The sequence below is a fragment of the Macaca fascicularis genome, chromosome 6 (assembly GCF_037993035.2).
Source record: "Macaca fascicularis isolate 582-1 chromosome 6, T2T-MFA8v1.1".
In the NCBI taxonomy this organism is placed as follows: Eukaryota; Metazoa; Chordata; class Mammalia; order Primates; family Cercopithecidae; genus Macaca; species Macaca fascicularis.
In genome coordinates this window covers 170,358,008-170,502,186 of record NC_088380.1, presented here as the reverse complement: position 1 = coordinate 170,502,186, position 144,179 = coordinate 170,358,008, and the positions used below count along the sequence as shown (strand labels likewise).

At 38.2% G+C, this 144,179-nt stretch overlaps 1 long non-coding RNA gene and 1 pseudogene across 1 annotated transcript; one reads left to right on the top strand and one right to left on the bottom strand.

Annotated features, from left to right (window-relative positions):
* Positions 1 to 38,194: 38,194 nt before the first annotated feature.
* LOC123574072 (uncharacterized) lies at positions 38,195 to 88,124 on the bottom strand. Its single transcript, XR_006698933.2, has 3 exons — positions 87,961 to 88,124; positions 85,768 to 85,919; positions 38,195 to 38,600 (listed from the first exon to the last, which is right to left on the bottom strand). It is a non-coding gene; the product is annotated as an uncharacterized lncRNA (long non-coding RNA).
* LOC102115272 (tropomyosin-like) lies at positions 60,902 to 62,385 on the top strand (annotated as a pseudogene).
* Positions 88,125 to 144,179: the final 56,055 nt, after the last annotated feature.

The following is a 144,179-nucleotide window of genomic DNA, read 5'->3' as shown; positions in this document are numbered from 1 at the left end:
TTTATCCTGCTCTCTGAGAGCGCCATGGCCTCCCAGAGCATGAGGGCGCTAATTGAATTTAAGAGATGTAACACGTGAGACGCACACGTAAGCACAAACTGCAGTGGGAATGCCGACACCGCAGGTTTGGCAGGAGACTTGGCGGTACAGCACAAGGGAACAGCCCCACAGTCAAACCAAAAAGACCAGGACTCAGAGTTGTGCCAATGAGCAGTCCACACAAGAAGACAGGTGAGAGAGAGACTGGGGGCAGGTGGGATTGTGAGTGCTCTCCAGCATTAGAAAAGCGTTCTGATCAGGACACTCTATCTAAAACATGAGAGAACACACACAGGCCTATTTTCTTCTGTCTGCCTCTTCTGAATAACACCTCATGACCACTACTATTTAGATGATTCCCCGGCTTGAGAAAAAGTCAATGCTTCTTCCAGGTAATTGGGTAGGAAGGTGGTGCACCCAAGGGATCATTCTCCGTCTAGTCTTCTCTATCATCTTCACGTCCTTGATGGCAAATGATTGGGTGTTTTCCAGTGCTTTCTCCAAACATGTGAGGGAATTTAAATTAAGAAGAACTGAAAGTATGCCAACATCAGCAGGAAAGAGTGTCATTTTCCTTCACACAGGAAAACACAGAAGTTAGTGGATGCTGCTTGGCACTTGTCCTTACTGAGTAATCACACCGATGGAGATTCCCTCTCAGTAAAGACCCGCCGCACACCCGCACTTCTGCCCTGCCTGCAGTGTGAAGCAAACTCAGATTTAGCTTGTTAAACTTTTAAACAATCACATGCGCATCCCATTTTCTGACATAGCAAGTTCTGGAAAAGGACTCATGCCAAATTTTTAAATGTCATTTCTTCTAAGCACTAAACCTTTTCTTAGCACCATATTTTACATACACAATTTTTAAAATACTGCAGTCAAATTTATTCCTGAGCTAGGTAAGCTCCTGAACTTTTGTACTCGTGGTGGCTGCTGTGTTCAGTGGCTGCCTCTGAGTTGGTGGTCTGCCCTTTAGATGAGGGGTGTAAAGTAAAACACCTACAGAAGTCAGAAAAGCAAGTGAGTGAAGCCAGAAACATCTAGGAGTGTTCGAGGCAATGATGGGAACTGTGGACAACTTGAGAACACAGGCCCCATGCACAGAACTGTCACCAAGCTCCAGAAAATTGTCTTCATGAGGAGTAGAATTGCAATATTGCCAATTCTTCTAATTTTGCCAAAGAATTGCCACGTTCCAATTTTTTTAGAGACGCTGGAAATCTGGGTATTAAATAAAATCAACTGGCAAACAATTCAATCAAAATAAAATAAACATAGTGTGGCCAAACTTGTGCAGTGGTTTGTGATTTCTAACCAATATTATCCCCTTCCACAATTTGTAATACATTGCATTAGGCTATATTGGGCTGCAGTAGGAAATTAAACCAAAAGGACAGTGGCTAAACACACAGAAAAGTGTTCTCAGTAGTTCCAAATCAGTTAACATGAGTGGGAACATAGGATGCAGGGAAGGTGAGGGAGGGCCTGCTGCCTACAGGTGAAGTAGGAAGCAGACTCTGGACATAGAGCTCAGACTCAGACCAGACTGAGGACTAGCAAAAACAGGCAAGAGGCAAAAGCACCTCTCTTTAAGACATGCCCACTAGTGCCATGACAGTTTATCTATGGCAACACCCAGAAGTCATTGCCCCTTTCCATGGCAATGGCCTAATGACCCAGAAATATACTTTTTCTAGAAATTTCTACATAATCCACCCCTTAATTTGCATATAATCAAAAGTGGGTATAAACATGATTGCAGAACTGCCCCTGAGCTGCTACTCTCCAAGCCGCCTGGGGGGAGCCCTGCTCTGCAGATGCAGTCACGGAGCTGCCTCAATAAAGCTGTTTTCTTCTACCACTGGCTTGCTTTACAATTCTTTCCTGAGTGAAGCCAAGAACCTTCCCCAGCTAAGCCCCAATTTGGGTCTCGCCTGCTCTGTATTTCAGTCATTCAGGAAAGCTGGGTCAGAAGCTCTGCCATTTCCAGCATATAACTTTCAAGGGCACGGGTTTGTGGGGGGGGCGTCACCTCTATCCCCGTCACACATTACCTCCTCTCTATTATTCCTTCCTTGTGGAGGCAAAGGTGCTGGAGGGGAAAGAAGGAAGTAAAAGATAAAATGTGTCTTTCTCCTAACATAACCTTTTCTGTTCAGAATCTGGAGGTATTACTCTAGGGCAATCTAGAGAGAAGCTGGTATCTTGTATTGGTGCCCTTTTTCTGTTTTTCAAAAGTGACAGATTATAGATTTTACGATAGTCCAAAGTTTGCAAGGGATACATGCACCATTCTCCACTTTGAGATAGAAAAAAAAACCCCCGAGGTTACCAGTGATTGCCAATAATGGGCATTATTTCACAACCATCACAGAACATTAGAGTTGAAAGCATACTTAAAGACAGAACGCAGCCTCCTCAATGTAAAGAGAAATGCTTCGCAATGGTTTTGCAACTCATTTGAGGCAGACGTACAATAAGAAAAATCCCAAACCACAGTTTTCCCCACCACTTTATGTACATGGTCCGAGTTGCACTTTTTCCATATAGCTTAAAGGAGTATTATTGTACGATGGTCCATTATTAAATGTAGATTTCAAAACACAATAGCAGCATAAAAGGGCAAGAGGAATATAGTAGACATCTGTCATTTTTTGCCTTCCTAATATATGTTCTGTCTTTTTCTGCCAACAGCACCCTAATTTCCTTTGAGGAACAAGCTGTCTATCCCCATATTAAATGTTGTTTGACCCCATACCTTCCTCCAGTCCCAGGAACAGGCAGATGCCCCAAACCTGGCCAATCAGAACATTTCTCCTGTGGCCAGAGTATCTGATTCAGGGATAAACACATGTTCCAAAAAGACAAATAGACTACATTCAGGGACTTTTATTAGATTCCTTGGACAGAGGGAAAAGGTTTCTGCTAGACCCGAATAAAAATAAGGGATAAGCAAGGAGCTGCTCAGCCTATAGAGCAGACTACTCCATTTACTCATGAAGCTGAAACAGACGAGAACAGTTACCTGATTGAAGGAAAGTCCTCCATCCCCTGGCATTATTTGAACCTCCGGTTCTAGCAGCTTGCAGTGTCAATCCTAGTTGTTGCTGTTGTTGTGTTAAGTCAATTTGAGGTGGGTGATTTAAAAAAAAAAAAAAAAAAAGTCCTGCTAACAGAAAAAGTATTACAGAGAAATCAGTGACCATATTCAAGGATGAAAAGTCAAAATTGACAACTTATTTACTGTTTGTGAGGGAAGCTCCAGAGCCTTTAGAGGGGAGACACAAAGATCTAAGTGGAAAATAATAGTTACAGTAACAAGTACTCCATAAATATGAGCCCTGTCGGGTGCTGCTCTAAAACTTTTCCTTGTATTCATTCGCAGAAATTTCACAATCCTGTGAAGTAGGCATTATCGTTATCCCCACTTTACAGATATAGGAATTCACAAAATTAGCAAGTGTTAGAGCCAGGAATAAATGTTTCATTCTATAAACCTCAAAGATGTAGTTCTCACTCCTACTGTCATAATATCTTACGAGATATTTCTTCACAAATAATGCTGGTCCAAAAAGTTGGTAAGAGTATTCATTATAAAATGTTACACAGAAAAGGACCGGTTTTTTTCACTTATTTGAATAATAATAATACTCTTCCTCATTGAGGACTTTACCTACTCTGAAGATATGAAAACTAAAGTCAAGGCCAATGTTAGCCTGTGTGGCTCCTCTGGGGAAATGCAGCCTTGTTTCAGGCTAGTTTAGCCTAGTGCTTTTGCGCAGTGCACCAACGGCACAACCAGACACAGCAGTCCTGACTAAAGACCAAGTTGATTTAATAAATTGCTCAAAACCAGAGACCTTAAAAGTAACAGAACCAGAACCAGAATCAAAGTCTCCAAATGTCCATGACAGCATTAAAAAAAAAAAAACAAAACAGTCTTCTCCTGGGTCCCCCTCCTTAAACTAGTGTTCCTCACGCATGCTCAGTGCTACAAATATCTGCATCATGTTTTTATCCCCAGCCAACCACAAAGAATAAAGGCTGCAAGTGGTGATGGAGAGAACAAAGCCTTGCTGTCAGGTGTTCATTCCACTCGTTTCTCTTGTCCTGTGCATAGGTTTGAGCACATTGATTACATTTTTATGCATTAGTCTACCCATCTGTAAAGTGGGAATAAATATCTACTCCCCTGGTTTGTTGGCACAGTGACTGGCCCCATAGCAAGCACAAACAAATGGCAGGTCTTTCTTTCCCACCTCTGCCTGCCCCCCAGGCTCTTGCTCATCCAGACTTTCTGAACCAGGTACATACTTTGGGAGCAACCAGCAGTGAAGTCTCCGGGACTTCCTGTTCTGATTAATGAAGAATCTACAATGCTCAGTGGAACTGGGGCTGGAGTGTTTTGATATAGCAAAGGCATTCCTCCCTTCCCTCATTTATATTTTAGAAGGCCCAGATCAGACACTCCACACCTAGTTTGCTCCCACAGGACAGGGTTGACCTAGAACTGTAAAATGCGACTACCATGGTAAGTTTGCTAGAGATATGATGGCCATGGTTAGTGAGAGAAGGGAAAAAGCACTTTCAGCTGAAATTAAATGGCAACTGGAAGAGACAATGGAAACTAAGAGAAAATGGAAGAGAAAAGTAACCAAAATTACTTTTAAAACATCCAGATAAAGTAATAGAGACGTTTAAGAATCTGGTTAGATGCTAATAGTTTGTATCTAAGTTAAAAAAAAAAAAAAAAAAAAAAAAAGAGAAAAAGAAAAGAAAAACTAAACTTCTGAAAACCCAATGTGGCAAATAACACTTACTGCTTTTTCTCTAACAAAAAAAGATGAAAGCAAAATGTGACTCTTTTTTGTAGGAAAAAAAAAAAAAGGATTCACCGTTTTTCTTTTTAGCACCTACTATATGCTTTCCATGTGCTGCATATAAAACAAACATGTCCCTGTTCCTTGTAAGGCTTATGCTTAGATGGGGAAAGAAGACAAATGCAAAGGGAAGGTGAGTGACTACATGAGACAAAATATTTTTAGTCATCTAACACTTGATAAACTCAATAGTTAGAGAAGTTTATAGGGTGGGGAATTCATTCAAAACCCTTCTCCTCCCTTCCCTTCAATCCAATCATTCACTAATTCCCATCTTCTCTCCCTTCTCCCTCTCTCTCCTCAACTCATTCTTACCATCACCACTGCTCCTCCCTTGTTCTAGTCACCAGCATCTCTAGCCTTGACGATTTCAGCAGCCTTTGCAGACTCCAGCCTTTCTGCTCCCATACTGAACTTTGATTAGTGTCTTTAAAATGCAAACTTAAGTAAATCACCTTCACTGCTTTAACCACTTTGAGGATGCCCCCCAGATGTCAGATAAAATCAAAATTACATTAAATGATACAAGAGTTCTTCATTCTCTGCCTGTCTCTGCAGCTTTATCTCCTACCATTCTTCTTCATATTCAAGGCCAGACTGAACACCAAGGTTTCCTGTCTCTGGCCTTTGGCAAGCTGTCTTCTCACTGCCCAGAATGACCTTACCCTCAACCATTTTCTTATGTCTGGATTATTATTGTTTATTCATTTTAATTTAGTTTTAGATGTCATCTCCTCTAGGAAGGACTCTCTGACCCTTCACAAGACAGACAGATAGATCCCACACATATACTTAAAAGCTATTCCACCTGGATACTCCTCCAGCATCTTGTATTTACCCTAATCAAGATACCATATTGGAATATCTGTTTCCATCTCTGACTCTCCACTAGACTCAAAGTTCACTGATACCTGCAGTTCCTGCATGGTAGTAGATTTCCAGTGCCTTGCAAAGATTCTAGCAGACATTAAGCACTCAGAAAATGCCTATTAAATGAATGAGTAGGTTGGAGTTTCCAGAAGAGACGTTAGGAAAGAGATGGCATTCCAAATCAGATTTAGAGGAGTGTAAACAGGTAAAATGGAATGAAGGGAGACTTTCCAATAATTTTTGATAAACAATGGAGCTTACTAAAATGCAAATATCCTTATGGTTAACACTCAAAGATATTGTTTATCATTGAGTTTGTTCCAATGTAAAGCCAGGCACTATGTAAATAAGAGAGAATGTCAGAGGGAATAAACTTTTGGGGGTGAAAGAAAACAAAACTCATTCTTTCTAAATGAAACCCCTCCATTTTAGCCCGTTTATTCTTCCAATCAGCAAAATTTTTCAAACTTCAGTTAGGAAAAGAGGCCCTAGATAAATGTTTTAAAATATTTGTTTCCAAAACATTAAGTGCTGTGTTGTGATTGAAATAAAATATACACCTTGCAGGAGAAGGCAATATTTAGTGGTTGTCACTATAATGAGAAACCCAAATATCTTTACCTGACTCTTTATATCCCTCCATCTTAGCTTCTTAAAAAATCTCTTTATTCTTCTTCTTTTTGCTACCATTTCTAGTCCCATAAAATACTAACTATTCCCAGATAAACTTTAGTTGTATTCTTATATCTCTGCCTTTTTACATCTCGTAACTTTTTCTGGAATACCTTTCTCTTTTCTGAGCTGATAAACTCACTCATTAATGCTCAATTCAAGTTCTTACCCTCCTCTGTGAAGTCATTTCTATCCCCTCCAAAAGTGACCCAATTCTCTCATTTCCATTCTTTCACAGTTGTCTATCTTTATTTAAATACTTTCCAAAGAGCACTAGTTTCATGGAATGTCAATAGCTCATACAGGAAACCACAGTTTTCATTTTCTATATATTATGAAATATTTGGCTAAAGATGTAGCATTTCTGTATATTTTAATATGCTAATATGCACTATGAAACTTAAGGGATTATGGTTGGATGCATTTTTCCCAATTTTACACAGTCATAAAATTTTTGAAAGCAGGAATCCCTTTCTTCACCAAATAATTTGTGTTCTTCCAAATATTTCGGGAAATGTGACTTATTACATGGCTATCTACATGTTCCAGAGAGTCTTCCTGGAAATAGGACTCATTTCTTATTGGTCTTGGCAACCTCAATAGTCAGTACATAGTATGTTGTTAATAAATATCTCTATGAAATAATTTATAGAGAGAGGAGAAGGTACTAAAAAAGGGTAACAGGGATGGCCAGCCCCATGTATCTCTTACAATGGAAAAAGGAAATACTCACCTAAACACGTTGCCCTACCTGTGCAGTCCAATGTAACATGACTTAATTACAAGTCATAGAAATCCAACTCGGCCTAAACTTTACTAAACAGAAATGTCTTGGTAATGTGGTGGAATACTGGAGTGGGTTACAGATTTGATGGGGAGACTGCAAAAATCTAGGACCTAGAGGAGAAGAATGAGTGACTTCGTGCTGTTGGGACACAAATGCTCTCCCCACATCCATCTTTCATCATTGCAACACTGTTTCTCCTTGCATTTATGCGTCATGTCCTCTAACTGAAATTGGTTAGTCAGAATGACAGGAAACATAGGGACCTTAGCCAAAACAAATACTCTTATCAGAAAGTGTAAGCCTCTTTCTCTCAGTGTCTATAAGCTGACATCACTTAAGGCGTCTATTGGTCTTTGCACAGGTCACGAGCCCAGGCTTTTCTATTTCTATTGCTAGAGAGATGGATAATAGAACTAAGGCCTGACCCCCACTCTGGCCATTCCTGTATTCAGGGTCCTTAGTGCATTATCAAGAAAGGGGAGAGATGAGAAAGTTTGCTGAGATGACCAAGAAAGAGCTACCACTATCCACTTTAGGTGATTAAACATGGCTGTTAACGGAAAGGCTGTCCAGACATTTTGATCTCAGTAACAGGAAAACAACCCTTCCTTCTCGTTGTGGAGAGAGTGATATCTTGATTTCTATTTTGGCATCAAGCATCTCTCTCCCAGTGTGAAGGAAGATGCTTTCAAAAAGCAAAGCAAAATGACATAGGGAATATATACTTACCTTATTGAAGTGGAAAGCTACTGAGTTTGTCCTTAAATGCAACTATATGAACCCTTTTAAAACCCTTGGGAGCAAGGTAACAAGAGAAACACCCATTTGGTAGGTTAACCCTGACAAGTTGGGTCTTTGTTTCCTGTGTTGTTGTTTTTCTGATTAGAGAAAACACAATTTGACCCCCAGACTACCCATAAAATCTGGTTAAAAATAAGGTGAGTTGAACACCAGGCTGTTATAATCTACAAAAATCCAACATTATTTAATATTTATCGTTCCACCATACTGGGAAAAAATATTTGGAAGAGCCATTTATATTTTACTTTCCTAGACTGCTTACCTAGAATTTCCCAGTCATCAATGAAGCAGAGTTTAATTTTTGAGAGACATAAAGAAAAATGAAGAATTAAAATTGTAATTGGAAAAATTGCCTCAATCAAAATTGCACTTCAAGATGCTTGAATGGATGGGCTAAATAAGTTCAGGCATCCATTAGTTCCCAAATTGAATTAAAATATATTGAGTGCTAATTCAAAAATCTAAAGGCAGCCAGCTGGAATAGAATGGGAGTCATCTGGATCTAAAAGGGAAGTGCAGACGACACAAAGCAAGGAAAGATTATGGCATTTTTGCTGACCTGAAAGAACAAAAAAGAAATATTAAAAACTACTGGTAATTTATTACAGCCCATTCTACTAATATTGCTGTTTGCTGCAAGCCTGCTTGACGGGGGGTCCCTTTTGATTCCACACATCACAACAGCACCGTTCTAACCCTCCTCTCTGCTCCTCCCACATGAAGCCCTTTTTCTCTGCCATTTGCTGTGTGCAGCAGAGATGACCTATGGTAATTGCTGAAGACATTTTCACCCATATTTTTTAGCAAATGTAATTTCCTTTTGATGCTGCCACGTTGTCCCCCCACCCTGCTGTGACAGCAAACTCCAATAATCATGCCACTAACATTCAGATAGAGATCAAGCAATGCAGCCAGCTGTATCACAACTTTTGACTTTCAACTTTGTACTTACTTGGGTGCACATATTACCATTTGAGGAAATGAAAAACATTTTTTTCTCTAATGAAAATAGCTTTTGGCCTTAGGTGAAGCTGGTGGAATTGTCCTGAGTTTAAAAAAAAAAAAAAAATCTCTTATATAATTTTGCTCTAACAAAAGTCCTTTTTTTAAAAAAAAAAAAAAAAAAAAAGTGAATGCTTTTCTCTAATGCATTTTCAAAGGACCCCATGATTAAAATACTAATTAGTATGGTTTTGAAGAAATGGTCCTATTTTTAAGACTGCCCTCCAAATATTCCAAGTCTTTAAAATAATTTTTTGAAGAAGAGGAGGCAGACAAAAGAGGGGGAAAAGGTTGAATAACAAATTATTTCAAAATTTAGGGGCATAAAACAACCATTCGTTATGTTCATGGATTCTGTGGCTCAGAAATCTGAACAGGGCACAGCAGGAACGGCTTGTCCCTGCTCCCTGCTGTCTGGAACCTCTGTTGGAAGACTTGAGAGCTGAAATCTGGAAGCATCAGAAGGCTCACTCATTCAGATGTCTGGCAGTCAATGCTGGCTTTGTACCAGACACCTTAGCTGAGGCTAGTGTCAGCTGGAATACATAGGCATGGACTCTCTGCTGGGCCTGGGTCTTCTCACACCCTGGCAGCTTGGGACCAATATAAAATCCCCCAAAAGATCAGGTGCAACATGCCATATCTTAGTATCACTTGCCAAGAACACCCAGTGAATTGATAAACTAACATTTCATTGGAGCCAGCCAGGAAATAGTAGGTAATTTGAACCAAGGTCACTCTCCCCATGATGTCATCACAGAAGAAAGAAGGAAAGCTGCCCAAGAAGAGAAAAATAAGCCTGACAAGTTGCCAAACTTTGAACTGAATATTTATCCAAAGAAGATTGTTTTTATACCTGAAGAGTTTGAATTAACTTTAAACATAAAGTTTAAATATTTTCTGTTGCCCGCTTAAATGAGAATCCAAGAACAAGATGAAGTCAGTTATAAAAAATCATCAAGATAGCCACTTGACTTTTATTTCTGAGTTGTAGAAAATACATCTTTGGTCCTAGTAAACGAGGAATCTGTGCAAGTTTTCAATATGTTAAGAACAAGCTTTTCTTTGGAACATAAGCTCCTTGACGTGATGAACTCTTGACATCTACTTAATTTTTGCTGAATGTCTACCATGAGCAAGGCATTTCTAGTAGGCACTAAAAATACAGAAACGAATGACACAGTACCTGCCCTCAAGGAGCTCTGCAGCTGCACTATAGGAAGAAAGCAAAAATCATTTTAACATGGGCACTCCAAACATTCATTTAAAAGGTAGAGACCCCTGTGCATGGTCTTAAGACCTCAGGAGAGAAGACAGGAATCGCCAAAGTTGTCAAAAACTAGAAGAATGTGCCATATCCACAGATGTTTCATTATTTATTTAGTTTAGTTGGTTAGTGAATCAGGGTAGTATGTACATTTCCTTTGTGGCCCAGTTAGCTCTGCACATAAGCACATTATGTTCTGTGTAGGAAAAAAAATCTCAAACCACATTTTTCCCCTACTCTCACACCACCACAGCAACAATCATCAACACAGAAGACTCTGACCAAATGTGGGAGCCTCTTTCTCCCATATACCAAGCAGCAGACATTAGCTGGATGTCCTCCAATTTAATTCCGACACCATCTACCTGGAGAGAGTGTCAGATTCCACAGACTGGGGGCTTCGTGGGGAGACTGCCTCTCACACCCCCAGACACCAGTCACAAGTCCAGGCCTCCAGAACTTCTGACCAACTGTTTCAAGTTGAGGTTACCACAACTCCCTCTTCGGGTTGGGTTAATTTGCTGGAGTGGCTCATAGAACTCAGAGAAACACTTATGTTTACTGATTTAAGGATATTACAAAGGATACAGATGAAGAGATGTGTAGGGTGAAGTATGGGGAAAGGGCTGGAAGCTTCCATGTCTTCCCTGGGTACACCACCCTCCAGGAACCTCCACGTGTTCAGCTACCCAAAAACTCCCCAAACCTGGTCCTCTTGAGTTTTTATGGAGACTTCGTGATGTCAGCATTCCTTCCTCCTTCCCAGAGGTGGGACCCTCTCTGGGAAGAGTGTTAAAACCTGCAATCAGATAGGTACGGGGAAGATGGGAGTTCTGTCTTGAGGCAGGTGAAAGGAGGACAGGAGTGAGACTTTGTTCCCTGAGACCTAAACCACATAACATCAAAACAAGGACTATGGAAGTTTAATGGAGCCATGGACAAAAACATATATAAGCCAGGTGCAGTGGCTTATGCCTGTAATCCCAACACTTTGGGAAGCTGAGGCAGGCAGATCACGAGGTCAGGAGATCAAGACCGTCCTGGCCAACATGGTGAAACCCCATCTCCACTAAAAATACAAAAATCAGCCAGGCATGATGGCATGCTCCTGTAGTCCCAGCTACTCAGGAGGTTGAGGCAGAATTGCTTGAACCTGGGAGGTAGAGGCTGCAGTGAGCTAAGATCACACTACTACACTCCAGTCTGGTCAACAGAGAGAAAGAAGAAAAGAAATGATATATATATAACATCACAGTCCCAGAGCTGTCATTACATTTCTGTTTCTCATCAGTATTATCTTGAAAATTCATAATTAGAAGTATGACTGCTACCTGAGTCTAAATGATTGGGAGACATTGTAAGAAACTTCAATGTTTACCAGTGTGGTTCTGTTCTACAAGGTCACCATGTAGCCAGAGAGATGTGAAAGATGTCAGTTGTGAACCATTTTGGAGTCCTAGACATACCATATTTCACCCAAATTAAGACATCATCAGTTATAAGATGCCCCATTATTTTCTTTACCTCTAAGAAAGACAAGTGAGGTCAAACTATGGCACTATGCCAAGGCATTCTCAGCTGCAGCTCATATCCCAAATTTAGAGACGTAAAAATGAAAAAAAGATTTCATCTTTTATCATTTTATCTCAGAACCAGTGAGATATGACATCATATGAGAAACCCTGATGGATCTCCAGGGGGAAAAGATGACGAGACAAATTCTGCTGACAACTTTGGAATAGAAATTCTTAAATAAGTGAGAATGTTCCTTAACAGATTTAAGATACAAACTCTTGGCCATGGCCTACAGAGTCCTGTACAGTCTGTTTGTGGCTATCACTCCAGACTCTTCTGGGCCACCATGCCCTCATCTCACTCAATCCAGCATCCCTGGCCTCCTAGGCCATGGTGTGAATACAGTAGGCTCATTTCTGGCTTAGTCTTATTCTCTGTTTCCTTCCTGAAACTCTCTTTACCTAGGGCTTTCATATGGAGTGATCCTTCATTTCATACAAGTTCATGGTCAAATATCACCTCCTCTGATCATCCTATCTATTTCTCCTACTATTTTAAGTACCTCATTAGGGCTGGAAAGGTTTTTTTTTCTCAATATGAAAAGAATGCTTGGCATATAATAGACATGAAATAAATATATGTGAATAAATCACAGTCATCCAAAAGTAGAAAAGGACTGAATATATTTAATTTAATTTAATCCTATCTCAAAACTGATTAGGTTAAATGGAGAAGGAATTTTAAAGATGAAATTGGATGATGCTATTTGAGGTACTCTCCAACACAGCCCCAAGAAGAATCATTCTTGACTTTTTCAAGGTTAGGGATAATTAAAAAATTAGAAAAGAAAATAAAAAGTTGCAACATAAAGGGTGCCCATTGAGGAGGCTAATTAAAAATTATTAATGCTTGTGAACAGAACACTCCTCTTATCCCCATTTCAGGGGACTCAATATCATTGGCTTTAGGAATAACCAAGTCACCACAGATAAAGACAGGAGAGATGACAACAGAGGGATAACTTTAGTTTCAGAGGAACGACAAGAATCATTTGAGGTTTAGGAAAAGAAACGAATAAGGCAACAAGCAGCCCCTGAAAGGTGCCAGGACCATCCAGCATGAAGAAAGCAATCATTTCCCAAATGCTTACAGGTACCAGGTGCTGCAGGTGTTGCACAATGGGTCAAGTGGGCTCACCACAATCATTTCTCACTTCCATTAACTTTCCCTAGGTCACCCATACGACTTAAGCAAATTAAGCAGCTTCTAAGCTGGACACAAAAGAGAGGAGATCTCATTTATTTGGTGTGTTAAAACAAAAAAGAAAACATAGTAATATCACCAGTCTCCAGGTCTCCTTTACCTTCATATTCTTCCATTATCAGTTTCAATAATTGGGCATGTCATGCTTTGGGATGGATGTAGCTTGCCTTTGGCCTGATGTTATGATTTTTCTAGAAACATCTTCCCCATCCTGGGAGCAGCTAAAGGACTTGAGCAGGGTCTTGGAGTTTTGTCTTGATGTAGTGGATGTGACTGGTAAAAGGGTCTGGCTGCTGGCTGCTTGTAGAAAGAAGTTAAAATCACAGTGAGTTGTGATTTTAAAAAGAGTGAGATTTCTTTATCATTGGTGCTAGCAAAGGGAAGAGTAGAAAGCAGTTCCACTCTTCAGTTTGTGGAGGGAGTGTAGGGGTTTTTAAAGAAAGGGTTTGGAATGCAGAAGAGGTAAGGGGGAATAGGAGGTACCAGGTGGCATGACTTGCTCCAATGGCTCATATTGAATTATTGTTCCATTTGGTGAGGGGAGGATGTCATCATGGATCCCACCAGGTTATGAATTAATTGCAGTCAATCTTATAGCCACTGTTTAGCTGGGAGCAGGTTCCAGCCTTGAAGTAATCTTTTCTTAGAAAGAAGTGTCTGGTCCCTATCAGGATCCGCCTCTGAAGCTTCTAAGGAAATATATGACTGGAAAAGTGAGCATGGTGTGTGCTTAACAAGCATCTAGGTAAATAAATGTGCATAAGGCATAGGAGTACAGAATGGAAAAGGAAAGGGAGTGGAGGTTCACAGCACATTCTGAGGCTGCATTTCAAGATGAAAGATAACACATATGCAGTTTATCTCAGTTATATCTAGAGACTGGGCAGTGAGGAGGAGAAGGGGGAAAAGAAAAAAGGAGTTTTAAAATGTAGTTCAAGGCTAAGCCACTAAGCTGCTCAGTTACAGATTTAATAAAACTTTTACATCTCCAGATTCCAAACTAGAGCTCAGAGTTTAAAGGGTTTCTCCCAACTTCTGTCCACCTGAGCAGAACCAGCTTCTCCTTGGCGCCTCTCCTCTAAGGTTAACATGCCAGAAGGAAGGGTAGGAAAGATTTTTCAAGGGATTATTTTATCCTAAGACCCAAGAAAAAAAATAGAAGCTGATATAATTGGCTCAACTACTTTATCTTATTTAGAGAATCAGCAAACAAAGTTAATATGTGATAGTATTACTCTGGCAGTGTTCAGTAGGATGGCACAAAAACCTTTTTTAATTCATCGGCATACCTGCCAAGTCATCATCAAAAGTACTGGACCTCTAAGATTAGGAACAAGACAAGGATGCCTACACATACCATTTGTGTTTAACATAGTACTGGAAGTCCTAGCCAGAGCAATTAGACAAAAGAAAGAGATTAAAGACATCCAAATTGGAAAGAAAGATATTAAATTGTCCCTGTTTACAGACAGCATGATCTTCTATATAGAAAACCCTAAATACTCTACCAAAACACCTGTAAGAGCTAATAAAATAAGTCAACAAAGTTTCAGGATATAAAATCAGTATACAAAAATCAAAGGCATTTCTATACACTAGTAATAAGCAATCCAAAAAAATAAATCAAGAAAATAACCTCATTTAAAATAGCCACAAAAATAAAAAATGCTTATGGACAAATTTAACCAAGGAGGTGAAAGCCCTGTACACTGAAAACTTTACACTAAAATCTGGTGGAATAAATCAAAGGAGATACAGATAAATGGAAAGATTTTTCATGGTCATGGTTTGAAAGAATTATATTGTTAAAATGTCACTATTACCCAAAGTGATCTACAGATTCAAAGCAATCCCTATCAAAATTCCAATGACATTCTTCACAGAAATAGAAAAACAATTCTAAAATTTGTATGAAACTACAAAAAACCCCAAATAGTCAAAGCAATCTTGAGCAAAAAGAACAAAACTATAGGTATCACACTACCCAAGTTCAAAATATACTACACATCTATAATGATCAAGACAGCATGATACTGGCATAAAAAAGATACACTGATCAATGGAACAGAGAGCTCAGAAACAAAACCACACATTTATGACTGGTTGGTTTTTGACAAAAGTGCCAAGGACTCATACACTGGACCTTTGGGAAAGGACAATATCTTTAATAAACGGTCTTGGAACAACTGAAAACCCCCATGTAGAAAAATGAAATATACACTTATCTCACGCCATATACAAAAGTCAACTCAATGTGGATTAAAGACTTAAATGTAATAAAAGAAACTGTAAAACAACTGAAAAAAAAAAAAAACATAGAAGAAAAGCTCCATGACACTGATCTGGACAAATACTTTTTTGGATAGGAACCTCAAAGCACAAACAAACAAACAAAAATAAACAAAGAGGGTTACATCAAACTAAAATGCCCCTACACAGCCAAGGAAACAAACAACAGAGTAAGGAGACAACCTAAAGGATGGGAGAAAATAATTGCAAACAAGATATCTGATAAAGCATTAATACCGAAAATACATAAGAAACCCATACAACTCTATAATAAGAAAACAAATAATCCAGCTAAAAAATGAACAGAGGGTCTAAATAGATATTTCTAAAAATAAAAAAGGACATGTAAATGATGTCAACATCACTAATCATCAGAAAAATACAAATTAAAACTACAATGAAATATCATGTAACACCTGGTAGAATGGCTATTATCAAAAAGACAAAAGACGACAAGCATTAGGATGTGGAGAAAAGGAGAACAGGATGTGCACTGTTGGTGGGAATGTAAATTAGTACAGCCATTATGGAAAACAGTATGGTGGTTCCTCAAAAAACTAAAAATAGAACCAGTATATGATCCAGCTATCCCACTACCGGGTAGACATCCAAAGGAAATGAAATTAGTATTTTGAATTGATGTCTGCACTCCCCTGTTTATGGAAGCATTATTCACAATAGGCACTTACCATACAAGATATGGAATTAACTATATCTTGGCTGCCAGCGGATGAATGGATAAAGGAAATGTGCTGTATACACACAATGGAATACTACTCAGACTTTAAAAAGAAGAAAATCCTGTCATTTGCAACAATATAGATGTACCTACAGGACATTATGTTAAGTGAAATAATCCAGGCACAGAAAGACAAATACCATATGATCGATCTTACATATGGAATGTAAAAAAGTTAAACTAATAGAAGTGGAGAGTAGAAAGTGATTACCAAAGGCTGAGATGGGGGCTAGCGGATAGGTGGTGAAATATTAGTCAAATGAAAGAAAATTTTAGTAAGATGCAAGAAATAAACACAACGGATCTATTGTACAACATTCTGAATATAGGTAATAGCAATATATTTATTGTAAATCTGAAAATTGCTATGAGAGTAGATTTTGTGCTCCCATCACAAAAAAAAAAAGGGATAAGTATGTGAGGTAACACATATGCTAATTAGTTTGGCTGCAATTAGCCATTCTGCAATGTTTACATATTTCAAAACATGTTGTATACAATAAATATATGCAACTTTTGTCAATTTAATAATAAACAAAAATGTTTAAAAATATTTAAAAGCCCTGGGCCTAAAGTATGACTAATCCATTTCCTTATATCAGGAGAAAAAAAAAATGAAACTCTAAAAGATTAAAGTTCTTATAGCACAGAACATGAGGCCAATGGGAACTAAAACAGTATGGCTCTGGGTGAGGCACAGTCTACATGGAGTTGGGTGGTACACCTTTCAATTGCCTGGCTTACCTACACCTCAGTGCTCTATTTCTTCCCGAAGGAGAAAGGGAACTAGTGCTTTGCAGGTGGGTCTCTCGTAATCACTTAATTATGATTATTCAGACACGAAAGGAAACTCAGGAATTAGCAACCACAGTAATTAGCATTCTTCCTGTTCTGAAGATGAGGACATGTAGTATGTAGCTCAGGTAGCACATAGCAAAGCCCAAACTCAACAGGTCTGTGTGATCTTAGCCCTGAGCTATCATGTCAAGGGAAGTCACATCAAGAAGAACTAAGGCCAAGGGCAAGAAACAAAGAAGATAGGATCAACAGCTTGTGACATCAAAGAACACATGTAAAGGTAGTGTGGACCCAAAGAGTGAGCAGCAGCAAGATGTATTGCAAAGAGCAAAAGAACAAAGCTTCCACAGCGTGTAACACCTCATGTAACATCTCAGAGCTCCACTGTGGCAACGGAAGTGAGAGGTGAAGCCGGCTAAGCTTCTGGATCAGGTGAGGACTTGGAGAACTTTTCTGTCTAGCTAGAGGATTGTAAACACACCAATCAGTGCTCTGTGTCTAGCTAAAGGTTTGTAAACACTCCAATCAGTACTCTGGGAAAACACACCAATCAGCACTCTGTGTCTAGCTAAAGGTTTGTAAACGCACCAATTAGCACTCTGCAAAAACGCACCAATCAGCGCTCTGTGTCTAGCTAAAGGTTTGTAAATGCACCAATCAACACTGTAAAAATGGACCAATCAGCACTCTGTAAAATGGACCAATCAGCAGGATGTGGGTGGGACCAATAAGGGAATAAAAGCTGGCCACCTGAACGGCAACCAGCTAGGGTCCCCTTCCACACTGTGGAAGCTTTGTTCTTCCACTCTTTGCAATAAATCTTGCTGCTGCTCACTCTTTGGGTCCACACTACCTTTATGAGCTGTAACACTCACCGCGAAGGTCTGCAGCTTCACTCTTGAAGTCAGTGACACCACGAACCCACTAGGAGGAACAAACAACTCTGGACATGCCACCGTTAAGAGCTGTAACACTCACTGCAAAGGTCTGCAGCTTCCCTCCTGAAGTCAGCAAGACCCCAAACCCACCAGAAGGAAGAAACTCCAGACACATCTGAACATCTGAAGAAACAAACTCTGGACACACCATCCTTAAGAACTATAAACTCACCACGAGGGTCCGCAGCTTCATTCTTAAAGTCAGTGAGACCAAGAACCCACCGGAAGGAACCAATTCTGAACACAGAAGGACCTTAGAAGGAGGGATTTCAGTGACTTGACCAAATCAGATTTTAACATTTCAACCAATTATAAATCTACAATTGTGAACTCGCATGTTTGCCTAAGAGCCTCTGGATATGTCTTAGGGAAGGAATAGGAATGAATTTTAACAACTACCTACCAAACTTATTTTTTAATTGTTGAAGAGTAATGTTACCATCAAAAATTGACATTATATACATAGAAAAATCAGAAGGACTACCCACCAAAAAATAAAGATTAGCTTTTTTGGAAGGGAAGGAGAAAGATTATTATTAAGGCTTTCACTGTCCATATTACATATTTCTATGTTTGAAGTTTTCACATTGAGCATATCTTCTATATTTGGGGAAAAACAAGGTCGTTTTGTTTATCTTTGCAAGAAAAAGAAAGAGCAACAAAAATATTCAGAATATAAAATTATTTAAAAATAAATGATTTAAAAGATTAAAAACAGAAGTGAAGACATTAAAGCCAAGGAAAAAGAACGGGTATTTTAATTACCGGTATTCTCTTATCTTTTGCTTTCAAAAAAATACATAAGGTGCAATGTGAAGGACATAAGAGGAAAGTGGCCACTGTCTTATTACTTGGAGGAGGAGGATTCAGAAAGAACAAAGGAGCTCATTGACAGGTGTGACTGTAGTGATGTTATTAGAATGAAAAAAAAAAGGATTCAGAATCATAAGCATTTGTTTTATCTGTCGCACTTCCTTCTTCATGGAGACACAGTGAATTTGCAAGCCAGCTACTAAAGAAGAGTGGCCAGGTAAAACAGAGACAGGGAACAGGAGCAGTTATTCCCCCTAGGAACTCAGTCAATTAAATGCAGCCTGGAAGGGATCTAATCTAATATCAAAGATGCTGTCAGGGGATCAGTTCCCCAGAGTTTAGGGTTAATGATGTAGAGCATGGTAGTGTGGCCAAGAGCAAAAAAAAAGAAACCTTACCAAGATCAGGTGTAACTGGAAAAGACCAGGATAAAATAAAGTAAGCATTTCCCAGAGTAATGTAGGACCTTGGGCAGAACCTTCTGCAGACGTGTCACAATATTCTCTCCTTACAGCAGTCTTCAAGTGGTTGGGTCCTCCAACATTTAGCAAGTTTTACTATAAATTAAAATTATAATCAGCACTGAAGACTAGCTTCCTCTGAAATAATTCATAAGATCTGGGGTTTCAATCTAGTAAACCCCAAAGTAAGTCCCTCTCTCAACCAGGATGGAACTAGATGAATCCTATTAATCTTGAAGTTTTTGTACAAAAGAGCTCTGAGATGATTGTCATTGGTAAAGTTTTACCTAGAAATCTAGGTGTGAGTTAATTGCCTATCAGGCAATTGTCCACTTATGTGAAAAACAGTGACCAACACACATGAAGCCAAGATGAAATGCTAAATGCTAAGCTCTCAATAGCTGCAATCTACAGAGCCCTCTTTCTAAGGGGCTGTGGATTTGTAGAAATAATCTTTTACTATTTCACAGGCGAAGTAAGATGAAGTGAGAAAGAAATAATGATCACTCATTCTAACAAACAGGCAAACATACTATAGCTCATATTTGGTACTGAATCTTCAAAAGTTACTAATTCATAAGCAACTTTCCTTTTTGATTTCATAAATGTCATTTCCAGCAATATGGCAGAATGGATACCCTAAAAATTTGTTTCAACTGAAGAACAGTCCTCTTCCCTTTCTTTTTTTTTCCTTCCCAATTACAACCTAGGAGTTACTGTGATAATCAGTCCTTTTCTTTAGCTGTATACACTGACAGAAAAATAAATAAATAAGTAAATAAATAGGACCACAATGCCCTTTAAGCCTTTGACAGATGCTATACTTTTCATTTTATTTCAGACCTTTATTTAACTTTTATTAAACTTTTTGATTAACTTTTTTCATAATCAGTAAATATTGAGTCAGATAACAGAAAGGCAACATGAGACAGAGAGAGAGGCCCTTTTTTAACCTTTACTGGAATTACTCTCTTTAATGGAAACCAAAGAACAAACAACTCAATGATATAGCCATAATAGGCCCTTTGGAGAAAGAATTAAAAAACTAGTGTACTGCTCAAGCTGTCATGGAAGCCTTACCATTACTTAGAGCTTAATGGGTCTGAAAATACTAGTGAGAAGGGATTAAACTACTTTTCCCTCTTGGAAAACTGTTAACTCTTCTAGGATATCATTCAGGGAGCTCAGTGAGCCGGTTTACTCAATGATGCATTAGTGGCCTCTAAAAATTAATGAACCTTTCAGAGATTGCTACTTATTACCTGATGCTAAGGTCCAGGGCTAGGCATTGTTCAGGGGGAAAAAATTTTTAAGGCAGGGCAACACAAATGCTCACATTGGCAAATTGAAATGAGTGCGAGTTTTGCTATAGCATATTACCTAATTCTGAGAGTACTAATGGCTTTAGTGGATGGCATTTACTTAGCAGTTACTAAATGCCACACATCAGGCTCACTATCTTACACACACTAGCACATTTAATCTTAACAACAATTCTATGAGGTAGGTACCAGTATTTCCTCCAATTTTTAGAAGGAAACTAAACCTTAGGGATTAAAAAAAAGAATCCAACAAATTCCCACAGAGAAAAGTTTATGACCACAAATTTTAAAATTACATTATAAGATCAGTGAACATTTTTGTTCCTGGACTACTGCCCAGAGGCCAAATGGCAACTATATCTCTCAAGATGGTGGACTGTAACTCAAGAATGTGTATTAGTACACACTTCAGAAACACAGTGAATTCCAACCACAGAATTTAGAGCAAATGACAAATAGCAGTGGATAATATAATACCAAGGGAAGCCACAATTAATATTAATTACCTCACATAGACATTATAAAACCATATTTAAGAAACAGACCTGCTGGATCATGACCTGAGAAGGTTTTGTGATGGCAATAAAGCAGAATTTGATTAATATGAAACTAAACTATCATATTAATGCCCTCTTATTTGACAACCCATCATGTAAATGCAACAGAACTAACAGGCAGATTTGTCAATTTTTTTGGTGTTTGCCTTAGAACTTCTCTACAGACCCAATACTCACAAGATCTGTTTCAAGTTTCTCACCACTGCTAAACTCTCAAGTTCTTAGCCTAAGCAAAATTCTGAACAAAAAAAGGTAGTCATTCGCGATGAGCCATTAAATTTTAACATTCGCTTGAAGAGCATTTAAGATAGTCATGAACTATCTTTACTTTGTGTACAGTATCTACACAAGAGATGAAGTTACTTTTCAGCAAATAACTTAAAAATAGCAACATGTGAAAACTGGAACAAGACAAGGATGCCCACTCTCACCACTTCTATTCAACATAGTACTGGAAGTCCTTGCCAGAGCAATCAGACAAGAGAAAGAAATAAAAGACATCCAAATAGGAAAAGAAGTCAAACTATCTGTCTTCACTGGTTATACGATCCTATACATAGAAAACCCTAACACTCTGCCAAAAGTCTACTGGAACTGATAAATGACTTCAGTAAAATTCCAGGATACAAAATCAATGTGCAAAAATCACTAGCATTTCTATACATTAATAACATTCAAGGTAAGAGGCAAATCAAGAATGCAATCCCATTTACAATAGCCATTTGAAAATGCCTAGGAATACATGTAACCAAGGAGATGAAAGATCTCTAGAAGGAGAACTACAAAACACTGAAGAGAAAATCATAGATGACACAAACAAATGAAAAAGCATTCCATGCTTATGAATTGGAAGAACAATATCATTAAAATAGCCATGCTGCCCAAAGCAATCTACAAATTCAACACTATTCCTATCAAACCACCAAAGTCATTTCTCATGGAATTAGAAAAAAACTATTCTAAAATTCATATGGAACCAAAAAAGATCCCAAATAGCTAAAGCAATCTTAAGCAAAAAAGAACAAAGCTAGAGGTAGTCACATTACTTGACTTCAAACTATACTATAAGGCTAAAGTAACTAAAACAGCATGGGACTGGTACAGAAACAGACAAAGACCAGCGGAACGGAATAGAGAACCCAAAAATAAAACTACACACCTACAACCATCTGATCTTCAACAAAATCAACGAAATTAAGCAATGGGGGTAGGACTCACTTTTCAATAAATGATGCTGGAATAGCTGGCTACCTACATGCAAAAGAATAAAACTGGACCCTTACTTTTCACTATATAGAAAAATTAACTCAAAATGGATTAAAGACTTAAATGTGAGACCTCAAATTATAAGAATCCTAGAAGACAACCTAGGAAACACCATTCTGGACATTGGTCCTTAGAAATAATTTATGACTCAGTCTTCAAAAGCAATTGCTATAAAAACAAAAATTGACAAATGGGACATAATTAAACTAAACTTCTGCACAGCAAAAGAAACTATCAACAGAGTAATCAGACAGCCTACAGAATGGAAGAAAATATTTGCAAACTATACATCTGACAAAAGTCTAATATCTAGAATGTATAAAGAACTTAAACAATACAACAAACAAAAAATAACAACCCTATCAAAAAGCTGGGAAAGGACATGAACAGACACTTTACAAAAGAAAATGTACAAGTGGCCAATGATCATATGAAAAAATGCTCAATCAACATCACTAATCATCAGAGAAATGCAAATCAAAACCACAATGAGATACCCTCTTACACCAGTCACAATGGCTATTACTAAAAAGTGAAAAAACAGGAAAAAACAGGCTAGGCATGGTGGCTCTTGCCTGTAATCCCAAAACTTTGGGAGCCAAAGACAGAGGGATCACTTGAGGCCAGGAATTCAAGACAAGCCTGGTCAACATGGCAAAACCCCATCTCTACTAAAAATACAAAAATTAGTGGGGTGTAGTAGCACACACCTGTAATCCCAGCCACTTGGGAGGCTGAGACATGAGAATCGCTTGTACTCTGGAGACAGAGGTTACAGTGAGCTGAGATCGCACCACTGCACTCCAACCTGGGTGAGAGAGTGAGACTCTGTCAAAAAAGAAAAAAATCAAAAAACATCAGAAGATGCTGACAAGGTTGCAGAGAAAAGGCCACACTTATACACTGTTGGTGGGAATGTAAATAGTTCAGCCATGGTGGAGGGCAGTTTGGTGATTTCTCTAAGAACTCAGAACTACTGTTGAACCCAACAATTCCATTACTGTGTATATATCCAAAGGAAAATAGATCACTATACCAAAAAGACACATGTACTCATATGTTCATCACAGCACTATTCATAATAGCAAAAACATGCAATCAACCTAGGTGCCCATCAATGGTGGACTGGATAAAGAAAATGTGGTACATACACATCATGAAATATGCAACCATATAAAAGAACAGAATCATATCCTTTGCTGCAACATGGATGCAGCTGGAAGCCATTATCCTAAGTGAATTAACACAGAAACAGAAAACCAAATGCCACATGTTCTCACTCATAAGTAGGAGGTAAGCACTGCGTACTCACGGACACAAAGATGGCATCAATACACCGGGCATGGTGGTGAAAACCTGTAATACCAGCACTTTGGGAAGCCAAGGTGGGAGAACTGCTTGATCCCAGAAGGTTGAGGCAGTAATGAGGTTGAGATAGTAATGAGCTGTGATCATGCCACTGAACTCCCACCTGGTTAACAAAGCAAGACCCTGCCTCAAGGACAAAAAAAAGATGGCATCAATAGACTGGAGACTGATAGAAGCAGGTAGAAGGCAACTGGAAAGGAGTTGAAAACCTGTTGGGGACTACGTTCACTACCCGGGTGACAGGATCATTTGGATCCCAAACCCTAGCATCACGCAATATACCCAGGTAACAAACTTGTACGTGTACCCTCTGAATCAACAATAAAAGATAAAATTATAAAAAATGAGTAACACGAAGTAATGCACACATACATGTGTACACATATGTGCATATATATGTATACTTACATGTGCATAAATATCTAAGAGAAAATGACAAACTTTTACACAATAATACTTCCATGTATTTATACAAGCAACAACAGCCAAATCACCACTTGAAGTGCTATCAGTAGAAAACAATGTGATCCTCAGCTTAATTATCCATATCATGATCATCTAGGCAGATGAAGAGATTGTCATGAGAGGACAGCCTGCAAAACTTGACCTGCTTTGGAAGGCAGTTAAGGTTCATTAACAAAATTTAGAAAATCAATGACATGTGCAAGGTAACAAATTCATTTAAATTCCAAAATGCTAAAGCAAAAATGCTTTTGAAATACAAATGGGTTAAATATACATGACAAATGAAGCATGATTTCACATAAGATATAATAAAGTCATACCTACTTCCCAGTCTCAGCCCTCAGCAAAAAAGACACAAATGCTTAAACAAAAATAGGTCAATAAGTCTCTAAGGAAAATTGGTATATGCCTATTATTTAAGGCTGTTATCAGTCAAGATAACTAAGTAGGTCCAGCAATATTCTCTGTGCTTTACAGGCAATAGCATTCTAGCCTGGGAGGATTACGATCTCATACATTCCGGCAATATCTATCTATACCTTTGTGCCATCCCATCTATCAGTAGGTGTTTTCCTGATAAATATTAACTCATTAAATCTAAGTCACATAGATATAATAGTAAATATACAAGAAGAGATCATAATTTAGTCCACAACAAAATTGAAAAGAGTTTTGTTTCATCTATTTAATACTAGGAATTATGTTTTGTTAACCACACCAGGGTGGTTTTGGAGTCCTTCAGAATTGGATCCAAATCCTGCCTCCTTTTCTTTCCTCCCATATCCATTCTTCCTGCAAACATTCATAAGCACCTGCCTCTGCTGAACATGCTGGATACTGGGGATAGAACCAGCAATTGGTCTGATAAAGAAACTGACAGTTTAGTTGTGTGACCAACCTGGGAGCTCTTAGCCTCAATTTCATGACTGATGAAATGGGAATAACACCATATATCATGGAGCAGTTGTGAGTCTGATGTGAGAATGTCGAACATAATGCCTGGCATGTGCTCAACAAACCCTAGTTCCCTTTTACTTCCCTACCTGAATGTAGAACTAGGAGGGTGATAGTTGCTTATCCCCTTTCACACGTATGAGAACGCTTCTCTCCAGTCGTTTGGTAGGCTAGTGAATTCATATAGGAAGAAACTGAGATTCAAAAAAGTTAAGAAATTTATCTGAGGTCACCCTATAAGTAATGATGTCATTTGGACAAAAAAACCTAGTTCTTTCAACCTCCACCCTCCAACGTAGTTATCTTTCATTAGATTATATTTCAGACAGTCTATAGTGTATGTACTGTGAATGTGTTCAGAATAATTGTAAGAGTGTTTCTCCATAAAGGGCTGATCCACAGAATGTGAGTGTCGAGATGAAAAAGGGATAGTGCAGTCATCTGAATCTAAAAGCAGTGGAGCAGTTACCATCACTAGGTCAAAGAATGAAGAGAGGAAGCAACTGCCAGAATCTACAAGAAGAGAGGTTCATGTAAAGGAATCTGCCTTGAGAGGAAGAGTGATTTTGTTGGAGAGATACTTAGCTATAGGTGACCTTGCAACAAGAAAATTGGCAGAACCACTCTTCACGCTTCAATTTTCATCAGCTCCCCAGTCTCTTAGAGGGACACAACATTAGGCTAATCCAGCTAAAAGCCAGAAGGCAAGGGGTCACCACCGACATCACTTCTACAGGCCAGCTTCCTGGGCACCGAGAGGAGAGAAAGGTAGAAAGTGGATTGGAAGGAAGAAAGAAAACAATTAAAAAAAAAAAAAAGGAAATAGATTGGGAGGGGCAGGTGTAAGATGTCCAGCACAAGCTCCAGTGCTGCTAACTTAAATGTTTACCCCTGTTGTTTAGGACTCTGAACACAAATATTTAGTCATGACTAGTTTTCCAAACTAAGCTATAAAAGTCTGTTAAAGTCATAACACACATCAAGAATAGAAATGCAGTAGAACCCTACTTCTCCAAAGCAGATAGGACAAATGATTTATCACAGAAAAATCAATCAAAGTGAGAGAGCTTTTTTGTTGTTGCCTTTTGTTTTTTAGAAACAAGATTTCTCTGTGTTGCCCATACTAGAGTGCAGTGGTAGTTCACAGACATGATCCTGGCACACTAGAGACTGGAGTGCCTGGGATCAAGTGATCCTCCTTCCTCAGCTTCAGGCAGGTGCCACTGTGCCCAGTTCAAAGTGGGAAGTTTTTTAACGTTAATTTTTTGTTTGTTTTTGAGACAGTCTTGCTCTGTCACCCAGGCTGGAGTGCAGTGGCGTGATCTTGGCTCACTGCAACCTCCACCTGCCAGGTTCAAGTGATTGTCCTGCTTCAGCCTCCCAAGTAGCTGGGAATACAGGCATCCACCACCACATTCAGCTAATTTTTTTGTATTTTCAATAGAAGCAGGATTTCACCATGTTGACCAGGCTGGTCTCAAACTCCTAACCTCAAATGATCCACCCACCTTGACCTCCCAAAGTGCTGGGATTACAGGTGTGAGCCACCAGGCCTGGCTGTTAATTTTTTTTTTTTTTTTAAAGACAGAGTCTCACTCTGTAGCCCAGGCTGGAGTGCAGTGGCACAATCTCAGCTTACTGCAACCTCAGCCTCCTGGGTTCAAGCAATTCTCCTGCCTCAGCCTCCTGAGGAGCTCGGATTACAGGCTCTCACTACCATGCCCAGCTATTTTTGTATTTGTAGTAGAGACAGGGTTTCGCCATGTTGGCCAAGCTGGTCTCAAACCCCTAACCTCAGGTGATCCGCCCACCTCGGCCTTCCAAAGTGCTAGGATTACGGGGGCGTGAGCCACTATGCCTGGCCTGGCTGTTAATTTTTAAATGATTTTTAAATGTACACTTCAAAAAATTTTTAATTTTTTAAATGTACATTTAAAAACATTTAAACGTACAAGAATTGTGAGTCTTCAGTAAAAGTCCAAGGCGTTTTCTTTGATTTGAGTCTACCACCAATAAAAGTTGCACATTCTCTCTCTTCATAAATGGCTTCCTTAGCACATTACCATAATTTTCCTTCACTTGCTTTTTTAAAGTTCTATGAGAACTTAAATATACTTGAGAAGCATTATTGGCAAACAACCTTTCTGAGTTAAAAAAAAAAAAAATTTCAATTTTTTACAACAATCTTTCCCACCCCAAATCAACAGCCATCTTTACTCTGTTTTGAAAGTTTCCAAAGTATTCAACAGTTCTGAATTTTTACTGGTTAACTTCATTAGTTTGTGTAATATTTAATTAAATCACAGAACCAAAATAAAATGAAAAAAATGTCAAACAGGTTTAGAAATAAATACAACTATCTCTCATTTTGTGCAAATTTCATGTGGTAGGAACAGATGAACATGAACGTGATAGAGTAGCTGGCTCACCGAAAGGCTTCAATCTGCCGAAAGTAACCAACAGTGCATTTCGCAAGGGGAATAGAAAAAACGGGTTAACGCGGCATATTGGTTAATAGAATTTAGTTAAGAGAGCCTGCTATAATAAATAGTACTAGTTCATCCACCAAAATCTACCATTGATAACCCTGTTCTAAAAGTCAATGAGCTCACTTAGCTCTAAAAATGTATATTCACTGGATAAATGGAAAAAGGGATGGATGGATACATGGACAGACAGACAGATGGAAAGAAGGAAGGAAAGAAGGGAGGCAGGCAGTTGGAGATTCAACTCAGACCATTGTCAAATGCAAGCCTTCTAGATCAGAAAACAGGAGGGAAAGAACAGCAGGGATGACTGTGAAACCACTCTGTATGTATATTGGAATTGAACAATTAAGTAAATGGACAGCAGATGGTGGGAGCCAGGTTTCTCACTGTTGGAGTGAGAGGTTTCAAACATGGAAGAGAGACTAGAATGATCATGGGGTAATGGAATTGAGTTGAAGGCATCAGTATTAACCATGTTTAGCTTGATGTTGATGCAGATGGACATATGTAGGAACATTTACAGATGTGCATATATAACTACTACACACACATGTATTTCCTTAATCCATCAGCTGAGAAGGCCTAGAAGCAATGACAGCCCCATAGCAATGAGCAAATCTAAAGTCCTGATCTTTGTTTCTAACATCATTTTTCATTAAGAGAAACCAGAGCTCCTCTTAGAAATTACAGATTCTAAGGCTGGGGTAGGGAAGATACAAGATGAGCCTGAAGTATTCTACAATGCGAGGAGGTAAAGAAGTGCTAAAAACAAACAAAAAATATTAAAATAAATGCACACACAATGGTAACATCAAGGGGAAACGGAAGCCACCTGAAAGAGTTTCCAATGGCCAAAGCAATCTGAGCAAGAAAATAAAGTTGAAAAAAAAAAAAAAGAGAGAAGAGGCAAATTTTCTATGCAAAGAATTACAAATAATTTAATTAGACACTTTGCCCTCAAAATGGATCATAACTCCCACTTCTTAAATGTAGGCTGTTCATAAGGACTTCATTCCAAAGGGTACAGTTTGGAAAGGGACCAAAAAAAGAGGAGCTTCACAGTAATCTATCAAACACAATTTCAGCCAGATGTTCAGTTAATATCAACACAGATGAGTCCTATTGATAGGATGTGCCCTTGATTTAGTGTGATGAGAATGGCACTTTACCTCTGTACTAGTCTTCCTTCCCAAAATTCATAACCTAGTCCAATCACGAGACAAACATCACACAAATCCCAACTGAGGGGCAATCTATAACATACCTGATCAGTACTCCTCAAAACTCTCAAAGTCATCAAAAGCAAGGAGACTGCCAGAACGGACAAAAGCATACAGAGACACGGCAACCAAATGCAATGTGCCATCCTGATGGGATCCTGGAACAGAAAAAAAAAAAAAAAGACATTCAGGTAAAAACTAAGAAAATCTAAACAAAGTATGGATTTAATTAACAATAATGTATTAATATTGGTTCATTAATTGTGAAAAATGAACCATTCTAATGTAGTATGTTAATAGTAGGGGCCGGGCGCGGTGGCTCAAGCCTGTAATCCCAGCACTTTGGGAGGCCGAGACGGGCGGATCATGAGGTCAGGAGATCGAGACCATGCTGGTTAACACGGTGAAACCCCGTCTCTACTAAAAAATACAAAAAATTAGCCGGGTGAGGTGGCGGGCGCCTGTAGTCCCAGCTACTCGGGAGGCTGAGGCAGGAGAATGGTGTGAACCCGGGAGGCGGAGCTTGCAGTGAGCTGAGATCCGGCCACTGCACTCCACCCTGGGTGACAGCGCGAGACTCCGTCTCAAAAAAAAAAAAAAAAAAAAAAATAGTAGGGGAACCTGGGTGTGGGGCAGAACTCTCTACTATCTTGCAACTTTCCTGTAAATCTAAAAGTATTTTTAAATGTGCAAGTTGGCCGGGTGCAGTGGCTCATGCCTGTAATCCCAGCACTTTGGGAAGCCGAGGTGGGTGGATCACCAGAGGTCAGGAGTTGGAGACCAGCCTGACCCATATGGTGAAACCCCATCTCTACTATAAATACAAAAATTAACCGGGTGTGGTGGGCGTACGCCTGTACTCCCAGCTACTTGGGAGTTGAGACAGGAAAATTGCTTGAACTCGGGAAGTGGAGGTTGCAGTGAGCCGAGATGATACCACTGCACTCCAGCCTGGGCAACACAGCAAGACTCCATCTCAAAAAAAAAAAAAGGGGGGGGGCAAGTTTACTTTTAAAAATGCAACAGGGATGATATTTTTTTGACAACCACAAATTCATAATCTCTACGCAGTCTAACGAAAAAATAAAGCTTATCCTTCTTATTTCCCCAGGCTCATCTGAAACAACTCTTTCTCCTTGCTAACCATTTTGGACATCTCTCCAATCTTGAAGGATGATATTTCCTAAGAATTTTAAACATGCTGTTCTGCCAGTAAAACGCTCCCCTCTTTTCACCTGCCTGACACTTTCTTTTCTGTCTGAGGTAATCCGCAAGACCTATTTCAAATGCTTAGCCATATACACACAAAAGCCATCCTGAAGGACCACAGAGGTATAGCCTATTTTTCTTTGACCTTGGTAGGAATCAGCAGAAAAACATCTGGTTCATAATGCAGAGACATAGTAGGTAATTTTCTCAACAAAATACAAGGGGTCTTTAGTGTTAGGAAATTTTAACTTTCTGTTCTCTCCTCTGCCTTTCTTACAAGTACACCCAGGCTTTCCCTGCCATCTGGAGCCTAAAAGCTGCCCTAATAAACTCCTTTGCTCCAGCTTGCAAACAGAGAAGGAATGGGAATAACCAGTAAATGAGAAACCAGGGTCTATTTGAGGTGGGAGCTTCCTGGTCTGCAGGAACTATAAACCTGATCCCAATAACAAATAAGGAGAATTGCAGACAGCAGGTATTACCAATGTGCATACCCTTTTCTTGTCTAAGTGCCAGGAGATAGCAATACTTTCGTTTTCCATAAGCCCATAGAGGAAATATAATCTAAGCCTCTCTAAAGGGATAAAAGCACACAAACAAAAAATTACTAAGATTGTATCCAATCACTTAACAAATGGACTCACTTAGCAAATGGACTGATTAGAAAAAGCAAGGCAGGTGTTGGGGAGGTGGGCATCATTTTACATGACTCTTTCTCCTGTGAGGATCTAGAATGGATAGCAAAGCCGTGTTAAAGATTTTGTCAGTTTCCTTTTCTTCTTTGCAGCACTTATTACACTTGTAATTATGTGTGTAATATACACATCCCCTAATATAATGCCATAGAGATTTTTCCATTTTGTTAACCAAACCCTCACCCTCTATTGTAGCATGATTACATAGTAGATGTTCAGTAAACAAACTTCCTGAATGATACACTATTTGTGTCTCTTATTTAGTTTTTGGCATGTTTTAATGCAACTGCATGTGTGTGTGTGTCTGTGTGTGTGCATGCATTATGTATATATTCTACTCTGCTTTTACTCTACTTTCTAGTCCTAATAAATTGCTTAAAATAACTAGATTTTCCTTTAGGGGCGTATTTGTCTTATCAATGAAATAAAACGGTTTTAATTATAATTTCCCAGTCTACATTATGGCCAATCACAGAAGATTTTAAGTAGAAGTTTATTTATGATTGTCTTTTTTTAAAGCATAGAACATGTCTGTTCATAACCTTTGAAAGACCTGGACCTGGCTAAATAGCTCCTTAAATATTCCGGTTAATCCAGCCATAGGGAGTATTAAATATTTAGGAATGTAGTGCAAACTACTTTGTCAGAATAGTTCCATTTAAATTACACTCCCCTGTTACCAATTGTAGCTGATGATTTAATTAGGTGGATGGAGTTAGTTAAAATGATCATTAATAAACTCTGTTAATGTCATCAAAATTCCTATTCTCCAGAGTGGTGGGAACCACACACACACACACACACACACACACACACACACACAAACACACACACCTGCCTATTGAGGAAGATGGCCTATTTCTCACAAAATTCATTCTGTGTCTTCTCCTCCAGTGATTAGCCTTGTTTTGTTTGGTGTCTTCACAGTAATTACAGCAACAGCTCTATTTTGCTTTGTATGAAAAATTGCTTCACTTGATTACATTTGCAGAGAGAGTAGTCACTTTGTGGCTGTAACAAAGTACCCAAAAGGACAATTTCATGTTCTTTCTTCAAGGTATTCATAAGAGATGTTCTTAGAGTTAAAACAGAGTCAAATAAATAGAGTATCAGAAAATTAATATGTGAATAAAACTAAGACTTTATAGACTATCTATTACAATGACCTTTTTAAAACACTGTTTTGGAGACCAGATGTAGACTCAAAAAAACTGTTTCTCATCTTCTCCATGAAACTAGAGATGGAAGAATGAGGAAAACATCATGTAGAACTCTGAATTTTCTCAAAAGTGGAGAGCTCCAAGAGAAGTTTCCTAAATTTTGCTCAGAAGGCAGACAGACAGGGATACAGAGTGGAAAGAGATAATTCTGTATATAGTTGTGGCAGAACCCATTGTGACCTACTGATTGCAGCCACTTTACATGGTACTCACAAACGCAAGAAGTTTTCACTTCTCATCTGTTAAGTTGAAAGTAATCTCAGTAATGATGAATTCTATTCTCAACTCTCCAGTTATCCAAACAACAAACTCTATGCCATTTGCTCATGAGAACAAGAATGAAAATGGAAATAGTGTAAGTTATATGCATGAGGAAAATAACCCTCTTAAAGGGTCCTTTACAAAAGCCAATACAATGTATCCAAATTAAATTCCTTTAAACCTGACAGAGAACTCCCCACAAATGATACATTATAGGAGTCTCTACATCGAAATGGATTAAGACTTACTTGCCCTCAGAGAAAGAATCATTAGACAACTAATTTAAGAGAAAGGATTAGTTCATCTCTTGAACCAATTAGAGCCACTATCACCTAGAAAAAGTAAGGTAGCCTTAAAAATGTGCCACAAGGTTGGTAGCTTTTATTTGAGCGGAGGAGCAAACATCAGGACAATCCCATGCAAAAACTGCAGTAGCAGAACACACTCATGGAGTTTGTCAACGAGAGACTCAATGGAGATTCATTCACTCTTACAATTTGTTTACTCCCTACCCAATATAAACAAGGGCCTGCTGCTTGAACTAAGTGGGACTGGAACAAAAGGTAGCACTGAGTACACACCACTTACCTGCCATCAGATTTGCCTGCATTACCTTGTTGCTCTCTCATTACAGCCCTGTGAGGTAGCTCAGCCTCTTCATTTCATAGGCGAGGAAATGAGACAGCCAAATGAGTGGAGGTCCCTGGAGAAACTCCAACCAACCTGCCCACTGAGGTGGAGCCTCAGGAAGTTCGGGACCTTTGCAGCACCTTTTCCTGTATGGAGCCAGGGAAGTTCATGCCCTGGCCCCGCCTCTTCCTGTGTGGAACCTGGGATTCAAACTGCCTGGTGGGAAGCCTCTCATGAAGGGACTCTGGCCTCGCTAGAGTCCTTGTTTCCCCCTTTTTTCCCTTTTCTCCCAATAAAACCCTGCTTCACTCACCCTTTAAGCCATCTGCAAGCCTAAATTTTCGTGGCCGTGGGACAGACAAGAACCCGATCTTTACCTGAACTAAGAAAGAGTCCTGCAACAAAAAGAAACTTGGACAGCATTCCAAGCAGCTTTCTCAAAATGATCCACCTACAAAGTGACAAAAGCAGCGTCTAGACTTCTTTCTGCTGATTCAAATCCCCAGTGATATGGTTTGACTCTGTGTCCCCACCCAAATCTCTTCTGGAACTGTAATCCTCACACGTGGAGGGAGTGCCTGCTGGGAGGTGATTGGATCATAGGGGCGCTTTCCACTACATTGTTTTTGTGATAGTGAGAGAGTTCTCATGAGATGTGATCATTTAAAAGTGGCAGTTTTTCCTGCACCCTCTGTCTCTCGTGCTGCCTTTTGAAGACGTTGCCTGCTTCCCTTTGCCATAGGCTGTGATTGTAAGTTTCCTGAGGCCTCCCCAGCCATGCAGATCTGTGAGTCAATTAAACTCCTTTCTTTATAAATTACCCAGTCTCAGGTAGTATCTTTATAGCGGTACAAAAATGGAGTAATACATCATGCTAGCTGCTGAAAAACAACTAAAATTATCATCTACCTTCGAAACACTGATCCCTAAACTACAACCAGGGAGGAAAGGCACATGCAAAGATAACTGAAATAAATGTTTCTGTGACAAGGAGAGGCACGTGTAGTATTTTAAGAGTTGAAAAATGAGGGAAGATTTGCAAGAAATAAAATTTAAACTGGGTGTGTGTTAGGTTTTGTCATGTGACTCATGACGCATGGCAAAAATAAAATATAAGCAAAAAAAAAGTACAATGTAAGTTTGGGACACAATGAATGATTCCTTTTGGTTTTAGAATAGGGTAATAGGATGTAAGTAATAGTGTTCAGTGGGTAATTTATAGCTTCAGCTCTGGAGTGAGACTGTCTGAATTCAAATCTCATCTTGAGCACTTATTAGCTGTGTAAACTTGTGCACATTTTCTAAGCTCTCTAAGCCTTAGGGTCCTCATGTGTGAAACAAGGATAATTGTACATATCTCTAGATTTGTTGCAAATATTAAATGACATGATACATACCAAGCTCCCAAGATGGTGCCACACACAGGGAAAGTGCATAATAAGTGTTAGCTGTTGTCATTATGTAGAGAGTAGGGAGAATTAAGTTTGAAATAGAAAATCGGAACTATACTAAAGACTGGTATGAATGGCAATGGCAATAATTTAGACATTGTAATATAAGCAATAGAGAGATAATACTGAAAGTTTTTGAGTCAAGGAGCTTTACAATAAAAGCTACAGTTTAGAGAGAATAATGCAGCAGTAGTGAGAGGTGACAACCTGCTAGCAGCCCTCGCTCTCGGCCCCTCCTCGCCCTCAGCATCCACTCTGGTGGCGCTTGAGGAGCCCTTCAGCCCACCAAGGCACTGTAGGAGCCCCTCTCTGGGCTGACGGAGGCCAGAGCCACCTCCCTGTGATTGTGGGGGGGTGTGGAGGAAGAGGCACCGGCGGGAACCGGGGTTGCACTCGGCACTCACATGCCAGCGTGAGTTACGGAGGGCGAGGGCGAGAGCTTGACAGGACCCTCACAGGGAGTGGCCGGCTGGCACCACCGACCCAGGGCAGTGAGGGGCTTAGCACCCAGGCCAGCAGCTGCAGAGGGTGCACCAGGTCCCCCAGCAGTGCTGGATGCACTCGAGTTCTCTGGGGCCTCAGCTGCCTCCCTGCAGGGCAGGGCTGCGTACCTGCAGCCTGCCATGCCTGAACAGCACCCCCCTCCCCGCGGTGGGCTCCCGCCTGGCCCGAACCTCCCCTAGGAGCCCCGACCCCTGCTCTGCAGTGTCGGGTCCCATCAACCGCCCAGGGGCTGAGGAGTGCGGGTGCACGGCATGGGACTGGCAGGTAACTCCACCCGCAACCCCCATGCAGGATCCACTAGGTGAAGCCAGCTAGGCCCCTGAGTCTAGCGGGGACTTGGAGAACTTTTCCGTCTAGTACTCTGTGTCTAGCTCAAGGATTGTAAACGCACCAATCAGCACTCTGTCAAAACGGACCAATCAGCTCTTTGTAAAATAGACCTATCAGCTCTCTGTAAAATGGACCAATCAGCAGGATGTGGGTGAGGTCAGATAAGGGGATAAAAGTAGGCCTCAGGGGCAGTGTGCCAACCCGCTGAGGTCTCCTTCCACACTGTAGAAGCTTTGTTCTTTCGCTCTTTACAATAAATCTTGCTGCTGCTCACTCGTTGAGTCCACACCGCCTTGATGAGCTGTAACACTCACTGCGAAGGTTTGGAGCTTCACTCCTGAAGCCAGCAAGACCACGAACCCACCGGGAAGAAAGAACAACTCCAGACGTGCTGCCTTTAAGAGCTGTAACACGGCGAAGGTCTGCAGCTTCACTCCTGTCAGCAAGACCACGAACCCACCAGAAGGAAGAAACTCCAGACACATCTGAACATCTGAAGGAACAAACTCCAGACGCACCATCTTTAAGAACTGTAACACTCACCACGAAGGTCCCTGGCTTCATTCTTGAAGTCAGCAAGACCAAGAACCCACCAATTCCGAACACAGTAGCGTCCAAGATGGACTGGTTAAAAAAGAGAGATTAACATTAGTGAATGAACTACCACAGAAGCCCAAATAAGGAAAGGTACAGAAAGACCCAACAAACACCACCACCTAAAAGCAGTAGGATGGAACTAAATATAAATGAAGATACCAAGGATATTCCATAATTGTCCATAAGATTATCCCTCACATCCTACTACAGAGGCAGTCTGGGGTTAATGAGCCAAATATTAACTGATCCTATAAATGTACTAAATCTGCTGTAATAGAAGATCATAACAAGATCCTATGACAATGATCGGCCATGTAACCTTGTAAATATTAAGTGTCTCCAGTTTTCTATGCTTTTTAATAAATGCATGGATATAGTATTAAATATAGCCTTATTCCCACACTCAACACACTCAGAATCTAGTATAAGATCTACTGGTACATGTATTAGCTGCTCAGTCAATAGTGACTGGAAGACTCAAGTATGATCACACCAACAGCATTTCTGAGGTCAAGCAAATCAGAGCTAAAATACTTGCCCAGACATTTATTCAATTTTTGACATGGGTAAATTATTTAGCATTCCTAGCTTTAGTTTTCCTGATCTAGAAATAGAAATAGTACGCTACATACTGACATAATTATATGAATTTTAAATGAAAGTCTATATTTTGGCCGGGCGCGGTGGCTCACACCTGTAATCCCAGCACTTTGGGAGGCCAAGACGGGCAGATCACGAGGTCAGCAGATCGAGACCATCCTGGCCAACATGGTGAAACACCGTCTCTACTAAAAATACAAAAAAAATTAGCTGGGCATAGCGGTGGGCGCCTGCAGTCCCAGCTACCCGGGAGGCTGAGGCAGGAGAATGGCGTGAACCCAGGAGGCAGAGCTTGCAGTGAGCCGAGATCGTGCCACTGCTCTCCAGCCTGGGCGACTGAGTGAGACTCTGTCTCAAAAAAAAAAAAAAAAAAAAAAGAAAGTCTATATCTGAAGGATGCAAACACTAGAATTAAAAGATTTAGAATACAAATTAAGAAAAAATACCTAACGTGTTTAAGGAATTGAAAAAAGAAGTTGAAAACATGAAAGGGTAGGGGAAGCGACTATTAGAAATTGCCAGCAACATTTGGAAAAGACAGAAGTTTTAGAACTAGAAAATACAACAGATAAAATTAAATGTATATTGGATGGGTTAAGCAGAAAATTAGGCACCTCTGAAGAGATGATTAATGAACTAAAAGGTAGATCTAAAGAAGTAACTCAGAATTCAGTACAGGAGTCGAAAAGAAACACAATAAGAAAAAAAGAAGAAGGGAGTTAAAGTATAAAAAGATTTAACACACTTTAATTGGAGTTCCAGAAATATTGGGGAAAAAATAGAGGAAAAAAATACTTAGGTAGGAACATTTAAACATTTAATATTACTTTAGGACACTAACGTAATTAGTGTCTTTGTTTTGGCTTGGGAAACAGTAAATCTGCAGTATGAATAAAAATAAACATCAAAAAGACACATAGTAATCACAACTTAAGTGTAACAAAGACAAAGAGAAAATCTTAAAAGCAGCCAAAGGGAAAAGACAAAGCTGTAGCCAACTTTACTCCAGTAACAAGGAAGGCCAGAAATCAGAGTAATAAAATCTTCACAAAGTGTTTAGAAAAAAAAAAGGTTAATCCATAATTGTAAATTTAACAAAACTAACTTTCAAGAAGAAAAGGCAAATAAACTTTTGTTTGTTTATTTGTTTGTTTGTGACAGAGTCTCGCTCTGTCACCAGGCTGGAGTGCAGTGGTGCAATCTCAGCTGACTGCAACGTCTGCCTCCTGGGTTCAAGCAATTCTCCTGCCTCAGCCTCCCAAGTAGCTGGGACTACATGTGCACACCAAATTGCCCAGCTAATTTTTGTATTTTTAGTAGAGTGGGATTTCACCATGTTGGCCAGGATGGTCTCTATCTCTTGACCTCATGATCCACCCATCTCAGCCTCCCAAAGTGCTGGGATTACAGGCGTTAGCCACCACACCCAGCCCAAATAAACATATTTTAGACAAAAACTTTACAACCAACATATACTCATTAAAGTTATTTGAAAAACTGTACACCAGGAAGTTGGGAAACAATTGCTGAAGATATGTCTAAAATGCAATAAGTAATACTGAACAAAAATAAATGATAAATGTGGACAAAAATTTACTCTAGGATATAGTGATGATTATGAAGTCATCTAATTTGCATGGTTAGAAAAACAAAACAGAAGTAAAATACTTGATAACAAGAATATATTAGTTGGGAGTGAGCAGTATAAGCTGAAGTGTCTTAATGTTTGAACAGATGACAGATTTCATTGTCAAATGAAGTTGTAGAAATAAATCCAAACTTATTGAAAGTCATAACAAATGTAAATGAATTCTTATAAAAAGAAAATAAAGTATAAAGGAGAAAAGAAGATTTCTTTGTTCACCCATCGCTAGGAGCATGACTGAAACCCTTATAACAAAAGACACAAGGGAAAAGCACACAAGCAAAAGCATACAAATTTATTTAATATAAGTTTTACATGACACAGAAGCTTTCGGGAATAAATACCCAAAGGAATGGGGAAAACTGTGTATTTTTAAGAACATGATGCAGAAATATGATTGAAGAACAAAAGAGTATGGTCCAATATTAGTAAACTGGGGGATCTGGCAAGTCCTGTTTGTTCAGATTCTTCTTGGCATCTCTGTGTCTTTAAAGATAAAGATGTTCTTTGGACATAGGGAGGGTACGTCTGGAATGAAGGTTTCCTTCAGAGAAACGTCAGATTCTTCTTTATGGTCTACTTCAAGAGAAAAAGGTCGGAAGAAAATAAGAGTAATCTTCCTGCTTCTGTTGTTTCCACACAGGCAAAGGTGCCGTATTTTGGGGTAGTGGTCATGAAGCCTGTCAAAAGGAATAAATCAGATATACCAAGTAACTATAATGCTAAATAAAGTCAGGGAAACATTGGTACAGATAACACAAACTTCAGGGAGAAAAACATCATAAAAGAACAAAAACGGGTATTATAAACAGGTTAAAGGAGCAAAAATTAAAACAAGAAAAAAATGTAATGGAAATGAAAGAAAAGAAGGAAAATAAAGATAAGGACAGAAATCAGTAAAATAGAGATGATTAAACCAAAAGTATTTTAATACAACAGCAAACTTTTGGCAAGACATATCAAGAAAAAGAATTTAAAATGTATATATTGTAATTAAAGTATTAAAAATATAAAAATGTTGTGGAAAACTATATGTCAGCCAATTTGAAACCTAGATAAAAAGGATAGATGTTTGGAAACATGTAAAATGTCCAAATAGTAAAGTTGATGAGGGCAATAACCAGCAAATAAATTAAAAACACTAGTAATGGCAGTTTGTTTTCCATGAATCCAAAAATAACTTGTTAAACCAGAAATAAGGTTCCTAGAACCCTCTTCTGAGTTAGAGCTGGCCAAAAAAGGAATGTGCTAAAGACAAGGAAGTTGAAAGTGAAGAAGCTGCCATTCCACTCTAGAGGTTGTCATGTCTCTATGTTGACAGAGCCAGTCTGTGCCAGGTCACAGGAGCTGACTATGCATATCTCTGCAACTTCACATTCAGCGACTTCACATTGATAGCGTGAAATAGGGCGTAGTAGTAGCAATATTTACACTACAAAACTGGAGAACACTTAAATCAGGAATTTTCCTCTACCCCCCACCCCCAACACACACCCTGGAAAGGTGGTTGTTAAGTATTTACCACATTGTGATAGACATAAAGCTATCAATAACTTCCCTGTGAATCAACCCTAGGCTCATTATCAGATACTATGAAGGCAGTTATAATCTCTATCTTATTCAAAAAATTCTAGAAAGTAGAAAAAGAATGTAAGCTTCCTGATTATATCACAAAGCTGATTATTAACCTCAAACCAAGTCTGGATATAAGAAAATGACATTATAGGATCATTTCAATATGTGAACATAGATTCCAAAATCCTCAATAAGATATATACTTACTGTTCTAATGCTATATTAAAATGTCTGTATCACAGTCAAACAGATTTTATCCCAGGAATGTAGCAATTGTAACATCAGAAAATCTAGTCATCATAATGCCCCATATTAATGGTTCAAAGTAGAAAAAATATATGATCATTCCAATGAATGCAGGAAGGCATCTGAAAAATTTCAGTACCTTACAGGATTATTTAAAGAAAAACAAATAAAAAAAAAAAGCAACAAAAAACTGAGAAAACCTGAAACAACAGAAGGCTTCCCTAACTTGATAAATATCCACCCAAAATTCTACAGCAAATACATAATTGATAACACAATATCAGAAATACTGCCACTATTTAATGTAGTACTAGAAGACTTGATTAATGCCACAAAACACAGAAAATAGGTTAGAAGTATGAAGATTTTGAAGAAGGTGAAATTGTAATTTTTAGAATATATTATTTCTTACATAGAACACTGAAGAAAGTTGATACTTTTACTAATAAGTTTATGAAAGCTTGTAAGTAAGCTATTAACAAAAATATCCATAGATATATCTTTACCAATACAACTAATTAAATTATATGATAGAAAACAAAATACTAATCACTGCCACAGCAAAGTATCAAATAAATATCTAGGAATCACCCTCAATAAAATGTTTTCTTCAGTGTAGTGATTCCTCAAAGACTTAAAAACAGAGCTACCATTTGACCTAGCAATCCCATTACTGGGTATATACCCAACAGAATATAAATTGTTCTATTATAAAGACACAGGCATGCATATGTTCATTGCAGCACTATTCACAATAGCAAAGATATGGAATCAACCTAAATGCCCATCAGTGCTAGACAGTAAAGAAATGTGGTACACATACACCATGGAATATTATGCAGCCATAAAAAACTAATGAGATCATGTCCTTGCATGGACATGGATGGAACAATTATCCTCAGCAAACTAATGCAGGAACAGAAAACCAAATGCCACATGTTCTCACTTATAAATGGGGACTTAATGATGAGAAAACATGGACATATAGAGGGGAACAACACACACCAGGGCCTATAGGAGGGTGGAGGGAGGGAAGAGGGAGAGCTAATTGATGGGTACTAGGCTTACCACCTGGGTGATGAAATAATTTATACAACGAATCCCCATAATACAAGTGTACCTATATAACAAACCTGCACATATACCCCTGAATTGAAAAGTTAACAAACAAATAAATAAAATGTCCTCCTAACAAGTGCAGGAAAAAATAATAACTCTATTAAAGATTTTTAAAACTGAGTAGAAAGTTATACTATATTCCAGGATGAAACCATTAAACAGTTAAAGCACATCAATTGTCACTCCACTACTCTATTAATATCATGTCATTCCAAAAAAAAATTGAGTAAAATTTGCAATTTGATAGGTGCTTCCCACAATTACATGTGAGAACACAGAATCAGTCAGCAGGACAGTTTAGAAAAAGAAAATGAATAACTTGCTTTAGCAGATATTATGAAGCCAAACAGTTAAAGATAGTTGATGGAATGGACAGACAGATAGATAGATAGAGATGGATCAATAAATAGGTAGTAATTGGTGCAAGAATAGACTATTAAGCCAGTGGGAAAAAATATAGTAGCTTTGTAATAAAGAGGCATCATAAATCAGTAGGAATAAGATGCATTATGGAGTAAATTCTCTATAGAAAGGGAAAAACACAGTATGTGCAAAACTATAGAGCTAAAGAAAAAATATAAAAGAATATATTTGAGACCTTGGGGGTAGATTAGGAAATCAGTTTTTTAAATAGTCAAAATAGATACTATAAAGGGAAAAATTAATTTTAATGCAATCAAATTTCATGAAAGATTCACGTTCAGTGAAGCATGTCATAAACAAAATATGAATGACAGACCGATGGAAGACATTCACAATATTTAAGACAGTCAAGGGAATAAGTACAAAAATATAAAAGTAATTCTCACAAATCGTCAAGAAAAAAGTGGAAATCTATAAGTAAAATGAGCAAGGCTATGAATAGGCAATTTACAAAAATGAAAACCTTAAATGATTTATAAGAATATGATGTTTAGCCTTATTAGTAATCAGAGAAATCCAAATTTAAAGGAGATGCCACTTTACATACATTAGAATGGCAAAATGTAAAAGGTCAGATAGCATCAACTGCTGAAAGCCTCGTGAACTACTGGTGGAAGAACACTGAGGGTGAGAACATCCCAGCACCCAACAATTGTCCTTCAAGAGTGAGCCACATACAAAGATGATAATTAAAGCATTTTTTCTCATATCAAGATGCTGGAGGCCTACAAGATTTTGATCACTAAATGAATGGGTAAGTAAAATGTAATAAATACTTATAATGGAAACATAAAATAACAAATAATAGTTAATAATAAATAAAATATTTTTAATGTTGAGAGAAAATATTAGGAGTGTATTTTGTAGCATAGTGTCATCTACATAAACTGAAGACACCCCAGAATAAAGCAGCATGTTTGTTACAGACATATACCTAAATGAACATATGAACAACATATAACATGGTATGTTATATGTTAAATTCAATGAAGACTATGCTTATATATAGGGTAGAATCAGGGTAGAAGATCAAAGAAAAAAAAAACACCATAGACGATAAAAGGTAAAGCAATGATAAGTGTCTTGATTCAGTTTGTGTTGCTATGAAGAAATACCTGAGACTGGGTAATTTATAAACAAAAACGGTCTATTTTGGCTCACAATTCTGCTGGCTGGAAGACTGGGCATCTAGTGAAAGCTTCAGGCTTTTCCACTCAGGGAAAATGAAAGGGAGCAGGTCTGTGCAGAAATCACACAGCAAGAGAGGAAGAGAGAGGAGGAGGGAGGTGCCAGGCTCTTTTAACAACCAGCTCTCTGGGAACTAATAGAGCAAGAACTCACTACAGGGAAGATGGCACCAAGGCTTTCAGGAGGGATCTGCACCCATGGCCCAATCACCACCAATTAGGCCCCACGTCTGGCATTGGCGATTAAATTTCAACATGAGATTTGGAGGGTCAAACACCAAAATATAACAATGAGCTTACTATGAATTGAGTAAGAACAACTCAACTCTTGTACCTGAAGTTCACACTAGGAAAAACAAAAGGGTCTTTGGATTTCATTCACAGGCACACATTGACATGTTAGGAGAGAAATGACCACCTGTGTCACATAACTAAATGTCAGTTCACAGATTCCATTTCACCCAACTGATTATTCTAGATAGATGACACATTCTTAAGTGCAAATGGTAAACTTGCACACCCAAGTGGAAGGACAGAATGCTATTTTCACCTTTCCCCTACCCCACCCACACACATACAGAAACAATAAAACACTGAATTGGTATAGGAAGAACCTGCCATCCCTGAACAGTATGCAACTTAGCAAATCGTGATTTTATTATCTCCACACTTCTGCAAACTCCCAAATCTCCAAATAAGAGTAACTCATAGATCTAAGATTGAGTCAGGGGATTAGCTTAAAATAGAAATAAAATGAGGCATAGTTTGCCAGAGATTTTTCCTTGGAAAACATAAACTACTCTATGCAATTATGTTGAGAATTGAAAACTGCTACAGATGGCTTACCAAGACTATTAATACCATAAGACCATTATATGCAATTTTGTCATTAATTGCAAAAATCCCATTGATTTTAATCTACAAAGTAATAAATCCAACACACACAATAATTGCTTGTATTTTTAAACCCTAAGAGATTAGACATTTTAAATCTTCTTGTCTCCACTCTTAACTAGGGAATTTAAATATTAGAAAATAAATTTGAAGCATCTACTTTGAAGATGAAAGTATAAATTTTATCATGGAAACATAAAAACAAATTAATTCAATTTACACTATTTACTGCACAATAGGGTTTCTACAAAAAAAGTGATATAAAACTAAACATTAGCACAATTTAACATCCTTGACCCAGAAATAGACCAAACATAGTTCTTAACTCAAATAATATTGCAAACTTGATGTATTTTACAACACATTTTCTCAATTGTGACTATAGCTACATATATTTATTATTGGCCTTATGTCTTAAAATACTTTTATTTATATTAAAATTTCCAAATATACAGTCACAATTCTGTAAGTACTTTTTATTAGGTTTTAATTTTACAATTTAACAGTAGTCAAACACAAAAGTCTTAATAATGCTTCTAGAACAAACCACATACTTAAAGAATGTTCAAGTACACACTAAAGAATAGTGTGTACTTTAATAGAGGCCGAGGTGGGCGGATCACGAGGTCAGGAGATCAAGACCATCCTGACTAACATGGTGAAACCCCGTCTCCATCAAAAAAATACAAAAAATTAGCCAGGCGTGGTGGCAGGTGCCTGTAGTCCCAGCTACTCGGGAGGCTGAGGCAGGAGAATGGCGTGAAGCCCGGAGGCGGAGCTTACAGTGAGCCGAGATCGCGCCACTGCACTCCAGCCTGGGCGACAGAGCCAGACTCTGTCTCAAAAAAAAAAAAAGAAGAAGAATAGAATTGAGAAGGAGAAAGAGGAAGTGCTAAAGACTAACTTTCAACACTAAGTGATTCCAAATTACTTTTTCTTTAACATTTGTATGTATAATTTTGATAAACAAATGGAAACAAAAAATGCAGATTATGATTATGTCTGAAAGGAAAGATTATAGGTGATTTTTAATTTTCACCTTCATACTTTCATATTTTTTATATTTTTCATGTTCTCTCTCTGGGATACCTACTTCTCTTCAGAGGAAGAATAAATCTTAAAGAGGACTTTCACAGCCAGCAATATTGTTAACCACATATCTGGAGTACAGATCAAGTATAGACCACTGAAAATTATAGAAAAAATATAGGATTTTTTAAAAACACATGTAAAGCTTCAAGGCTAAGAATGTTTTAAAAGAGAAAAAATAGATAAGACACTGAGCAAGAAGAGAATAAGTTAGGGTTGAATAAGTGGTGACTTTACTAACAAGCATTCTAATTTCTAAAGGAAGCTTATTAAAATATTGATTAACTTAAAGCATGACATTAAATATGCCTGTTAAACTTTTACATTTTACTCCAAGCTCTAAAAAAAGGAGAGTGCCCATTTTCATAGCGGGTTTTACATAGTTTTAGTATCATCTCAGGATATGATAGAACTATCATTGCATATTGATGAGGAAATTATGTATTATACACTAAATGGTACTCAGACAATTGGTTGATCAGATGAAAAAAAAAGAATGAAACTGAATATCTCCCATACATCACAAAAACCAATTTCATGCAAACAGAAGCCACAACGAGATATTACTAAACACACATTCAAATGCCTAAAATTAATGACTATCAATACCAAGTGTGGGAGAGAATGTGAAGAAACTAGAATTCTCATACATGGCTGGTGGGAATACAAAATAGGACTACTTTTGAAACATTTTGGTAGTTTTTTATGAAGTTAAATATTAACTTATTATTCCTAGCTATTTTTCCAAGATATATAAACATATGTCCATACAACTTGAATACAAATATTCATGACCACTTTTTCCAAAATAATTTTTACAAAACTGGAAACAATTTATTAACAGGTAAATAAATGCACAAATTGTGGACTATCCCACAATAGAATGGAATGAGACTTGGCAAATAGAAAGTAAGAAGAAAACAACTACTGCTACATACAACAACATGGATAAATCTCAATTACGTTATGCTGAGTGAAAGAAGCCAGATGCAAAATAATACGTACTGTAGGGTTCCGTTTATACGAAATTCTTAGAAAAGACAAAACAAATCTCTGGTTATTCAACAGATAAGTTGTTGGCCGAGGCCAGGTGACTTGGGAGCAACAGACTGTAAAGGGAGCTTTTTGAGGTGATGCAAATATTCGACCTCTTGCTTGTGGTAGTGGTTATGAGTGTATGCATTTGTCAAAACCCAAAGTATACACTTTAAATGGGTATATATTTTATTACATGTGAATCAAAAACCTCAGTAAAATGTGTGTATACATATATAATTTTATATATAGGTACATGTATGATACTTATGTACAATAAAAACTTAAATGTTAAAGCCTTAAACATCTTCTAGAAAAAAAAATCAGAGAATAGTTCTCTGTTTTCTGCATAAAGGGTAAGTTTTTAAACAAATCATAGGAGCGAAAATTATAAATTAAGTCAAATAGATCTTACTACATTAAAATTGTGAACTTCTTCAGTGATACATCAGGAAAAGTGATAGTAAAAATCATAACCAGGGAAAAGATATGAAACACAAAATGATAAAGGATTAGTATCCACAATATTTTTAAAACTCCTATGAATCAAAAAAGAAAACCCAATTGAGAAATGATAAGGTAAAAGTAAACAATTTACTTAAATGTAAATAAATGTAACTGACCAACAAACATAAAAATACATGAAAAGATGCTAAAGGTCATTAAGTATAGTCAAATTCAAACCATAACTTGATACCATTTCACACCCACCAGATCTATAAAAATTAAAATGTCTGACAAAGTTAGGGATAACACAGTAAGACTTTTATTTACTACTGGTAGAACTCTAAATTGGAACAGGTACTTATAAAACTACTTAGCATTACCTGCTATAGTTGAATATATTCATATCCTGTGACTTAGCAATTCTACCCAAGACTAAAATATTGCAAATAATTAATAGCAACATAGTTAATTTGGTTGTATTAAGTTCCTTTAGAAAAGTAGTTCTCGAAGTTTTGCATGCATCATCATCCCCTGGAAGGATTTATTGAAACACAGATCCCTGGGCCCATCCCAGTTTCTGATCCGACAGCTCTGGGATGGTACCCTAAGACTGGCATTTCTAACAAGATCCTTGGTGATGCTAATGCTACTGAAAGATGAAAGAAGAGCCACACTTTAAGATCTACAGCTCTAGAGTAATGAGTAATGTGCTGTCCCAAACATAAAAGTGTAGTTAAAAAAAAAAATCTTCTTTTGCTTAAGAGATCTGCTCTGAAACTTCAAGGAGACATATTGTTGCTGAGAAACAAACACAAAACAGAAAAAACAATAAAATAAGTTTATGCCAAAAAGGAGCGTGCCTCAAAGTAATTGACAGCCACTTTGATTTTAAGTCACAATAGATGATACAGGTTGAGTTATTTGCTTTTTAGTCCTAGAATCTGAAAATAGACACTAATATTTTATCAACTGCAACAAATTAATCAATCATTTTCTAATTGGAGACTTTTCTGCCATTATTTCTAGTTTCTCAATAATCTGTACACTGCTTTTTATAGAATAGTGAGAAAATTATGCAAGAGATCTAATTATACCTATTTTTCAGGAGGCAAGATGGGTAAACCATGAACTTAAACAGCAAGAAATGAACATCTAATTTTAATTTACTTTCTCTCAATCTCAAGAAAAAGAAGAAAATTCCAGTTACAATTTGCATTTGAAAATCCAGTACAGACTAACAAACTCTAAACAATTCATTTCAAACATAATTGTTTTTGCAATTCCCAAAGATATTTCTCCTGGGACTTTCCATGATAGCTTTAAAATCATAAAATTATATAAAAATTGTTCCAGGCATATAATGTTTGACCAGATTTTTCATTTTATATTATGGCATCATCAAGCGATTGCATTAGAACCTAATACCATCTATTACTAATAAAAGCAAGAATAATTTTATCAAAAATAGGAAACTTAATAGATATGAGCTTTTCATGTGTCTCAATGCAAACAAATTTATATGAAATGCTAGTAACTAGTCAATTTAAAATTACTGTAATAATTATCAGCTATAGCTAATTTCCACTAAAAAGATAAAATTATATGAGGTTCTATGAACAAATAGTAATTGCAATAATAGTTAATAGTGTCATAACTGAGAAAATGATTTCATGCTATTAAATCAATGAGGAAAGAGATAAGCCTGAATAAAAATATGAGAGTTGGTAAATACTGAATAAGAAGGAGGCAAAATCTTACAAAGAAATTCAAGGAATTGTTTAGCCAAGGACATTTCTGCATGGACTTAACAATGATACCGGTGAGTAAAATCCCATCATCGAAAGTCAAGATATGCCCCATACTGCATAACCCAGAATGGGCTGATTCACTGCTCTAAAGATGAAGTTTTTGTACTGTAAAATAGGAACAGTCGAGTAGGCTTTTTCATCCAAAATTTTATGTACTCCACAAAGATGTCTAGGAGGAAAGAGAAAGCCAAACTCCATCCCTGGTCTACTTAGACGGCCTTGTCTCCTACATCCAAGCAGAAGGGCTACCTTTTGCTATTTCACACAAAGGCACCATATATACTAGTGACAGCCCTGTTAATAAAACCTATCCCACCCTGTTGTTTTAAAAATTTTAAAAAGAGTGGATTGATGGTTACCAAAGCCTGGGAAGGAAAGGAGGAGTGGGGAATGAAGAGAAGTTGGTTAATGGATACAAAAATACTATTAGATAGAAGGAATAAGTTCTAATATTTGATATTAGGGAGATTATAATTAATAATAATTTATTGTATATTTCAAAATAGCTAGAAGAAAAGAATGAATGTTCCCAGCACAAATAAAAGATACAGGTTTCAGGTGATGAATATCTCAATTACCCTGATATGATCACTACACATTATAAACATGTATCGAAATATCACATGTACCTTGAATATATGTGCAACTATTATATAGTGATAAATATCAAGTCCGAACATGATCAAACTTCCAAAATACTAAAGGAGGTAAAGTACGGCAAACATTTAGTGTAGTGACTAGCACACAGAAAGCACTTAATAAAGGTTAGCTATTATTGAAATGTCAGCTTTCATTAAGATCTAAGGATCAGCTCTATAAAAATATCATTATGGACAGAAGAATTTTTAAGATAGTCAGTTGAAGAAATGTCAATCTATCTGGGAACATCTTGACTTTCTGAATTATTGTGGTATGGGTTGCATGACTGCATACATTGGTGAAAGCTTAACTTGCATCCTTAACCTTGGTGAATGTTACTATAAATTATACCTCAATGAAACTGATTTTTTTAAATAAAACAAATCTGTTGGAGTTTTCCTGGGATTTTTTGTGCCTTACAAAAAGATAAAAGAACCTAAAATCTATCCCTTTTGTAACTCTGACAGATCTTCTGTTTCCTACCTTGATCATGTTCACTCGCATTAGGATTTAGCTTATGGATAATTGGCAGCCATTTTGTGATCAGGAGGTAAGAAACCTAGAGAGGGAACAGCGGGATTATAGAGAGAAGGGAGAAGGGAAAAAGATATAAAGTACCTGGGTTGTACTGCAATACTGAGCTGTCAAAGCAACCTTCCTGTACTTTCGTTAATCCAACAGGCAATGCTGTTAGATTTGAGCATTCTGTGACTCAATTCTGAAAGCAAAACATTTTTACAAGTACCAAACTCAGGGAAATTTTCCACTTACAGTATTACTTAGGGAATATCAGATACTACAATGGACACAGACTTCAACTATATAAGGGCAGATGTTTGCTGCGCTGTGTTCCTAGTGTCCCTCCCTCTTCTGGAAACAACACACTTTGAGGAAATTTGTTTCTCTCCCACTGGATTCATGCCCTGGCCCTTAACACTTATGCCTAGTGTTACAGTATTGGAACACTAAGAATGTGGGAGTTATTTACATCCTACTGTTTTAAGGTCATCACCAAGGTCTGATTGCAAAAAATTCAAAAACTTGCCACCTCAGGCATAAATGGGTTATACTGTGTGTAAATTTAACATTCTAATAAAGTTTTTTTTATTATTCAGGAGCTTTGTCCAATCGATTGATCATTTGTTTGTTTTTACTGAAAATAAGTAAATAGTTCATTGTAGCCCCTCAGTGATAAATAAGAGTTTTTCACTATTTGAAGAAATAAAAGGAACTTTCCTGCATCATTTCCCCAAAACTATGGCAGAAGTTGGCTCCCTATTATGTCTAACAAGAGTTGTCTCCCCCCGAACTTTCCAGCACTTTACCAGCTATGAACTTGTCTGTGTGCAGAGTCCTGTGTTTGAGTGCTGATACTGCTGTGACACCTAATGATTAAAATTTAAGATGTTTGAGATTTTTATACTCATGTCTAAATATACAGACAGAAATTGCTATAAACAACTGCCTATTCACCTTTCCACTTACCTCAGATTCTTCCTATCATCAGAATCTATCTCGAGCCTCCTTTGTAATGGAGTTGTCTCAAACTACGACAATGCATAATGATTTTCCCTGTTCTTCAACCATACAGTATAGATATAAGCTGTAAACATTTGCATTTTGGCAATTTTATATATAACTTTTTCACATTTATTGTAGGTTCAGTGGTACACGTGCAGGTTTGTTATATGGGTAAATTGTATGTCATGGTGTTTTGGTGTACAGATTATTGTATCACCCAGGTAATAATTATAGTACCCAGTACCCAGTAGGTAGGTTTTTGATCCTCACTCTCCTTCCACCCTCCACCTCCAAGTAGACTATGGTGTCTGTTGTTCCTTTCTTTGGGTCCATGTGGATTCAAGGTTTAGCTGCCACTTATAACTGAGAATATGCAGTATTTGGTTTTCCGTTCCTATGTTTGTTCACTTAGGATAATGGCCACCAGCTCCATTGATGTTGCTAGAAAAAAAAAAATGATCTTTTTTCTTTTTTATGGCTACATAGTATTCCACGGTGTATATGTACCACACTTTCTTTATCCAGTCTACTACTGATGGACATTTAGGTTAATTCCATATCTTTGCTATTGTAAATAGTGTTGTGATGAACATACATAGGCATGTGTCTTTATAGTAGAACGATTAATATTCCTTTGGGTACATACCCAATAGTGGGATTGCTGGGTCAAGTGGTAATTCTGTTTTGAGTTCTTTGAAAAATCATTAAACTGCTTGCCACAGTGACTGAACTAAATTACATTCCCAGAAGCAGTGTATAAGCATTACTTTCTCTCTACAACATCAACAGTATCTGTTACTTTTCAACTTTGTAATAAGAACCATTCCGACTGTTATGAGATATTATAGTATATCGTGGTTTCCATTTGCATTTTTCTAATAATTAGTGATGTTGATCATTCTTCCATATGCTTGTTGGGTGCATGTATGTCTTCCTTCTAAAATTGTCTGTTCATGTCCTTTGACCACTTTTTAAGGGAGTTGGTTTTTCTGCTTGTTAATTTAAGTTCCTTATAGATTCCAGATACTGCATAGTATGCAAATATTTTCTCCTATTCTGTAGCTCGTCTGTTTACTCTGTTGATAGTGTCTTTCGCTATGAAGAATCGCTTTCATTTAATTAGGTCCCATTTGTCAAGTTTTCTTTTTCTTGCAATGGTTTTTGGCAGCTTCTTCATGAAATCTTTGCCAGGTCCTATGTCCAGAATGTTATTTCCCAGGTAACCTTGAAGGGTTTTTATAATTTTAGGTTTTGAATTCAAGTCTTTAATCCATCTTGAGTTTATTTTTGCATATGGTATAGGGAAGCGTGTGTGTCAGTGGGGCCTACTCTACTGGAGCTCTTTGATGGTTAGGCACAGTCTACCAGCAAAGGAGCTATGATGTGGCCCAACTGGGCACCTGGGGCTGCACCACAAACAAGCTCAGCCAGGCTGGGGCCCTGAGAGAGGCCAGCAGAGTTTGGAATAGCCTGATCTCACAGGCAAGATCACCCTGCTCTGTTCCGGTCTAACAGCTCCCTTAAGGCTAATGTCTCCTAGGAAAGCACGATGAATCTGAGGAATGGGCGTTCCTGGCCATGCTCCATTGCAGAAATTCCTGTACCAAACCCTCAGGGCTCCACAGAGGCTGGAGTCCTGCCCTTACTACCTCTAAGAAGCTCTCCCTTCCAGCTCAAGTGTCCATGGGAGTGTTGGGGTCTCCGGCTGCCAGGATTCCAGAGATCCATGGTGAGAGCATGTCACTGCTTGCCTGTTCAACTTACCCTTTCCCCAAGAGTCACTGGGCCTGGAATGAGTCCCTGTGCATGGCATAGTAGCCCTGTGCAGGGTTCCCAGCTTCCTCCCTCTTCAGCCAAGCATCTGTGTCCTCCCTTTATCCACTCTCAGTGCCTTCCCTCCAATGATCTTCTTGGAGTATGCCAGTCTTCCTGATGCCCTGCTCCCTCAGGGGCAGATGCTTCTCCTGGCTACATCTAGTTGGCCATCTTTATTCAGTCTTAAAAAGGACAATTTTATATTTAATTTTATTCTCAAATAAGATTCCACACCACCAAACACTGCATAAAATGCTAGGCATATAGTAGGTATTTGTAAACACTTGTCTTTGAATCTAACACTTTTTATCATCTATCTTGGAAGTGGGTAACATGGTAAACACAGAATGTTAAACTTATGTTGAGTGCTTAAATTAAAACATTGGATACTAAATTAATAAAACTAAAATCTTTTTTGTTGTTTGCTTTTTGGTTTTTGTTTGGTTTTTGGTGCGTTTTTTGTTTTTTGTTTGTTTGTTTGTTTGTTTGAGATGGAGTCTCACTCTGTCGCCCAGGCTGGATGAAGTACAGTGGCATGATCTCGGCTCATTGCAACCTCTGCCTCCTGGGTTCAAGCCATTCTCCTACCTCAGCCTTCCCAGTAGCTGGGATTACAGGCACATGCCACCATGCCAGGCTAATTTTTGTATTTTTTAGTAAAGACAGGGTTTCGCCATGTTGGCCAGGCTGGCCTCAAACTCCTGACCTCAAGTGATCTGCCCTTCTCAGCCTCCCAAAGTGCTGGGACTACAAGCATGAGCCACCATGCCCAGCCTAAAATTTTTATTTTAAAATTAATATATCACATCTTATAATCAACAGAATTCAAAACTTATAAAACAGTTATCATCGAAGTAAGCCAATGGGTTTCTCCAAGGCCTGTAACTAACATTAAATATGAATCTTTGTACATTTTAACTATTCAAAGGATTTAAAAAGTGTAATTTCTCATATTTGCTTCAAGAACTGCATGAGACAGATATTAGCGTACCCTGTGACATGAGAATATACTGAAGCCACATGAATAATAACTGGGCTGTCCAAAATCTCAGCTCCCTACCTGTCTCTCTAGAGACAGAGCTGTGGAAATAGGATTATTCCATCACTCTAAGGAAGGTCATGTCTTCAGTAAAACACAAGTGACACAAAACTATTGGCTGCTAATAAGTTGAAATTAATCTATGGCTTAGACTGTATGATCCCTTAGATAATTTCAATTCTTAAAACCTACACCATTCTTTATCATAAAATATGATTAAAATGAATGTGTGAATAGAAATAGAAAATAGAAGAGCAATTCTATATACTCAAGGTGACAATAATGAAAAATTCAAAAGTAAAGTCACAAATTTCTACATTGATAATCCTGTTATTAATTAAAGTGGCAAAAGTTTAATGTTAAAGCACATATATGCCTACAAGCATTACTGATGAAAACTGTGAAACGGGTGATGTGTTACAATATAAATATCTACTATCCTTCTCATCTGGAATGATTATTGTTCAAAAATAAAACTAACTGAAATAACTATAAAGATAACAAAATGCCTATATTAAGTTTTAACTCTCTCCTTAAATTCTATCCTTACTTCATCCTCCTCAATAGATTATCCTATATCTAATCTATTTTCTTTCCACTAGTCCTAAAACAAAGAACTACGACTCTTTTTTTTTTTTTTTTTGACAGAGTCTTACTCTTTCACCCAATGTGGAGTGCAGTGAGTGGCACGACCTCAGCTCACTGCAACCTCCGCCTCCCGGGTTCAAGCGATTCTCCTGTCTCAGTCTCCCAGGTAGCTGAGACTACAGGCGTGTGCCACCACGCCTGACTGATTTTTGTATTTTTAGTAGAGATGGTGTTTCACCATGTTGGTCAGGCTGGTCTCAGACTCCTGACCTCAGGTGATCCACCTGCCGCGGCCTCCCAAAGTACTGGGATTACAGGTGTGAGCCACCATGCCCAACCCCCACTCTTCTTCTCTAAGAAGAGACTTAAGATTGTATTTACTCTCTGTCTCTCTACTGGAAACTTTTCCTACGCCTAAATTTGTCTCCTACTCCTAATCTACCTACCCTGAGGTCCCATCACTCTCAAGTCTTCTTTGACTTTCTGTCTGTCTGCCTCCCTCCCTCTCTCCGACATTCAAGATCTTGAAAGAGTAGCTCATACTTAGTTCCTTCCCTTAGATTACTCACTCACTCTTATTCCACAGTAATCTGTTCAAACTACCATGCCCATGTCTTTCTTTGATGATTCCTAATGGCCACTTCACCAAAAAATTCTAGAGCTATTTTTCAGTTTTCATTCTTCTAATTCCCTATGTAACCATTCACAATCTTGTCAGTTTATCTTCCAGAACTCCCTTTTCCCATAGGACCATTATTTTCCTAGGTGTCTGATCTAACTCAGGTCCTCTTGCTGCTCCTTCACTAAATGTCAGTTTCCCCGCAGCAGTACCTTGACCCTCCTCTCTACTCTTTGTATTTCTCTACCTACCCCCTTGGTGTTCCTGGTATGTTAATCCAGTCTCATTACATTAAATATCATCATTATGTAGAAGGCTCCCTGATACATACCTCATCTCTCTCCTCAGCCCAGATCTTCCCTCCAAATTCTAGTCTCTTTCACGGCCTATCACCCTTTCACTCACACATTAGAGGTGTTCATGGTTCTGGTTAACGGTGCTGCTGTGAAACAGCTTCCTCTCCTTTGCTTCCCATTTATACTTAGATTTAGAATCCACTCCTCTACTTTATTCCCAAGACAGCCTAATTCAGATCATCACTATTTCAGGGAGGCAGTGCAGCACAGACATTAATAATGTAGGAACTGCACTCAGAATGCCCAGGCTCCGTATCTTCAGACTAACAGAGCAGGGGAAAGCAGTGATGAGGAACCCACAGGAACAGAAAGAACAATATTCATGGCCAATTTCTTGAAGCTTAGAACAGACCAAGGGCAAGATGATCAGTAGAGTCAATTCTTACTAAAATAGGAGATGACAAAAGACACTAAGAAAAGTGTTTTAGTGATTACTGTTCTCATCAATGCAAAGGAAAAACAATGGAGAAGAGATGGAAGAGGGGACCCCCTATTCCTCTATTGTTTGAGGCTCAGAATGAAGACCATTTTTATTGCCTTTTTCATTAGCACTCATGGTATTTGCATTGCACCATAATTTCTCTCCCTAGAACCTAGCCCATACATAACAAGAATTCAAACATCTGTTGAATGAACATTAACCAACAACAACTATTTATTAAGCGCCTATCAAGTAACTATGCACAGAGAAGCTCAATTCACATACATTAGAAATTATTGAATCCTAGTTAGATTAGGAAAATGAGACTCCAATGGTTTTAATATTCTTTCCAGTGCCCCACAATGTGCAAAGGATTGGGTCAGAAGTAAAACTCAATTCTATCCAACCTGAAAGTTTCTACTCTTTTTCCCTGTGTCATTCTTCGCCTATACTAAAAAGGCATTTTGAGAAGTCCTCCCAAGACTTGCCCAGGCTCTAATGCTTGCATGAAATTTCTTCATGAAAAGTAAATCTATAAAATCTGTAAAAGTAAAGTTATTGACTCGGGAGAGAGTGAAATTTAAGCTCTTTTTATTCATTTCATTAGTACAAAGGAACTGAAAAGGCGTTGTAAAGTCAATGAGTAAAAACAGGGTGGGAAAATGGTGAGAAACTGGGAGCATCTAAGATTCCTAACTCAACATACTTTACCATTTTGCTCATGGCCAGCTCTGAGTTATCATTTCCAACTATCCTAGACATAAGACTTATCTGAAAGAGCCAGCAGTCTTCATTAAATATAGATGAACAGGAAAGAGAAGATGTGAGAATGGAATACCTAAATTCTACTTGCTCTAGGCAAAAACTTGGAGAAAAACAATGTAAGACCAATTTTTTCCTTTGACCTGTGACATAATTCTCCACGCATGCATTTTGGCTCCTAAGAATTTATGATCAATATGTTGAAATTTATCATTTTAAGTAGCTAAGGTGAATTCTTCAAACCAATCATCTCCTTCAACTACAATACTTCATGCAGAAAATAAAACTAAACTAAAGCATAGTGGTTATCTTTGGTCTAAAGCCCCATAATGTATTAACTATGCATTTGAGCAAGTAATTTATTCTCTCTATATCTCAGTTTTCTTCTCTGTAAAATATTGGTAATGATAGGACTCTTGTTGTAATCAAATGATTTGTTAAATGTAGTGATAGAAAGTGTCTGGCATATGCTAAGTACTGAAATGTTAATTATCATTATTCCCCCTCTAGAAATTTCCATGAGGGCAGAGATGTTAGTCTTTTTTATATATTGCTATCTGCCTTTGAGCCTATAAAGTGTCTATCATATAGGAGGTATCAACAAATCAGTCAATGAGTGAATTTTAATAAATAAAACATCTTTTGCCTGAGATCTCTAACACTGTAAGCAAAAATGAAGTTGCCTTTGTAGTTAGCTAGTCAGCCAAATGCTTCTACTCTCACTCTACCAGATTACTAAGTACTCCTTTAAAGTCCTCTGGGGTAACAATTCTCTGTTTTCATAATGAGAAGTGTTGAAGGCACTTTGGGCCCACCTCCTCATTCACCCTCTTGGTGCTTAATATCTCCCATCTGTTCAAGTTGATCGCATCAGTTAGTCTCTAGGGAAAGAAAACACCATTTTCATTTGGGGTTCTGACTTTTATGAGGGAATGCTGGAGGTACTAAAATAATATTAATTAATGAAGATGAAGCCATCATCATTACTTGCTTATTGATCCCTCTATCCCTAACTGGCCAGGTGTTTGATGGGCATTCGCTTCACGGCTCAAACCCCCACTGTCGGGAAACTCTTACAATGAATGCAAATGGGACTTTACCTGCCTCGTGGGGTAATGCGGCAAGCAATTAACAAATGTTCATAAAGTACTTGGAAAGAGATAATGGCACTATATAAATGTTATAGATTATTGCATCATGAAGCTTAAAATTATAATCAACTCTAAGATGGATGAATTGGAAAGGTAACAAAAACTTTCTCAAAGAGAGCCTCCTTTCAGAGGAGTATCAAAAGGGGCTGAATTTGCTGTGGCTTATAAATCAATAGCAGACCCTTTACCCACACCCCTCAAGAAATAGGAATAATAAGTAGCTGCATGGTTGTGACTGAACAGACGGGAAAATGAATATTGACAAAATATAAATAAAATCACCCCCAATCCAGAATTAAACCAGAGATACCATTTGAGATACCTGGCTTGGAACTGGGTTACAATTTGAGTGTGCCACAAAGACTGTTTTTATGCAAGTCACAGACAGAACAACATAGAAGCCAGTGTGCGCATCAGTGCAGAGTATGCACACTAGTGCTGACTGCTCCCAAATGTATACCTCTAATCTCAACCACTCATTCCCAGCATCCTGCTTATCGTCTCCATTTTGTTAATAATGAGCACCTCAAAATCAGTATGTCCAAAATCAAGCTCCTGATCTTTCCCCTAAAAGACCCCCCAATCCTCTTTTTCTCTGTAAATAGCAACTCTATCCTTCCATTTGCTCCAGCCTACAACCTTGGACCCATTGTTAACCCTTCTGTATATCTTACATCCTTCATCCAAACTGGCAGTAAAACGTGTTGGCTTTATTTTCAAAATGTATCCAAAATCAGACTTCTCACCACTTTTACTGCTACTACTCTGATCCAACCCACCATCTCCTCTTGCCTGGATTATTGAAATAGTCTCCAATTGGTCTCTCTACTTCTTCCTTTCCTCTCTTTTAGTGTATTTGTAGAAAATCAAATCGTGACATTCTAAGGTTCACAATCCTGAAATGGTTTTCCACTTCACTCTGACCAAAACCCAAAGAGTCTTTCTAAGGGCTGATAAGAACCTACATGATCTCACCCTTCATCTCTGAGCCCATCACCTACAATTCCTCCTTCCTCTTCCCACCCTCTGCCCACACTGGCCTCCCTACTGGCCCTAGACGGAATCAGGCATGCATTTGCCTCAGGGCCTTTGCACTTGCTGTTCCTAACTTCCCTAGACATTCACATTGGCTTGCTGTCTGGCCCCCTTCTCATCTATCCTTACAAGTGGCCAACTCAGGAAGAACTTCCCAAGCTTATCTTTTTCCTCTGTAAAATTGCAGGCCTCACTTCCACCCTGATTGTCCTCTTATCCCTTCTCTGCAATCTTTTTTTTGAGTACTTATCACCATGAGACATTACTTGTTTATACATTTACTTTATCCCCCCGTTATTTGAATATACTCTACAAGCGGGCAATCATTTTTGCCAGTTTCTTTTTGTTGTTGTTCACCGCTATTTCTCCACACCCTAGACCAGTGTGTGACATATAACAAACACTGAATAAATATTTGTTTTGTTTTGTTTTGGTTTGGTTTGGTTTTTTTGCCATTGTACTGGTCCTTGAAATCCCAAGTGCCAGAATTATTGCATTAATCATCTGTGCGAAAGAACCTCACAGCACCATCAAGTAAAGATACTGGAGGCCAGGAGTGGTGGCTCACGCCTGTAATCCCAGCACTTTGGGAGGCCGAGGCAGGCAGATCACGAGGTCAGGAGATCGAGACCATCCTGGCTAACACGGCGAAACTCCATCTCTATGAAAAATACAAAGAATTAGCCAGGTGTGGTGGTGGGGGGCTGCAGTCCCAGCTACTCGGGAGGCTGAGGCAGAAGAATGGCATGAACTCAGGAGGTGGAACTTGCAGTAAGCCGAGATGGTGCCACTACACTCCAGCCTGGGCAACAGAGCAAGACCCTGTCTCGGGAAAAAAAAAAAAAAAAAAATACCAGAAATGTGGTCGACCCACTCTCAGACACCTGAATATAAAACTTCTGGGCATGAAGATATTAAAGAGTAAAATTGGAATCTGGTTTTTTCCCATAGTTATTAATATTGAATACTGCCCCTCCAGTCATAAAATGCAAGGCTGGCTTTTACTCGTGGATCAGGCTAGAGGGGAAGAAATCAAACCAAGCTGCACATTTCATACTCTGGCACCATCCCTTGGATATAAGAGACAGTTTTGTTGAACAGCTAAAACAATGTTTTTAATGTGTAAATTCCAAAAGAAAATTAAAACTGGCAGCTACTTGATGTTTAGGAAAGAAAAAAACCTCCTGTTCAGCAATCATTAAGATCTAGAGCTGTGGTAATTCCCTCTAATAAAATAATTTATGATTTTCTTGGAGTTGAAAAAAGGATGGTGCACCTGAGCCTCCAATTTATAAAAAATGCATTTCAGGCTCTCTTTTTTTTAACTGCATCTTTATTTCAGTTTTACAGTTCCTCTGTCAAAGTAAATAATAATAGAAAGTCCTTTGCAAGAAGGCAAAGGCCACAGAAGGAGGAAAGACAGATACGCTAAATTGAAAAGAGAAAGGGGTGAACTTCTGGAATCATCTTGGAGAGCTCTCCAGTGCGACACAGTGGCCTTCCCTGACCACCCAACCTGAAGGGTTCCCCCAGCATCTCCCAATCATTCCATTTTAATTGTTGACAGATAACTCGCCTGTTTCTTCCTATGCAAATTTGCTGAATGAATAAATGCATTTAATATTTGAAGTTTTTTTCTCTTGTACTATACATACGCAAGTAGGAGGTATGATTTCAACTCCTGCCAATTAATGAATTAATCTGAACAGCTAAGAAGATTTGAGAGAAACACATGTTTTTGTAAGGTCTAAGTTCTCCACCTAAAAATTAGTGCCATATAAAAGAGAGTCCTTTTAAGTATAAGCTCATCCCTGCTGCCCTCCCCAGCTCCCAGCACAATAAATGAAATGTACATTTCTGTTGGCTCCTATTTGCTGGTGACATTTAGTTTTAATTCAAACCAGTCTTCATAAATTCTGGTACTCTGCACAACATCTTAAATGGCTCTATTCTTTATTCACAATCATCCCTCTCACTCCCAGAATTGTAGTAAATAGATCTTCTAAAGGGGAAATAAAACTATTTCAACAACAGGCCTATTTCAGCAGTTTTTCAAAAGGTATTTTTTTCATTCCCTTGGTGAGAGTTTTCGTTTTATGCTTGGAAAGTTGTGTTATATATACATGTATTTTAGTCCAAATGGATGTGGCGTTTTTGTGGTTGTTATTGTTGATTTCAGCTTTTCTATTTTCCACTTCAGTATGTTTGCAAAAGCAAAACTTCATATTTCTCTTATTCCTCCATTTGTGAGTCTCCGTTATTGAACCCATGTTGTCTTTTAAAGAAAGAATACTCAAGATACTCTGATTTATATTTTCCCCAAAGGAAAAAAATCAAACTTATAGATCAGAATATTTATAGCACATAATAATCTCAAATAAGCTTTCATTTTTCTACACAACTTTTTAGGAGTGACTTACATGCATAAAACCCTTTTCTAACTTTTTCTTCTTATACACTGTAAAAATCAACCCGGAGTCCTCAGAATTATAATCTAGCCAGAGACAATTCCATGCTATCTCTACAACACCAGGAGGGATTACTATAAGTGGGGGTGAAGGGAATACTTCAGGAGCAGGGTTCTTTTTCTCCTATAATCAACAGCTTCAGTACCACCAATCCCTCTCTCTAGCCCAAAGCCCCACAGTAACTCTAAGCCTTCAGAGTATTAAAACTTAGGGTTTAAACTGATCCTAAGGAAATAGTCAGAACTGTACACAAAATGTGTATACAAAAAGGTTTATCACATTATTCTATTATACTAGCAAAAATATATACAAACATGTACCCATATTAAAGGAAAAATAAAAAAGACTGGAATGAATGAAATAAAACCATTTAACACGATGATGAATCTGAATGGAGGAATTAGCAATTTTCCTTGTTTTCTTCTTTTTACTTTGTATTTCTAACTTTGTGCAATCACATTGTATCACATTAAAAATCAATTTTAAAATATTTAAGAAAAAATTTTAACAACGCAAAACAGTTATCTAATTAAAACTATTTTCTTTTTAAAACGTTGTGTCTGATCAGATTAGAAAGAATAAGGTGTCAGCCTGAGAGATATTGAGAGTTCCCGTATCATGTGGTGAAAAACACGTCCCCAAAAGGCCAACTACCAACAAGTCTGTGGATTAAAAAAAAAAAAAAAAAGGAGGAGGAGGAAAAAGAGGAAGAATGCTTCTCCAAGGCTGGAGAACTTACCTTTTTATAACCTTCACCCATTGTTTTGTTTTGTTTGTTTTTCCTTTCTTCTTAGAAGTCTATGGAGTATGTGTGATTTCTGACCGATTACGTTAATGGTCAGCATGATGAATGACTATTTTTAAAGCCAAATCTTTCTACAGATGAGCATCAACTCAAAGTTTTTTTACAAGCATTAAAACAATCTCGGTCCCAGGCCGGGCGCAGTGGCTCACTCATGCCTGTAACCTCAACATTTTCGAAGGCAGAGGCAGGCGGATCACAAAGTCAGGAGATCGAGACCATCCTGGCCAACACGGTGAAATCCCGTCTCTACTAAAAATCCAAAAATTAGCCAGGAGTGGTGGCGGGCACCTGTAGTCCCAGATACTCCAGAGTCTGAGGCAGGAGAATCGCTTGAACCCGGGAGGCGGAGGTTGCAGTGAGCCGAGATCGCGCCACTGCACTCCAGCCTGGGTGACAGAGCGAGACTCCATCTCAAAAAAATAAATAAATAAAAAATAAAAAAATAAAATAAATCTCAGTCCAGATCGGATAAAAATAAATCTCGCCTGCCACCCGTGCGCCGAGTCCACGCAGCCAGCCCGATGCACCCAGTCCTCACCGCCTGCCCGCCGGCCAGGGACGCCATCAGGAAGATGCAGATGCTAAAGCTGGACAAAAAGAACGCCATCGACCACCCGGAGCGGGCCGAAGCCAACAAGCAGCAAGCCGAGGACTACTGCAAGCAGCTGGAGGGGCAGCGGAAAAAGCTGAAGAGGACAGAGGCGAAAAGTATTCTCAATCCGTGAAGTAGGCCCAGGAGAAACTGGAGCAGGCTGGGAAGGCCACCGACGCTGAGGCGGATATGGCCTCCCTTAACCGCCACATTCAACAGGAAGAGGAGGAGCCGGACCGGGCCCAGGAGCGCTGTCTGCAGCCCTGCAAAAGCTAGAGGAGACCGAGGAGAAGGCAGCCGATGAGAGTGAGAGAGGAATGAAGGTCATAAAAACCCGGCCATGAAAGGCAAGGAGCAGATGGAGTCGGAGGAGGTGCAGCTGAAGGAGGCCAAGCTCATCGCTGAGGATTCAGACGGCAAATACAAGGAAGTGGCTGGGAAACCGCTGATCCTGGAGGGAGACCTGGAGCGCTCAGAAGAGAGAGCTGAGGTGGCCGAGAGCCGAGCCAGACAGTTGGAGGAGAAACTTGAAACCATGGACCAGACCCTCAAGTCCCTGATGGCCTCAGAGGAGGAGTCTTCCACCAAAGAAGATAAATATGAAGAGGAGATGAAACTGCTGGAGGAGAAGCTGAAGGAGGCTGAGACCAGAGCAGAGTTTGTCAAAAGGTCTGTGGCAAAGTTGGAGAAAACCACCGATGACCTAGAAGAGACGTTGGCCAGTGCCAAGGAGGAGAACGTGGAGATTCATCAGATCTTGGACCAGACCCTGCTGGAACTCAGCAACCTGTGAGGGCCGGTGTCCTGCCCGCAGCCAAGCTATAGTTGCGGCCCCAACCGAATAAAACTGTCAAAACTGACGTTACCAGCCAAACAACAACTCACCTCATGCTCTTTTTCCCTTATGTTTACTTATTCTTTACTAAAAACATGGATCAATTCTACTACCTAACACATTAACTGCGTTCAGTTTTGTTTCTTTTCAATCCTTATCCACAGACATGTCTATCTGATGTAGTTGTAAAGAGGTTAAAAGATTTTGCATTTTACTCTCTATTTAATTTTATAGATGAGACTCTTATTTTAAACAATTGTGTTTTAATTCAAAGAAAAAAGTAATTCTATGAGGTTTTGACTAGAGATAGCTTTCCACCAAAATATAAACCCTAAAAGCAAATACAGCTATAAAAATTAATTACACCAAATTGCTTGAGCAAGGTAAACAGCAAACCCAAGGCCAAGTGTTAAAACTTGAGAGAGTCAATTATCAAGCTATCTAGTAAAAGCCTCCAAAAAATCGATAATCCTCCAGCCTGACTTTTATGATGACATTAGAAATAGCATTTAACTTTTTTATATAAAGAACAATCTCATGGAAAGCTGGTCTATGCTAATCTTTTAAACCTATTACCAACATTTTATGCATCATAATCCTAGCTAAACCAGAATACATACATATATATGTGTGTATATATATATATATTTAGGTTCGCGCAACAACAGCACTTTCTAAAAGGGTCCCTGCCAGGCAATAACACCATTCGTTTACTAAATATTGCCTGGGGACCCAGCCATGCATGACTCATTAACACAGATGGAAGTTTCACATTATATCCCAGGTCCGTGGAACAAATGGAGTGACCCCGTTATTACTTCTTCTCCTTTCATATCTATTTAATGTGGTTTGTAAAGAGAATTTGATCTGCTCTGCTTTACTCCACTGCCAGATGCCATTAGATTCATGTTTTTAGTTTGTTTCTCCTTTGAACCCAAGTATCATTTATCCTCATGAGTATACAGGTAGAGAAAAAATCCCACCTTAAGCCATTATCTTAAAAATAGTTCGTGAACAACCTCCTGTTATTTCTTAATAATTTTTTGGTGAAATTGCAAGTAAAGAAAATTGGATACTCAGAAAAGTTGTTACATAGCCTATAAATTTGTACCCTGATAATACCAAACGTTGCATATTCTCACAAAACAGAGGACAGTTATTTTATAACAGAGTAGTCTATCAATTTTCTTTTTCTAGTGTTACTATTTTCTAGTATTACTATTACTCATTCAAATAATAAAGTCAACTTAAGGCTATGTAAACAATTGAGTAAGAGACACTTGTTTCTAAACCTCTTACAACATGATGAAATAAATTACAGCCTATCCAACCAAGAGATTATATCAAAGCCGTTGACTATGATGACATAGGTCTCTATTTATTGTCCAGGATGGATACTTACAACATATGACCAATTAAAAAATAAACAACAGGTCAGTATGATATGTAATCCAATTTTGTGCCTCTCTGTGTGTGTTAGAATGCAGCACCAAGGAACAAAGAATACACACCAAAGCTTATCAGTGGTTAGCTATAGGTGGGAAGACTGCAAGTGACACATTACCTTCTTTTCACCTGTTCATGTTTTCTGCAACCACCAAGATAAGTCCTGCTAAAAAACTTGGGGAAAATGTTATAAAGAGAGAGGGAGAATGATTGAAAACTTCAGAGACAGGTAAGCCAGCTTATCCTTCGCTTTGATATTAGACATGTAAGTGCTACTTTACATAAATGATAAATTCATTGATTTGGGTTAAGAGTCAAGAATCTAACAATCATTTTGCAACTACCAGGATACAGACAGTTAAACCTTAGAAAACCAGAGTCTTTGCCATTCTTTGTCCTGTGGTGCAGACTAGTTCAATTTCCTTACCCACATGTCCTCCATTAATTGCCTTTTCAATGGATTACTAATAAGTTTTTGATGTTAAGCAAACATCAATGCTCCTATTAAAGTGAGACCAAACACTGTGACTATTTGTTTAATAACACAGTCTGAATGAAGGACGAAGTTCAATTAGCACTGGAGCTGATACAGGCTTCATTAGGAAGGAGAGGCAATTAACAAGTGGAAGGCTGCAGGAGGCACCGATGTGCACATCATGCAGCAAGCGGAAAAGGACAAGCAGCACAGAGTTTCTTTGAAAAAACTGTAACCTGAAGACTTCAGACAGAAAGAAGGATCATTAGCACAAAATTAAGCACCCTAATAGGGTGATCCTTATCCAACTAGCTCCAGAAGAAATATGAGGCCAAATCACATAATCTAACTAAACTGCAGGGTGTCAGGACAATTGGAAGGAACAGGAATTATCTAGCAGGTAGAACTTCACTTAGCACAAGGTTTGGTTCACAGACACTGTTCCATGGATGCTACTAAGCACTATTTTTGGAGTCAGAGGACCCACCTGTACCATTAACTAGCTGTGTGAGCTTGAATGAGTCAACCAACCTCTACAGTAGTCTGTTTCCTTTTTTGTAGAAAATTAGGGGAATAAACAAATAAGCTCTCCTAGTTCCAAAGGTCCATAATTTTTTTACTCTAATTACTCATTCTTATCCTAGTTATCCAGGAAATCATGGAAATCATAAATCGCTTTGTCATCAACAGTAATCATATGATTTTCTCAAATGGAATGTGGTAAGGGTGAACAAAAATGCCATAATATTTTAAAGATACATATGGACAAAAGTTTTATTTCATGACTAAAACTCCAGGATTTCTCTGACTTGTTCTAATTTCAATATACATCCTCTATATTTTAAACCAATATGATAAGACAGATTTCTTTTTTAAATCTTTTCTTTACAATACTGAGTGTTTACAACATGGTGCCAGATATTTGGAAAGCAGTAAGTGTGGCTGAAGTATGAAGAGGGGATTCTTTCATCTATTAAATTGTTTAATGACAACTCAGTCACACCCCAAGGTCACTCTTGAAATCACAGCCTTGCAAAGTGGCCCACGAGAATCAGACCAGCTGCCTAGTGTCTCCATTTCTTCCAGAGCTCCCAGGAGAGAGAGAAAGCCAGCCAGCCTTCCACAGTAGAAACAGCAGACAGGAACACAGAAGCATTTTGAAGAGGAGCATGAGAATACTAAAATAAAATAGGCAAGGATATAAGACGGAGGACTGGAATAACGAAGGATTTGAAATAAGTAAGCAGTTTCACTTCTAGAAATTTATTCTCCAGAAATATTTATTCAGTTGGGTAAAGATATATTCATTCACTAAACACTCATTCAACAAATAAGATGTGATCGCATTTGAACAGAGACCTAAAAGAGAAATGAAGAAGTCAGTCAAGCAAATATGGGGGAAGAATGGGTCAAAGGATTGTAGGCAGTGGGAACAAATTCAAATATCTTAAGGAGAAATTGTGCTTATTATATTTAAGAAATAGCAGATATTTTAATGTGACTGGTGTAATGTCAATACACGGAAATGCAGTAGAAGTCAAGGTTGGAAAAGTAGTAGGATGCTGGCTCAGGGAGGGTCTTAAAGATCATGGCATGTACTTTGACTGTTAGTGACTTAGATGGAGAGTCTTTGAGTAGAGCAATTTTTATCTGATTGAGTTTTTAAAAGATCACTCTTGGCTGCTATTGGCAAGTAGAAAAACAAGTTACAAGGTAATGACAATAGTTCAGATAAGAAGTAATGGATTTGATGATAGTGAGAAGAGGTGATTAGAAATGACCAAAATGACCAATGTCTCTGCATATATTTAAAAATAGAATCAATGGGATATGCTGATGGATTTTATGTGGATATTAGAGAAAAAGAGGCATCAAGAGCAATATCAAGATTAAGCCTGAACTGGAGAAAAATGGAATTGACATTCACAGAGATGATAAAGTCTAGGATATTCATTTCCATAGTTTCCTATATTCCCATGAATATAATCTAAATGGCCATGAATAGTGGAATGACTACAGAAATGATGCTACATCCATACTATGGAACCAATAAAATTAAGGCAGAATCACACATCTTTTCATAGAAAGACATGCATGACATATAAATGAATCAGTCATGACTTACAGAAGAATATGTTTACTGTGATGTCATTAATATATATTTTATATCTATGTCTACATAATTAGAAATAATATTCAACAAACTTTTTTAAAAAATTAAGACAGAATCTCTCTATGTTGCCCAGACTGGTTTCAAACTCCTGAGCTCAAGTGATCTTCCTGAGCCTCCTGAGTAGCTGGGACTGTAGGTGCATACCATCACCCCTGGCTAAACACAAACTTTTAATAACAGTCATCTCTATGGAAATTGGTAGGGGGAAGAGGGACCTTCATTCTCAACTTGTATTTTACCATTGTTTGAGGTTTTAAAAAATTAGGAATTTTACTGTTGCTTTTTAACATTTAGCATGTGCTATTTTTGTAATTTAAAAGTTGTTTCATTACTAAATAAACATAAACAAGACTCCCTAGCCAGTGGAGGGGTATAGCATTGTGGTTAGGCCTGAGATTTTGAAGTCAGACTCTAAATTCAAATACTGGCTCTCCTGCTTATTGGCTATATGACCTAGAGAAAATTGCTTTACTTCTTTGTGCCTCAATTATTCTTGTTTTAAATGGGATAACAGTAGTGTCTATCTGAGAAAGTGGTTGTGAGGATTAAACAGGATGATCATAAGGTTCTTAAAACAGTGACTGGTCCATAGAATACACTAAACAGGAATTTATGAATAATACTCTATCATGAAATAAACCAACATAGAAGTTATAGAGTGATTTATTTTTATAGAATGAAAAAATATGTGTGTGTGTTTAGGGAGTGTGTGCAAAGTCGGTGGGCTGAGATAGGAGAAAGATGGTAATTGAGGAAGCAAAATTTAATAGCTTCAAAGATCAATAGAATGAGATAATGTTGAATTTTTAAAAAAAAAAGGAATCCCCATGATAAAAGATATGCATATTCCAGTTCAAAATATCAGACTGATTACTTTTTAAAGGGACTTGATCTTTTTTGAAATGTTACTGCCATGATTGGGGCTAATCTTTTAATACTCTTTACTATATATGCTAGAACAGACAGTGGCCCAGAATATGAGTCCTCCATTTTCTCAACAAGAAGATTCCCAAAATGTTTTTTAGCCAACTTCAGTATATTAACTTCGACTTAGAGACAAAAAGTTAAATATTTGCCTCTAAGGTTTATTTTTTGTACATTTCTATATGCAAGTGTATTTAAAATCACATATGGTATGAAGTACATGAATTTAGACATAGTTCAGATATATTATTCTTTACTACCCTCATGATACTTGGAATAACTTACTTGGAGTTCTTCACATGCATCTTCATCATCATGTCATTATCATCTCTGGATGCATATTTTGAGATGTCGAACAGTCTTCTAGCACTCATTATATTCTCTTCCATCTAAGTTATTTGAAATTGTGCGTGATGCAACTGGTAGCAATATTACCTCCTGCCCCAAGTATTCATCAGCATTACATTGGGGCATGTATTCTTCTCTTCATCCTATAAAAGTAGATACCTAACCTCCACAACCCAAACACACAGAATTTTCCTCTTTAAAGACTCTTTATAGATTGTGTTCACAGTGACATGCAATACTTGATGTCATAAGGTGAAATCTCCAGGAACATTTACTAATTATTTCTTAATTTGGGGGGCTTCTTTTCTGAACCTATCATGGCAGATGATCCCTTTAGGTATGGAAAACTTGCATTCACTGAGGTCATTAGGGTTTATGTGCTTTTATGTGTTTATGTGCTTTTATGTGCTATTTTACAGCACATCTCTTATGAGAGATTCCATAATAACTTTTTAGTAAAAGCCACCCCATGTTCTGGATGATGACATTTTGGGGAAAAGACAGTTCTTCTTATGTTGAGGCACCAATCAGGCAGTATGCTAAGCCTCTTATCATATAATGTCTTTTATAACCATCAGAAAATTCATGTGAGGTAGTTAATATTATTGTTGCAATTGTCCATATGTGAAAACTGAGGCAGTTAAGTAACTCACCCAGGATCACAGTGCTAAAGAGTAAAGTAGGACTTGAAAGTCCAAAATCTTAGGCTCTCCGCCATTACTTTTTATAGTACTACCAGTAAAGCTATTGGCAAAACATCCCACTTTGAAAAAAGGGTGAGAAAAAAAAGAAAGAAGGATCCAGGAAAAAGCATGCATCTCTTCATCATAAAATATTAAGAATTCAACAGGAGAGGGAAATGTGGTCCAAGCTGGAGGGTTTTTTTAAAAATCAACATAATTATAAACCTTCATGGACCAAGGAAAGAGCAATCTTTCAGACACAAAGAGGCACAGCTGTTTCAAGAATTTTTCTATAGATGACATTACAGAACCACGGGGAGTTAAGTTGAGTAAGATTTTTCTAAAAATGCAACTTGTTAGGGCCTGGAAGTTTTACTTAAGAAAACATTAGAACATAGCCTTTCTGGTTTCTTAAAACAAAAAGTAAAGTGTTGGCTAAGGAAAGTGTGATTTTTCCTATGACTAGAATTTCTACATAACAACAGTCTCTGACATCATTGGGTAGAAGTCATATTGGACAGTCGGCTGTGTGAAAAGAAAAGAAGGAGCGAAAGTCAACAATCAAGTCAAGAAAATATGATTCAGCTCCCTCGTAAGCTTAATCAATTATGTTTAATCAACTATGTTTTGTGGAACATGCTGGATTATTCAATATATGTATCTTGAGAACAAAATAATGTCTTTTCAGCAACTTAGATGGAGCTGGAGGCCATTATACTAAGTGAAGTAACTCAAGAATGGAAAACCAAAAACCATGTATTCTCACCTATAAGTTAGAACTAAGCTATGAGTATGCAAAAGCATAGAGTGGTAAAATGGACTTTAGAGACTCAGAAGGCTGAAGGAAGGAGGAGGGTAGAGATTTAAAAAAAAAAAAAAAAAACTACACATTAGGTACAATATACACTACTTGGGTGATGGGTGCCCTAAAATCTCAGAATTACTACATCCATGTAGTAATTCATCCATGTAACAAAAAAAACCACTGTACCCCAAAACTATTGAAATAAAAATTTTTAATGTACACTGAGTATTCCTCATGTGATTAGAATCTTGTTAAACATTTCAGGTTTGTAAAAAACGGTCTCTGTCCTCAATCTATTTAAAATTTAAGACTAGTTATCTTTGGATGCTGTTTATGTTGATTTTTATTTTTCCTTTTGGACAATATTTTCCCACTATATCAACACAAATTCATATGAGGAATAGATGAAATGATACACTGGTTTTTTAATGAAAATTAGTTATTATTTCATTAATATGATTATTTTAAGTGTTGTCTGTTTTTATGGAACCTTTACAATACAATTGTGTTTGGAAAACATTACACTACCTACTCAATATTAAATGGTCCTTATTCAGCTAATTTATTGGTACCAAAAGGCAATATGTAATTGAGTGCCAAAAGAATATCAAACAGAGTCACCAATGTAGAGGAGAGATCACTTCTGCCTAGACTGGTCAGGCATACATTGACAGAAGCTTCAAGTTTCCAGGAATGAATGGGAAGCAGGAGAGAGCACAGACAACCAGTGTCAAAGGCCCGCAAAAAAGTAAGTTCAAATCATAGAACTTGGATTAGGTACAACCAAGGGTGGTGAGTAAACAGTCAAGAGGATGGAGAGCATTCCTTGACCCAAATCCAAGGCCGCCAAAACCTTTCCCTTTTAAGTTTTCTCCGTTCTGATGTTTGAACATCCACTTCTTAGGCAAAAAGAAAGGCCATCCTCTCTCTTCCTATGGCTCATGATCTGGCTATTTTTACTCCATTCCTTTTCACCTGCAAGTCTTCTAAGAGTTGGAAAGTCCATCTACCCTTCCTAAGTATGGGAGTAATAGGTAACCACATCTAGCCAAAAAGCAATGAAGATGTTTCTCTGTTCCAGGTGCTATAGCGAAAAGAGCATGAGATGAGATGCTCTCATGGAGTGGATGGGAAATCGGACCTAAGTCCCAGTCCTGTTTTGCTTACATTACTTATATTTCAGAGTCACAGTCTTTCCATCTGTAAAACAGAGTGGTTATAATATGGTTGGTAAAAAATTAATTTAGAAAAAAGTAAAGCCTATAGGGTGTTTAACATCACTGGCATATACTTGGAACCCAAATAAGAAAAAAAAAAATGGTTAGGAAAATGAAGACAAAGAAGTAAAGGAGGAAGGGAATGAACTAAAGTAAAGGCAGAAATTCATTGGAAACTTTTTTTCTTGACAGCCTTTATTTGTTGAGGGTCAAAAACAAATGATTCATAAGGAAACCAAAGGAGAAAAAATGTGTTTGCAAAGCTGAGCTACCCTAAATTTCAGTCTATCTAAATATTTTCAGCGATAGATCTCTGCAGTATTTCATAACTTGAAATTTTGAAAATTTTTGTGTAATCACTTACACAGAATCAGTAATACTCATATTAATTTAATTTCACCATTATCTTTTAGTGCAAGTATATTCCCTTATACTTAATGATATGGAAGTACTGGTATGTCCCTTGAATTTTTTAATATGGGTTAAAACTGCCTCAAAAAGTAAACTTTTCATCATACATATACTGTATCAGCCAATATATCCAAAGAAAACTGGCGTAGTCATTCATCCATTTACTTTTTTTATTCATTCATTCATTTGTTCATACAACCAATATTTATTGAACAATGTCTGGGTCAGGAACTGTCTTTGCTCTCACGGCTGTAACAATGAGCAAAAGAGATGCAGGCCTTGCCCCTCCTTGGGCTTGTAGTCCAGTGGAATCACACATCACTCAGTGAGGGTACACAAGGAACCATTCACCCAACACCTGGCACACTAGACTGCATGAGGCACTTTATTGCATCCTCATTTAACCCCACAGCAGCCAAGTGAAGTAGGACTCCTATTATTCCCCCAAATTTACAAGCGAGAACCACAAAACTCAGAGCTTAAATAACTTATCTAATATAAGCATATGGTCAGCCCTAGCCAAAACAATTAAGGTAACTGTGATGTAGCTGATCCAAGATACTGTCTTACTTTCCTCTTACCACACACAGCCCCTGAATGGCCTTTATCTGTTCTCCTTAAATTCTGCTGTATGAAGGATTATCCATTCAGCCAAATTGGTGTTCATTAAAATTTTATTCCAATGAGGAACATTCCCCTAAAGTTCAGTCATTCTCAAACGAGAGCAGCATTAGAATAGTCTGGATGGTTTTATTACAACACAGCTTGCTGGGCTCCACACCAACATTTTATCAGTAGGTCTGGGGTGGAGTCTCAGAATGTACATTTCTAACAAGTTCCCCAGGGATTCTGACATTACTAGCTCAGGAACCACATTTTGAGAATCACTGCTCTAAACTGTTAAAAATAAAAGAAGAAATTGGACTTCTAACCCATCTAATATTAAGAATTCAAAGTCAACCATAACAAAAATCTACAAAACTCTTCCTGTAGCCCATTTAAAGTATGGGCACAGCGATAGCCAGAGCACATGAGAGAAGTTTGCTTCCTTAAACCATTTTACAGGTGAAACAAATGAGATTCAAAAACTTATGTGGTTCTTGGTTATAGAACCAGGCTGGGCACAGTGGCTCACTCCTGTAATCCCAGCATTTTGGAAGGCCAAGGTAGGTGGATCACCAGAGGTCAGGAGTTTGAGACCAGCCTGGCCAACATGGTGAAACCCCATCTGGACTAAAAATACAAAAATAAAAAATAAAAAAAAAACCAAAAGGCCTGATATGGTGGAGGGCACCTGTATTCCCAGCTGCTTGGGAGGCTGAGGCAGGAGAATGGCTTAAACCCGGGAGGTGGAGGTTCAAGTGAGCCAAGATTGTACCACTGCACTCCAGACTGGGCAACAGAGTGAGACTCCATCTCAAAAAACAAAACAAAACAAAACAAAAACAAAAAAAAACAGTGACAAGGCTGAAGCCTGGAGTCAAATGTATATAGACCAAGTATACTCCTAACTCCTACACCAGAACTTCCCATGTAGAGAGCAGTGAATAAATTACACATGTCAGATATTGCTCCCTTGAGTGCCCCTGAGGGGAAGAGAGTGGGAGACTTGGGATGATCTGGACCCCATGAAAAGCATCTTCCAGACTAAGTCCAATTACTCTTGGGCTTCTCTTCTGCTTTCCTCCAGGCCTATGGTTTCAAATACATGGGTTTGATCTAGAATAGGGCCCCCAGGAATCTGCACTTCCGCTATGTACATTGAATTCTGAGAAGAATTAGATAGTTGTTACTGCCTCAGGGAAATACTAACCATGTTCAAAACAATCCTCACTATTGTTACTCCTTAAAATCTTCTCCCTAGGCACTAAGTGTCTGGGTCAACATCAAAGCCCGGCAGGGAGTAAATTGCTCCATTGCTCACTTTTCCAAATGGTCAATATGCCCTGCAAATCAGACTGGTATTAGGTTAGTGGATCTTTAATCTCCTAGATGATCTGAACTAGAAAGATGGCCCAGGCACAAGCCAATACTGAATTAATTTCCCTCAAAATTTGCCTTCCATAAATCCAGCCATCCCTGATTTTCAATACACGCAACCTAGCTTCATCCAGAGCATCAACCTCCCCTGAAACAGTTCTATTACTCACTGAATCTGAATCTGCTCAGGCCTTAAATATATACACAAAGGTGAACAGAACGAGGAAAAGGGCAGATTGATTCGTATGTGTTAGAGGTTAAGAAAATTTGTCTACCCACCTCAGGTATTCATTGACCAGACACCTACCACACATGCTTGTGCTGTGCTAGAACCTAAAATCCCAAAGGAGCACAAAATCATGGTCTCCACCCTCGTGGAGCTTACAGTCCAGCAAAAGAGTCTACTGATCAGCAAAGGTGGGAGGAACGATCTCTGCCTTGTTTGTGTACGTATGAATACAGAAAACAACTTTTAAAAAGCTGGAAAAAAATGACACTGAAGTAATAAAATCCATGTATTTAGCATCTCCACTTTAGAAAGGAGGTACTGTGTACTTGGCCTAAACAATATACTGAATCAAATGCCCAACTTTTCCTCTCTAGATGGGATTCGGGATAGCAAAATGATCAAATCACACCCTGTTTTGCCCAAAAATCTCTCCCCTACAAAAAAATAAAAATAAAAATAAATTTTAAAACTATGATATCTAACTACCCCCCTCCATGACTCATCCCCTCCTTTCAGTGATGCTATTTTTCCTGATCCTTTTATAAAAACAGCTACCCCTTGGAAGATTTATTTCTTAAGCCAGGAGTTCTCAGACTTAGGTAAGAGTTAAGAATTTCTTAGAGCACTTTTGAAAGTGTAGATTCCTGAGTCTTTCCCTTAAAATTCTGAGTCAGTTGTCTACAATAAGATTTAGAAAATTTCATTTTAACGGCCGGGCGCGGTGGCTCAAGCCTGTAATCCCAGCACTTTGGGAAGCCGAGGCGGGTGGATCATGAGGTCAGGAGATCGAGACCATCCTGGCTAAGATGGGGAAACCCCGTCTCTACTAAAAATACAAAAAACTAGCCGGGCGTGGTGGCGGGCGCCTGTAGTCCCAGCTACTCGGAGGCTGAGGCAGGAGAATGGCGTGAACCTGGGAGGCGGAGCTTGCAGTGAGCCGAGATCGCGCCACTGCACTCCAGCCTGGGCGACACAGCGCGAGACTCCGTCTCAAAAAAAAAAAAAAGAAAGAAAATTTCATTTTAACAAGCACTTTGTGTGTTCCACTCTTCTGATGCCAGACACCAAGCTTCACATACCGTGTTTCCCTGATTATTCAAAATGGGAAAATTAAATCATTTCCCTAAACTTACACAGCAAGAAAATGGCAGAGTCAGGGTCCTCCCAGAGCTTGCTGACCCCCAAACCCAAGGACAGCCCACGGTTCGTAAGTGGAATGCCAGAGGCAACTGAACTCAAAACCAAGGTTTAAGGGGAAATTAAAAAGAAGGTTTACATTCAGAGAAGGGAAAGGTGAGCAACAAAATCAGAAGGGGCTCAGAAACAGATTTTGCCAGCGTCTCAATTTTGCCCAGGGCCAGTTCCACTCATGCTAAGGCCAGCAGAAGCGTATCAGCATAAATAAGGTAAAGCAGTTTCTATAAATGTGTCAGAAAAAAACTTGATTTTACATGCAATTAATTGCAAAGACATTTCTTAAAGGCAATCTCCTCTTGCCTTTCCAAATTAACGAGTCAGAAAAGCACAGCTCTCACTAGCATCTTTAAAAGTGGGCAAACCCCGCTCCTGGGCTCCCATTAATACAGAACACAAGGACCTTCAGCTAAATACTGAAATGTCCTCCATTTTAGAAAGTCATCTTGATGCTGGAAAAAAAGGAAAAAAAAAAGGTACAAATTTCTTCCTCGAATCCCTTTTGGTCCCAGAAGAAAAAGGGAGGTAGAAAACAAGATGAAGCCTGTAATCCCAGCACTTTGGGAGGCGGAGACGGGTGGATCACAAGGTCAGGAGATCGAGACCATCCTGGCTAACATGGTGAAACCCTGTCTCTACTAAAAAAAAAAAAAATACAAAAAAAAAAAAAAAAAAAAACCTAGCCGGGCGCGGTGGCCGGCGCCTGTAGTCCCAGCTACTTGGGCGGCTGAGGCAGGAGAATGGCGTAAACCCAGGAGGCGGAGCTTGCAGTGAGCCGAGATCCGGTCACTGCACTCCAGCCTGGGCGACAGAGCGAGACTCCACCTCAAAAAAAAAAAAAAAAAAACAAGCTGAAGATGAAGATGTCTCATTTTGGGTGATGTGTTTTGCAACCTGGGGATAGTTAACTCATTTGATAGATGGTTCTTTCTGTGAAGAAAAATGTCATTTTTGCTAATGAATAAAAAGCTATGCAAGTAAAGAGGATGAGGATAGGAAAAAAACCTGAACTATCACATGCAGGGAAGCATATTTAGCAACAACATTTTCAAGTTCTTGCTGACTGTTTTTACTCTAGGGGTAAGTGTGTGTGTGTGAAGCATATATTGGAGAGGAAATAACATTGAAATAATTTTCTTTTTATAACATCCAGTCTATGAATAGATGAGGTCTGGTGTGCTCCAGCTACCCCTAAATTAAACTCCAAATTAAAGGCCGGGGTGGCTACCTGGAGGTCTGCATTCTGCAGAGCCTTGCCTTTTAAATGAACCAACAAGGGCCCACCTGTGTGTGTTACATGTCCCTTGGATAATTAATGCTGGTAATAACACCTAAGTGTTAGCACACAAAGCACCTGGAATGCGACTTGCTGTACACATTCTAATCACATCAGCCACCGAACTCTACAAATGACCTTCTTCAAAACAATGACTGTCTTTGAAACCACAGAAGCCAGCCTAGAAGGAAGCTGTATCCCAGGGTTTCGTTGTAGCTGAGCAGTTTCTAAAGCTAGAGTGGCACCAAGTGGTCAGGAATGGAAATAAGCTGCCGGTTTGTATTCGCATCCTCTGGCCAGCCCCAGCTCTGCCCCTAGGCAGCCAGAGAATACAGTCCATCTCCTGCGAGCAGGGCACCAAAACTGCTGGGGAGAAAACAGTGTCCCAGACGCCCCTTGGACCTTAAATGTGATTCTGAAATGCACACAAGTCCTAAATCTTTCTACATTTTAAGAAGGCCTGTATGTTAACAAATATGAGAGAGAAAGAGAGAGGCTGCAATGAAGACCAACCTATTCTACATCATTGTTTATAACATTGACATCGACTTTTCTATTTTTAGCAGTCTGTCTGTGTCACTGTGTCCCACAAAAGATGGTGAGAAATATTGTCTCCATATTACAGGTTACAGAGGAGGGTGGAATGATAAGGATGGCAGGGAGATGCCAGTCAGCTAACAGGATGAGGGCTCTGGCTTTGCATAGTCTCTTGTTTAACTGCTAAACCAACATCTCTTTCTGTCTGTTACCTTTTCATGTCCCCAACCGTTTTGTTTCTGTCTCACACAGCCTCTCCCTAGACCAGTGTCACTACTACATATTCTGATTTTTTTATAGTTTTCTTGCTTTTTTCTTCCTGTTTTTCCCCCTAATGGCTTAGACTCAAATAACTTGGGTGGCTTCAAAGACCACGTTCAGAAAGGGTTTCTTCCTCCTGTGGCTTCGTATAATTATAGACATACCATTTTCCCACAATGCTGCACCATCGTTAATCACTTCAAATACAGAGAAAGCCAGGCAAGCTTTTCTGTGAACAGAGAGCTCAGGGTCCCATTTCAATTTGTGATTATATCAATAATCTCCAGACTGTCTTCTGTGAACTAACCCATTATTTCTAGAGAAATTAGAAGGAAACGGCTAAAATCATATAGGCGTACCCTTGCTGACACAGGGAATATGTGTTTGTATGATATAAAATTCCAGATGACATTTGTCAGCTGCTTTGTCCTGCATTTCTAAGTGGCAAAAAGGCAATTTTGTCTTCCCTGTCAGGACATTCATGTAGAGAATTGTGAGAACCTCTATCATTAAAGGCACAAATTATCTATGGATCTCTCCCACACACAGCAGAGGCCAGTATGAATTTAAACTGCTTATAGATCAGAAGAAAAACAACAACAAATTAATTCTGATGTACTTTTTCAAAATACTGTAGTGTAATTTTCATGCTGCAGCCCCTATACCCTGACACCACTGGCAAATCTTGTAGCAATTTCACAGATAATCTTCGGGCAGATTGGAAAGATTAGAGGCAGCAAAATTTCTAAAGAATAATTTCATAGGAAAAAAAAGAGCTTAACATAAATATTATCATTTGTACTGATTATTTCTCATGAATACATCCTTAACCAAGGGATCTTCAAGCATAAAATAAACATGACACTCAATCTCCAAAGAGGAAGACTTTTATTTTTCAAATGGGGATAATAAATAAGGAGGGATAACATATACTCCCATGGTCAAATAGTAGAGCCACAGGACTGCAGGAGGCAATACTGAGATACAATTTGCTTTTAAAGAAAATGTTTTCATTTGCTAAAAAAAAGTTTGAGTACTTGCTATACACCAGGTATTAATGCAATTCTCCAGGCAGGAAACAAGACCTCTCTGCCCTCATGGAGGTTATATTCCAGCAGGAGAACTGGAGAAATTTTACTGTGTGAAACCAATATACTAATATAATATTATGTGAGGTAAGGATAAATGTTATGAAAGAAAATAAATCAATTAAAGAAGTACATTCTGATGAGAGGTACAGCTGTGGATAGGGTGGACTGGGGGAGACCTCTCCAAATAGATCATGAATAAAAACTAAAAACATAAATCTCCAGTGTCTGGTACATCATCATCCAAAAACTGGGAACATTTTTTTTTTTACTTTTATTTTAAGCTCAGGGATACATGTACAGGTTTGTCACATAGACAAACTTGTGTCATGGGGTTTGTGGTACAGATTATTTCATCACTCAAGCATTAAGCCTAGTATCCGTTTGTTATTTTTCCTGATCCTCTCCCTCCTCTCACTCTACCCTTTGATAGGCCCAGTGTTTGCATTGTTCCCCTCTATGTGTCTATGTGTTCTCATCATTTAGCTCCCACTTATATATGAGAATATGCGGTATTTGGTTTTCTGTTCCTGTATTAGTTTGCTAAGGATAACAGCCTCCAGCTCCATCCATGTCCCAGCAAAGGACATTATCTCGTTCTTTTTTATGGTGTGTGTGTGTGCATATATATATATGGTATATATATGTGTGTATATATATAAATATATATACTTATATATAGACATACATACACACACACACACACCATAAATCACATTTTCTTTTTTTCTTTTTTTTCTTTTTTTGAGACGGAGTCTTAGGCTCTGTCGTCCAGGCTGGAGTGCAGTGGCACGATCTTAGCTCACTGCAAGCTCTACCTCCTGGGTCCATGCCATTCTCCTGCCTCAGCCTCCCACGTAGCTGGGACTACAGGCACCCGCCAACACGCCCAGCTAATTTTTTGTATTTTTAGTAGTGACGGGGTTTCACCGTTTTAACCAGGATGGTCTCGATCTCCTGACCTCGTGATCCGCCCACCTCGGCTTCCCAAAGTGCTGGGATTACAGGTGTGAGCCACCGTGCCCAGCCCCCACATTTTCTTTATCCAGTCTATCACTGATGGGCATTTAGACTGATTCCATGTCTTTGCAATTGTTAATAGTGCTGCAGTAAACATATGCGTGCATGTTTCTTTATAACAGAATGATTTATATTCCTTTGGGTATATACCCAGTAATGGGATTGCTGGGTCGAATGGCATTTCTGTCTTGAGGTCTTTGAGGAATTGCCACACTGCCTTTCACAATGGTTGAACTAATTTACACTCCCACCAACAGTGTAAAAAGCATTTCTTTCCCTCTACAACCTTGCTAGCATCTGTTGTTTTTTTGACTTTTTAATAATAACCATTCTGACTGATGGGAGATGGTATCTCATTGTGGTTTTGATTTGCATTTCTCTAATGATCAATGATGTTGAGCTTTTCTTCATATAACTGTTGGCTGCATGTAGTCTTCTTTAGAAAAGTGTTCGTTCATGTGGGAGCACTTTAAGTTATAGGACATTTTGTTTTGTCTTGTTTTCAGCTATTTATTTATCGTTGTGGATATATTACTAATTTAGTTACTCAATTTATGACAATATTTCTTTAAATACTCAGGATTATACCTTTCAAAGATCAATTGCCTTTTAGAAGCATCTTGGGCTTTGGAGAAAACAGCTCTATTCATTTATTCAGCCAACCATCTATTTTTGGAACAAATAGTTATAAAGTCTCTTGTTTCTGCAAGGTGCTAAGTGCCCTCTGTACTGGGAATATTGAGGTGAACAAGACATTGATATTCCTTAAAGCTTACCACAAGAAAAAAACTTTGAAAGCCCATTGGATTCATTCAACCATTCCACAAATATTTATTAAGCACCTATTAGGTGTGGAAACACTGTACTAGACATTGGGGGATATCATAGTGAACAAAATAAACAAAATCTCTGCTCACTTAATCCCTCACACTCTAGTGTCCCAAGTGAGCATCAATTTAAAAGAATAATGCATGTACAGCAACTAATCTGAGGTTGTCCTTACAACATAGAAAAGTCAAGTGTCATAAAAATATGAAGGAAAGAATAATTCCAACTTGGATAATGAGATTAGAGGTGAATGTTAAAAAACATAGAATTTCAAGGTACCATCTAGGAAAGACACCTGAAAGGTTTGAGAGCATTGGAAGTCCATTATTAGATGTCTATTTTAAGATTTAACTCTAGTAGCAGCCAATAGAAAGTGTCAAAGGGAATAAAGAGTGGGGCCACCCAACAGCTGTGGATGTCTTTGATTCAATTTGGGGGAGAAGGAGATTAATCAATCATCAGGGGTATCAGGTGCCTGTTCCTCAACTTCCTAGGATCTAGGTGCTTATCCAGTGGCTTCTGCTTTGGCAAGGGAAAAGAATGAGAGTCACTATAAACAGGTCACCCTTGACATTTCACAGTGGTTGAAATTAACTGCCATGGGATAATAGCATCGAGACTTAAGCTTATAACAAATGTTACTTTCAAATCAGTTATGCAAATACAGCTTTAAGAAGGCTAATATATGTAGATTTATGACTACTTCCTTAAAGGTAATGATTTTTTTAAATCTGCACTAAATTCTGGGAGGAATTTATAATCTAAAATAAAAATAGGAGAAAAGCAAACAATGGACCTCTAAAGCTTTTTATAAACAAAGTAATGCAGTTTGTTCTACTAGAAATAATAATATAAACTCACTCACTTCTTTTCTCACATAGCACATTTTACTGAGCTTTCGCATATATCAGAAGGCAAAGGCAGCCAGCAATCTGGAGCACTGGCACATAGTAGATTTCATCTCATTTTGCATATATAGGGCCTCATACTGTGGAATTAACAACTTTTAGATTGTTCTAGTGCAACCATTGAGCTATTGCATTTGGATATTATGTATATTTTTTAATTTAAATAAAATGCATTTAATATTGATTTTTTCATCCATATTTAGTATGCCATCCAAACTACAAAATACACTGATGATTTTTTTTAAAGCCCTTCTAGAGCTTCTATGATTTTATGTGATGTTTCATTTATGCTTAGTACAAATTTACCCCTCTAGAATTTCACAGCTTTCTCAAGTCCAATCAATAATTATTGGTAGTTTATAATATAAAAAGTTATCCTGCAGATACTAAGCAAGCACTTTACATGGTGTGCTTTTTGAGATTCAATAAAGATACAGAATTAATTTATTAGATATGTGGTTACTGAATTAGCAAAGCATTGGTATACAACCAAAATAACAAATTTTATAAGGAGACATAATGAACTTCTTGTTAATAAACATATTAAGCATAATCAAAGGTGAATGTGTTCAAGAGAGCCTTTCTCTGGTAGTAAAACTCTGAGCGGCAACTCCCTGGAAATACTTTAAGGACCTACTGCGGTGGAAAGAACTTTTCAAAACAACTCCTCAATGACATGGGGAAATCAACTTAAGAATTTATTAGGAATTTTTTTAAATGTTCGTAATTGATGTTTACGAAATTTTACGTAATCTCATCCAGATTACAGATGGGAAAACTAGCAGACAGATATATGAACACAACCACCATGTCTTGTAGGTCATTAGTAAGTTTTGTTTGCTTGAGGTGGTGATACAACAGCTGAGAGAGGAAAGATAAATGACTTAACAGTTCTGTTGGAACCATCTCTATTTTTTTTTCACCAGAGATTTAAAAACAAATCAGGTTTTCAATTTAGTAACATATAAGAAATAGTGCACACACTCTTATGCATAACTACAGCTTCGTTCTGAGTTTTATGTGAGCTCGAGTGAAAATGTATATTAAAATGCAGAAAAGTAGCATCACGTAGTAAAGAGAAGCAACAACCACTTACTTTAAAATGAATCCCACAAAAAATTTATAATTATCGGAGAGATCTTTCCCTGTTATCTTCAAAGACTGTCAGTGAAAGTTTATTTTCATCATTTTTAAGCAGAAAATCCTTAATCATTATCAAAAGAATTTAAATTTGAGGTACCCATCTGTTGCATTTTTTAGAGGCTCCACACACCCCTTGTAGAGAGAAAACTTGGTTTTGAACTTCCGTGATTAAACATTAGTCTCCTTTGTACAATCTGCTTATACTGTTGTTAGACAGCAAGTATTTTAATGCCAACCTTCAGTCAAGAGCCTCTTGTCCTACAAGACAGTCATTATTCAAGAAAAAAATATCATCTACATTTAAAAAATGAAAGGAGTGAATCTATGCTCACACAAGTGTTTTATGTTGTATTTTTTTAATCTCCAATTCAGAGGCTTTGCAATCACCAGAATTGTGAACTTTTTTCCTCTCTGAAATAATAAAGAGACCACTTAATTATCATCTCATGGTCATTTTGCTTGCTATGTGCAGTTTGCAAAATCCAATGACAACTCTAATGAAAAGAATTTCTTCATGGCCACAACCCTTTTATACCTGAACTATAGCTTTCAGAAGATGATTATATGGTTGCTGCAAGAAGGTCACCACACAAGGCCAAAGTCACAATCCAAATGCCTGAATTCCTCCCAAGCACCTAACTAACGCATTGCAGAATGAATGGCTTCGAAGGATGGCGTGGCTTATAAAAGAGAACATTTTTAAACATCTATCAATATTTTGAAAAGACTATTTTAGATAAACAAAACTGTACAATGAGGTTAAAATAATACACTGACTTTATACAATGTTAACCAGCTTTGTAGTTTGAATTAAGAATAGTAGTAAAAGGAGATGAAGCTAATATTTTACAGTAATTTTCACCAAAGTAAATGAAGTAATGGTTAGATAGGAGAACCTAGGAAGAATGCAGAATTCTGCTCATCAATTTGCTATAAACGACAGCATATGTTGTGTTTTATTTTGAATTCTCTGATAAATGAATGTTTATCCTGGGATCAATGGCTCTGGGTGAATGGCAGATTGCAGCAGCAATTGCTTTCTTACCAAGAGAATTATCTTAAATCAGATCTCCTTTGTTTGATGAAACCTAAATTGCAGGGGGAATATTTAAACATCTAAGGAGAAAATCCATGGATAAGCTAACACATGGCTCCAAGATGCATTTAGCAGAACTAATTGTCTCTATTATTCTTTTATTCTAGAAGCTACGGATAGAATGTACAAGTCAAATAGCAAAATACTCTATCATTATATCTTCCCTGATACGGAAAAGTAGGCCACTCAAATTGTATATTTACTTCAAGTGATATGGGAGGGCTAGGGCAAATGAGACAATTATGTCTATGGTGAGTCCAGCTAAATAACTGGATTAAGAATAAAAACTCGTTCCCTGTGCTGTTATTTTTCTGTGAGACTAAGCAAACCATGGAAGCTACCTCTACTGTATATTACCTGTGTGACTTAGCATACCCTGGGACCAAGAAGGTTCTCGATTCTGTAAGTGACCACATCTTCACAGCCCTGATGAAATTGGTGGAAAAAATAATCACAGCTAAGAACCCTGTCCCTCAGGGAAGACATTCATATGTTTGAATCCTACGTCTGCCCTGCTCACTAGATGTATAATTTCAGGTCAAGTATCAAACCTTCCTTTTATTTGTTTAGATAAATTTGATTGTGTCTATTTGTGGTTTATAAGATGGTATTATGGGATACTTATAGATAGTAAAATGGTTACAGTGGTGAAGCAGATTAACATATCTGCCATCTCCCACAGTTCCTTTTTGTGTGTATGACAAGAGTGGCTGAAATCTACTTATTTAACAAAAATCCCTAGGACAATACAATTTTATGAGCTTTAGTCCTCATATTGTATATTAGATCTCTACATTTATTCATCCTACATATCTGCTATTTTGTATCCTTTGACATCTATCTCCTTTCTAAAGCCCCTTTTCCTAATTGGTTACCTAGGGAATGATAAATAAATAAATATATATATGTATATATATATAAAACCAAAAAGTTGTCTCGCCATCATATTCTTTTGTCTTACACTTCTCAACTCACTCCTGCACAAGTTTGTTGCCTCCCCACCCCCACTGAAACATCCCTTCCCGAGTTAATTCTCATCACTCAGCCCAAAGGCTGTTTCCATGGACCCCATTGTTCTAGCATGATGCTGCTGCAGCATCTAAGATGTTGGCCATTCCTCAATTCTTGAAACATCTCCTTCCTCTCTACACAGAGAGAAAAGCAGACACATTTACAGAAAAGAAGCTACCATGGTCTGATACACAGTAGCTGCCTGGCTCTTAGAACCTGGTTTCCAGTCTTCCTGACTTTTGGGTTCTGGGTCACTGTCATGAGTCCCTATTGTGAATTTCCCTTTGGTGCACCTTAAAACATTAGAAACTCTGTGCACATGAAAGGCCGAACCACCTTAAAATCAATTGTACATCTCTCTCGTCAATATCCAGCATTGGGTACCTTTCCCACTTTGATTTCTTAAACGTTGGTCGCAGACAAGCACACAACACATGCATTTCCTGGGCAGGGAGAAGCAGTAAAAAGAAACGTGAAAGTTCATGACTCAATATGATTCATTCGTAGCCCCTTCTCCAATTAAGTGACATCCCTGGAGATTTCTCCCAGGTCAGGTGTTGGAAAGGTTTCCTTGACTTTAGAGGAAGCTAACTTAGGACTGCCCCTGGCCTGAGATATTCCTTCACCCCTTAAGGGACTTATTTAAAATAAATAGTCAAGGCTTTGTCTCTTTGCCACAGCCTTCCCTATTATTAGCTGAGATCAGGACAAATAGCTCATGTCCCCAACATACAGCTAAGGATGAAATGGCTCCTTCGAGGAATCACTAAATCACACAATCCTCTTGGCAAAGGACAAATGGAGTTTGCCATTCGCCATCAGCTCAAACAGGTATCAACAGGGCTTGGAATCAAGCCTCTTATGTTTCTGCTTTGCTTAAGGCCCTTCTCGTTGCCCCTTGAAGAGGTCACTCCATCTCTCCCGCAGCCTGGCAGCCCCAGGTGGGGTGAGTCAGTGCTATATTACTGAGAATGCTCCCTGACTGTCAGGGCCTCGTTTGCTAAGACAAAGACTGACAAATTACACTTCTTACATTAATTTTCAAGTACATTTTGAAAGCACATGCCTCTGATGAAGTATTTTGAATAGTGCTGTGGATGTCAAGGAGACATTTAAAATATCTCACTCATAATTTTTGAAAATCTTCCTCATTCCAGGTTGTCACAGCTTGACAGCTTAGCTCTGTTTTGAGTATATTCTTTTACAATGTACTACAAACTGATTGAAGAGCTGACAAATCTGACTTAACCCAAACAAGAATCTTTAAATATATCTGATTAAAAAGAATGTTTAATGGAAATGCACATACAGACATTCCATCTAGCATCCTATTTTTTTAGAAGTCAAATTACACAATTAAAATCTCTACTGATAATACACCTCTATCCCCCCCACTAGAAAAAAATCACTATCTATTGAGACAAAATGCTAAAGTTATTAGCTGTCACTGAATATTCAATTATCTTTTTTGTCTAGGAAAAATCTAGAATTTTATCTCCTGCATGTATCTTCTCAAAGAGTTTAATATAATTATTGTCCAACTTATCCATTCTTTTGAATCTAATGATTGATCCTGGCTTCTAAAAACTACTTATAAGAAGGAGAGTAAAGCATTGAAATAAGATTATTATAATTCTTCTCTAACCCAGGCTGGATAAATAACCTTATGATTATTAAATAGAGAAAAGGAAAAGGAAGAAAAGAGATCCATAACTGGACAAAGGGAGATAAATTAATCGTGTAATGCAAGAAGTAACCATGAGTTAAGTTTCTTAATGCAATGGGAATTCTACCCAAGCATCCCTATCTTGGGATAGGCAAGCCCATAAAATTTCACTGATCCTAGCAACACAAAAGAGAGAAGCTTTTCTGAAGAAACAGTCAAAAGTTTACTCCCAAAGTGTTTTTTGTTTTTGCTAAAAATACGTTAGTCCCCTGCATCCTTTCTTGCATTAGGATTATCTCACTAAGAAGAAGTAGAAAAATAATCGGCCATAACATAAGGCAAAAATTTCTGCCAGAGAGAAGGATAAAGTAGAGAACCTTTCCAGCACTGGGAAGAAATGAAGGAATAAAAGAAAAAAAAGAGCAGGATAGAAGCATCGTGGCAATCCACCACCTCCAGGTGAGAAAAAGGCACAGAAACACCCAGATAGTTTCATGGGAATCTGAGGCCATTGTGAGTGGGTACCCCATTTTCCTGAGTGTATCCAAGAGGCTGGGAGTGTCTCAGAGAAGCTCAAGTGTTCAGCGTGGCATCACATCCCACATGGCATGAAAGTGATAGAGCAACACCATGCTCTCTGGGCCTGGCAGATATTTCACCTGGGTACTTTGTGAGGATTTCAGAGCTTCCTTTCTCTCTGAGCTTGCCAGGGAACAGCTCCAATGACATGGACAAGTCTTCCTCAGCGTGGTTCTCCGGTGGCCCACTCTGGCCCGCTACTGGAAGCTCTTCACTTTCTCTTCAGTAGAACCTAAAATAGTTCAGGGACAAGTCTCACCTTAATATGGCCCACATTTGGTCCATGGAAAATGTGCATTATCTGCTTGGCTATCATGGACATGTAGTTGTTTCATAAATGCAGTTTTCTAGCAACACTCTTCGTCTTTACCCAGGTTTCTTTAACTCTCTCTGACATAAGTGGAGGCCCACAATTCACAGTAGCACCAGCTGTAAGCTCTCCTAGAAGTTCCATGCAGGCCCCAACTCTGAACCAGGCCTAAAGCTAGGAGTAGAGAATTTCTCACCCGAAGTGCTTGGAGGACTAGGGAGAAATTGGACTGCCCGCTACAATGCAGGTAAGAAAGAATATATCTAGAATTCTTCTTTCTAGATATACACAAGATCTCTCAGAGCGTCTGTTAGTGTTACCACATCCTGGATTATACCAATGGAAAAGCATAACAACTCAATCCAGGCAGGACTCCTAATGGCCCAGACCCTTCAGGAATTAAGATTTAGAACACCCAACCAGGTAAAGAAGTATGACCAGCTAAGATACTTGCTGAGGGCAAAGAGAATACGGAATGAGCTGTGGAAGAAGGTAGTTATAAATACCTGCTACAGCCACATGACCAGTTACAAAGATAAGGACCTGTAATTATCATAATGCCATGAATACTTCTTCCTTAATTTGTTGTGAATATGTGTGTATGCATGTGTGTATATTCCCTCTCTTATCCCCTTATCACATAACACAGACATATTGACTTTATATCATAGAATGTAATTTTTATTAACTTTACATCATAGTATTCAAGTTATAGAATATCAAGAAGAGTACACATCATTAAAGGACTCTGCATCATCTGATTTGGAAACGGTTAGTGCATTTTTGTTGTACTCAGGATAGTTGTACAATGCTAGGTGGAAGTATGACCTTGTAATGGTCTTTGGGGGCTAAGTATGATTTAAGAAGATGCATATGGGTGCCAAGTAAACAAGGGGAGAGGTTATATTGGCACTTGCCATGGTACCCACTTATTGGGTCAAACATTCTTCTGGATGTTTCTGTAAAGGTGTTTCTTGAATGAGAATAACATTTAAATCAGTGGACCCTAAGTAAAGCAAATTGCCCTCCATAATGTGGGTGGGCCCCATCCAGTTAGATGAAGGCCTGAATAGAAAAAATACCTGACCTCCCACAAGAGAAAATTCTCCAGAAGACTGACCTGGGCCTCATCTGCAACATTGACTCTTCCTGATTTTCCAGGAGTTGATTTTGGAATTGAACTATAACTCCTTCCTGAGTCTCCAGCTTGCCGGCCTCCCCCACCAGATTTTGGACTCACTCCACTACCCACAGTCACATGAGCCAGTTTCTTAAAATAAATATCTTTATACACACATAGATCCTATTGGTCCTCTTTCTCTGGAGAACCCTGGTTCACAGGTTTAGCACCACACTGTCTAAAGAAAGTCTCCCCCCAAATCCTCTCCTCTCAGTATTCTGACCCTTTTCCACCACATTGATTTGATTGAAGGGTTCTTGTTCCCCAAATCAGCTGCATTTTAATACTGGTTAAGGCGCATCAATTACATATTTTTACCTTTGAAAGATTTTACTGCAACATTCTGCGATAGATGCTAATAGGAGCAGGGGACTGGAGAAGCGCTTAGGACAAGGAGACTTCAGAGAGTAAGGACCTCACAAGAAGAGACAAGGACAAGGTGTGCAGTGATCTACAGCAAGTGCTGCCATCCCCAGGATCCAAACCAGCAATTCACACACAGTAGGAATCAGCCAGGACAAAACATCCTCAAAAGTGAGTCTCAACTCCGAACTGACTGTGTTTGTATCTACAAGAGATAATTTTAAACTACAGTTTAAACATGACTAGAAAGTTTTACTTCTTTCTTCTTCCACTAGAAGAAATAGGTAAAACAAAAACATGGGAGCAATATGAAATTAGTTTTGTAAAACAAAGAAAATATAGTAGCCCGTTTTCATGCTGCTGATAAAGACATACCCGAGACCGGGCAATTTACAAAAGAAAGAAGTTCATTGGACTTACAGTTTCACATGGTTGGGGAGGCCACGCAATCATGGTGGAAGGCAAGAAGGAGCAAGTCCCATTTTACATGGAAGGCAGCAGGCAAAAAGAGAGCTTGTGCAGAGAAACTCCTGTTTATAAAACTATCAAATCTTCCCATTCACTATCATGAGAACAGTACGGGAAAGACCCGCCCCCATGATTCAATCATCTCCCACTGGGTCCCTCCCATAACTCATGGTCATTATGGGAGCTACAAGATGAGATTTGGGTGGGAACACAGAGCCAAACCATATCAGAAAGCTACATTCTTATTCACATCTAAGTCATAATAAGAATTCTAGTTCTTTTGATATTATTTCATGGGGAGAATTTTGAGTGCAGGCTAACTGATAATTCTTGGTTGTGAAAAATTATCCACAATGTAAGTTAATCATGAGTACATTGTGGTTTCATATGGAACGTGGAAAAGCATGGAATACAAAGAGATAATCAGCCCCCAAAGGTGAAGGGGGGGCCAAAGGAATAAGAGCTACAAATTGATCTGCACTCAGACATTTCCATTAGCCTCTTCTAGAATTATCCAGAAATCCTTGGAGAGGACAAATCGTAAGGAAATGCCAGAACTATAATGTAGTCATAACTATTCTTATTGTCGTAGGTGCCTATATATAACATGCATAAATGTATATGCTTATAAAATATTCATTGTATTTTCCTGAGGTAAAAGAGATAGGTCATAAAATTCATCTCTTTCCAGTTATTAATAGTCCCAAATAATGACGGGCACTGAAAGTTGACATTTTCAACACTTTCGTCTTTTAAGCAACCAAGACTGACAGCATAGCGCAGTAGTTAAAAACACATATTCTGGAGGTTTCAAATCACAGCTCTTTCATCTGTTAGTAGTAAAACACTGGAAAAATCATGTAGCCTCTCTGTGTCTCTTTTCCTAACGTGCAAATTGGGGATAATAGGACCTGCCCCAGAGGGGTGGTTATAATGATTAATGAAGAGACTTAATACCTATCAAGCTCTTAGAATGATGCCTGGAACATGGTGAGCTCCACATAAAGTTTTGTTAAATAAAACAAATACAGTAATACATGTTTAAAATCATGATAATAAATTATGTAAGTTGTTATTTGTTTTATTTTGATAACATATATTTTGGATGAAATGTGTATGTATGCCAACAAATACATAAATTCAAGTTTGATAAACTACATATTTCATTCATTTTTGTTCTCAACCAGTCTTTTATTTTTTCTTTATCGTGTTCAAAAAGAAGAGCAAAACCCAATTGCAATTATTATTTTAAAGTTGCTTAAATCAAGTGAGCCAATCTAAGAACAAATAAAATTGAGGTTTTAGTACATTATTAGAAGTTTAGAGATAGCAGTACAATAAAAGAAATATTAGACTATGAGGGTATTAAATTGATATTTAAAAAGAAAAAAGGGAACTAAGAAATATCAATATTTTATAGAGAAAATATAAAAATGCAGTAGAGGTTTGAAATTCAAATTGACATCACTTTCATCTAACTAGAATTTTCCCATTTGGCTAAAATTTAGAGTATTTGTAAAGGATCATTTTTAAAATTCTAGGTTTATAATCAAGCAACATTTAAGCCAATTTTCAATCTACTATAATCAATGAAAAATTGATAAATTAGAAAGATTTGCCTGATGCACTTTAAGATTTTTAGTTAAAAGTAGATCTTATTAGGTTTAATATATTGTTTTCAATGGCAGGAGAGTGAACTTAGAGATTATTAAAGATTTTCAGAGTTGAATAAAAAAAGGAAGAAAATGCCTAACCCTCAGCTAATATACAAAAAAATTATTATGTATAATACTCTAGTCTTTCAGCATTTGAGTTTATCCAAGTTCTATCACTAAGTCCTGATTTCCTGTTTGATATATTGTTTACCACACCTACAGTTCTAATTTTTTATGCTGGCAAAATCATTTGAAATGCATATAATTTGGCAATGTGCTTGCTAAGAAAGAAACATTTCTGCAAGTAGTAATACAAAAAAAATAACCACTCAAGGACATACTCACAATAAAATTTCCCAAAGAGTCAGCAGCTTAGATCTTTTTGTGGGGAAAGCGTCTAGTTTTCCGTACAAGCAAACCCAGAACTGAGAAATAGGAAAGTAAATTTAATATAATGGCCACTCATCAAATGCATTTAACATATGGTAGGCTGGGTTATGCATGAACAGATTACACTGCCCACCTGGCTTTAGGGAGCTGGAGTTTATGGTCATTACCACTTGTAAGCTTTGAGATTTCTCACAGTTATTTACACAAATAGCACCTCACATCATTAAATCCTTATCACTACCGCCACTCTCTGCCTCTGACTGCACAAAATGCTTAAAGAAAGAAAGGAGATTTTGGAGCTTCATCTTCAGGGGACTGGGAGGTTACAGTTTTCTTTCTTGGAAAGAGGCTGAGAATCTCTCAGACATTTGTCTTCAGTTTCTTTCATTCATCTTTTGTCCAAAAAAGGTCATTGTCTTCTCCTCAGGGGAGGCATCATGCCAGGTTGCTGCTTTGAGACATATACACATATAAATTCTCTCTTATAATCAAAGTAGAGGCAACCTTGATCATAAGCGCTCAGAGAATATTTTCCTATCTGTTTCTACCTTCAATCTCAAAAAGGTTTTCTTGTACCTGGACAATAGCCACACCATTGCTCTATCTTGGTATTATGTCCGTGGGCTTGGCAAAGGACAGTTTTGATAACAAGGGTAAGTAGTATTTTCCATTTTTTCTCTTCAGTTTATATGATACAGAGAAAATCAAAATGGGACAGACTAGCCTTAGTAAAAAGATTAGACTCTGAAATCAATATGCGTTTGATTTTATATAAAATGTTTAATCTCATTTCCTCCTCTGTCAAATTGGATGGCAATAACACTTCTCAGGTGTGCTTTGAATATTAAATGAGATCCATTTGATCAATCACTCTTATAGTTCTTGAGGGCCTACTCTGTGCAGACTTTTCTAGATGCTGAGGATGACACAGTGAGGAAGGCTGACAAAATCTCCACATCATGGAGCTTGCATTATTACTGTGGAGACAAACAGATAAACAAATATATGTGCATTTTATAGTGCAGCGGTGCAGAGAATCCTGCAAGGAGACAAAACTGGGTGAAAGGCCAGAGAGAAACAAGTGCGATTGAGGAGAAAGGCGGTCAAGGACATTAATTTGAATGGAGACTTATCAAAGTAACAGAGCAAACATGCACATATCTGGAAGAAGAAAATTCTAGACAGAGAATTCAAAGTGTGTGAGCTAGCAATACCCCTGGGGTCTTCAAGATACCATGAGGAGTTGTTGTGGCTAATGTGGGAAGGCAGAGGGAAATGAGATCTGAGAAGTACGAGGAAAGGAGTGAAGGCAAATCACGAAAAGCCTGGCACAGACTATTCAATGAGGAGGCTATTATTAACACGTTTTATCTCTGTATCAAAACAGGTTGGGATTCGATGGTTTCCCTTAATACTGTCAACAAGTACTCTTTCAGAGAAACACTTGTTGAAGAGGCCCCATCAATCTCCCACAACGCTGTCAGTGCAGTATCTGGGTTCCCATTGACCCTGAGCATTTGGTAATTGGCAAGTGCTTTTCCTCTACACAAGGTCCTGTTCATCCAAATGAAGATGCATCACTGGCACTTGCTTCCTGTAAGACTGGGAAAGAGCAGTGGAACTAAAAGCCCCTATCCAGATGGAGTAGCTCAACAGAACATCTGCCTTGCCTATATGTCACCTCCCTACCTCCTGCTGCTAGGCTAGCTGCCAGGAATTGCAGCAGCTCCTGACTCAAGGGTCCTCCTCTTCCGGTGTTTGCTTAGAGCTTTGAGTGATTATCTGCACCACCGTTCCCAAAAGCATCATGCCATCTTTCTTAAAAGTGCAGGAAGAGCCTGTTAGAAATCTCAATCCTTTAAGGAACTGCACTATTATTTTATCTCTAAATTGGGATCCATTAGATGATAGCCTTGCTTGCAAACTTCATATCAGCTGGCATTAGGTAGCTAATACATTGCATTGATTACATAGATGACCTGTTTTGGTCCGTAAAACATAGAAAGGAGACAGCTATGAACAACACATTCATTTTCCTCTGTCTCCTCTAGCACTGCTCTAGAACAAACCAGCCTCATCTCTTGCCTGGATTATCAGGAGTATCACAATTGCCTCCTAACTCATCTAGTCTAAACCATCTTAGTCACAACCATCACTTGCCTGATTATTACTAATATAAAGTAGCCTCCTAACTTGACTGTTTCTTTTCCAGCCCCTCTTCCCCCAATTGATTTTCTACATTTGGGCACATGGAGTGACACTTTTGAAACCAAATTCTGAGCATCTGAGTTTTGTCTAAAACCTTTCTCTTGCTTTTCAAAGCTGTTAGAGATTATCTATTAGCGATAGATCAAGATTCCTTCTGGCACACTTAAGGCAACTCATGATCTAGCCTTTGACTACCTCATACCTAGCAACACTCTTTCATTTGCTCTCTATACTAAGAGTCCTGTTGGTCTCTTTTTTCTTTTCCCCCAACATACCACAATCCAGCTTAGGTTTTTTAAAAAAATAAAATACTGTTGCCTCCAACTGGAAATTCTTCTCAATCTCACCTCACTTCACTAACTAAACTATCACCCTTCATATCCCAACTCAATACTTTTTTGGGGGTACCGTCCCAGTGCTCCCCAGACTATTCCACCACTCTCTAGTCTACTATATTTGCTCTTTCAACTTTAATTTTGAAGTCTCTGTAATTACATGTCACCATGATATTTTAAATACCTACCCCCCTCCACTAGGTTGTATTTCCTAGGAAGCCAAAGATTGTGTTTGCTTTTCTCACCACTTGAATCCCAGTGCTTTGTGGTTCCAAAACTAATGATCATTCCACCGCTTTCTGAACATATTTGTCAAAGAATAAATGACCTTTTAAATCTAAAAGGCTCTCAATATAAAGACTGCTTCTAAAGTCTATGCCACTCAAGTCATTTTATATAGCAGAAATAACAACATCCATATTTTCAAACATGAGTTTGAGCCAAGAACTAAACTAAGATCTGAGGCATCCATAATACATGTTTTGAGTAACACTTTGCAAAACTGAAGGCTGACTTTCTATTTTTTCCTTCTCATTGAAGGTATATCCAAAAATCTCAATTTTGAACTTAAGCAGCAAGGTAAAAATGCAACTGGCCAACCTTCTGCTTATCTGCTCCTACGCAATTTGTTCAATGAAAGTGAACATTTACTTGCTTACTTCTGATAGGTCCTACTTGTATTACTGTGTCCCAATTCCAGAAGCAGTCTTGCCCAGACTATAGTAAAGTAGTGAGATCATAGTTCACTGCAGCCTCAAACTCCTGGGTTTGAGGAATTCTCCCACCTCAGCCTCCCAAGTAACTTGGGACTACAGGCACATGCCACCATGCCCAACTAATTTTTTATTTGTTATTTTTTTAGAGATGGAGTCTTGCTTTGTTACCCAAGCTGATCTCGAACTCCCAGCCTCAAGCAATCCTCCTGCCTAGGCCTCCTGAGTAGCTGAGATTACAGGCAAAAACCACCATGCACAATGCAATTCCATATTTTCAGTGGCATAAAAAGACAACCTTGTCTATTACATTATTGCTTCCTTCCAAAAAAAAATAATTTTCATGAGACTTTAATAAGACTAGCTTAAACTTCTGAGCTTTAAAAAAAAAAAAAAAAAAAAAAAGCATTTATTTTATACTTGAGGAAAAAGAAGAGTGTCACTAATCTAGCTCAATTATAAATTCCCATGAAATGTAACAAGAAGGAAGAGGAGAAAGACAGAAAGATAGAAATATAAAACAATATTGAAAAAGAGGAGTAATTAAGTCTTTGAACTAGGGATTCTGTGCAAAAATTTTGTCATTCTAACATAGATACAGGAAAATGTAATAGCATTTATATATATAAACTACCCCTATAACTAACTACTAAATTAATAAGAACTTAAAGCACATAAAAATGATAAATATTTGATATTCAGACATCGTAATATTAAAATTCTGTTAAATGGTGGGCAACAACATTATTTCTTTCATACAGGCAGCAAATATTTATGGATCATCTACTATATGTCAGACACTGGGATCCACCATTTAAAAAGGCCTAAGACCTCTGCTTCCACAAAATTTAGATATTAATAGGTAAAGATACCAATAAGAAATAAATGTAATTAATACATTATATAATTTGTTAGAAAATGATAAATGCTATGAAAAAGAAAATGGAAAGAGGCATTACGAGTACAGGGATAGGAGACTGTAATCTAAACAGATGGAGCTAGTGGGCCTCGTTAGGAAGCTGACATTTAAGTAAAGTTTGAAAGATGTGAGATAGCTGGCTATGTAAATATTTGGGGGAAGTACTTCTCAGGTAGAGGTCAAGATTGTATCCATTATATTCCAAAAACTGCAAAGATATGTGTGTGGCTGATGTGAAGTGAAGAAAGAAATTCAGAAAAGTACTAAGGGTCCAGTTCATATTTATTTATTTATTTATTTATTCTTTTTAGAGAGAGAGAGACAGGGCCTCTCTATGTTGCCCAGGCTGGTCTCAAACTCCTGGGCTCAAGCGATCCTCCTGCCTCCACCTCCCAAAGTGCTGGGATTACAGGCATGAGCCACCATGCCTGGCCCCAGACTGTATATTTTCATTTTCTTCTTGGTTTATGTTGTTGAACATCTTTTCTTGTGCCATTTGTATATACTCTGCAGAAATATCTGTCAAGTCTTTGCCACTTTTATAATTAGTTTGTTTTCTCTACTGTTGAGTTTTGAGTTCTATATATATTTTGGATACAAGTCCTTTGTTGGACATCTGGTTTGCAAATATATACTACCAGTCTGTAGTTTATCTTTTCATTCTCTAAATAGTGTCTACTGTGAGGCAAAGGTTTTTAATTCTGATGAAGTCTAATTTATCAACTTCTTTTATGGACCCTGTTTTCAGAGTTTCATCTAAGAACTCTTTGTTTAACCCCGGATCATGAAGATTTTCTTCTAAAAGTTTTATAATTTTACAATTGGATCTATGATTAATTCTGAATTAATGATAGATGAACCTCAATATCATCCTCGTATACATAAATCATAGACTTAATTGTAAAATTGTGAAATTCGATCTATGGTTCATTTATAGATCATTCATAGAGGTGCATTTTTTACAAATGGATATCTGATAGTTCCAACACTATTGAAATGACTATACTTTCTCCACTGAGTTACTTATGCATCTTTGTAAAAACCAAATGGCACCCATACAATGGAATATTATTTAGCAATGAAAAGAAATTATCTATCAAGCAATGAAACAACATGGATAAATCTTAAATGCATATTTCTAAGTAAAAGAAGCCAATCTAAAAATGTTACATCAGTCTGATTCTAATCATATGGCATTCTGGAAAAAGCAAAACTACAGTGATCAGTGGTTACCAGGGGTTCAGCAAGGAGGGGCTGACTTGTTCCGCACAGCACAGCTTTTAGGGTGGTAAAACCATTCTGTATGACATATAATTGCTGACACAGAACATTACGCCTCTATCAAAACCCATGAACTTCACAGCACGTTACAGTGTAGTTATATATGCAAGTTTTAAAAGTTTATTTGGTAGGTCATAGGATTCCTGAATGGAATGCAGAATGTAACAAAGGAGTCTAACTGTACTGTAGACATATGAAACAACTTCTCCGAAGGGGTGTGGGAAAATGTGCTAACCTAACTAACTCTGGAAATGAGTGTAGGTTGTAAAATTAAAGGTAAACAAAATTGTGTGTAAGACCTATGCTCTAGTCAATAAAGTTATTTTCCACATGAGTATGAGATAACAATTCAGCTACACATACTGAAATTAAACAAGGAAATTGATGGTATGTGATCAAAGCCACATTGCTCACTGTTGGAGCAGGAGTTTATCGATAAGCTAGGGAAGGAGCTAGAGTAATCCATATGGTAACAAAATTGGAGATGGTAACAAAATTGAGTTGGAGACCTCAGTGTCAACTCATGTTTACCTTAACATAGGTATATATGCTTATAAGTGGAAACATTTATAGACAGACAGATAGATAGATAGATAGATAGATAGATAGATAGATAGATAGATAGATAGATAGATAGATAATGCTCAGGTCTTGGCTTCTAATACCATCTCCAAGATAAAGAACCAGAGATCCTTGGAGAAATGGGTGATTCTAGGACTGCACTGGGATATACAATATAGGCCTACAGTATCTTCTATTGCCAGAAAGCAAGAAACTGCTGAAATAAATAAGGAGAGTGTATGAAAGAGAAAGAGGAGCCAATTAAAAGAGCCCCCAGTGTGCAAAGTTAGAACAATTTCAACAAAAAACTAAAATAATATTGGATTATAACCTAAATTATAAAATAAATATCTATGGGCCTATACTTATAGAAATAAATTAGTTAATAAATAAATGAGGATAAGAGAAAAATCTTTTATGAGGAAGAATTTCAAATCATATTTTTTGCACAATCCACCTTTAAAAAATGGGAGTACATAATGACTTTTCTCCAAAGAGCCAAGTGTGAGAAGGGGGAAAAAATGCCTCACTTTACAGTGGAGAAACCTGACAAACTAGTACAGGTAGGTAATCAAAGTCACCAACAGGAATAAGACATGTTGATAGTATGTGCCCTTGATGTGATAAAAATGACATTTTCCCTCTCTAGTCTTCCTTCCAGAAAACCATAATGTAGATCTAATCGTAATAAAAACATCACAAAAATCCCATTCGGAGGTCATTCTACAAAATGCATAACCAGTACTCTTAAAACTGTCCAGGTCATCACAAACAAGGAAAGTCGGAGATATTGTCACAGCAAAGAGAAGCCTAAGGAGATATGACAACTAAATGTAATGTATCCTACATGGAATCCTAGAACAGAAAAAGAACATTAGGAAAATGCTTTAAAAAAATCTGCAAAAAAGTATGGATGTTAGTCAATAATTATGTATTAATACTGATTAATTTTAATATAAGCATCATATTAATTTGTTAATAATAGAAGAAATTGGGTGCAAGGTATAATGAGAATTATCTTATTTTCTTCTCAGTTTTTCTGTAAATCTAAAATTGTTCTTAAATAGGAAAAAATTTTAACATAAATAAATTAAGTGCAAATAAAATAAAATGGTCATATTTGTGTTCACCTATTTCTGGACTCTATTTCTGTTACATTGATCTGTGTGTTTGTCCCTTTGGCAATACCACACTGTCTTGATTACCATAGCTTTATAGTAGGTTTTAAAATTAGTTTGATTTCTCTAACTTTATTCTTCATTCTCAAAATTACTTCAGCTATTTTGGTTTCTTTGCCTTTCTGTATAAATTTTAAGCCCAGCTTGTGTGTATTTATAAAAATTCTTCCTACTGAAATTTTTTATTGGAATTGCTTCAAATCTGGAGATAAATTTGGGCAGAATTTAAATCTTTACTATATTGAGTCTTCCCATCTATGAATACTGTATGTCTGTCCATTTACTTAAGTTGTCTTGGGCTTTTTTCAGCAACATTTTGATTTCAGCATGCAGTTTCTGAACAAATCCTATTAGCTTTTCCCTAAGTATTTCACTTTGAAAGATATTTTCAGTGGCAAATATAAATAGATAGATGTAGATATAGATATCACTATATAAATATTTGTTTTCCAATTGCATGTTGCTAGTATTAAGCAATGTGATTGATTTTGATTTTTGTGTATTGATCTAGTATTCTCTGACCTTGCAAAACTCACTTATAAGTTTTAGGAGTTTCTGCTTGGTTTGAATTGTTGTTGTTTGTAAATGCCTTGGAATTGGGATTTTCTATGTAAATAATCACATTGTCTGCAAATAGGGGTAGTTTGGTTTCTTCTTTTTAATTCATGTGTTTTATTTCTTTTTATTGCCTCTGAGACTGGCTAGGGCTTCTAATACAACGTTGAACTGGAGTGGTGAGGTAGGACATCCTTTCCTTGTTCCTGATGTTTAGGGGGAACAAGGCTATGTGATAATAAATATGACTTGTGACATAGGATTTTTTAAATAGATAATTTTTATTAGCCTAAGGAAATTCTCTTCTATTCTTAGTTTTTTTAGAGTTATTATCATGAATATATGTTGAATTCAGGAAAAGCAAATACTTTTGTTGCATCATTTGTATGACCATGTTGGTTTTCTTTAAAGTATTAATTCAGTGGATTATCTTGCTTTATTTTTAAATATTAAACCAGTCTTATCCCCAGGATAAATTTCTCATAGTCATATTACATTATTCTTCCTATACATTATAGATTCAATTTGATAAAATTTTATGAAGTATTTTTGCATCAATGTTCTATTGTTTTGAAGTTTTCTTTCCTTGTAATGTGTTTGGTGTTTTGTTTGTTTGAGACAAGGTGTCACTCTGTCACCCAGGCTGAAGCACAGTGGCATGATCATGGCTCACTGCAGCCTCAACCTCTAGACTCAAGCAATTCTTCTGACTTCACCCCCACCAAGTAGCTAGGACTATGGGTATGTGCCATCACACCCAGCTAATGTTCATATTTTTTGTAGAAACAGGGTTTCACCATGTTGCCCAGGATGGTCTCGAACTCCTAAGCTCAAGCAATCTGCCCACCTCAGCCTCTCAAAGTGCTAGGATTACAGGCATCAGCCACCATTCCCGGCCTGTCTGGTTTTTAATATCAGAATAATTCTGGCTTCATAAAATGAATTGGGAAGTATTCCTTCCTCATTTATTTTCTTGATGAAATTGTGCAGAATTTGTGTTTATTTTTGTTTAAATGCTTGCAGGAATTCACCAGTGAAACCACCTGGACCTGTAGATTTCTTTTACATAAGGTTTTTAACTGTAAATTTATTTTTTAATAACAATAAGGCTATTTAAGTTACCTATTTTATCTTCAGTGAGTTTTAGTAATTTGTATTTTTCAAGGAATTAGTACATTTTATCTGTTATTGGATTTATGTGCCAAGAGTGGTTTGTCGAATTTCTTTATTATCTTTTTAATGTCTGCAAAGTCTGTAGTGATACCCATTTATTTATTCCTGATATTGGTAATCTCTGTCTTTTTTTCCATTTTTAGTCAGTTCTTATTAAGCAATATCTGTGTACTTTTGGCACTTTTCAGATTTTCTACAATAAACATTTGTTATTTTATAATTAGAAAAATGTTATAATAAAATTTTAAATATTTTAATTTTAAATTTGCTTGTTTCTGCATTTAAATTAATTTAAATGTACAATAAATTTTATAACATGAGGCTGATACATGGACTAAAAGTGATAGTGCACATAAAAATATTGTGTAAGTTATAAACATGTTAGCATTATAATTACAGACAAGCAAAGGAAGACAGTTGTATAACTGAAATAGAAAAACATAAGAGTTTTCTAGCAATAAATAAATGGTGACATTTATATTGTGATTTGGGGAATTTAGAAGAATCTAAATAAAACATGTTTTCTCACAACATTTAAAACAAGATCGCCCACAATTAGACATGTGACTTTTATTTATTTAGAAATTTTAATCAGTTCTGAAAATCATTAATTACTAACAAACATTCAAAATCAAAGAATGGTGGAAGGTAGGCAACGATTTCATTATTTCTGAAGCATCCAGTATAGTTCTTTGAAGACCAGTCACTTAAACTGAATCTCATAGTACAGTTAATTCATTCATATTATTTAGGTCCCCAGGTAGATTACATATGGGCTTGGAACATGCTGGTTTACTTGTCCTACATTTCAAATTTAATCAAAGCATAACTATTATAAACCTCTTCTGAAAAGAAGTGCTCAGATTATACACTTTTAAATTTCATATTTTATATTAACATGGAATTTAGAGGCAGATAGGAAGATAGGAAAAGTGGATTGTATTTTCTTTTAAAGCACTTAATGTGGGCTAGTACAACATAAATACTGTTACCACCTCTATCCCACAAAAAGATTTGCTGAATTCCCTCCCTCTGAAACCCAGGAACACTCTACCTAGTATTGGGAAGATGCCATGTTATGAAGCTCTCCTAAATACTAAGCTCTCAGAGCCCCATGAATTGCAAACAGGAAAGAAGCTGGGGAAATGACAAGACGAAAAGGACTCCAATTGTAGGAGAAAGAAGAGCATTAGATGAAGCCAACACATTCAGCCATGATTTATGCAACACCCAAGTACTAACTCTCAAGCCAACAGCATACTTCCAGGCTATATGCAACCACCAAATTATCATAAATTAAGCTTAGGCAAAAATAAGGCCATAAAATGGACATTTTACAGTGGCTATTGACTAGGATGTTCAGTTTCCATTAAATCTTCTGAAACATTGTTACTTTGTCAACTGAATTAGTAACTGGTGTCTTCTTGGGAGAGAAATATGTAAGATTTCAAACTCCATATATATTACTCACCACAATTAAAGTCACTCACTGTAAGAAGCCGCTATCTATATGTATCAGACTAATTATTTTGTGCTTTTTTACTAAGATAATGGGACACTGCTGCCAGTGGGCAAATCCTGATCATACATTATATCACACTTCCTAGCAATTTTGATGAAAACTACAGGTGGAGACAGATTATAATGGGAACATCTAATTGAAATTCATCTCCATTTTCCTTCAGATGGAAGACATGCTGCTTGCGCCCTGAAACATATTCAATTTCATTCAAATTGGATGCAGATTTTTCAGACAAAACTAAATTTGAAAAATGTATATATTTCAAAGGGTCCTGGAAGAGAGAGGCAGGCATACCATAAATGTTGACCACCTTAGTTTATTAGAGCTGCTGCTTTCCGAGGTAGAGAGGGAGAACTAAATTCCCACTAAAGGTCATTATGCTTGTTGTAACATATTCTACTGGCATTTAGTAACTCCATGTTTTCACAAAGACCATGAGAACTACTGTGCAACCCCTTAATAATTTCCCAAACCCTTCATGGGGGTTGGGAAATTATTAATGACCTCCATGGTCAGGTTGCTTCATCGGTGTGTAGCTCTCTACTATCTCCTTCCATATCCTGCTTCTGGCACCATTTCCTAGAGCAGAAGATGGAGATTTTTCAGTGAGACATTCAGTAAAAAGCCATGTTTTTCTTGAGCCAACAAAATGTATGCACACATACTCATACATACATATATACACATACAAACATACATTTATCCACACTCACGTGTTCAAACATACATGTGCATATACACATATATATATGTATGTGTATATGCATGTATCTCTATGTGTGTGATATATTTACCCCCCTCAATGTTTAGTTTATTGCTGTATCTCTGGCACCTATCTCACTAATTGGCACGTAACAGTGCTTATCAAATATTGGTTGAATGAATGAATGGATTTATGAGTGAATTACCTGTTCTTAAGAAGCATATTGTGAATACTGTGAATCAAAAAACTCCCTCATTGGTGATAAGGTTGAAAAAAATACTTAGCAATGTACCAAATAAGTACTCACTAAAATATTAATTTAAGTGGAAAAATTCTAGGTTACTTTTATGAAACAGTAGACAATACACTTCTTAAAGAGTGATGAGGAGTATTAAATATATATATATTATATATATATATAAAACCTGTCTTTTTTTTTTTTTTTTTTTTTTTTTTTTTTTTGAGACGGAGTCTCGCTCTGTCGCCCAGGCTGGAGTGCAGTGGCCAGATCTCAGCTCACTGCAAGCTCCGCCTCCCGGGTTCCCGCCATTCTCCTGCCTCAGCCTCCCGAGTAGCTGGGACCACAGGCGCCGCCACCTCGCCCGGCTAATTTTTTGTGTTTTTAGTAGAGACGGGGTTTCGCCGTGTTAGCCAGGATGGTCTCGATCTCCTGACCTTGTGATCCACCCGTCTCGGCCTCCCAAAGTGCTGGGATTACAGGCTTGAGCCACCGCGCCCGGCCATAAAACCTGTCTTATAGAATCATATCTTAGATTTATCTTTTGTTTTGTTTTTATTGATACATATTTGTACATATTTATAGGGTACATGTAATAATTTGTTATATGCATAGGATATGCAATGATCAAGTCAGGGTGTTTAGGGTATCAATTGCCACAATTCTATTTTGAAACATAAAATACATTGTTCTTAACTATAGTCACCCTACTCTGCAATTGAACATTAAATCCTATTTCTTCCATCTAATTGTATGTTTGTATCCATTAACCTATCTCTCGCATCCGACCTCCACACACACCCTTCTGAACCTTTGGTAACTATCATTCCACTTTCTACCTTCATGAGATCAATTCTTTTAGCTCCCACATATGAGTGAGAACATGCAACGTTTGCCTTTTCTGTGCCAACTTATTTCACTTAACACAATGACCTCTAGTTTTATCTGTGTTGCTGCAAATAACAGGATTTCATTTCTTTTATGATCAAATAGCATTCTATTGTGTGTATATACCACATTTTCTTTATTAGGGTCATGTTTTGGCAAAGATCTGAATGAAATGGGAGAGTAAGCCAGGCATATAACTGAGGGAGGAGCCTTCTAGGCGGCGTGTGCAAAGGCCTGGAGGTAGGAATGTGCTGTAGCTGGAATATAATGAGAAAAGGGGAGACTACAAGGAGTTAAGGACAGAGAGAGGGCAGAGGAAAAGATAATGCTTCGCCTGATAAGCTTTGATAATGGTTTGACTTTCACTCTCAGATGGGAGCCATTGGAGAATTCTGAACAGAGGAGCAACATGATTTGACCTTTTATAGGGTTTTCTCTGGCTACACTGTGGAGAAGAGATGGGAGAAAGGGAAAAGCAAGCAGAGCAGTTAGGAGGTGACTACATTAATCCAAGGGTGAGATGATGATGACTGGAACCACAGTACTGCAGCACAGGTGGGAAGAGGTAGTCAGATTCTGCCCCAAATCTATTATGTTGGTGCAGAAGTAGTTGCAGTTTTTGCCATTACTTTCAACCATCTGATCTTCAACAAACCAGACAAAAACAAGCAATGGGGAAAGCACTCTTTATTTAATAAATGGTCCTTGGAGAACTGGTTAGCCATATGCAGAAAATTGAAACTGGATACAAAAATTAACTCAGGATAGATTAAAGACTTAAATGTAAAACCCAAAACGATAAAAACCTTAGGAGAAAATCTAGGCAATACCATTCAGGACATAGGAACACTCAAAGATTTTGTGACAAAAATATCAAAAGCAAAAATGGACAAATGAGATCTAACTAATCTAAAGAGAAAAAAAAAAAAAAAAGCTATCATGAGAGTAAACAGACAACCTACAGAATAGGAGAAAATTTTTGCAATCTATCCATCTGACAAAGGTCTAATATCCAGAATTTACAAGAAACTTAAACAAATTTACAAGAAAAAAAATGCCATTAAAAGTGGGCAAAGGACATGAACAGACACTTCTCAAAAAAAGACATTCATGCATCCAATAAACATATGGAAAAAGGCTCAACATCACCGATCATTAGAGAAATGCAAATCAAAATCACAAAACCATCTCACGCCAGTCAGATGGCGATTATTAAAAAGTCAAGAAACAATAGACTCTGGCAAGGTTGTAGAGAAATATGAAAGCTTTTACACTGTTGGTGGGAATATAAATTAGTTCAACCATTGTGGAAGACAATGTGGCGATTCCTCAAAGACCTAGAACCAGAAACACCATTTGACCCAGCAATCCCATTACTGGGTATATACCCAAAGTATTATAAATCATTTCATTATAATGAGACATGCATCCATGTGTTCATTGTACTGTTCACAATAGCAAAGATATGGAATCAACCTAAATGTCCATCAATGATATACTGGATCAAGAAAATGTGGTACATATACACCATGGAATACTATGAATCCATAAAAAGGAATGAGATTATGTCCTTTGCACGCACATTGATGAAGATGGAAGCCATTATCCTCAGCAAACTAACACAGGAACAGAAAAACAAACACCACATGTTCTCACTTATAAATGGGAGCTGAACAATGAGAACACATGAACACAGGGAGGGGAACAACATATACTGGGGCCTGTCATGGTGGGTGGGGAGAGGGAGAGCATCAGGAAAAATAGCTATTGCATGCTGGGCTTAATACCTAGGTAACGGATTGATAGGTGCAGCAAATCACCATAGCACACGTTTACCTATGTAACAAAACTTGCACATCCTGCACAAGTATCCCAGAACTTCAAATTAAATTAATTAAAAAATAAAAAGAAGTTGTCAGATTCTAGATATATTTTAAAGGTAGAGGCTACAGGAGTTGCCTATAGGTTTATGTTGAGTGTGGAAAAAAAGAGTCATATATGACTTCAAGGTTTCTGCCCAAACAACTGGAAGAACTAAGTTGAATTTAAAGTGCCTAGGAGTTAGCAGGTGCTCAAGATCTAGCAGCTAGTATGCATATTTCAGCTTGAGCATCCCTAATCCAAAAATACAAAATCCAACATGCTCCAAAGTCTGAAACTTTTTGAGCATGGATGTGACACAGCAAGTGAAAAATTCCATACCTGACCTCATGTGACAGGTCACAGTCAAAATGTAGGTGCACAATACACAGTTTATTCAGCGACCCCAAGGGAAAAATAAAATTAAAGCCTAAAGGTGAGGTGTATAAGGTATATATAAAACATAAATAAATGTTTACACCTGGGTCCTATCCCCAATATATCTCATTATAAATATGCAAATATTCTAAAAACATTGAAATCCAAAATACTTTTGGTCCCAAGCATTTTGGACAAGGGATATTTAACCTGTATTCTCCTAGTGTGGAAAATGATACAAGTATTAATAAAATGCAAATCCATTATCTAGGACAGTGTAAGAACCATAGTTATTATGAATTCCATGTTTACTGTGTCAGGCTGAGTGTTAAGTGCTTTTCTTCACCATATATGAACCTTATAATGTCCCCATGGAATAACCATCTTTCATTTTGTGGTTGAGTTCACTGAGGCATAGGTGGAAATTTTTTTTTCTTTTTATTGATAAACATTTGAGTGCCTATATCACAGGCAATACTTTACTAGGTGTTAGGTGAACAAGAATGACAAGGTAATTGTTTTCTTAGACCTTATGTTCCTTTCAGTGAAATGAACAATAAATAAATAAATGAATAAATAAGATAATTCTATAAAGTCATGAGTACTATAAGGAAATAAGCAAGGTGACATAGCGGACAGTCACAAGAGCAAGTTGGCAGTGCAGAAACTTTACACAGGGTGATTAAGAACATCCCATCTGAGAAGGGCCATTTGAACAGAGCAAGACCTGACAGATGAGATAAAGCCAGCCATGAGAATATCTAAAAGAAGAGCATTCCAGGGAGAAGCAGCACAAAGCTTAAATGCCCAAAGGCAGGGGGAAAAGTTCTTGTATTTGAAGAACAGAAAAAAATGTATGCAGCCCATGGTCACACGACTAGGAAATAGAGGAGTGAGAATTTGAATCCAAGTCTCTCTGGGTCTGTATTGGTCCGTTCTCACGCTGTTATGAAGAAATACCCAAGACTGGGTAATTTGTAAAGAAAAGGGGTTTAATTGACTCACAGTTCCGCATGCCTGGGGAGGCCTCAGGAAACTTACAATCATGATTAAAGGCACCTCTTCACTGCGCGGCAGTGGCACTGTGAAAATGAGTGCCAGCAGAGGAAATGCCAGACACTTACAAAACCATCAGATTTCATGAGAACTCACTATCAAAAACCGCCCTCATGCTTCAGTTACCTCCCACTGGGTTCCTCCCACGACATGTGGGGATTATGGGAGCTACAGTTCAAGATGAGATTTGGGTGGGGACACAGTCAAACCATATCAGGCTCCAAAGACTAAGGTGTTTTTTGTTTTGTTTTTTGTAGTTGCCATCTGTTTATTACAAGCAGAGCTGGCTTGACACCCATCAATCAATTATTATTTTTTTTTTGAAACGGAGTCTTGCTCTGTTGCCCAGGCTGGAGGGCAGTGGCATGATCTCGGCTCACTGCCAGCTCTGCCTCCCAGGTTCACACCATTCTCCTGCCTCAGCCTCACGACTGGCTGGAACTACAGGTGCCCGCCACCACGCCCAGCTAATTTTTTTTTTTTTTTTTTTTTTTTAGTAGAGACGGGGTTTCACCACGTTAGCCAGGATGGTCTCGATCTCCTGACCTCGTGATCCACCCGCCTCAGCCTCCCAAAGTGCTGGGATTACAGGCGTGAGCCACCACGCCTGGCCACAGTCAATCAATTCTTAAAAAGACATTTACTTTTTTTAAAAGAAAGCACGCTTATATTTGCCTTTTTAAATTTTTTTATAGATTTAGGGGTATCACAGGCAGTTTAGTTACATGGATATTGCATTGTGGTGAAGTCTGGGCTTTTAGTGTACCCATCACCCAAATAGTGAGCATTGTACCCAGTAGGTAGTTTTTACCCCTCACCCTCTCCTATCCTCCCACCTTTTGGAGTCTCCAATGTTTATTATTCCACTCTGTGTGTCTATGTGTACCTACAGCTTGGCTCCCACTTAAAAGTGAGAACATGCTATATTTGACTTTTGGTTTCTGAGTTTTTTCACTTAAGATAATGGCCTACAGTTACATTGATATTGCTGCAAAAGACATGACTTCATTCTTTTTATGCAAAGCCTGAGTTTTTAAGCACCATTCAAAATTTTTTCTAATTTTCTTTATTTAAATGTAATTCGTTGTAAACTGCATAAAGGCAAAACTAACAATCATCTCTCCTACACCATCTCTACCCCACCGAACAAATGTGTATACATTTCCTTATCTTTCCCTAGCTCATACAGACCTACCCAAGCTCCCTACATTCTATTGAATAAGTTTAATAAAAATTTTATCTGTTCGATTCTGCAGTCTTTTGTGTGTCTATCCTACCTTTCTACTGCTATTTTCCAGAGATAGAATGGGAGAGAACCCCTGCCTCATGAAAATCATAGGAGAAGACAAAAACATAAAACATAAAATAAAATGCTTTCAAAAGTTTGAAAACGCCTTACGGGAAATAAACATGGCAATGCGTTACAGGGTTTGGGGTAAGGGTGGCTATCACACACAGAGTGGATAATCAAGACCTCTGAGGAGATATTTTAGGGTGTTTTGGGCTGAGATATAAATGGCGAAGAAGATACATCTTTGGCAAGTGATGAGGAAGTAGCATTCTAGGCAAAGAACAGAACAGATGCAAAGACCCTGATGCAAGAAAGAACTATTTTAGTCCCAGGTGAAAGAAGGTGGCTAGGATTAGGATGGTGGCAGTGAGGAAGAAAGAAGTGGAAGAACTTAGGGAAATACTTTAGATGTTGAATAAAACTGACTTGCTGATGAATCCAATGTGGTAAAGAGAGAAGTAAAAGTACCTGGATGAAATATGATGTCATTTACTGAGATGAAGATGCTTTGAGAAAGAGCAAATGGGGAATGGGGCAAATGAGACCTGTTAGTCCTAAAGTAGTACTGGAAGTGTCAGAATCCCGAGGAGCTTGGACATTTTGTAAAGGGAAGAAAGTTTGAACAAAAGATTCTCCAGGTATTTTTGTATAAACACCTTAAGGACACAGGAGTGCAGGATAAAGGGATGAGTAACAAACCATGAGCAATTTGAAACAGAAAGTAAGTTAAGCTAACATACACAGACCTCTTAGCCTCCTGCCAGAACTACTTGAAGAACTTTATGCACATATAAACACACACATTTAATCTTCACAACAATCCCATAAAGTAGGTTCCACTTTTATCTCCACTTTACATATAAGGAAACTGAAGCACAAAGAGATAAAAATGCTTTGCCCAAAATTAAAGAGCTAGAAAATGGAGGAGTCGAGATTCAAAGCCAGTGGACCGAATGAAGAGCAAGCTCTGGTCACAGCTCTGCTCTAGTGCATCACAGAAACTAGAAAGGAGGAAGAAAAGAGCCTCAGAAACAAACATCAGCTTCTACGGAACTCTGCCAATGATCTGTAGATCACTACAATGTAGTTTCTTTGTCTAAAGGAACTGGGGCCTTATACAAAATGGAAAGGGAAACCTGAAGGAAAATTATAGTGTAACCACTTTTTGCTTTCCAATTTGTCATGACCTGACCCCAGTAACAATTTCCTTAGCTCTTATGTTCTCCACTTACAAATTAGAGCAGCAAGTAACAGTAGCTCACTCTCCAGACACCATGTGCTTTGTTTGCACTCTTTTATTTTTACTTTTTTCTTGAGACAGGGTCTCACTCTGTCACTGAGGCTGGAGTGAAGTGCAGTGGTGGGATCAAAGCTCACTGCAGCCTTGACCTTCCAGATTCAAGCAATCACCCCACCTCAGCCTCCCAAGTAGGTGGGACTACAGGTGCACGCCACCACATCCAGCTAATTTTCATATTTTTTTGTAGAGATGGGGTTTTGCCATGTTGCCCAGGCTGGTCTCAAACTCCTGGGCTCAAGCATCTGCCCTCCTCAGCCTTCCAAAGTGCTGGGATTACAGGTGTGAGCCACCACACTCAGCCCCTGTTTGCACTCTTTTTTGCTCTTCACAACATGTTGATGAGATAGAAGTATAATTCTGCCCCTTTTTGCATAAGTAAAAACTGAGGCACAAAGAAGTTAAATAGCATACCAAAAGTCACAGCATCAGTAAGTGGTGGAGTGACAGTTCAGACTGTCAGCCAAGAAGAAGTGAAAAACCCCAGACTGCAATTTGGTAAGAGAAGGCATTTACTGGGGTCTTAGGAATGGCAATTTGGGAGAACCTGTTTTAGCTAGAAGCTAATTGTGTTCTAAAGAGAGGGAGGAAAGCAGGGATTTTTTTTTTTGAAAGGAGGCTAAGTGTGCTGACACAAGTTGCTTTGTAAGAATTATCATTGGCGGAGGTGACTGGATGAGTTCATGAGTCCATAGTTCATCAGCTGTTGCTGTTCCGGAGCTGCAGCACTAGCGAAATTCAGCTGAAATTTCAGGAGGTTATGGTCAGGGCAATTTGGCCCCATTGAAAGGATCAAGCCAAGTTCCTGGGTTTGTTTTTTTTTTTTTTTTTTTTTTGTCAATGTTCCAGGCCATGCACGTGGTGCTTCTGAGTCTGGCTTCCCAACTCAATTTTAGAACTCTGAACCAGAGTGAAGCCATTTTGTATTTCACATTTCACAATACCCCGGTGATGCTTCAGCAGGATCCCTGCTCTTAACCACTACTGCAGGCTGCCTCCTATGAAACCCAGGATTTGAGCCTCCCTACCAAGCACAAGTGGTTGCCTGGTGAATAGCTGATATAGGAGACTCTGTCTTTGACCTGTTAGTGTCTAGCATGAAGAGGGACTCTAAACACCAATAACTTCTTAAATCGTCATGCACAGCATACTAAAATCAAAATTAATCCAAACCTTCTGATATGGAGTTACAATTATAATTGGTCATTAAAAGTGTGCTTTAAATACAATGAAAAAATACAAAAAATAAAACCAAAACAAAGCAACACAACTGAAGGTAATCTTTCAGAAAGTAAAAGCAATGTGATTCCTTTAAGGATATATACATATGTGGTTTCTTAAGGAAATATGTTGAGAATAACCAACATGAAGACCATATTGGTTACAAATATAAATAGCTCCCCAGAAAGTATAAATAAGTAAATTCAAAGATATAGAATGATAGATCCATAATTACCTAGTAAGAAAGAATAGAATAGCCTACCAATATGTCACTAAATTTAAAGTCGACAGCCAGACAGACAATTATGATTTTCCAAAATATTCTCCTTGCAGCCCTTGCCAGAAGCAGCATATGAACTGGCTGAACTGTAGGCACAACACAGGAAGGTAATTCTATCAGATGTCACCCTTGCTCTTTAAGAGTTTACAGTTTCTGTGACGAAACTGTGGAGGCAATTTACACCGAGAAAAGAAGCATGTCTATAGAACAAAACATATTGGCATATTTGTCATCCACAAATTGGCACACAAATGTATAACTACAATATGTTATCTATACTCTGCGTGCTAGATATTCTCTATTCGTCCTTCTAAGTCCACCCTCCAACCTTCTGCATCCTGCTTTCTGTCTCAGGAGTCTAACCTTTATAGACTACATCAACTGGGCTCCCTGGCCCCTTGGATTTGGCCACTGAAAAGCACCAAGAAGAGATCAAAAATCAAAAGAGAGACAAATTGGGGCATTTGTTCTCATTTTCCTCCCTGCTGGACCACAGGATGACGGTGGCTGTCCACAGTTCCTGTCCAGGGGTCCCCTCTTAACACCTGCAAGTCTCACCAGGTTCTCATAACCACTCCCTCCTGTTGTACCTGTTTCCCACCATTGCTGGCCCTGGGAACCTCACCATCTCTGAAGATTTTCCCTTACACTTGCCCACACCTTTGTAAACAGGCCATTGTTAAAATCTATTTCATAACCCTTTTTGGTTTACCATCTGTTTCCTGTTCCCCAGCTGAAACACAGTTATGTCCAAACTTGCTTTATAATCACTTGTGGAGCTTTTAGAAAAATAGATTTCCACATCCTACCCAAGACCTAATGAATCAGAATCTCTATGCGTGGAGCTAAGGAATATGTAACTTTAACAAAGAACCCAGGTGATTCCGATGCAGCCAGCCTGGCAAGCATCCCTGGATGAGCGTTTGGGAGCCACTGTTCTGCAGCCCCTACCATGCCAAACTGAAGCATTTGAAAACAAACAGGATGCTCCCAGAATACAACCCCAGCTACCCTTCCCTCTAACACCACAGCAACCTACACTCAGAAAAAGAAGTGGACTCTCTATGGGGACATCCAAAGCAGAGGAAAACAAGCATACGGTCTACAATGATAGGAGATGCTCCTGAGCACATTAAGTAAATGCTCAACTACCCCTTTCACGTTTGATTAGATCCTCAATTGAAAATCACTTTTCAACCATTTTACAGGAAACAAAATCATTTTCACCTCCATCTGGTGCCAAAATTAACAAAGTGGAAAATACTGACCAGCTTAGGCCTGTCCTAATTCAGCTTAGAGTAGGCACTAGAGCACCCAGTGCCTTCCAGCCTTGGGGAAAGGAGGCCTGTTTGTTCCTGAAGACCAGGGGCCTCAAGTAGGACCAGAAGATAAACAGAATCAAGAGCCCAACCTCCTCCAGTCTCTGAGGATCCACTCTCCATTCAGAAGCCGAAGGCATTGGGAGATGGGCTAAGCTGACCATCTGTTCTTCTCTCTGATAATATGTAATTAAGTAATTTATTTATTCAGCACTTTGCACCCCCTCCTCTCTCCACCCATTAGTCAGGGATGATTATGCCAGACCCAGCTGTAGTTAACATATTGTACACTCGGGCAAATGCTGTGCTACAAAGCACTCTGCTAGCCTCCTGGCTATGGCCACCTCTCAGACCCCACTGTAGGAATGACCGCGTGAGGCTTGCTGCTCTGCTGGCTCTGCTTTCTTCCCCAACGATTAGGCGGCACTCTCTTGCTGCGCATTAAACCATTTACTGTGCATATTTAATTCATTTGTTCAAAGATAAATTTACCCACATCCTCTGATCACTTCCACCAGGCCAGTTTACTGGCTAGGCAGCACTGATGGATTTTTCCCATCTGGTAAATTTTATCTACAATATAAACAAACACAAGTGTACACAGAGCCTGACACATGACTATAGAGCAATGGGATTGACTCCATAAGCCTCAGGCAAAACTTAGAGTTGAAACTATGATAATATATAGCATATGTGATGTTTTGTATGTTACATGTTGTGTTTTGCATATCACATCTGTTATTGTGGCCTGACCAGCAAATATTTTCCTTCCTTCTGATAATGGCTTTTTAATCTTTTTTTAAAAGAGAATTGTTACTCCTTACTCTATGTCCCTGCAGTTTGGATAGAGTTGGCTCTATCCAGGGTTGGCTTTAAGACTTGGTCAGCCCAATGAATGCAAATTCTAGAAATCACTGAAAATATTGAGCTCTTTCCACTGAGGTTCTTAGAAGATAGCATGGTTGCCTGGATCTGCCAGTGATCACCTTGCCATCTTAGTATTAACTAGCTGAATAAAATCAATCAAAATGAACCAGCACTCAGAGATGGAGAGATCAAGTCTGGAGCAACCAAGCCACTGTTTAAGTACCAGGATCCAGCTGAAGCTATAATTGTTCCCAGATTTCTTTGTTATGTGAACCAATAAATTTCCATTAATTCTTAAGTCACTTATTTTTTGACACTTGCAAATATAAAATGTTGATTAATATACCTCCCTTATTTTAAATGTGACAGGTCACTGTAAAAACCTCAATAACTATTCAGGCATGGATTGGGATAAATTTACCTGAGTTTGGCACATTTTTTAATATAGAGATAGATTATACAAATGGAATGTAAGCAAATAAAAACCAGACTGCAAAAGAAATTTTAAAAACAATAATTCCAAAACTGTAGATACTTGAGAATAGGAAAAGAGTGTAAAGGTTATCATAGCACAATCTATTAGTTTCCCAACACTGATATTACTCAAGAGGAGGCTGTAAAACTTGCTCAAGATGTTGCAGGGGTGTTCTTCAAATAGAGAATATATTAGTTTGATGTCTATAAGGTTAGGCTGAAAAATAAACCTCAAAAGATATTCACATTCTAATCCATGCAACCTGTGAAAGTTACCTCATATGGCAAAAAGAAAAAAAAAAAAAAAAGAAGGACATTGTGAATATCATAACGTTAAAAATCTTGAGATGGACCGGTTATCCTGAATTACTCAGGTGGGTCCTAAATCCAATCACAAGTGCCCTTTCAAGAGGGGGATAGAGGGAGATCTGAGTCCAGACAGAAGAGAAGGCAATGGGATATAGAGGTAGAGATTAATGTGGCCACGAGGCAAGGAATACTGGCAGCCACCAAAAGCTGGAAAAGGCAAGGAACAGACTCTCCCAGAGCCTCCAGAGGAAACACAGCCCAGCTGATATGTTGATTTTGACCCTTCAAAACTCATATCAGACTTCTGGCCTTGAGAACTGTGAGAGAATACATCACTGTTGTTGTTGTTCTTGTTGTTTGAGATAGAGTCTCGCTCTGTCACCAGGCTGGACTGCAGTGGTGCAATCTTGGCTCACTGCAACCTCTGCCTCCCGGATTCAAGTGATTCTGCTGCCTCAGCCTCCCAAGTAGCTGGGACTATAGGCGCACGCCACCACACCCAGCTAATTTTTGTATTTTTAGTAGAGACAGGTTTCACCATGCTGGCCGGGCTGGGTGCGGAGGCTCACACCTATAATCCCAGCTCTTTGGGAGGTCGAGGTGGGGGAATCACGAGGTCAAGAGACATTGCTGTTGTTTAAAACCACCGAGTTTGTGATCATTTGTTACAGCAGCTATAGGGAAACTCTTGCAGTCACTCACAACTCCAGTGTTCTGTGAGGTTTTGATTCTATACATTCTTTTACACCCTTGACAGATGATAATGATAATAATATTGGTAAACACCTTTTCAGGGCTTACCATATGCTGTACAATATTCTAACAGCTTTATATGTATTACCCCATTTAAATTTTACAAAGACCCTATGACGTAGGTTACTGTGAGTACATTATTTTGCAGATAGACAAACAGGCTCAGAAAGGTTAAATAACTGCCCATAGTCATAAAACTAATACCCTGTAAAACTAGAATTCGAACCCAAGTAATCTGATTCTGAAGTCTGTGATCTTAACTACTATAGATAAGATAATATCTATGTTTGTCCTGCAGATGATGGGTAAAGGACAAAGTCATCACCTACCTGTAAGGTGAGCTTTTTATGTGCAGATGCCTCTATTTAGAGAGAGGTTTTCCTGCTATCAATCCCAAATTGATCTTCTTCTGTAACTTCCAAGTGTTGTGACGTCTTCTAAAGACACAAAGAATAAATCTAATTGGTCTTCCATGAAAGATTTTATTGCATCCTCTCAAGTTTTTCTTCTCCAAGGTAAATTTCTAGTGTCTTAAACCATTCTTCAAATGATATAATATCCTGATGCCTCACCATCCTAACTCCCTGTCATAACATACCAAATGTCTGTTACTATTCTGGAAATCACAGCATCCAGAACAAAATGCCATGTTCCAGTTAGGCTAGCCAGCACAGAACACAAAGAAACTATTACGACCTTTATTGACCTCTATTGATCTGGTCCTAAATCCCATTAGACTGCCTTAAAAATACATTCTTTGAGCAGTCATAAAAGAAAAATTATACATACTTTCAATGTAAGGATAAGATCCATTGAGTATACACAAAATAATTCAAAAATGGTTGATTTTAGGACATCAAGCAAATAAATCAGATAACATAAAAATTATCTTGCTATAAAACACATACATAGTCTGTTTAAAATATCACAGGATTATTTTAAATGTATATCTGAGCTCACAAGAAAATAATGAAGATCCCTAGGGGTCAAAAATGCATATGGAAGGAACTCAGACAGATGGTGCCACATGGCCCCGGTTTGGTGCCTGGGAAAGGGGTTAGTCTGGTCTTAGTCAGCCCAGGGGCTTCTCTTTTAATAGCTGCACACATAGGAGATAAGACCTTGAATCTATGAGCAACAGAGATTTGAAAATCAGACGCTCATCCTTAATTCAGGCCCCTGAGAAGCTGCATTCTCAGTGAAATGGTTTTTCAGATGCCCACTGGAACAGGGACATAAAAAGGAGGCTGGTCTGGTTCCACATTCCAGGCATATGTAGTGAGGAAAAATCTCCCCTGAAAATTTTTAGCCAGAAGCCTACCTTCTCATGACTTTGGGTTTTATTGTATTCTGTCCTTGCACAGTCCCATATTCCTGAGGCAAGAAATTAACATAAAAAGTGGTCCTGGAGCACCTGGCAAAAGAAAATGAGAAACTTATCTAGATGGAGAAAGACTCAGCCCAAACCACACAGGAATCCCATGGATAAAGCCCCACTGAGGATGCTCGTGCAAGATAAAATTATAGAGCTCAAAAGGAAAATCTAGTATTCTGATAAATCAGCAGATAAAATAAACAGAAGGATAGACCCCAGCAACTTCAGATAACGAAACAGCCAAAGATTATATTTAAGTATGCTTAAAATAATTAAAAAGGCAATGTATTGAAAACATGCATATAATTCTAATTCTTTCCAAAGGCCTACTAAAATGATAGTAAACCTTTCTCTCCCAAGGCATAAATTCACAAATGCAAGAAAAAGAGAACATAAACAAATAAAATCTTGGAGGATGAAGAGCTGATAGACAAGTGATAATTGACTAGCAGAAAATAATAAGTTTAATTCCAAATAGCAGTAAGAAAAGTCAAGAAGCACCACACTTACCCTACAGATTGCACCAGACACCCAACTGTCAACAAGGCCCACCCATATGTTCAAAGTATTTAAATCCCACTGGTAAATGTAAGCAGATAACCCAAGGATGAACTGATATCTGATAAAGAGGATACAGGTGTCAGACTGGACCTGAATTTCAGCTCTGCAATTTAATGCCATATGACTTTAGATGAGTTACTTCTTATGTCTCAGCTCTAGTATCTAAAAAAATTGGGGAAATTATAGCACTGACCTCTAAGAGTTAATGTGAAGATGAAATAAGTTAATATGTTTAAGGCACTGAGAAGAGTAAGTGAGGAGGCACATAGTAACTCTTCAATAAATGGTTGCTACTATAGATGTCATTTTGTATGAATAAAATTCTAACATAGGGAGGGAAAACAAAGAGGCTGAAGCAAATAAGAGGAAATGGAGACTACAGGGGAAAAAAATTTTAACTTTTAATATCTGGAGAGAAATAAAATATCCTGGCTACTTGGTGTGGAAAACAAGAGCAGAAATTTATTTTTCCAAAAAGTAATATTCAGAGAATATAGTCAAAAGAAAGAATGGAAAGTAGATTTCGAGGAATTCCCGGAGCACTTCTGGAATGGTGGAGAATGGACATTTGAAAATCACGCCTCCTTAAAAGCAATAGGAACACCTGCAAAAATTGTCAAAATCAACTTATCCATAAATCTGATGGCCGGGCACGGTGGCTCACGCCTGTAATCTCAGCACTTTGGGAGGCCAAAGCAGGTGGATCACAAGGTCAGGAGATTGAGACCATCCTGGCTAATATGGTGAAACCCCATCTCTACAAAAAAAATTCCAAAAAATTAGCCAGGCATGCTGGCGGGTGCCTGTAGTCCCAGCTAACCGGGAGGCTGAAGTAGGAGAATGGTGTGAACCTGGGAGGCAGAGCTTGCAGTGAGCCAAGATCGTGCCACTGCACTCCAGCCTGGGCAACAGAGTGAGACTCCGTCTCAAAAATAAATAAATAAATAAATAAATAAATAAATAAAAATCTGAAATTAACCAATGGCACAAAGCAATCCAAGAAGTGATTATTCAAGGAAAACATATGAATCTCATAAGGACAATGAGGTTTGTGGTGTTCTGTCTCAGCCTATTCCCATCGCTATCTAGCTCTACAGTAGCCTTAAGAACCAACAGTATAAAAATCAGAGTTGCTGTGGAAATCAGCAGTCTTAGGGACTTCAAATGGCATATTAGAAAATATCTAATTAATACAAATATAACAGCAATGGAGAAATAGAGACACAGAAAGGGCAAAAGACATATGGATATAAATAACAAACTTGCAGACTTAATTCCTGCTTAGGAGTAACTGCATTAAATGTAATTCTATTTAACAGCAATTGCATTAAATGTAAATGGATTAAATACTCCAATCAAAAGACAGAGTGACTGATGAAAAGTAGATCTCATGAAAATAGAGAGAAGACTGGCAATAACCAGAGGCTGGGAATAGTAGGGGAAAAGGGAAGTAAAGAGAAGTTGATTGATAGGTACAAATATATACTTAAGTAAAAGAAATACTACCTGGTATTTGATAGCTCAGTAGAGTGATTATAGTTAACATTAATCAATTATACATTTCCAAATAGTTAGAAGAGAATAATTTAAATGTTCCTAGAGTAAAAAAAAAAAAAAAAAGAAAGATAAATATTTAAGGTGATGGATATCCCAATTACCCTGATATGATTATCTGAATGTACCAAATTATCAAATGTACCCACAAAATATATACATTTAACATGTATTAATTTAAAAATAGTAAATAAATAAATAAAAAGCAACTATAACGACAAAAACAAACAAAAAATTATTTAACTATCTCCTGTCTATAAGAGACACACTTTTGATTCAAAGACAAAGTAAAATAACACTAAAAGACATACCACACAAACAAAAACCAAAAGAAGCTGGAGTGGCTAAATTTATATCAGACAAAATCAACTTTAAGACAAAATTGTTACTAGAGACACAGAAAGACATTTTATAGTGTTAAAAGGGTCAATCAGGAATACATAGTAATTAAAAACATATACTCCGCTAACAACAAAACTGCAAAATAAATGTAGTAAAAACTGACATAATTAAAGGGAGAAACACACAATTCAAAAAAATATTGGAGATTTAAGAATCCCACCTTTAATAAGAGATAGAACTACTAAACAAAAGATCAACAAAGAAATAGAAGCACTGAACAACACTATAAACCAACTAGACCTAGCTAAAATCTATAGAATGCTCCAACCAATAACAGAAAAACATACATTCTTATCAAATGCATATGGAACATTCTCCAGAATCGACATATCCTAGGACAAAAAACAAGTTTCTATATATATAAGAATTCATATTATACTAAATATGTTCTCCAGTCACAATGAAATGAAATTATAAATCAATAATAGAGAGACATTTGGGAAATTCACAAGCATGTGGAAATTACACAACAGAGCCCTAAATAACCAATGAGTCAAAGAAGAAATCACAGGAAAAACAGGAAAACATATTGATGGGAATGCAAACAAACACAAAACCTACTACAATTGACGGAGGCAGCTAAAGCAGTGCTTAGAGGAAATAATAAAGAATAGAGTGGGAACAAATGAAACAAATAATAGAAGACAATAGAGAAAAAGGAATTAAATCCAAAGTTGGGTCTTTGAAAAGATTAACAAAATTAGCAAAACTTTTAGCTACATTGCCCAGTGGGGAGAAAAAAGAGAATGATCAAATGACTAACATTTGGAATAAAACAGGAGACACTATCACTAACATAAGAGAAATAAAAAGGGTTGTAAAGGCATAGTAAGAATAAGTATATGCCAGCAAATTAGATTACCTAAATGAAGTGGACAAATACTTAGTAAAACACAAACTATCAATGCTGACTTAAGAACAAACAGAAAATACGAATACCCAAGAAAGTAATGAGATTGAGATTGAATTAATGATCAAAAAACTTCTCACATTGAAAATCTCAGGCTCAGATGTTTTCACTGGTAAATTCTACCACTTAACATAGAATTAACATCAAGCCTTCACAAACTTCCAAAAAACATAAATTCTATGAGGCCAGTATTACTCTGATATGAAACCAGAAGACAGCACCAGGAAAAGAAAAAAAAAAAAAAAAAAAAAACTATAGACCAATAATTCTTTTATACAGGTGCAAAAAATACTAGCAAACTCAATCTAGGAACATATAAAAAGAATTATACACCACAAATCAGTGGTATTTATGCCAAGAAAGCAAGGTCAGTTCAACACAGAAAAATCAATGTAATATACCAAATCAGTAGAATAAATGATAAAAATAACATGGCCATCTCAGATGCCAAAAAAATTTGACAATAACCAACATTGCTTCATAATGAAAACATTTAACAATCTAGAAGTAAAAGGAAACTTCTTCATCCTGATAAAGGTCATCTATGAAAAACTGACAACATTGTACTTAGTGGTAAAAGACTTGAATGATTTCTGCCTAAGATCAGAAACATGACAAGGAGTCCTGGGCGCAGTGGCTCACACCTGTAATCCTAGCACTTTGGGAGGCCAAGGTAGGTCGATCACTTGAGGCCAAGAGTTCGAGATCAGCATGGCCAAAATGGCAAAACACCCATCTCTACTAAAAATACAAAAAAAAAAAAAAAAAACCTAAAAATACAAAAAATTAGTAGGGCATGGTGGCTTACACCTGTAATCACAGGTACATGGGAGGCTGAGGCAGAAGAATTGCTTGAACCCAGGAGGCAGAGGTTGCAGTGAGCTGAGATCGTGCCACTTCAGCCTGGGTGACAGAGGAAGGCCCTGTCTCAAAAAAAAAAAAAAAGAAAGAAATATGACATGGATGTCCACTCTTTTTTTTTTTTTTTTTTTTTTTTTGAGACGGAGTCTCGTTCTGTCGCCCAGGCTGGAGTGCAGTGGCGCGACCTCTTGGCTCACTGCAAGCTCCGCCTCCCGGGTTCACGCCGTTCTCCTGCCCCAGCCTCCCGAGTAGCTGGGACTACAGGCGCCCGCCACCTCGCCCGGCTAATTTTTTTTTGTATTTTTTTTAGTAGAGACGGGGTTTCACCGTGTTAGCCAGGATGGTCTCGATCTCCTGACCTCGTGATCCACCCGTCTCGGCCTCCCAAAGTGCTGGGATTACAGGCTTGAGCCACCGCGCCCGGCCAGGATGTCCACTCTTACCACTTCTATTCAACACTGTGCTGGAGGATCTGACCCGAGTTTGGCAAGAAAAAGAAGAAAAAGATATCCAGAATAGAAAGGAAGAATTAAAACTATCTCCATTCTCGGATGAAATGATCTTGTATATATAGAAAATCCTAAGAAATCCACTAAAAACTATTAAATCTAATAAATGAGCTCAGCAAGGTTACAAGATACCAGATCAATATACAAAAGTCAATTGTATTTATATACTCCAGCAATAAACATTCTAAAAATAAAATTAAGAAAACAATTCCATTTATAATAGCATCATAAGGAATAAAATACCTAAGAATAAAATTAACAAAAGAATTGTAGGCCCGGCACAGTGGCTCACACCTGTAATCCCAATACTTTGGGAGGCCAAGGAGGGATGATCACTTGAGCTCAGGAATTCAAGACCAGCCTGGGCAAGATGGCGAAACCCCATCTCTACAAAAAAAAAAAATACAAAAATTAGCCAGTAGTGGTGGCACGTGCCTGTAGTTCCAGCTACTCAGGGGGCTGAGGTGGGAAGATCACTTGAGCCCAGGAGGCTGAGTTGCAGTGAGTCATGATCATGCCACTGTACTCCAGCCTGGATGACAGAATGAGACCCTGCTTCAAAAAAAAATTAAAAATTAAAATTAAAAAGAATTGTAAGATTTGTATGTGGAAAACTATGATACATTGTTGAAATACATTAAAGAATACTTAATTAAATTAAAAGACATCCCATGTTCATCAATTCAAAGACTAAATATTGTTAGATGGCAACTCACTAAATTTATCTATAGGCTCAACACACTCCCTATCAATATTTAAGCATTCTTTTTCACAAATACGAAAAGCTGATTCTAAAGTGCATTTGGATATAGGCATTTAATGCTATGAACCTTCCTCTTAGCACTGCTTTTCTGTATCCCAGAGGTTTTGATAAGTTATATCACTATTATCATTCGTTTCAAATATTTTTTTAAATTTCCATTTTGATTTCACCTAGGCATTAGAAGTAAACCACCACACCCAAATCACCACACCCAAATGGATCAAGTAAGTGGCCAGACACAAGAACTTACAGGCATCTCTCCCGCCTAGCTAATCTTGCTTTCCCCCAGCTTCCTTTAAAGGGATCATTCAGGCATTTGCCCACAAACTGAAAGTAACCCACTTTCTATTCCTCTGTGTATACTGCTATTTGCTATGCTCACTCTCTTTCTCTCTCTGTCTGCCTCTTCATTCCTGCCTTGCATGGGCCAGAATGAAGGACTACCCTTCTGATTCATTACACCCTCCATGCCCAGGATTTGTAAGTAAAAATATTTGAACTGATTTCATATTGTAGTAGCGCATTGAATTTGCACCTTCTATTTGAAGAACTACAGAGGCTACCCTGGGCCAGCTTTTCTCTGGGACCCTTGGCAGATCACAAGGTCAGGCTGCCAGGGCCAGAGCAATGGTAAGGAAGGCATAAACTGGATATGAGTCAGACAAGACTCACAAGGCATCTGCCAATATAAACAAATTTTCCATGTGAGAAACTGTATAGTCATGAGTTGTGCAACTAGACATTAGGCCATCTGCCAGGTGAAATAAGTATCCAGTGAAAGGAATACTGTATACACCCATGTCCAGCTCCCCTTCATTTTCCATTGGGGTATGGTTGCTAGCTACTCTGGTACTGAAACCCAGGTTTATCTGGAGATTCTCAAAACAGTTAAACATATAGGTCAGTGAAACAGAATTGACAATGTAGAAATTAGCCCTTACATAGATGATCAACTGATTTTCTACAAAGATGCCAAGACAATTCCTTAGGAAAGAACAGATTTCTCAACAAATGATGTTGGAATAAATGGATATCTATATGCAAAAGAATGAAGTTGGACCTCTACTTGATGCCATGTACAAAAATTAATTCAAAATTGATCGACAACTTAAATGTAAGAACTAAAACTATAAAACCCTTAGATGAATCTGTAGGATTAAATCCAAATGACAATGGTTACTTAGACATAACACCAATGACCAGTAACAAAAGAAAAATGTATGAATTAGATTTCATCAGAAAATATTTTGTGCTTCAAAGCACATCATTAGGAAAGTAAAAAGACAACACATAGAATGAGAAAATATTGGCAAATAATAACTCTAATAAGGGATTTCTGTGTAGAATACATAAAGAACTCTTACGACTCAATAATGACAATCCAATTTTAAAATTGTAAAGATTGATTAGATATTTATCCAAAGAAGATACACAAATGACCAATAAGCACATAAAAAGATGTTCAACATCATTAATCATCAGGGAAATGAAAATCAAAACTACAATGAAATACCACTTTATACCCAATAGGGTGACTTTGATGAAAATATAGACAATAACAAATGTTGATAAAGATCTGAAGACATGGGAACCTGTAACATTTTTGTGGGATTGTAAATGTGTGCAGGTGCTTTGGAAAATAGTTTGGTAGTTCCTCAAAAAGATAAACAGTGGCAAGACATCACGGCTCACACCTGCAATCCCAGCATTTTGGGAAGCCTAGGCAGGAAAACTGCTTGAGCCCAGGAGTTCAAGGTTGCAATGAGCTGTGATCACACCACTGCACTACAGCCTGGACAACAGAGTGAGACACTGTCTCAAAAAAAAAAAAAAAGTTAAACATAGAATTACATACGACCCTACCAATTTCACTCCTACCCAAGAGAAATGAAAAATGTATAGCCACACAAAAACTTGTATATGAATGTGTATAGCATTTACTAGTATTATTCATAATAGCCAGAAAGTGTAAATAACCTAAGTTTCCATTAACAAATGAATGGATAAACAAGTTATAGTATATTCATACAATGGACTATAACTCCGCTATAAAAATTACTGACACATGCTACAAAATGAATAAACTTGGAAAACATAATGCTAAGTTAAAAAGTCAGTGACATAAACCACATATTGTATGACTGCATTTATATGAAACATCAAATAGGAAAATCTATAGAAATAGAAAATTGATTATTGGTTTTCAGGAAGGAGGGCAAGGAGGGAATGGGTATGACTGCTGATGAATACAGGTTTTCTTATCGGGTGTAGGGTGATGGAAATGTTCCAAAATTTGATGCTAGTGATGGTTGTATAATATCATGAATATACTTAAAACTGCTACATTGTATACATTAAAAGGATGAAATTTGTGATATTAATTACATCTCAATAAATTCATTTTTAAAAAATTGTAGCCTTCCCCAAATCAACATCCTTCATTCTAGTTTTTTCTTGGCAAATCCTTTTCACATGTAGTAGAGATAAATTTCAACAAAGAAAAAAATGGAAAAGAAGGAAGGGCAAGAGAGAGACTTTCAGAAAGTCAGAACAGGCTGGGTGCGGTGGCTCAAGCCTGTAATCCCAGCACTTTGGGAGGCCGAGACGGGTGGATCACGAGGTCAGGAGATCGAGACCATCCTGGCGAACACGGTGAAACCCCGTCTCTACTAAAAAATACAAAAAACTAGCCGGGCGAGATGGCGGGTGCCTGTAATCCCAGTTACTTGGGAGGCTGAGGCAGGAGAATGGCGTAAACCCGGGAGGCGGAGCTTGCAGTGAGCTGAGATCTGGCCACTGCACTCCAGCCCGGGCGACAGAGCGAGACTCCGTCTCAAAAAAAAAAAAAAAAAAGAAAGTCAGAACATAAAGACACAAATTAAAAACAGGAAAACAAAGATAGGAAAATTAGAGGAACAGTCTAGGAGGTCTAATTTCTGAATAGGATAGAGAACAGAGGAAATAGAGGTTAATGAAACATTCAAAGAATAAATATCATTATTCAAGAAGAATGCCAGAACTGAAGGATAAAAGGAATCAAATTTAAAAGGCATACTGAGTAACCAGCAAAATTGATGAAAGTTAATGTCTACCAAAGTATGTCAATGTGAAATTTTAAGACAATAAAAAAAATTAATATTCTGTAAGTTTCCAAAGGGGTTAAAAGTAGAAGTGACATACAAAAGACCAGAAAGGAGAATGGACTGAGACTTCTCAACAACAACTCTGGAACCCAAAAGACAATGAAGTAATCATTTTAAAATTCTGAAGGTAAATTATCAGCAGCTACTTATCAATTCAGTGTGAAGAAAGATTAGAAATGTATAAAATTATGTATTATCTCAAAATATTGATCTCCCAGGCACCCTTTCACAGGACACTACCAGCACATGTGCCCCTCCAAAGAAGGCTATAAACCAAGAAAAAAAGAAGGTGTGGTTATGAATGAAACAGGGGAGAGACTAAAGGAATCACCAGGATAATATTAAAGGAAGATCATAGGAAGACTGTTGTGCAGTAGACATGAAGTATGGATGATCAAGATTATACCTGGTCAGGCCAGGTGCAGTGGCTCATGCCTGTAATCCCAGCATGTTGGGAGGCCGAGGCAGGTGGATTACGTAAGGTCAGGAGTTCGAGACCAGCCTGGTCACTATGGTGAAACCCTGTCTCTACTAAAAATACAAAAAATTAGCTGGGAGTGGTGGCTTGTGCCTGTAGTCCCAGCTGCTTGGGAGGCTAAGACAGGAGAATTGCTTGAACCCAGGAGGCGGAGGTTGCAGTGAGCCAACATCACACCACTGCATTCCAGCCTGGGCAACAGAGTGAGACTCCATCTCAAAAAAAAAAAAACTATAGCAGGTCAGATGACTCCAAGAGAAATTGCTCCAAAAAGGTAACATTAATACTACCTGACATATCTGAATATACTAAAAACAGACTGAGAAAATTACTGGAATGTTTCAGTAAGTACCTTAAAAAACTAAGCAACAGGAAAAATATGACAATTATTAACCCGAAGTTGGGGGAAGGAGAGTCCAAGTAAAAGAAATTAATTATAGTGCATGTCTTGGCTTGATTGTTTATAGTGCTTATGAAGCCATAATCATACAGACATTGAATACAGAATGCCAGTCTAACAAATTTCAACTAATTCTATCAGAAAAAAATAGGAAATGGAAAGGTGGTCATCTAATGTCAGGAATCAGGAGAGAAATGGAGCTGAATCTTTACCTTCCATATTTGAAGTTTCAGAAACAATATCTGTAATTGAAAAATCAAGTGGTAGCAATAAAAGCATGTTGTTTACAGACATGATGTTAAATTCCCAAATTACAAGTTAAAAATAATTAAAAGTGGTTTCTCTGGGAGGACAAAATAGGGAGGAAAAAAGAGAGGAAACAGGGCAAAAGTAGAAGAAAGGGCAAGATACCACTTTAAAAAGGCAGGGAAATCTGAAAAATCCAGGGACAGGATTTATTCTTGCAGCAGGGAAGTAGACATATTTACAATGAAATGCAGGGGACAGTCATTGAAGAACAGACATTTGAACCTTAGCAACATCTTAGAAGGTATTCTTTTTTCTACACAGAAATCATGGAAGCTCATCAAAGTCATCTTACCAAGGGAGTACTGAATGGGGATATTCACAGGCATTCAAACATTGACAGTGAAGGGCATCACCTCACTATATTGCTTCCTGAAATAGCTGTTAGGAACAGAAATTGGTAAAGCAATGGTAATTCAACTGAACTCTGTGCAGATGCAAATGTCAGGATATGGAGCTAAGAGACACACTTTGCTGTGATTATCATATCAACACATATGTCAAAGGAGAGACTGGCACACTCTGGGACAGTAAAGAGGACAACAATACAAGCTGATGACCTGAGCCAGGATAACAATAGATAAAAAGGACCAAGATCAAGAACAAGAGACTAACCACCCTGTCTGCCTCTGACAAGGGACATTATCAACATCTCGTAATGAGGAACTAGTAATTAACGCCAAAACTACACGTGGTTACAAATGCATGTCACTGTTGATGTAGGATTTTTTGTTTCAGTCACTTTGCAAGCTGGGGAACCCTGGCTGGTGATGCCCCACCCAGGCCTCACACAGCCACACTGGCATGCCCCAGCTAAGGATACGTTGGACATTGAAGGGTGAGGAGAGCGGAGAAGAATTTTATTGAACAATATAAATGGCTTTCAGTGGAGGGGATATAGAGTTGGTTCCCCTACCAGAAAGCAGGAAAGTTCCCCCATGTGGCTGGGTTCAGGGTCTTTTATGGACTCAGAACAGGGAGTGCATGCTGATTGGTTTGTGGGTATACAAAAAAGATTAAAGTAAAGACACCGCTCAAAGGTGGGCATGACAGTGTAGAAAACCAATTAGGAAAGGGTAACTTTATGTAAAATAGGTGAAAAGTGGGGACCTATCAGAGGAAAGCATGCAAAACAGGAAGCCAAGTTCTCAATCTGGTCTGAGGATTTAACTTGTAGCATGGCTTTCAGGTTTTAAACTGTCTTCAGCTTGGAGGTGCGGTTTCACTGGGGACCCGGCCCATCTGCCTAGGCATTTGGCTGCCTCCTGTCACTATCACTACGAGAGTGCATATAATTATACGAAACACTTAGAAAACTGTATACAGTTCAGGATGTAGCATCAGTTCACTGCTTAATAAATGACTGTGCATTGGGAGGCCGAGGCAGGCAGATCACGAGGTTAGGAGATCGAGACCATCCTGGCTAACATGGTGAAGCCCCATCTCTACTAAAAATACAAAAAATAAGCCGGGCATGGTGGCACGTGTCTGTAGTACCAGCTACTCAGGAAACTGAGGGAGAAGAATCGCTTGAACCCGGGAAGCAGAGGTTGCAGTGAGCCAAGAGATCATGCCACTGCACTCCAGCCTGGGCAACAGAGCAAGACTCTGCCATAAATAAATAAATAAATAAATAAATAAATAAATAAATAACTGTGCTGTTTTCATGAAGTTCCAAGTCAGAACATCACATCAACTAGGGTAAGCAAAAGAAGTAAGCAGGTGCATTCACTGTCCTCATTCCACATCGAGTAGATAGGAAAGCGCTTCTTATGAAAGTATTATCCATAAATATTTCATATACTGATAAAACAGCAAACCAGTAATTACAGTTAATTCACTAAGTTCTCCTGGGCAGGTAGCATTTACATCAGTCAGGGTTACAATACAGTCAGCCCTCTGTATCCACGGGTTCCGCATCTGCAGATTCAACCAGCCATGGATGAAAAGTCCTTAAAAAAATAAAAAAAAAAAAATGAAGAAGAAGAAGAATACAAATTTTAAAACATCTGTTTCTCAGGGATGTAGAAAAAAAAAAGACAAATTAAAACAATACAGTATAACCACTATCTCACAGCATTCACATTGTAGTAGGTATTATAAGCAATCTAGAGTATATGAGAGAATGTGCATGTGTTATACGCAAATATTAAGCCATTTTATATAAGGGCCTTGAGCATCCATGGACCAACCCCCCTTAGATACCAACGGACAATTGTGCCTACTTGAGGGAAACAGTTGCAATTCTTTAAAACTATTCTTTAATATAACAGCTAAAAACTTTCAGATTGCAGTCTCAATCTGGCCCACTGAACTGTTTTTAACTTTTACAAGCATTATTATCAAATTTGTTGCTAAAATATAAAAATTGGAAGACTTTGAAAAATCCCTTAAAAATGCAAATGTATTGGTTCTCTCTCTCTCTCTCTCTCTCTCTCTCTCTCTCTCTCTCTCTCTCTCTCCCCTCTCTCCCTCTCTCCCTCTCTCTCTTACTGTTGTAAAGTTGGCTGAAACTGAGAGGCCACTCACTTTGGACAAAGGTCTGTAGGCAGGGGTTCTCCTTCACCCCAATGCTTCTACGGCTCCTTCTCTGTATTCCGCGCCCCACAGGCATATGAATCTGGGACCTTGGTTCTAATTGCAGATGCAGCCCAGCCTGATGACATCAGCTTCAGACCAGATAGACTTGTTTAGAACCCTGGGTCCAGCTGACTCTACTGATGCAGAGCAATTTACTATTTAAAGCCTCAGTTTCTCCATTTTTGGCAAAATGGGAATAAGTTTGTCTTTCTCATAAGACTATTGTGAGGATTCACAGGAAAAATGCATTTATGTCAAATGTTTGGCATAAACACTCAATAAATAATAGTCTTCCCTTCCCCTAAGTGAACTTTTGATCAATTCAAACACACTCAGCATCTTCAAGCATTCAGCACACTTCTGAGTGACCTTCACATGCAATACCAGGGGTGGTGAAGGATACAAGGTTGCAAGGAAGACTGGCCTTTAAGGAGCATGCAAGTTTAGTAGGGAAGCACTAAACAAGATAGAGCATGATGAGTGTCCCTGCAAAAATGAAAATAAAATACACTGAATGCCCTGAAATTACTGGTGGTGAGGCAAGTGTGCTGGCTGTGTTTTGTACAAGCCTTCACGGTACTTTTCCAAGTATCACCAGCTTTCTTCACCCTCCCTGATCTACACTAACACACAGGCATGAAAGTGGGGGGAACTATAGTGAGGGCTTCACTTAAGGAACTGAAAAACTCCAGCCTTCACAAATCCGCATGCTGTACATCCAGCCATGTTCTCTACAAAGAGAAACAGCAGTTATTGCTGCTGGTTTAAGACGGGATGTCATATCTAGCTGTGAAATAACATTTAGAAGGCGCAACTGTAGATCTGAGCATACATGGGGGAGGAGGGAGAAGGAGGCCAATTTTTAAGAACAATCTTACTTTGTCTGGTGGGACTCACGCTTCATCTCAAACACAAATGTGCTATTAAGTGAATCTAAAATAACTGATACAAATCTCTCCGCTGAGCCAGTGGGAAATTCCAACCTTTATAAGTTGGGAAGTGCTAAACCAGCAACCTTTTAGAAAAAGAGTATCTATCTTTTTGAGCTGTTTCTGGGGAATTGCATATAAAGCATTCTGAAAACAAAAATACTCCCCTGGTTTTTCAGGATCTGTTTTGCCAGCTTGATACGAAGCTGCCCAGGACAGATATTGTCAGGGCTCGAAGTGTTTTCAGAATTATATTCACAGTTAAAATGTTTTCCAATATGGTGTTTGAAATCAAAACCAAAACATCCCTTGAGGAGATTCAAAAAAAAAAAAAAAAGCATTTCCTAATTTTTCAGTATCTATAAAATGTCTAAAGGAATTTATTTTCTCTACCAACATTCCTATCACTTAATAATTTGACAGTCTTTTCTGAAAAATGTCTTTAGGAGATTTACATTTAGAAGAACTAGGCACAACATTTTGATTGACCATAGCAAGCTACAAAGTGACACATTCTGATTGATTCTAGACGAGAAAGAAAAACCATATGCTAAATGTTTCTGTCTTCTTATGGATGGAAAGAGTAATTATTGGTCAGGTCCTGGGGGTTTCAGAAATGGTTAAGCACCCAAGTCTCATTTTCTAGTTAAATCTTTGAGTCAGTCTGCTGATGATTAATTCAGCTTTACAAAAAGCTACTCTTGGGGCAACTTACTTGAAATAAGAAGTCAATGACAAAATCTAAACTTAATTTATCGGGCTTATATTTTGACAACACTGTCTAAAAATAACTAAATGTAAACAAAGAAAAGTAGAAATTTACACCTGAGAAACCCAAGAAAGACTATTAAAGAAGAGTTAAAAATGTTTGAAGCGTATTTCTAATCTTTGGGGGCTAATACGGACTGAATGTTTCCCACTCTCCCATCAAATGCACATATTGAGGCCCTAACCTCATGGTGACCATGACCATATTTGGAGATGGGGCCTTTGGGAGGTCATTAGGGTTAGATGAGGTCATGACAGTGGAGCCCTCATGATGGGACATGTGTCCTTAGAAGAAGAGACACCGAGAGTTTGTTCTCTCATTGCTCATGCCCACACTCTCTCTTTCTCTCTCCTCCTGTCTCTCTCCCTCTCTCTCCCCCCTCCCTCTTTCTCTATTTCTTTCTCTCCACGCGTGGATGAAAGGTCATGTGAGCATACAGTGAGAAGGCAACCATCTAGAAGTTTAGGAAGAAAGCCTACACTAGAATTTAATCATGCTGGCACCCTGATCTCAGACTTCCAGCCCCCAAAACTGTGAGAAAATATATTTCTATTGTTTCAGCTACCCATTCTATAGTATTTTGTTATGACAAAATACTATGTTTGACTCATCCAGGGGCCATAGTTCAGAAGAAAGTATAATGCTCCAACACACATCCGTTAGCAGATATTTTTTGAGGTGTGCCTGCCTGGCCCATGTCCCTACTGCTAAGAACTGACCCCTTAGATTATTGATGGAACTCACTCCCCTGCCCTCGACTGACTAGCCTATAGGTCAACACCTGGCCAAGCAAGCTGTGCTAAGCCATATTGGAGCCTGAAGGAAAAGGAAAATCAGCAATAATAATCCTGCCTTCCTTAAAATTTTCTATTTTTTCATCATGGAATTTTTACACTGGTTTGATTTTTTAATATTACATAGAAGCATTATTTATCTAGATTATTGATATTTTCATGGATCCTCTTAAATGTTGCACCTGAGACAAGAGCTGCCCTTATATCATCCCAATTCTAGCCCTGTGGATGAAGCTAGGTGTCCCTTATATTTGGAGAGTGGTCTAAGAAAAACTTGTTGAGGGATCTTAAACAGGGAACCTCCAGACTATATTTGGCCTGCAGACTGAAGCTGCAATTGGTTTTATCATAAATATTGGTCAATTTCAATACTTTTAATCAAGAAACACACCCCGCCTATTGTCACTGTCCCTTTACTCCCTCTTTTTTTTTTTTTTTTTTTTTTTGAGATGGAGTATGGCTTTGTCACCCAGGCTGAAGTGCAGTGGCGCAACCTCAGCTCACTGCAACCTCTGCCTCCTGGGTTCAACCACTTCTCCTGCCTCCCGAGTAGCTGGAATTACAGGCTAATTTTTGTATTTTTAGTAGAGATGGAGTTTCACCATGTTGGCCAGGTTGGTCTCAAACTCCTGACCTCAAGTGATCCACCTGCCTCAGCCTCCCAAAGTGCTGGGGTTACAGGTGTAAGCCACGGCACTCATCCCCTTCACTCCCCATTAATTTAAATGTGGCCCCACTCCTGAAGGTCTCCGGGCTGACTCTGGCCTGGTGGCTGGGACCAGTCACTGGGATTGAAAATATGCAACCTGGGATGGATCCTGTAAGGCTGCCATATTCTGCCATGTATAAAGAAGCAGAAAAAGCCCAGAAAGAAAGAGAAAAATGAAGTGAATGTGCAAAGATGAGTAAAAAGGAGAAACTGAGAGACCTCCTAAAAGAGATAATAATGTAAGTTTGACTGTGCTGACTTTGAACTTCCAGCTCCTATCACCCCAGGGCAGCTCTAACTCTACCTTTATTTGGGACTGGGGATTTTGCTACCTGGACACTAGCAACCCTTAATTACATCTACTCATGAGAGAAACTATTGCCCTTTCTTACCTTCTATTTACGGTAAAATCAGTAGATACGCAATTCACCTGAACACAGAGACCCCGGTCTGTGAAAACAGCAGTCATTTGAAGAGAGAAATGATCTTTCATGTGACAGTCTTTGTCACGTAGTTCATAACTATTACTCCTTCTGCGTCTCAAATATGGTTCACATTTAAAAACAGATGACGGAAAGGCTGGATGAGACAGCCTCCAGGAGCCTTAAGAATGTTACCCAGGCCCATGCTATAAACTATTATTGTTATAATTATTCTGAATCAATTTTAATCAGGAAACAACACACCCATTTCAATAAAATAGAAATAAAGGCACCAGGAAGAAAACCAAAGTTTGATTTCAAGAAAAACTGAAGACTTCAACCTTTACAAAGAAAATCTAATTCTGCCAAAATTTAGTACATTTCATATTCAATTTTGCTCTGATTTATAACTAAATCTCCTGGGTACCGGTAGTATATAAAAAACCATTAGCTCTGAGGAGGCAATTGTTAGTTTTTATAATAAAAAAATGCTTACTGCTTATACTATTATTGCTTAGGAAATTAGGGAACACAGCTTCTAATACCCAGTGCGTGGAATACTGTAGCAAACCACTTAAGTTGCAATAATAGAGTATTGACTGGGTACAGTGATATGTGAGACACAGCCACAGTCAGACTAAGCGACCATCACACTGTGCTCAATAGAGCCTCTCATATCATACATTTATTCCACCCTGGTCAAAGAATTCCAAACAGATTAGCTATGAAAAGGCCTAAGATGCTCTACCTGTAAAACATATGATTTTCCTCTTTTCTCTTTCTTTTTAAATACTTAAAAATACTGATTTAGTTTTCTCCTCCTACCTACAAAATCTTCACAACTTTGTAATACTGAGCCTTTGAGTTAAGCAACATCTGAATTAAGAAGTGGTGTTTCTCACCGCATGTTCTCACTCATAGGTGGGAACTGAACAATGAGATCACTTGGACTCGGGAAGGGGATCATCACACACCGGGGCCTATCATGGGGAGGGGGGAGGGGGGAGGGGGGAGGGGGGAGGGGGGAGGGGGGAGGGATTGCATTGGGAGTTATACCTGATGTAAATGACGAGTTGATGGGTGCTGACGAGTTGATGGGTGCAGCACAGCAACATGGCACAAGTATACATATGTAACAAACCTGCACGTTATGCACATATACCCTAGAACTTAAAGTATAATAATAATTTTTAATAAATAAATAAATAAATAAGAAGTGGTGTTTCTGAAGGTAAATTCGTGTTTACCAAGTATCGTCATCATCAAAAATCTTGGGTTATTATTTGCAAGTCTTAAAAGTATGAGAGAGCACATCTAAGAGCTTTAAAATGCCTTTCAAGTGAGCTATGCTAGACCAACAGTGTTAAAAGTACAAAAGCATACAGGCTCTTTCTGAATACAGAAAGCCATTAGTCTCTCTCTCTCTCTCTCTATCTCTCTCTCTCTCTTTCTCTCTCTCTCTCACGCACACATACACACACACTCCGCATGTACTCACTCACTTTCATGTAGATTTTTCCTTATTCTCTAGTTAATCTGCTGAAGCAATCCAGCATATTACACAATGACAGGATATGATAAGATACCTTCTCGTTTCTGTCACTACTCTTTAATGGACACTGAAACATTTAGTCTGAAGCCTTTCCCTTGCATACCAAAGGCAAAACCTATTAGAACTGTAGACGTAGCCTAAGCATTTGTGCCAGATGAGTCTAAATAACAAGAAAGATGAGACAATGCCCTGGAAAATTCATCCAATTTATAGACCAGAGGAGGAAAAGCCTCAGTGGGTATAACTCAGTGAACATAAAAAGACCCTCACACCCTCAAAATACTCTTCCTATTTTACCTCTACTGGTATCACTCCAATGACTCCAGGTTTATCCATCTACAATAATTATAAAAATATGAGTCTTTGGGATATACTGTTGGGAGACAACTCTTCATGAGTCTCTCACATTTTTGCAAATCTGAGAAGATGAGTTGGCAGGTTTTTTCTAGACTATCTCATCAAAGATGTTTGAATGTCCAACAGCCTTGGAAGATGGAGGTAGTGTCTTCTTCTACAGCAAAGGGCAGATTTATTTCTCAACCAGTTTAAGAAAGATAGCATCTCCCTTGAAGGCAAATGCTGGTCAGGTTTGCTAACAACCCTTTTAAAAATTTAGGGTTTCCTAGGCGTGGGTTCTTCCACGGGGACACAAATCCACTGTATGTGCAGCATTCAGCAAGGTCCTCCTCTGCATAATCATATGGAACATGGGGGACAGAAAGAACAAATTCAAACATGAAGCTCATGCTGCCTCAGAGCTATGCATAATAAAGTTCTTTGTCTCTTACCAGGAGTCTCATGTCTTCCACCAGCACCCATGAAACTGTAGTAGGCTGACTTGTTAGCTTGCAACTAGGATAACATTTCAGACGTTCACAGTTTTGCACACTCACCAGACTTAACAAATTAACTTGAAAATAATAAGCTCTTCCCTCATATGAATAAAAAATTGCTTGATTCCTGAATTTCATTGGTTCTAAGAGGTACTTAAAATATTCCCTAGTCACTGTCATTCCAAAGGGGATGCCTCACACATGCCCATAAACTAATGTGTCAGCTATAGTCCTCATATAAAACTGACATGTTCTCCCTCTCCTCCTCCAAGTGCCTCCACAGATGTTGTCAGCCTCCCTCCAGCAACTGCTGGTCACCTCCATCCTGTTAATGCCAGTGTCTAGGCAAGAGCATGGTCTCCAGATAATTCTTCCAGATGCCATTTCCAAAAGCGCCAAACTGTGCCTAAATAATTCCCCTTCTTCAATTCTGTGTATACACTGACACTTGGACACTGAAGCACCACTGCTAAGGCAGTGAGAACCTGAACCCTCTTATTTAAAAATTTTTAAACCCCACGACATCTGGCCATCAACCCATTAAGCAATAAACTCAAACTCATTTCATTGTACAAGGCAAGAAAGACAAAACAATACCTTCATCACGTTTGTCTCTCATCCTCCTTGAATACTGTTTTGTATTCAATTCAAACTAAGCTCCACTTCAAAATAAAATCAAACAATACTCCAAAAAACTTGAAGCTAAAAATTCAAGCTAAACTCCAATTTAAACTAAAATTCGAACTAAACTCCAAAAACTTCAAACTAAAAATTCAAACCAAACTCCCATTCAAACTAAAAATCCAAAGCTCTTGTATCAAAGGGTACAGGCAGATGTTGGGTGAGAGTCTGAACCCTCTGTTCATCCTCCTAATGATGCTATTACAAACCCTTTCAACTTATGATAATATCTGAAAATTAGATAAATACTGAAGAAAGAGAGAGAAATCAAGAAAAATAAATGGCCGGGGAAGACATGGGAAGTAGGCAGATAGGCATTGAATCATTTCCTGGCAGAAAAGACAAGGTGGTCAAGGTCATCTTCAGCCTTGAACACCTCTATGTGGGGCAATAATTCTTGGTGCCTGTCCCCCAGGCTTTGAAACTGGTCATGTTTTTATCTAGGTGACAGTGCTCATTTGCATATTCAAACATTCTAACTGGTAATTATGAAAAACAGTACATGCAAAACATGGGTTGACTAGATTAATTGCTCAACATGAAGCTAACTAAAAACTGAGTTTTGCTATCTTTCATTTTTTCTGTCTTTATCCTCCAAAAAAAGGAAAATGTAGACTTACAAGGGAACAAGAAAACCATCTGGATCACAATGCCTCCCAAATTTCACATTCTGTCCTGCCATCCAAGCAAGGATTTAGAAGCGTTTTTCCTAAACCAATAACTGAGTGGTGCCTGCCAATTTCTCCCAGAACTTGGCTTTTCTTAACAAGCCATTCTACCGCCTTTATTACTTTTTGTCCTTTATAATGAGAATAAGAGAAACTGGATGAATTGTACATGATCACAAGGGATATGAAGGAGGTAAAAGATGTGTTACAAACTGTTAATAATTTAAAAAAAAAAAAGAGTGGCTTTCCAAGTCATGGGGTTTTCTGAGAAAAATCCACAAATTAAAAAAGTACCATCTAGAAAGCTGACAGCTTTATAACTGTCTATGAAACAGCAATGCTCACATTTTTTACTAGTTTAGAAATTATTGAGTTTTGATAGAAATGGCCTAAGTAGCAAGGTCTATATTTCTATAAGGAATGTGATAAATACATAAAAATACAGTACCATTATATTCCCAAAAAAGAATAAACTAAGTTACTTTCAGAGAATGAACTGACATCTAATACACTTAGCAGTGGCTTTCTTGACAGGGGTTTCTCAGAAAGGCAGGACCATCACCCCGACTGCATGGGCCCATTTCCTTAACCCCAAGTTTGATACAAGTTTGATCATTGGAACAATTTTCTGACTAGGCATAATCTGAGAAGAGGAAAATTTCATCCAAATTTTGATCCTGAAAGAGGAGTTTTGAGAAATGCCTCAACCTTGTTAAACAAATTCTTCCAAGGCTGCATTCATTCTTCGGAGTAAGATAAATGACTATGGTAGGGCTCAGGGTTCTGAGGAACTGTGTGCCACGAGGTCAACAACACAGGTTTCAGGGAAACCAGTCTCAACTTCAACTCCCACCCCCAGCCTTACTGTTCAGGTGACCTTAGGAAAGTTATTAAACATTCCCGGGCCGGGCGCGGTGGCTCAAGCCTGTAATCCCAGCACTTTGGGAGGCCGAGACGGGTGGATCACGAAGTCAGGAGATCGAGACCATCCTGGCGAACACAGTGAAACCCCATCTCTACTAAAACTACAAAAAACTAGCCGGGCGAGGTGGCGGCGCCTATAGTCCCAGCTACTCGGGAGGCTGAGGCAGGAGAATGGCGTAAACCCGGGAGGCGGAGCTTGCAGTGAGCTGAGATCCGGCCACTGCACTCCAGCCTGGGCGACAGAGCGACACTCCGTCTCAAAAAAAAAAAAAAAAAAAAAAAAAACATTCCCGAAGCTCCGTTTCTACACCTCTAAAGTAGGGATATGTCTAACACACGTCCTCTGTGTAATCAAACTTTGATGACCAACCGTAATGTATGAAATTGAGTCTAGCTATATAACAGAACTGTCACAGATTTCAAACAGCTTTCACACTCAGGAAAAGCAACCCCATAGAACAACTGCTACTTTGATTGTAGTGAGATACAAAAAAATCACACAGAAGAAAAGAGAGAAGTGAAAGAAGAAAACAATTGCCTGTAGCTTTTCTTTGTAGAGGTATATGTTTTGCTCATCCAATCTCTAGAAGCTGTTAAGGTTTCAGTACCTTCCACAGACAGAAACTGTCAGGTGTCAGGAAAGGACATTCAGACGGCAGCTGTGGGCCCAGTAATCAGCACTGTCCAAAGATCTGAAACCTCGCCCTGACTCTACCACTGACTAGCTGAGCTGTGGGCACTCGCTTAACCTCTCTGAAACTCCAAATCCTCAATCATGAAATGAGAGATATGAATGTTGTAGTCTCTAGAGGCTCCACTGGAACTGAGGAAAAAGCATTCTAAATGTCCATAATTCTATTAAATCAAACACTCAGATGATCCGTAAAGGATTGTAAGTCAGACTAACTTTTCCCTGGAGAAATCCAGCTTGCATCACAGGGAACTAATACTTCATTTGGCAGTGAGTCCAGATCCACTGGTCTGGGCATGCAGGTGACCCACATTTCTGTATTAATGCTTCTGTTGGTGCCAAGGACTGCATGTAGCCTGGAACTAGAAAGGAAGAGATTAAACTGAAGGCACAAACACCTGCCTCAAAGCCTATAGGGAGCTCTAACCATTCTGACAGGCCATTTGTGGTAATTGTCCTGTCTGATCCAATAAACTGGCTATTCAAGCACTGAGAGGTTGATGCCTCCTGTCAGTTGACCGTAATTCCAATCACCTCCATTGCACATATAGGTTTTATTTGCATCACACCTGTACCATCACAGAACAGGAGAGACCAATTAAACCATGATTAGCACATATGCCACCTAAATCTGAAAAACGGCTGTTCTCAATGAAATCAAAGAACTGTATTAGGGAAGGCCAGATGACCACTTAGGTGTGGGAGGGTAGTACAAAATGACATTGAGAATATGAGACATACAAAAATAGATCTAAAAGAAATAGTTTTGTTCATTGCATTTTCTGTTGCTATTGATAGATGAAGAACTTTGACAAGTGCATGTTCAGACAAAGGAGAACATTTCATTTTAAATCCTCCCTAGCAAATAAAATGGCAAAGGAATAAATAGGATCATGTGGCTTGACTTAAATAAGTACATCAATTGGCAGGGCATCTGGATGTTAGCATCCTGATGAAACATCATCTGGGCTATTGAAACTCAAAACACAAACACCAACAAGGTCACTTAGTGACTAATGCACTTCTTCCCGCATCCCCATAGTTAGTAATTTCATATGATTGTCATGCTGAGTTTGTTTTGGGGAGTAAGGGGGATATTGGAGGAGATCTGACCAGACAATATAGATGCCTCCAAGTGTACTATTAGGAGCAGAAATAGGATACAATTGCTTTACTATTGAAGAATAAGAAACTATTGATTTGTCTTCACTTTTTGGGGACTCTGCTTCTAAGCTTTATACCCAATGCAATGATAGGCTGGTTATAGTGTCTGACTCTGTCTCAGAAATATGGATCATGATGTGAGTCCAAAAGTAGCTTTGTCAACAGCATCAAGAATTGATTCTTGCTCAGGCCAAACTCAGGGCCATAACTCATGACTGTGTTAACTGTGGAAGAGGAGTATAGATGACAGTCAAAGATAATCATCAGATGATATATGAGGAAAAGAGATGTATTAAGAATGCCTTATACAGGCTGGGTGCAGTGGCTCACGTCTGTAATGCCAGCACTTTGGGAGGCCAAGGTGGGAGGACTACTTGAAGGCAGGAGTTCTAGACCAGCCTGGCTAACATGGTGAAATGCTGTCTCTACTAAAAGCACGAAAATTAGCCCAGCATGGTGGCAGGTGCCTGTAATCCCAGCTACTCGGGAGGCTGAGGCAGGAGAATTGCTTTAACCTGAGAGGTGGAGGTTGCAGTGAGCCGAGATCGCACCACTGCACTCCAGTGTGGGCAACAGAATGGGACTCAGTCTCAAAAAAAAGAATTTCTTATCCAGCATGTCTAATAAAATCACAAACTCTTGTTTGCCTTACATTTCTTATTCAAGTTCTGTTGTACCACACTTAGGAGTGATGAGGCATGCAGGAATGGCTGGACTTTGTTGTGAGAAAAAGACCACAGACTCATAAATGTAAAAATAAACTAAAACGAAAACCCCAAAACACACCATTTATAACAACTACAGCAAAGGAAGCAGGAGACTGTTCACCAGCCCAGTGATAGAAACTATCACTCCTCAGTTCCATAACACATCAAAATGATAGTGTCTTTTTTGTAGCTGAGTATAACTAACTTCCCCACCAAGATTTATCTCAAGGACAGCAGGTTAAGAAAGCTTATGTCAGTCAAGTAGGGAAGATGATACCAACTGACATTCATCGGGAGGAAAAAGGCACGTCTTATAACCATAAGTTAGCAAACTTCAAAAAGACTTTTTAAAAGGAGTTCTGATAATGTTCGTTTCAGTGAGATTATAATATTAATGCCAGAAAACACAGAATCTATGAGCTACAGCTTTTGTCCTGGGGAGTAAACCATTAAGGATCTCTTATCTTAGATTTTTAGCTTCTAAAATGCACAATGTAAAGTTCTGTTGATTATGGAGTGTCTGATTTCCTAGTCAGCATCCACCAAAAGCAGCAACAGAAAATGCCTTTGTAGCACAGTTCTGCTGACTTATGATCCCTACTTCGTCGACTCTCATCTGCTTCTAGGCACAGCTGTTTTCAAATGGAACAGTGCTTTATGCAAACAGTGCCAGCCTGGCCTCAGAGCAAGAAAGCCCTGGGTAGAGGAGTTGGGAAATCAGTATTTTATACTTGGAGCCAACAATTTGGACCATCACCTGCAAATTCAGATCCCTGCGATCCTCCATGGTCTGCTCCTTGCTGAAATGCACTGCCTGAAGCAGGTCTTAGAGAGATATTATGGCAATCCAGTTCTCTGGGTCCTTGCTAACTTCTATGAGCCTGCCAAAAAGATGAGTAAATTCAAGGATAATAAAGAAGGTTGTGGCATGCACCATGCCTCCTCTACCTTTGCCCAATCTCAAGGAGAAAACTGCACCCAAATTGATAATTACAAGATTAGAATCCACGTGAGTTTTTTTGTTTTGCTATAGAGTTCAACAGTGCAGAGTTTCTATTAAAAAAATAAAACAACTAAACATAATGAATCTGCTCTGTCGGGTACCTGGAACAGAGTAGAATTTCAGAGCCAATAAGATATGAGTCATCAACAAGAGCAGGCCTTTGGGGAAACTAAGAGAAACAAACCCCCCAAAGAGCAACACTCCCCTTGGGACCTAACAGAATGCTTCACAGTAATCAACCTCCTCACTCAGCTTCCTGCTGATGGCTACCAACCGCTATAATCCTACATCTTCCAGGACTTCCTAGGGCCAGGAATTGATCCATAAGGCCAAGTATACACTGCAGTGTTTAAAAACAAAGGTTCTGGAATAAGTGAGCCTTGTTTTATAGCATGGCTTCACCATTTACCACATGACAGTAAGTTACCCAATTTCTATTAAGCCTAATTCACACATGGGAGAAAAAGGGCTAAAAATATATATATTTTAATGTTATCAGTAGCTATCTCTGGAAAGGTGGATTAAATTATTTTTATTTATCTGCATTTTCCAAACATTTTTACCATGGGCCTATATTATTTTTGTAATAAGAAAAGCAAATAAGAAAATAAACCTAATTTTAAAAACTTCAAATGAAATAATAGTTTTAATAGAGTAATTCTTAATGAATCCAAACAATAGTTAGATTCCCAACTTTGTTCCTCTATGTATTTTTAAAATGCCGAAAGTCAATTTAAAAATCAGTTGATGAGTTTAATTTTAAATAAAAGCAAACAAAACCACAATACAATGTAATAAATTCAAATACAAAACCTCCTCCATCTCCCTCTTGGTTATTTGATTCTGCTTCTCCAGGCATTAGCTTGCATGGAGCTGGCTCTCTTGGTGGTTCCATGATGCCTCCTATACCAGACTCTAGATATATACCTCCCAAGTTTACCAGAAAACTGTCCTTCTGAAAGGTTCCAGCAAAATGAAACATTTTGCTTGAAGGTTTTTAAACAAGTTATTGAAACATAAAAAGGACATTGCTTTCAAAGTTTTGGTCTGTTCCAAGAACGCTGTTGAGATTCTTGGCTCGTTCACCAACAGCCCCGACACAAAATTCAGCCAAGAGAGGCAATCCTACTTCATGATAGCTAACACTGAGGATGCATTAGCCAACCCAATCATTAAAAAACTTCTGGAAGATAAAAAAACACGTGACATAAGATTGACGGTGGGCTGGGCGTGGTGGCTAACACCTGTAATCCTAGCACTTTGGGAGGCTGAGGCAGGTGGATCACTTGAAGCCAGGAGTTCAAGACCAGCCTGGCCAACACGATGAAACTCTGCCTCTACTAACACTACAAAAATTAGTCAGATGTGGTGGTGCACACCTGTATGCCCAGCTACTGGGGAGCTGAGGCATGAGAATCCCTTGGGCCTGGGAGAAGGAGGTTGCAGTGAGCCAAGATCATACCACTGCACTTTAGCTTGGGCAACAGCACAAGCAAGATGCTGTCAAAAAAAAAAAAAGATTGACAGTGAACTCCTAAAGAACTGAGGAACATACAACTTCGTGCCGTCGAAAAAGAAGACCAACAAAACTACAGATAAGAAAATCAGGAAGTGTGGACAATCCCTGGAAGAGACCCCAAATTGTGTGATCATCAGTGAGAAAATTCATTAAAGGGCTGGAGAATAACTGTATTGGTCCCTGCTTTCAAATTGACTTCAATACGTTTTGAAGGACGATCTTCAAATATACCACCAAATAAACTGGAAGATATGCCCCCAAAAGATAACTCAAGTGAGCACTGGAACACTGGGTACGTTGCACGAAACTCCTAGCATCCCACACTCAAGCCGCTCATGCACCTAAAGAAAGAGCTACACAACTAAATGTTTCTCTACTCCTCTGCCCTGCATAGCTATAGAGCCAGAGGTCTTGTAATCATAACTGAATATCTATCTAAAGAACATCAACATTCACTCGTGCTAAAGAAATCCCTTCCAAGTACTAGTACTTATTCTAGACGTAAATTTACAGACACAAGCAAAAGCCCCAAAATAACAAAACTTATAAGAAAAACTAACAATATTAAAGAGACCTCACACTAAAAAGAAAATATTCAATGCCTGTACACAGAGCTGATGAAAAATATTGAATGGAAATTTAAATACTTGATAGACATTATAGCTACAAAACAGTAGACACAGTGGAAAGCAGTAACCAGAATCTGAAAATTAAACATATGATTGCTAGGATTTTTTAAAAGAGCAACAAATAAGACCAGTCATGGTGGCTCATGCCTGTAATCTCAGAACATTGGGAGGCTGAGGCAGATGGATCACAAGGTCAGGAGTTCAAGACCAGCCTGGCCAAGATGGTGAAACCCCATCTCTACTAAAAATACAAAAAATTAGCCATGCACGATGGCAGGCGCCTGTAATCCCAGCTACTCGGGAGGCTGAGGCAGGAGAATCTCTTGAACCCAGGCGGTAGAGGTTACAGTGAGCCAAGATCACGCCACTGCTCTCCAGTCTGGGCGATAGAGTGAGACTCCATCCCAAAAAAAATAAAAGAGCAACAAATAAATCAACTGAATATACCAAAATAGACATCAACTAAAACCGAATTAACAAGCTGGAAATCTATCAAATGGACTAAGAGGTGGAAATTATAAAAGAAGTGACAATAGTCATGGAAGATAGATCTTTGAGAGCCAGTATCTGTCTACCACGAATTCCAGAAGAAATGGATGAAAAGCATACAGAAGGAATGTAACGAAAGAAATAAAAATAAGTTTTCCTTTACTTGAAGAAATTTGCCACAAGACAAGGCCTGCTGTGGAAAGGACAGCTAGTTGCCCACAAATACACATTCTCTTTCTTTTTTTTTTTTTTTTTTTTTTTTTTTTTTTTTTTTTGAGACAGAGTCTTGCTCTGTCGCCCAGGCTGGAGTGCAGTGCCACAATCTCAGCTCATTGCAAGCTCCGCCTCCCGGGTTCACACCATTCTCCTGCCTCAGCCTCCCGAGTAGCTGGGACTACAGGCGCCCGCCACCACGCCCAGCTAATTTTTTTTGTATCTTTAATAGAGACGGGGTTTCACCTGTTAGCCAAAGTGGTCTCAATCTCCTGACCTCGTGATAGAACCTCTGAGAGTTTTAGCTGATCCCAGAGGACATAACAAAAGAATAATTTCCCATCCTCTCTTGCAAATTGGCCATGTGACAAAATTCTCACCAATGGGATGTGGATTGAAGTAGTATTTGTAACTTGCAGGCCATGATTTTAAAGAAAAGAATATGGTCCAAGTTCCCTCTCCTTTATCCATGGGCTAGAATACAGAAGTGATGGAATAGACATTTTAGACCAGTGATTGGCAAACACAACTGTGCACTCTTGTTTGTGTATTGTCAGAGACTGCTTTTTGTACTACAATGGCAGAGTTGAGTCGTTACACTAGGCTTATGGTCCATAAAGCCTAAAATATTTACTATCTGTCCAGTTACAAAAAAGTTAGTCAGCCCTGATTAAAATTTTTAAAAGACTGACAATACTATGTGTTGGCGATGATATGAATGAAGCAGCTGGAATTCTTAGGCATTGCCATTTGGAGTGTGAATTGTTACAAGCACTTTTCAAAACTATTTTACAGTTCTGATAAAGTTAAATATACAGCTGCCCTGTTAGACAGGCATTCCATGTATTTGCATATTTCCAAGATAGATAAGTATATATAGCCACAAGAAGACATGTTCAAGACTGTTCATAGCAGTTTTATTCATTATAATACAGAATGAGTAAACCAGTTGTAATATATGCATTCAATGAAAAATTGCACAGCGAAAAAAAAATCCTGTTACATCGAAAATATATCGATGAGTAAAAGACAAACACAAAAAGAATGTTCTGTGTAATTTCATTTATGTATATCTCAAGAACAGGGAAAGTTAATTTATAATAATAGATACCAGAATAGTAAATATCTGTGGAAGGTGGGTATTGACTGGGAAGGGCATGAGAAAGCCTTTTGGAAGGCAAGGAAGTTCTATAACTTGATTCTGATGGTGGTTATGCAGGAACATATATTTGTAAGAATTAGCTGAGCTATGCACTTAAAATTTGTGTATTTTATTGTATGCAAGTTCACCAAAAACCTGTTAGATTTTCCTCATAGTATAGAGTTGCCTCAGGGAAGTCACTGGCCAGCCAGGGACTACATTTCCCAGTTACCCTTACCATTCGTGGCAGCCATGTGACAAAAGTGAATAAAATTGATGACTAATTTCCAGGTCTGCCACATAAAAACCTCCCAGATAGTACTCTTCTATATTCTTTTCACCTTGACAGTTGGTTGGAGTGGAGATGATCCCTCAAGATCATCTAAAGTTATAACTCTAAAACTAAAAAAAAGCAGAGGTAAGTGAAAAAAATCAAAATGTCTTGTAGTTAATACAGAATAATCATTGTCGATTAATTTTTGGCAAAGTGGCAGACCATAGAATTAAATATAAATCCTGAAAATGTAAGGCTTAAAAATGTAACCAGCTAGAATAAGAGATAAGCACTTCCAAATCGTAAATGAATATAAGTAAACTACAGTACTATTCAACAAATACTACAGTGTTTAATGAGAAAAGACACCAAAAATGTACACAGTATGACTCCATTCATGTAAAATTCAAAAACAGACAGATTTAAAGTATGTATATTAAGAATGCAGCTGGGCGTAGTGGCTCACGCCTGTAGTCCCAGCACTTTGGGAGGCTGAGGCAGGCAGATCACAAGGTCAAGAGATCGAGACTAACCTGGCCAACATGGTGAAACCCCATCTCTACTAAAAATACAAAAATTAGCTGGGCATGGTGGCATGCACCTGTAGTCCTAACTACTCAGGAGGCTGAGGCAGGAGAGTCACTTGAACCCAGGAGGCGGAGGTTGCAGTGAGCCGAGATCACGACACTGCACTCCAGCCTGGCTACAAAGTGGGACTCCGTCTCAAAAAAAAAAAAATGGAATGCATGCTTAGGTTGTAAAACTACATAGAAAAATCGAGATTTGAATTCCGT